Below are 144179 nucleotides of genomic sequence, written 5' to 3' on the forward strand. Positions count from 1 at the left end.
CGACGCAATCGCGTCATTCCACGAAACTCCGCCCCCCCGAGCAGGAGTACTCGAGAAGACGGAGGAGGGCTGGAAGGAGGAGGCGCGAGGAAGGAGAGACGGCCAACCTGAAGAGCGGGAAGATCCTTCATATGTAAGTTGTCTCTCTCTCTCTCCCTTCCTCCCCCCCACTTGACACTTGCCTGCCAGCTGCCACACTGTGTAAAATTTGGACTCTTGCCTGCCGCACTTTGTAATTGGGGACACTTGTCTGCTGCACTGTGTAATTGGGGACACTTGTCTGCTGCACTGTGTAATTGGGGACACTTGTCTGCTGCACTGTGTAATTGGGGACACTTGCCTGCTGCACTGTGTAATTGGGGACACTTGTCTGCTGCACTGTGTAATTGGGGACACTTGCCTGCTGCACTGTGTAATTGGGGACACTTGCCTGCCTACTGTGAAAAATGGGGACACGTGCCTGCCGCAATGTGTAAAATGGGGACTCTTGCCTGCCGTAATGTGTAAAATGGGGACTCTTGCCTGCCTACTGTGTAAAATGGGGACACGTGCCTGCCACAATGTGTAAAATGGGGACTCTTGCCTGCCGTAATGTGTAAAATGGGGACTCTTGCCTGCCTACTGTGTAAAATGGGGACTCTTGCCTGCCTACTGTGTAAAATGGGGACATGTGCCTGCGTAATGTGTAAAATGGGGACTCTTGCCTGCCTACTGTGTAAAATGGGGACATGTGCCTGCGTAATGTGTAAAATGGGGACTCTTGCCTGCCGTAGTGTGTAAAATGGGGTCTTTTTTTCACCCCTGTGGTGGCCGTAATATCAGATGAGGCCACGGCCATTTTAATGAGGCCACACACCCTTGTCGGGAGCGCGCATTTTTTGTTTTTAGATCTTAGGGGGGGGGGGGGGGGCACATTTTTACATCTCGCACTGGGAGACAAATTGCCTAGAAACAGCCCTGCTTCTAAGCGGAGTATATTGGCAGGGTGCCAGAATTCTGCAATCAATTTAAATGTTCTCTGAGTGTTCTGAATACTATGCAGGGTGCACATTTGTGTGACTTGCTGGTTTATTATTGAATTGATAATGGACAGCAAGTGATGTGTAGGATGTAAAACGTGAGACTTCTGTAACCTTTCCCAAATAATTAGCTTAGTAAACTTAAATGTGTGATGTCATACAATTCACATCACATAGTAAAGTTTACTGGTGTGTGACAAGCATTTTACTAGTCTGAATGCCTAACAACAACAAAAATTGGTCTACACTTGAATTTGAGAAAAAATAAGTGTGAAAACAGCCTATATCATATAAGTGACAATGGGGGTTCTTCAGGTTGCAGCGCTAATTGATGCAACAGCAATAACTCCATTGGCGGCGCTAGTGTGCATGCGCAGGTCCCGTCCTGTTCGTGTGCTAGCAGCCAATATGATCTGATCGCATTAGCTGCAAATGCCTCTGCCTGATTGACAGGCAGAGGCATTCGCGGAGTGGGCGAGGGGGATGGAGCGCTGCGGGGTTTGCAAAATGGGGGCAGGTCAGCTGCATTTTTGGGGTGGCTACATGATGTCACACGCAGCCACTCCGATCAAGAAAATGGCGGTGGACCACCTGCATACGCAGCCAAGCTGCGGCTGCAGGGGTTCATCCACAGTTGCTGCGACCGCAATTAAATTATGGTCGCAGCCACTGGGCAGGTCATTTAGCATGCTGGGCAGCATTGCCCTGTGATGGGCGGCCCCCACCATGCGATGGAAAGGATTGCAGAATCCTTACTGAATAAACCCCAATACCTTTATTAAGATGTAAGTTTTCTTTAATAGAAAGAAATGACAGTGTCTTCTAAAGGCAGTAGAACATTTTCAGCATGTAATATTTTTCATGAAAAAATGTTTAGTTGAAGCGTTCAGCTAAAACGTGTATCTTCCAACAATGGATAAAACCATAATTTCAGGGGTGAGTTGCTTAACATAGCTTGAAAGTGTTTTCATAAGTGAAATGTCCACTGAATTTAAGAAACTATAGAGTTGTTCACAGTGAAATTGTTTCCGGATCAAAGCTATTCATGTCTTTCTACTAGTGATAGAGGGTAACTGCAAAATCATATGTCTTAAAAATTCCCTTTTTGTCAAGCTTCATTAAATATCCTTCTTAATACTTTGCATATAAATACTCGGACTTTCCCTGTAACAGGGAGACTGCATGTGTGGGACCAGTGAAAATCAGCCCTGGGATGGAAGGCATATCATGGGTGCCTATTTGAGGGTCGGGGTATAAAAACAGTATGTACCCTGCCCTGAGGCCACAAACCTTAGAGGCACTGCCTCTCTCCCCAGTCAGCACACAGCCGCGTGTGCTCCCCCCACACACTCTTGTGACCACTGGCTGTGGGGGCCAGGATAATCTTTTCCATATCAGTGGTCTCACTATCACGGCCCAAACTAGGATTTATGTCACCCGCGGCAAGGCAGTAATTTGGCACCCTCTCACCCCAAGAAGAAAAAAAACTAAGGCCAACAAATTATGCCACACAGTAGTGTAACCTTGTTCACATTACACCGTAAAGTAATACCCATTATTAACATTATAAAACTGGACAGAGAATTACAGGTACACCAGCGTCAGTCACTCACCCGGGAGTAAAGCTCATACACTGGGCGAGATGCAGGAAGCTTAAATATGCAGCCAAACCTCCAAACCTGCAGTTTCCAGAGGTTTGCCCGTGTACCACATATGCATACACCAAGCCCCCAAATGCGCTAGATTCCTGGGCTTGGATGCTGTGGGCAACGCCATCTTCATGTACAATTGCCCAATAGAAGACTATGGGCTTCTATCGCACAGCCCCTTCTTAGAGGGATCAAACCGGCACCCCCTGTCCACTCAACACATGTGCAGATGGGACCCCTGTTCCTAAACCTGGAAGTCCTATTATCGCAAGGACAGCTTTTACCGCAAGATATGTCCTTTGTGATTTTCTTCATGCATACAGCGTTAGTAAATGCCAATATGCATGCAGAGAGTGACAGGATGCATTGCAAGTAAAATGTGATGCTTGCTGCATCCTGCCCACTGACATGCTGATCAGGGTGGCGGTTTACTGGCTTTGATTACTCTCCATGGGGTGACCCAATCTCCCTCTTGCGCTGCTGCTGGCGACCTTTAGCTCCTAGTCCTGGCAGGAGAGTAGCCTCAGTTCCTGACAAGAGAGTAGCTCCAGTGTGTCCCCAGTCCCTGGCTGCAGAGTGGCCACACTAGTTGCCGGCTGCATAGTGGTTGCAGCAGTCCCAAGCTGCAGAGTGTCTGCAGTTGTCCCCAGCAGTGGCCACTCCTCTCCCCGCTCCACCTCACACCGCTCCCTGGACGCAGAGCTCCAGTGGTGGCCAACTTTGAAAGGACACAATGGCTCATGGGATTTTTATCTTATTGTTTACTGCTCTGATTCTTAGCTTTTTGGGTAGATTTTTATTATTATTATTATTATTATTATTACTACTACTAATAATAATAAGTGTTTATTATTATACAAAATGGTACAGGAAAATAGTCTTATGAACAAACAATAGTGAGTCATATTATACAGTATATATATATATATATATATATATATATATTATATATATTCAGCTACTGTGTCAGTCTAGCAGCTGCATAGTAAGAACTGGAGGGCGGCCTGACTCTCCCCCCCCCTCACCCCCCCCCCTCTCCTCACAGTTTTCAATGGCTGTCTGAGTCTTTTTAGTACATGGAGCTGACAACCCTCCCCTTCCCCCTCCATCCCTGGAAGCCCTTTGCCCTGAAATGGGAAAGATGAGGGTGGGGTACAGAGAGTCCATAAAAAAAAAAAACAGGGGTGGAAACAGTGCCGGATTAGACCCTGTGGAGGCCCCTTGGCAGTTGCAATCTCAGGGCCCACCCTCACGAATTATCTCCTAATACGTTTTTAATTTTAACAATCACCAATTTTAATAAGCCAATTTTATTACACAAAACAAACATTATCCAATTATTAATTTATTAAACAAATGAACATATTATGTTATTAAACAATTTAAAAAAAAATATTATTGAACAATATTACTCAATATTGGGCCTAATTCAGACCTGATCGTAGATGTGCTAACTTTAGCACATCTACGATCAGTCACACAGACATGCGGGGGGGGGGGGAAGGCACCCAGCACAGGGCTAGTCTGCCCCGCATGTCAGGCCCTGCCCCCCGCACAAGTACAAAAGCATTGCACAGCGGTGATGCTTTTGTACTTTAGGAGTAGCTCCCAGCCAGCGCAGCTCCTACGCGCTAGCAGGAGCTACTCATTGCTGTGAGGGTCGCAGCGGCTGCTTGTGATGTCACGCAGCCACCGCGGCCCACCCTCCCAATGGTCCGGGCATGCCTGCGTTGCCCAGACCGCACCCCCTAAACATCGCCCAAACGCCGCCGGCCCGCCCCCTCCCACCCAGCGACCGCCTCTGCCTTATTCACAGCCGACACATGCCCAGGTCAAACCTGATCGGCTGCTGTGCACCAATCAGGTCTGACTTAGGCCCATTATTAGAATCAGTAACTCACAGAAAGCTTAATTTCTCTAGATTTCTCGTGTGCGTGATCTAGTGGGACAACATTGACAGCTGACAGTAGATGAGCTTTTAAGATACAAACTGTAATCTGATATCTATGGTTTATGTACTGTAAGTTGTTAATGGGTACATTACATTAATACATAATTTTCTCTATAGAGTCTTTAATGTAAAGTGTTTGTTTCTTTGAGTTGATTAATTCTTTCTGGAAACAATATAAGAAAGCTTGATAATAATTTTATTTCAAGATCAAATCAATATTATTGATCCTTTGCCGTGGGGCCCCTAAAAGGCACGTGGTCCATAGACCAGTGCCTACTCAGCCTATTTGGTAATACGACATTGGGTAGGAGTAGGGGAGGAAGACGTGAAAGAGAGAGGGAAGGGAAGGGGAGATGCAGTAGATGAGAGGGAGAGAGACATCAGGGAAGGAGGAAAAGGAGGGACAGAGATGGGAAGGCAGGGAAAGACACTTGTCAGTGCCTGGAGCTTGCAAATCCTTGTCCTCCTCCCCTTGTGCATTAGGTGATGGAGGTGGAGGAAGACAGAAATAACAGGCGTCAGGCACAATAAATAAAAACCTGGTGAGTAACGGGTCCAAATTACCAGTTCCAAATACTTAGAAATGCTTAGAAATAGAGATTAAATTTTTTCATTTTAGGTTGATTTTATATTGTTATGAAATGTTATTCCAAGGTGACATCCATTAAAGTGTTTTGTTCACAGCAGACAAGAAATGGTCCTTACAGCGTATGTTCTTATTATCATGGCACCACACCATTGAAGCCAAATAAAACAAATTTAGATTTAGAGAAAACAATATGAGCATAAGAATATTTCCGGCAGATATTTTATAGCATGAATATTTCACATTCAATCAATTTCTACTAAGCAACTTTAGTTTGATGGCTACAGTAGAATAGCAATGTAATCATACTATGTAAAAGAACAGAAGGTGTAAAAATGACTTTACTCCAGCAAATACTGAATTCCATGTTCATGCAGACATATATTTGCCCACAAATATTTTCTGTAATAAAAAATTGGCTGCTACACAGATTATACATTGTACATCATACTTCCATTGCAACGTAGAAAAATATTTAGGTTTAAAGCAACCGCTACAAAATATGACATTTCCCCAAAGTCAACAGTGAGTTAAGTTGTAACTAAATGGTGCAGTAACATTTTCAATGACTTTCTGTTTAGGGAGATCAGATTTGTACTATGGTAGAGCACAGAGATGACGCTGTGTTATGTGAATGGGTCATAGTTATAATAAAGAGACATTATTGAAAAAAGGATATAAAATTCTGGCAATAGCTAAATACAAGAAATAGGCAATTAATAGGTTCCAAGTTTTCCATAACAATCCTTGTTCTTGCCCATGGATGACTTGACTTTTAATGAATATCTTCCCAGAATTCTAACTCTTTACTGTACATCTATATTAATAAGACCTGAAATGAAAAGTTTCTAAACCTAATCTATATCTCATACTAGAGACGTTTGGTAAACTCAAAGGAGCTTGTTTATGAGTTGATGTAAAGGTCCCCATACATCTGGAACCCGTTACTCTAATTCGACTGCACCACCCCGATCGAATCTGCCTATCAGCAGCCATCAATGGAATTAACATGAAATAGTGGTAGCAGTAAAAATCCACATTTTGAGTGTACTATAATTGAAAAATAATAAATACAATGATCACATTGCTCGCCAATAAATAAATAAATAAATAATGTGAACCCAATGTGATCTTCCATTGAACCTCTGGTATTGCTGTATCATCATCGTCATCATCATCATCATCATCATCATCATCATCATCATCATCTAGCACACTCAATAGAGACATTATCATCTGTGGTCTCTATGAAGGTTAGAAGGGTCCAAATTTGTGGAAATGTTCTCAATCAACCTTTATTGCCTGGTTTAAGGTTGGATGCAAGTGACATTTTGGACGGATCTCATGGATATCTGCATACTGTGCGTGCATCATAGAGAAAAAACACTGGCTGCAATGTCCTGGACAAGGCATGGACGGAGATGGCAAGTGCAGATGGACTGATTTGTCTGTTGACGGACTAGTCTTTTTTTGTAAAATGGAAGTTCTTGGGTAGTGACTAAATTGCAACTATGGGGACACACAGAACATTTCTATCTTGTGTCAGAGTTGTGGGTGCCAGCATGTGGACGACAGGGACGGATTGGGCCACAGGGAGCATGGGATAGTTCCCACTGGGCTGGCACATGGACATGCCCACTGCTCCCTCTGTGGCTTACAGCCCCTGGCTTCCCACTCAAATTCATAGCTGCAGTGGGTTTGAACTTCTTTGCTAAGTGCTTCCTGTGTCGGAGGTTATATTTCCCTCATGCAGGAATAGAGTGGTAGACAGTGCTAAAAGAGGTCCTATAGAGGTGGTGGAACTCCCCCCCCCCCCACTCCCCCCGGTGCCCATGTAATAAAGGTATTGCGCGTGCCGTAGGTGTGGTCTCAAAAAGAAAGAGTCGTGGTCACACAATGGTATCCCCAATTAAAATTATGCCACACAGTAGCACAGTCTTATTCACATTACACCACATAGTAGTGTCCCTTATTCATGTTATGACACACATTAGTGTCCCTTATACACAAAGCCCACAGTAGTAGCACCCCTAATAGACATAATGCCCACTGCAGTAGCGCCCCTTATACAATGCCTACAGTAGTAGTGCCCCTTATGCAATGTCCACTGTACTGGTAGTGCCCACAGTGGTAGTGCCCCTTATATAGAGCCCATAGTAGTGGTGCCCCTTATGCAATGCCCCCAGTAGTAGTGCCCCTTATGTCCCCAGGAATGTTGCCCCTTATGAAGTGCCCCTTTTACAATGCCCTCATTAGTAGTGCCCCCAGTAGTAATGCCCTTAATGATAATGTCTCCAGTCGTTTAGCCCCCTGTTGTTATTCCCCAAGTAGTTTAGCCCCCAGTGGTAATTCCCCTGTGGTTATGACCCCAGTAGTTTACCCCTCCTTTAGTTTAGCCCCCCAGTGGTTATGCCCCCAGTAGTTTAGCCCCTGCAGTTATGCTCACTGTAGTTTATCCCCTGTAGTTATGCCCCCAGTAGGTTAACCTCCCTGTAGTTTAGTCCCCAGTGGTAATGCCCCCTGTAGGTTAGCCCCTGTAGTTATAGCCCCTGCAGTTATGCACCCAGTAGTTTCGCTTCCCTGTAGTAGTGCCCCCCAGTAGTTTTGCCTCCCAGGAGTTTGCCCCCTTGTAGTTTGCCCCCAGTAGTAATGACCCCCAGTAGTTAGCCCCCCTGTAGTTTGCCTCCAGTAGAAACATGAAAAAACAAAACAAAAACACAATACTCACCAAGCCCCTCTCTCGCGACCGACTGCTGCACTCCTTCTGGCATCCACACTGACAGCGCTGGGGGCAAGAAGCCGGAGCTCAGTAGTGAGCTCCTGCCGCTGGCTTCGACTGTGGAGAGGGAGCCAGGCTCCCGCTGGTAAAACAATTTCAGCGGGTGCCCGGCATCTCCCTGTGGCGCCGGGCACACATCGGGTTAGGTGAGCCGGAGGAGGCGGGACTGCATTCCGTCTCCAAGTGGAACTGACTGAAAGCAGTTCCGCCCCGTTCTTGCTCACTTTAAGCTCTGGTGGTAGGTGTAAGAAGCAGTGAAGAGTGGAGAAGTTTGCCAGTGGAGAAGTTGTCCTTGGCAACCAATCAGCTGCTTTCTATAATTTTCAAGCATGCACTTTCTAAAGTTGATTGGATCCCATGGGCAACTTCTCCACTGGCGCACTTCTCCACTCTTTCATTGCTAATTTTCAAGCATGCACTTTCTAAAGTTGATTGGATCCCATGGGCAACTTCTCCACTGGCGCACTTCTCCACTCTTTCATTGCTTCATACATCAGCTCCAGAGTCTATTACAGAGTAACGGGCCAGCCCGTCTTCCACAACACTGCACCGGTGCACACCACTGGGCAGCTTGCAAGATAGCTCCATCCACACTGTGGATGGGACACACCTGATTGGCAGCCAAGGAGTGTCAATCTGAGGAGGACCTCCACAAACTACAGCCACAGGAGAAAGCGTTGTCGTGGATGGCTGAGGGGAGCTTTCAATCTCCAGCCTGAGATATATGTATTTATCCCTGGGGTACTTCCGTTTTGTGTCAGAGTTATTTTAACCACTTTAAATTCATAATTTCATAATTTAGTCTATTTGTGAATGCTGTTACGCATTTTTTCTACTGTTACTGGTAAAAAAAAAACCCCACAGCTTGCATACTTATAAAACCAGATTTTAGCATGAAGATCCCCTTTTACATGTGTGCGCAAATACATGAATTTAGTACATAAAGGGGCTCATTTATCAACAAGTGATAAAACTTGTTGTGTATGAAACATGGTGCCCCAGCCAATCAGCTCCCAACTGTCATGTATTTAGCTCCTGTCATGTGTTTGAAAATGACAGTTGGTAGCTGATTGGCTGAAGCACCGTTTTTCATATGCAACGAGTTTTAACAATCACAGGTTTTATCACTCGTTGATAAATGGGCCCCTAAAAGTTTGACACTTTGCAATTTGGAATAAAAATCTCATTCACCCATATTGGCAAACCTGGAATTTGGGCTAAAACTTTGCCCATGTCTCCTGTGAAAGGGCTCTCAATGCGACGTGAGACATGGCATGCACTTCGCTCATAGGCCATACTCAGATGGATGATCTGCACCTAACATAGGGCTGGAGCAAGTTTCAATAGTGTGGCCCACGGTAGCATCTAAAGACACACAAAGCATAATTGCAGCACCTGTAGTCACTGACAGGGGGCTTCTCAGTTCTTGAGTAATTAAGACGCATGTACAGTATGTGCACCAGGGTCAAGGGCTTTGTAGTGGAAGTAGCATAAAGCCACAACGTAACTGCAGCAAAAGCTGCAAGGATGGCCGTGACTGCACCTGACTCAGAATTAGGCTCTTTGAGGGGAAGTATCCCCCCCTCCACAGGACCCACCCCCATAACAGATCTACCCCATTAGGGCTGCTTCCAGACATTTCCCAGGCTGGTTTACCATGAGATGGGATGCCTGGTAATGGTGCAAGTTCAAATACTAATGATGATAGTTGTACTGTATCTTCAGACAACAAACCATGGTTGGGTGGCATTCCACATGCAGATGCACTGGTGTCCGGGGCACATGGGTAGATTCTGGATTTAGCGCCAGCTACTGTAGTATTTAGGCTGCCATGTGTGTCCGGAAAGTGGCCACTAATGCATCTGAGAATTAGGCCCTTACTAAGGGGTCTGTGTACTAAGCCTTGGAGAGAGATAAAGTGAAGAAAGATAAAGTTCCAACCAACCAGCTCCTAACTGTCATTTTTCAAATACAGCCTGTAACATGGCGATTAGGAGCTGATTGGCTGGAACTTTATCTCTCTCCACTTTGTCTCTCTCCAAGGGGTAAATTTACTAAGACGGGAGTTCTATTTAAGATGGGATGTTGCCCTTTGCAACCAATCAGCTTTTACTTCTAATTTATCTAGCACCTTCTAGAAGATAATACCTGGAATCTGATTGGTTGCTATGGGCAACATCCCATCTTACACAGAACTCCCATCTTAGTAAATTTACCCCCAAGTCTTATTATTACACAACCCTTAAATCTTGAAAGGTCAACAAAGGACCATGAAGCTAGCCCTAATGAAATAATGTATGGTCTTATATTGTTAGGAAGAACTTTAAATCTTGGAATACCCCCTAAAGGAAAATTCCATTTTGAAATGATCTGTAGACAAATCTCTTTGGCAGGTGGACAGGATGTTACACACAATTGACTACAATGAGCACATCTTTTTCATGCCTTTCCTACAGTACACTTGGCATTTCTTTCAAAACTATTACACAATGAAATTGAGAACACATGCAAAATACTATACGTACACGATGGCAGACTGCTGCAGCACTATATAGTTCTGCTATTGTGAGCGGAGTGTGTAGTACTTTTAAAAACCCATAATTGATCAATGTTTTTATTTTTATTTCACGTAAAGTATTTTAATGAATTTTATTTTTTATCATTCACGACATAAACATACGGTCCTGGCTGACAAACATAAATTGCATACACGGGTAGCTAGATAATGTAAAATAAACTATTTGGATTAGTTTGAGCTTCTATAAAAAAAACACTTTGCAAAGTTTAAGTTTTTTTTTTTTTACTGTATTAATATTTATTATGGAACATTATTCAACAGTGTTTGTTATAATCAACAAGATTAAGAGGAAGATACATTTTTTCAAGCCTTCTAAAGTGAATCTGCGGAGAAGCTGCCAATCAGCTTCTTGGTCTTATTAATTTAGGGCCTAATTCAGAGTTGATCGCAGCAGCAAATTTGTTAGCAGTAGGACAAAAACAATGGCCCTCATTCCGAGTTGTTCGCTCGCTAGCTGCTTTTAGCAGCTTTGCACACGCTAAGCCGCCGCCTACTGGGAGTGAATCTTAGCTTATCAAAATTGCGAACGAAAGATTCGCAATATTGCAAAAAGACTTCTCTGTGCAGTTTCTGAGTAGCTCGAGACTTACTCTGCCAGTGCGATCAGTTCAGTGCTTGTCGTTCCTGGTTTGACGTCACAAATACACCCAGCGTTCACCCAGACACTCCTCCGTTTCTCCAGCCACTCCCGCGTTTTTCCCAGATACGGTAGCGTTTTTTCGCACACACCCATAAAACGGCCAGTTTCCGCCCAGAAACACCCACTTCCTGTCAATCACATTACGATCACCAGAACGAAGAAAAAACCTCGTAATGCCGTGAGTAAAAAACCTAACTGCATAGCAAATTTACTTGGCGCAGTCGGACGAGAAAAAAATAACGAGCGAACAACTCGGAATGACCCCCATAGTCTCCCTGCATCACACCAGCAAGTTACAACAGTTTAAATGGTATCAGAACAAAGGGATTCACCTTTACAGGATAGGAGAGGCCAGAACAAGGTTATAAGGTGGTGTTTGGTATCCAGCTGTAGGGTATTTTAAGCAGGGCCGGTTCAAGGGCGCAGAGCGCCCCGGGCAGGAAAGGGGCGTGGCCTAATACAGGGGGCGTGGTGAGTCACGCCCCCTGTACATTGAAAGCGCCGCTTGAATGCTGAGCGGTGCGCGATGACGTCATCGCGCACCGCACAGCAAAAGGTCCTCTCCACGAAGAGAAACTAGACGCTCCCGTCCCCGTCCTCGGCGCCTCCTGTGAAGGGAACTAGACGCTATGCGTCTAGTTCCCTTCGTGGAGAGGACCTTTGCTGTGCGGTGCGCGATGACGTCATCGCGCACCGCTCAGCAGTTACTCTCCACGAAGGGAAACTAGACGCATAGCGTCTAGTTCCCTTCACAGGAGGCGCCGAGGACGGGGACGGCAGCGGGCAGCGGAGGCGGACGGGGGACACAGCGGGCAGCAGTGGCGGATCTTGCCACGGTGCGGCGCCCTCCGGATGGCGCCAGCGCCCTCCGGAAGGCGGCGCCCCGGGCAAAAGTCCTGCTTGCCCGTGGCAAGAACCGCCACTGATTTTAAGGGCAATATTCCGGTGTTGGTTTGCAGAAGATCGCACGCTCCTGCATAGTTATGCGTAGGAGCAGAATATAAATATTAACTGTGTTTACTGTACATTTGGTATGCGGCGGGAACTCAGAGGAGACCACCTGCAAGGGCACCTGGAACAGACATAGCCCACCTATTCAAACCAACCTATGACCTCTCCTGTACTGTAAATGACCATCCCTGTGTCCAATGGACAAAGAGATTACAGTATCCATTGTGTTAGGTTTTGGAATATTGTATTAAAGAGCCAGCTGCATGCCCGGCCAGTACACAGACTCTGAAGGTCATCTACGTTGATGACTGAGGACCAGACTGGGAAGCGCAGGCGAAACCAAACACGTATGTACCATTGATTGTAGCCATTCTTCTATTGTATTGTATTGTATTGTATTGTATTGTTTATATTGTAACCCCCTGCAAGTAAAGAACCGTTGGTGGGTTAGACCCCAACCTAGTTTTGAATTACAATTGGTTTCGTGTCCCATTTCCTTGCTAAGGTTTAAAGTGTATTTACAGCCACTCGGGCTGCTGCATTGTGCTAACAGCGTGTAGGCTTGTGTACGCAAAATGTGTAGTCACTACGCCCTTTCGGCGTACGTACGCAGAGTGCGGACACTGTACGATCTTGTGTACGTAAGGTTTGTGAACAATATAAGGGTGAAAGGTTAATTACAAAGGCCGCAGCGGCTCAATATTAAAGTGTATCAAGTGTGTTTAAAGTATAAGCTTTTTAGTTCTGTAAGTAAACCGACATTTACAATTGAGGGCTCTATCCGGTTTTCACATGCTCACAGCCTAACAGGTCATAGCAGACTTAATCTATCAGCAAAGGGCGGAAAGTTATCCTACGTAACCTTTTCCTGGTCGGTGGATGTGCTGAAAACCCTATTTGTGTGCTGTTAGATTGTATCTGCTCCTTTTGGTCTGCAGAGGTGCTAATAGAACCCGTAAAACAGGAAAAAGCTATTTAAAAATCTGTGAATTTTTTTTGAGCACCAAAATCGTACACAAAGGGCACCGATACTTTGCATACCCTCTCACATTGTTGCCGCAAGATTTAGATTGCTAGATTTGTAAAGATCTGTGTAAAATTGGATACATTTGTTGCTATATAGTTAAATTTGAAATAACAGTATTTAAGGAAGTAAGTGTAAAGACACAAACGCAGGTCTGCATAAAGGGTTACACAGAACAAGTTGTGTCTAGTGGGCAATAGTAGTTAGTATTGCTCACATTTATAGAGTTGTGTGATTTGTTTTATTGCATATGCACATTGGTACACGTGGTACAGAACGTGAGGACAGCGTTAAAAAAAAAATTGTGCACGTGGCGCAAGGCCGCACATGTGGCATAGGGGTATGCATAGTTGCGTAAATTACGCAAGCTTGCGTAGGGTTGTGTGCGCGTAATAAAACCACACAATATTTTTTCAATTAAGGTGGGATAGTAGACATTTAATATAATAGCACATAACTATCCGGTTTCAAAAGCAGATTAGTATAAGACTTTTGTTTAAACTGTATTGCCTCTGAGGGAAAAGCTGCTGAACGAGTGAAAAAATTTCTGTACAGAAAAACAAAGCGTATTTGAGTGAGTGAAAGCAGACTGAGTGGAGCTGAACCCAGGAACTGGGTGGTCTAGGTGCTGGAGTGGTAACACTGGGTTAGTAGAGGCCCGTTGGCGTAGGGTTTGCTACCTTGCGTGATTAGAACTAGGTGGTCTAGGTGATCTGAAGTGGTCTAGGTGTCCCATACAACTAGGTGATCTCTAGGTGTTTCAGGTGGTCTACAGCAATCATAGGGCATATAGATAACAAGTATCTATAGGCTGTGCGATTGCATCGCATGTTCGTGTGTTCTACACAGCACAACGTGATACCATTGTGTCATATGCGCTGTGGAAAAGCATACGCAGATGTGATTGTATAGACCACAGGTTCTCAAACTCGGTCCTCAGGACCCCACACAGTGCATGTTTTCCAGTTCTCCTCACAGAATTGCAAGTGAAATAATTAGCTCCACCTGTGGACCTTTTAAAATGTGTCAGTGAGTAATTAATACACCTGTGCACCTGCTGGGTTACCTGCAAACATGCACTGTGTGGGGTCCTGAGGACCGAGTTTGAGAACCCCTGGTATAGACAAAGGGGGTTTTCTTTGATAAAGTCGGGAAATCTCCCTGGTGGGCTTCCACTGGAAAGGGTGAAGGATAGTTATCTAATTTCTCTGTTTTTAACACTACAAAAAATTCCAGTAGAAAGATCCCGAAAAGGAATTTTTAGCTGCCTCTCTCAGAAAAATATTCCAACAGAACCTCCACCGAAAGAAATTACGGTGCTGTAAGGTCTGATAGGAGCCCTAATTTGGGTACATTGCGATCCGCTATCAATAGTGTATTGTAGTACTGGCCAGCGTGGCCGAGAGCGAGTTGAAGGCGCTCGGAGATACTTCCACCGTCTACTTACATTGAGTATTTTGGTGTTTGTGGGAATTTTTTTTTAGTTATTAAAAAGACCCACAAATATGGGAGCCAGTTGCTCAAGTGAGAAACGTTTGTGCAGGGTTCAGGCTGAAGAAGAAAGACCAAAAGGGTCAGCAAGGTTTATCATGTGTGAAAAATATGGTTCACACACGGAGGTTTTATGCAATGAGTGGGTACGTATGACTGACAAAGATAGGGTATCATTCCTTAGGATGGGCAGCTTTGAGCCAGAGGTACTGCAGAATTTAAGGATAAGGATAAGGATATGTCTGATAAAATCCAGAAAACAAAGGATTAGACATAACGATTGTTTAAAACTGTGGCAACAGGAGGGGGAGATGCAAAGGGAACAAACTCGCAAAGCCAGTTCCAAACCTAGCAGGAATGAGGACACAAACACACCATTATCGACACAGGTCGAGAGGGAAGAGATTGCTACAGTCAATGGTATATCTATGAATGATAGTGGAATGCAAGAGAAATGTATTAACCCTAATTTTTGCAAGATGTATCCTGTTTTGAAGTCTTTTCAAGGTTATAGGTCACAGGAAGATGAAGGACCCAGCCAAATCGCAACTCTCATTCAGGCAGTCGTCTTGCAGGAAACTCAGGTGGGGCCTGTCCACCCAGTTAGAGCAGTAACAGTATTCCCCACTGAAAGAACTGGTGAGGTCACAGCTACCGGTAAGTGTGAGACGGGTCATTGCACAGAGACAACAACACCTTACAGCAAACAGATTAAGAACAGAATGGTAGGATTACATCCTGTCTTGGAAATAGTAACTCCCAATGGGGGATCCCCGATCCCCGGAAGCATTTAGCCAGATGTCAGAAGTTTATCAGAGATCTGGGTAATGCTCATGAACCAGCTAACAAAGATTGGCGGATATTTTTTAAAGCGTGCCTACCCCCTAATATTGACACCCAAAAATGTATCACTGATTGTAGATTAGAGTCGGATAGTCCTATGACTGATGGAAACAATCAGGAGAATGTAGAACAAATTAACAGGCAACTAGAGTTGTATTTCCCCACTACTGTTAAGTGGAGAAGAATTTTCTCCATAAAACAGAGGGAAAAAGAAACGGCATCTGAATATTTCCATCGGGTCCTGCAAATAATGGATAGATACATTGGGATATCAGATACAGGGAATGATGCGAATTACAGGGAGGTGGCTGTCTCTGTGCTAATGGACGGACTCAATAAGACAGTAAGGGACAGGGTACAAACATCTTTGCCTAATTGGAGAGGGGTCACAGTAGCTTGTCTTAGAGAGTGCGCAATGGAACACCACAAGAATATTGTTAGGCACAGAGAACAACAGGAGGAGAGGCTGAGGACTGAAAATATACAGGCTCTTGCAGCAAAGCCTCATCAGCTTAAACCCCAAAGTCCTGGTGGTAAGAAAAGACCGATAATATGTTACATTTGTAGAAATAAAGGGCATTTTGCAAGAGACTGTAGGAGTAGTAGAACACATAGTTACTATAGACCCCTAGACAGAGAAAACAAGCCACATTATTAAACACAAAGACGGGATCAAGGGACACATAGGGGGTCATTCCGAGTTGTTCGCTCGTTATTTTTTTCTCGCAACGGAGCGATTAGTCGCTAATGCGCATGCGCAATGTCCGCAGTGCGACTGCGCCAAGTAAATTTGCTATGCAGTTAGGTTTTTTACTCACGGCATTACGAGGTTTTTTCTTCGTTCTGGTGATCGTAATGTGATTGACAGGAAGTGGGTGTTTCTGGGCGGAAACTGGACGTTTTATGGGTGTGTGTGAAAAAATGCTACCGTTTCTGGGAAAAACGCGGGAGTGGCTGGAGAAATGGAGGAGTGTCTGGGCGAACGCTGGGTGTGTTTGTGACGTCAAACCAGGAACGACAAGCACTGAACTGATCGCAGATGCCGAGTAAGTCTGGAGCTACTCAGAAACTGCTAAGAAGTGTCTATTCGCAATTCTGCTAATCTTTCGTTCGCAATTTTGATAAGCTAAGATTCACTCCCAGTAGGCGGCGGCTTAGCGTGTGCAAAGCTGCTAAAAGCAGCTTGCGAGCGAACAACTCGGAATGACCCCCCATAGTAAGGAATCAGGAGCCATATAGAAAACACAGATTCGGTTAATGGGAAGAACGGAATAAATGCAACTTTACCCTTTTGACAAAACTTGCTGGGGTTAAGATGAGGCCTCTAAACTTTTGCTTCTTTCTCTAGCAGAAATGACCCCTGATTAACTTAACAGGAGTTTTGTTAGATATGGTATACATATAGCGTGCTCCCGCCCAGGAAGCACAAAGTTTGTTGGATACCCACGAAGACTAATATTGCAATTCACTGTACTAGATGCATGTCCATCACAGGTAGAGGAAATTATCTCACAGATACCGGGTTCCCTACGAAGTTAGGATGGACAGGACACTGGATTGATGGCTGGGATAGTCCCAGTAGAGATATGACACATAATTTTTTTTTTAGGGGTATAGACAGTAGAGAATCACTTCCCCATAGTGCCCAATCCAGTTGTCAAATTTTATAAAATCCTCTTTGCCTCTACAAACTTATCTGTTACTAATCACTATGTGATTTTTCTTCAAAGTTTCCTCCTCATCTCTTACGTTCACCGACAGGAGGGTACAATACGTGGACCCGATTACAGTTCAAACGCCACATGCCTACTCGGCCCTTCAGAGTTCAGCCCAAATCCAGTATATCTCACCAGCACAAGGACACCAGTATTTATGCAGTGTGCCTGGTCATGCACAAAGGGTGGAGAATGAGAATACTGGTGAAGGGAGACTGTGTACAGACACCGATATGCATGATGGTGTGACAGCCTGTTGGTGAATGCCAAACCTGACATTTCCAAACCTGACATTTTCTTTTTGTATTTACTATTTTTTTCCCCTCTCTCCTCTCATCCGGAGACAGTTTACTTCACACAACTGATAACACACAACAGTTAAACACATTCAAAATTTGTGTTCCCTACAGGAAAAGGCAGTCTGGAGGGCAAAGGGGTATGGCCAGGAGTCCTCAGGACTCTGGACAGGTGGACACGGTAAGCCAGTAGCCCCCAGAGCATATCTTCCAAGTCTAGCTGAGGTGACACATGGTCTGACTCAGCTAGGCAAAGAGGGTATGTGCAAGCTGGTAAGAGCCTACTGGTGTGTACCAGGATTCTCTTCTCATGCAGGTAAGAGAGACATGTTTTACTTGCTTGAGGAAGAATATTGGTAAGACAATACCAACAGAGCCATCCCATATCCCTCCGACAGATGGACCTTTTCAGGTAATGCAAATCGACTCAGAATCAGAATCAAAATCAGAATCAGCTTTATTGGCCAGGTATGCTTGCGTATACTAGGAATTTGTCTTCGGTTTGCTATACAACAGCCAAGTAGGTAACAGGTAAGCAGGTGTGTGTGTGTGTGGGGGGGGGGGGGGGGGCAAGTAAAGTTACACAGATAGGTATACCGTAGGGACACAAGTTAGTTACATGTACGTCTAGTCAGTCAATGTTCAGGAGTTCAGCAGGCGGACCGCTTGGGGAAAGAAATTTTTGAGGCTTCTGGTGGATCTGGCGGGGACAGCCCTGTAACGCCTGCCTGAAGGAAGCAAGTTAAACATGCTGTAGCCGGGGTGTAGCTGGTCTTTTATTATCTTCATTGCCCGCTTTTTAGCTCTGGACAAGTACAGGTCCTGGACTGAGGGAAGGTCGGCCCCGATGATCTTCTCTGCGGTTCTGACCACCTTTTGGAGCCTGCATCTGTCCCTCGCGCTGGCGGAGCTGTACCATACGAGTATCGAGGAGCACAGTACCGACTCCACAATCGCGGAGTAGAAGAGGAGCAGAAGCTTCTGTGGGATGTTGAACTTCCTTAGTTGCCTGAGGAAGAACAACCTCAGCTGCGCTTTCCCAACAGTGGCATCAGCGTTGGACCCCCATTTAAGGTCCCTGGAGATTGTAGTCCCTAGAAACTTGAAGGAGTCCACTAGCGATACCACACTGTCAGCAATCGTTAGCGGAGGTGCACTAGATGACTTCTTCCTGAAGTCCACTATCATCTCGACAGTTTTGAGGGGGTTGAGCTCAAGGTTGTTGTGGATGCACCACTGGGCCAGCTGGTCTACTTCCCGTCTATAGGCCGATTCGTCCCCATCCTTGATGAGGCCGATGACGGTGGTGTCATCGGCGAATTTAATGATCCTTACTGATTGCGCCTCTGAGGTACAGTCATTTGTGAACAGGGAGAAGAGCAGGGGTGAGAGGACACAGCCCTGAGGGGCCCCTGTACTAATGGACCGCACTTGAGAGGTGAATTCCCCCGCTTTCACCACCTGTGTCCTATCTGTCAGGAAGTCTATTATCCAGGAACATGTAGCTTCTGGGACCCCTAGGCGAAGTAATTTGGGGTGGAGGATGCTGGGGACGATTGTATTGAAGGCCGAGCTGAAATCGACAAACAGGACCCTCGCGTAGGTACCGGGAATGTCTAGGTGCTGTAGAATGTAGTGCAGGCCCAGGTTGACTGCATCCTCGACACACCGATTCGAGCGATAGGCGAACTGCAGGGGGTCCAGTTGGGGGCCAGTCACAGTTTTCAGGTGATTCAAAACCAGACGCTCGAACGTTTTCATGACCACAGACATCAGTGCTATCGGCCTGTAGTCGTTCAGGTTCGCGATAGTGGGTTTCTTGGGGACCGGGACTATAGTAGACCTTTTGAGGCAGGAAGGGACTTTCTGTAGCTCCAGTGATTTATTGAAGATCTTGGTGAATATGGGGGCGAGCTGACCCACACATGCTCTTAGGGCAGATGGTGACACTCCGTCAGGACCAGGAGCTTTCCTGGTTTTGGCCCTTTTGAACAATGCTTCCACCTCTTCTTGGGTGACTTGCAGTGCCTGGGGTTGGCCGTCGGTGTTCGGGGCATCGTAGAGGTGATTGTTTGGGTTGCAGGGGACTTCTTTTGCGAACCTGCAATAAAAGTGGTTCAGTTCATCTGCAAGTTCTTGTTGCATGGCGGTGGACTTTGATGTTTTCCTATAGTTGGTTATGAATTGCATTCTTTTCCATACAGATACGGGGTCATTGGTGGAGAGATCGTTTGTCAGCTTGTCCGAGAACCTCTTTTTTGCTAGCCTGATTCCTTTAGTCAGAGAGTTCCTAGTACGGTTGTGTAGTGCTCTGTCACCGCTGCTATAGGCCTCCTCTTTGGCTCGACGAAGTTGCCTGAGCTGGGCATTGAACCAGGGCTTGTTGTTGTTGTAAATGCGGTAAGTCTTGGTAGGTACACACATGTCCTCACAGTAGCTGATGTAGGATGTGACAGTGTCTGTCAAGTCATTCAGGTCGGTTGCCGAGGCTTCAAAGACCCCCCATTCCGTGCAGTCAAAGCAGGCCTGGAGCTTCATCTTGGCCTCATTGGTCCATTTCTTAACAGTCTTAACGACAGGCTTAACTGCTCTCAGCTTCTGTGTATAGGTAGGGAGTAGGTGGACGAGGCATTGGTCAGATAGGCCGAGTGCAGCACGCGGGATAGACCGGAAGGCAGACTTGAGGGTAGTGTAGCAGTGATCAAGGGTGCGCCCTTCTCTAGTGGGACACGTGACTTGTTGTTTGTACTTAGGTAGCTCCTTGCTCAGGTTAGTTCTGTTGAAGTCACCCAGTACTATAAGCAGAGAGTCTGGGTGTTTTTGTTCTATGTCGGATATACATATGGCCAGGTGGTGCAGGGCTTCGTTCGCGCAGGCGAAGGGGGGGATGTACACTCCCACAAGGACAATTGAGGCAAATTCCCGGGGGGAATAGAAGGGGTTGCAGTTGATACTCAGCATCTCCAGGTGAGGGCTGCATGATTTGCCTATGATCGTGACATTGGTGCACCATCCGTCATTGATGTAGAAGCAGATGCCACCACCCTTCGTTTTTCCTGAGAGAACCTTGGAGCGATCGGCCCTGAAGAGACTGAAGCCCGGCAGAGACATTGGGTTGTCTGCAATATGGTCGTCCAGCCACGTCTCCGTAAAGCAGAGGACTCCATACAGTTACCACCTTGTAGGATTTTGAAATATGTGTTAGTTTGTATTGATGTATTTTCCAATTGGGTAGAAGCGTTCCCTGCTGCCACAAATACTGCTACGTTCACTGCAAAGAAAATTGTGCAGGAATTTGTGTGTAGATATGGTATCCCTAGAATGATTGAAAGTGATAGGGGTACCCATTTTACAGGTGAAGTCTTTCAGGTCATGTGCAAACTGATGGGAATTAATAGCAAGCTGCATACTCCGTACCGGCCACAGGTGAGTGCAAAGGTAGAGAGAGTGAACAGCACTATTAAGAACAAGCTGAGCAAATTAATGGCTGAAACTGGATTGTTGTAGCCCGAAGCTTTGCCACTAGTGTTGTACAGCATCAGAACCACTCCCAGGTCTCCACTTAACTTATCACCCTTTGAAATTATTTTTGGTCGACATCCTCATGTAATGATAGACCCCCAGGATGATTTGAAATGTAATAATGAAGTGACTGTGAAATATTTGGTTGGGATGAGCCAGCAGCTGAGAAATCAACAAAGAAACCTAAAGCTGGTGATTCCTGACCTACCGAACAGTAATTATCATGACAATGAGCCTGGGGATTATGTGATGATTCGAAATTTCTTATGCTCAGGTTGCCTCATAGACAGGTGGGAAGGACCATACCAAGTCTTGTTAAACAGCACGACAGTACTATAGGTCGCCAAAAGAGAGACTTGGGTCCACTCGTCCCACTGCAAGATGGTCACTGACCCGGAGAAGACTCGTGACAAAGAGCAGAGTGTAGAGAACCTCGTATCACTAGAGGGTTTGTTCCGAGAAAGTTGAGAGGCAGGACTGTTGAAAGGCACCTGAGCACGGAGAGCAACAAGATCTAGGACGGTTGTCGCACCATTTTCTTTTTTCACCTACCCCTGCATTTTCCTTTCTTTTCTCCTTATTTTCCTTCTTTCCCCTAACGAAATGGATCTATCACAAGAGACTGCGTTTTAGTAAAGGCTGGTATCAGTAAGCGCTCTGGTAGTCATGGAGCTCGGAGGCACTGTGAAGGGTTATTGTCTGATGAATATTGTATTTGTAGGAATTGTGAAAATATAGTCGAGGATGGGTGCATCCAGAGATGTCAGTCCAACCTTATTATCGACATGGACCGCCATCCGTTGAGTGATTACCACTCACTAGTGGGTAAGGTCTTAAACCAGACAGAATTCTGGGTGTGCTCACAGGTACCTCAAGGTCAGAGTAAGTCAGGATTAGTACCATACCCTTTAGCAATAGATTAGGTACTCGAATTACGGGGTGGGAGACCGGTGGACAAGAAATTCAATATCTCTATGCCCCCTAGTTTGAAACTCCACCAATATCATGTAGACAGGTCCTTATTGTGTTTTAATATTTCCAAGTACCGAAAACCAGGAAATTGGGAAGTGACGTGGAATAACCAGACAATGACCTTTTCACACAGAGCTGATAGGATACCCATAGACTCTGAACTTGTACGCCAAATAGCCAACAGTGGGAGGTATTTTTGGTATAGGTATACCCGTGGAAGCAAGACCATGTGGGTTGGAAAAGTATCGTCAGGGTATTGTGCCCATATCATCCAGCCCGATACTTGTACTGAGCAGATCGGAGAACTAGGGATTGGTTTCTTTACTTGGAAAGTTTGCAGTATGGTGATGTTACATTTTGTCCCCTATGTTCTCCCAGATGATGCCTATTTCATATGTGGGAGGAAAGCGTACAAGTGGCTTGCCCCGAGCTCAGAGGGATTGTGTTATATTGGGAGAGTACTACCAGAGGTCATGACCATAACCCATGATAAAATGAAAGCCGTTCACCGCAGTGCTCAGACTCCTTATACTCATACTCACTACGAACACATAATCAAGAGACACCTCATAGTTAGGGTAGAGCACGCAGCCTCTGATTTGATCCACGAATCCACCGGGATTCAGTTCCTTCTCGCATTAGACATCACCTATACTACCAGAGGAACTATAAATTATAAGTATATCCATGCGCTAGCGAACTTGATAAATAATATCACTGAGATGTATGATGACACCTTCAGGTATACGGGAAGGGAGTTACAAGCCTACAAGAAGGAACTGATCCAGCACAGGATGGTTTTTCATTACGTCACAGCCGTGACAGGTGGGTACTGTGTTACTCTGGCAACTCAACATGGTATGAAGTGCTGTACGTATATTGCAAACAGCACTGACGACCTCACGGAGATCATCGATCAGAAGATGGACAAGATCTTGCAGTTGAAGTGGGAGTTCAGGAGGAAGCACAACCTTTCCTTAGCGACTGTGAGTAATGAACTGACCGGCTGGGTTTCATGGTTGAACCCACGCAAATGGTTCTCAGGTTTAGGAGAGTGGGCTCAAAATGTCATTATGAGTGTGGGGAAGTTTCTCCTTTGTATCCTGGGAGTCATCATAATTATTGGTTTGATATTTAGGTGTGTTCAAATTTTAACTCGGCGCAAGCACGGCACAAATTTGATGAGTCTAAGGAGCAAGGGCGCTGTTACAGCAGCAGATTTAATTTATGATCCATCCATAGAGACAGTGTTATGATAAGGATTGCAAATTAATTTCATGGCCTGTTTCTTTCACCCGTTTTTCTTTGTCTCCCCCTCTGCCCAGATACATCCAACCGGAAAAGACATCAGCCCTACCCAAAATGTTTATGTGAATGTATTTTTATATATGTGTCTTACCTTCATCTCTTCAACCTCCAGTTAATGGCACACATAGTCGACAGGTGATATCCACATATACTAGAACTCACGTATGTTCCCCCTCCATGTATCATCAACTAAATGTGCACCCCATTTGTTGAAACAAGAAGCCGAAAAGAGCTTGGTAGTGTTTGTTGGCCCATTTACAGACCCTTAATACGGGATGAGAAGGATTTAATGTATACTTCGCAATACCTCGAAGCTTATTTAGAACATATACGGCACGATGATACATGCCCCTCAGACATGGATTCATACATACATGCTTTTTACTATCCCACTAGGTCAAACATTTCCCACCTACAACTCTCCCCCGATCATCCAAGCTTCTGTATATATTGTATAGATATTTTTCTGTTTATTGATTAGGTAGTGGCAGTTATTTGGTGACTGCCAAAGGGTGGACTGTCAAAGTTGAAAAATATTGCAGTACACACATCAAGTACAAACTACACACAGATGGCCTCCATGCACGTACTTATTCTGCCGTGCATGCACATATTCGCAATTTGCGTATGGTCGCTCCTGTGGTCCTGCGTATTAGAGCGTGGTATGAGTATTTACGGTAGTGTTTGTAGTCGCATGGAAAAGCCATAAAAACACATTACATATTTAATCCAAATAGTGCACAATGTACACATAGTCTCCCTGCATCACACCAGCAAGTTACAACAGTTTAAATGGTATCAGAACAAAGGGATTCACCTTTACAGAATAGGAGGGGACAGAACAAGGTTATAAGGTGGTGTTTGGTATCCAGCTGTAGGGTATTTTAAGGGCAATATTCCGGTGTTGGTTTGCAGAAGATTGCACGCTCCTGCGTATAGTTATGCGCAGGAGCAGAATATAAATATTAACTGTGTTTACTGTACATTTGGTATGCGGCGGGAACCCAGAGGAGACCACCTGCAAGGGCACCTGGAACAGACATCGCCCACCTATTCAAACCAACCTATGACCTCTCCTGTACTGTAAATGACCATTCCTGTGTCCAATGGACAAAGAGATTACAGTATCAATTGTGTTAGGTTTTGGAATATTGTATTAAAGAGCCAGCTGCATGCATGGCCAGTACACAGACTCTGAAGGTTATCTACCTTGATGACTGAGGACCAGACTGGGAAGCGCAGGCGAAACCAAACACGTATGTACCATTGATTGTAGCCATTCTTCTATTGTATTGTATTGTATTGTTTATATTGTAACCCCCTGCAAGTAAATAACCGTTGGTGGGTTAGACCCCAACCTAGTTTTGAATTACAATTGGTTTCGTGTCCCATTTCCTTGCTAAGGTTTAAAGTGTATTTACAGCAACTCGGGCTGCTGCATTGTGCTAACAGTGTGTAGGCTTGTGTACGCAAAATGTGTAGTCACTACGCCCTTTCGGCATACGTACGCAGAGTGCGGACACTGTATGATCTTGTGTACGTAAGGTTTGTGAACAATATAAGGGTGAAAGGTTAATTACAAAGGCCGCAGCGGCTCAATATTAAAGTGTATCAAGTGTGTTTAAAGTATAAGCTTTTTAGTCCTGCAAGTAAACCGACGTTTACACGTCACAAACACGCCCTGTGTTCGGCCAGCCACTCCCGCATTTTTCCCTGACACGCCTGCGTTTTTTAGCACACTCCCGGAAAACGCTCAGTTACCACCCAGAAACGCCCCTATTCTGTCAATCATTCACCGATCAGCAGTGCGACTGAAAAGCGCCGCACAAACACCAGCAAATCTACTAAGTTTTGTGTTAAATAACTTAGCGCATGTGCTCTGCGTACCATACGCATGCGCATTTAGCAACAAATCGCAGCATAGCGAAAATCGGCAACGAGCGAACAACTCAGAATGACCACCCATGTACACTGCAGGGGGTACATATATAACATGTGCAGAGAGAGTTAGATTTGGTTGGCTTATATTGTTTCTGTGCAGGATAAATACTGGATGCTTTATTTTTACACTGCAATTTAGATTTCAGCTTGAACACACCCCACCCAAATCTAAGGATGTGTACACACGTGAGATATTTTCTTTCGATTTTGACTATATAGTCAAAATCGCAAGAAAAGTTAGTGCAGTTCGCAAGGTGAAAGTCACCTTGCGATCCTGATTCGATCCCGATGCGCGGTCCCGCCAGGTCGGCATCGCAAGAAAAGATAGACTGTGCAGGCAAGTCAATCCTTGCTAGATCGGTGTACTATCTAGTTCATCTCACATGTCAATGACATCTCACATAAGCCAAAATCTCACATAAGCCAAAATCGTAAGCACACATAGGCCCTCATTCCGAGTTGATCGCTCGCAAGGCGAATTTAGCAGAGTTGCTCAGGCTAAGCCTACGCCTACTGGGAGTGTATCTTAGCTTCTTAAAATTGCGACCGATGTATTCGCAATATTGCGATTACAAACTACTTAGCAGTTTCAGAGTAGGTTCAGACTTACTCGGCATCTGCGATCAGTTCAGTGCTTGTCGTTCCTGGTTTGACGTCATAAACACACCCAGCGTTCGCCCAGACACTCCCCCGTTTCTCCGGCCACTCCTGCGTTTTTTCCGGAAACGGTAGCGTTTTTATCCACACGCCCCGAAAACGCAGTGTTTCCGCCCAGTAACACCCATTTCCTGTCAATCACACTACGATCGCCGGAGCGAGGAAAAAGCCGTGAGTAAAAATACTATCTTCATTGTAAAATTACTTGGCGCAGTCGCAGTGCGATTATTGCGCATGCGTACTAAGCGGAATTTCACTGCGATGCGATGAAAATTACCGAGCGAACGACTCGGAATGAGGGCCATAGTCCATATCTCAAGAAAAGTTAGTCAAAATCTGTGCTATCTGGGCTCCAGGGAGTTCAAGGGAACTCGCAAGTGAAAATCGGGCATAGCAAGGATCTCACCGTGTGTACACACCTTAACTCTCTCTGCACGTTATATCTGCCCTCCCTGTAGTGCACATGGGTGGTCATTCCGAGTTGTTAGCTCGCTAGCTGCTTTTAGCATCCGTGCAAACGCTAAGCTGCCGCCCTCTGGGAAGTGCGAAAGAAAGGATCGCAGAGTGGCTACAAAATTATTTTGTGCAGTTTCAGAGTAGCTCCAGACCTATTCAGCGCTTGCGATCACTTCAGACTATTCAGTTCCTGTTTTGACGTCATGAACACGCCCTGCGTTCGCCCTGACACGCCTACGTTTCCCCAGCCACGCCTGCATTTTTATCTGGCACACCTGCATTTTTCCACTCACTCCCTGAAAACGGTCAGTTGACACCCAGAAACGCCCACTTAGTGTCAATCACTCTGTGGCCAGCAGTGCAACTGAAAAGCTTTGCTAGACCTTGTGTGAAACTACATCGTTCGTTGCAATAGTACGATGCGCGTGCGCATTGCGCTGCATACGCATGCGCAGAAGTGCCTTTTTTTGCCTGATCGCTGCGCTGCGACCGAAATCTGCTAGCGAACAACTCGGAATGACCCCCATGGTTTTGCCCAACTGCTAACAAATTTGCTGCTGCGATCAACTCTGAATTAGGGGAGTCATTCCGAGTTGATTGTAGCTGTGCTAAATTTAGCACCGCTACGATCATCTTCCCTGACATGCGGTGGACGCCCAGCACAGGGCTAGTCCGCCCCGCATGTCAGTGTCGCCCCCCCCACAAATACAGATGCCGCGTCCCGCCCCCACAACGGTCCGGCCATGCCTGCATTGGCCGGACCGCTCCCCCTAAACAACGGCTTAACACCGCCGTTCACCCCCCTCCCGCCTAGGGACCGCCTCTGCCTCAGAGGCGATCGCTGGGTAACGAAAGCTGCCATGCACCAGCGCACTGCGGCGCCAGAGCATGCACAGTTCCGACCCGATTGCTGCGCTGCGACAAACTGCAGCGAGCGATCGGGTCGGAATGATCCCCTAGGCCCTTAATACACTGTATAAAATAATAGCTAGAATCTGATTACTTTGAGCAACTTGTCCTCTTCAGAAGACTTGATACATCTGCCATGCAGTATTCAATACACGTTAATCATGCATGCTAATACTCCTGTGTTCTTATGTCTTTCCCAAGATGCTGGTGGTTGTCATTACTAATAGCACTAACATAGACTTTTAGTCAATTTAAACTTTAAGTAATTAGTGCTACCCAGGGCTGGACTGGCCATCTGGCAATTCTGGCAAACGCCAGAAGGGCAGATGGGCCGGTCCAGCAACACAGTGGATGGTGCTGTCTGAGGCTCTCCGTTCAGCCACCATACAGGAAGATGGGGGGGTGCTGCAAGGCTAGGTCCACCTGACTCATGACACACCCACGTAAGCCATGGCCACACACCCTTGTCATGTGAGTGCCTGCAGCACCAGTATGTCCCTGGTGCTACCCTGCAAATATATCTGAACATTTATATTGCATATTTAAACATTAAAGGGATATGAGATATTTGTCATTTTATACTGGCTTAGTTTATTAAGGAGGGTCAAAAAATAAAATACATTTTAGTACTCACTGACGTTACAGGAATTGAAACTCCAAGTGCAGCTACAGTATTCATGCTTCTGGCGAGTTTGGTAAGCAACAGGGAAGCAAAATGTAATGTTACATGCAGCAGTCCAGTGTTCATGCTACCAAAAAGTAATCATATCTAGTAATGAAACGCACACTTAAAGAAAGAAAAAAACCCAACAGGCTTATCTAGACATACTGTGTATCCTATTGGCCTGATGTTGAGTTGAATATACGCTTGTGGAACATATCTTGCATGTTTTCCCACTGTGCACACTCCGCAACCAAGCATACAAAAGCAGTGAGACGTATTACCAGAATTCTGTGAGGGATTCTGAATTCTTGTACTGCCAGAGACAGGGGAGTAGAGCCTAATGCACTGGTAGTGTTCATAAGGGATCACTGCAAGAAGGTATGGTCTTTGCTGTAGAATTTTTTTTACCAAAGGTAAAGGATCAGGCGCTAATAGGTGTTGTGTTTCTAATGCTGCTGCTAAAAATTTGGGATAGTCACACCCAAAAACACATAAAATACACAAACCACAATAGCAGTGCTTAACGTAAAAACTTATGATAAGAAGGATTGAGTGAAAAAGATTTGTCACAATTTAATTAAACACAATTTAAAAACACATTAAAAAACACATGAACTCGCCAATATCTTTAAATGAATAATGGTCAAATAGCTGCCTTTCTAGTGTGATCCGTTCCTATATAGAATGAACTGGTAAATATATGGGTGAAAAAGACAGGAGTTTTGGACCAAGAATTAAAGTCCCAAATGATGATTTTTTACCACAATGAACCGCTGGAGGTGTAGTCCCTTGAGAGAGTCTTTAGGTACTCAGACCAAGCACGATATTAGGGGTCCTCACTGCAACGCGGTGTCCTCCTTGCACGGAGGAAAAAGTCAGTCACCTCAATAACTTTGCAAGATGTAAAGTCCAGTTCTGGTCCGGTCACACATGGGCAGCAAAAGGTTCCAATAGATAATGACCAAACAAGCCTCCTTCATTGTGGTAAAAATCATCATTTGGGACTTTAATTCTTGGTCCAAAACTCGTCTTTTTCACCCATATATTTACCAGTTCATTCTATATAGGAACGGATCACACTAGAAAGGCAGCTATTTGACCATTATTCATTTAAAGATATTGGTGAGTTCATGTGTTTTTTTAATGTGTTTTTAAATTGTGTTTAATTAAATTGTGACAAATCTTTTTCACTCAATCCTTCTTATCATAAGTTTTTATGTTAAGCGCTGCTATTATGGTTTGTGTATTTTATGGTCTTTGCTGTGCCTGATATACATGTGGTGGCCCTCTGCACTAGTTCTTAGCATGATAGACTGGTAAAGGATAACAGTCAGTAAGTGTCAATAAATGATAAAAGTCAGTAAGTGTCAGAAATCCAGGTACTGTTACACGGGGAAAATGTAAAATCTATATGTGAATAGCTTATCGGAGTCATGATCAAGCATTAGTCGTACACTGGATGTTCATGGAAGCCACAGAGGACGGTCACAGGGAAGACAAGGGTCATACACAGGAGGTTTCATAAGTCACATGGATATTCAAAAAGAATAGTCACTAAGAAGCCAAGGGTCATACAGAGGAAGTCTTGGAAGACACAGGGATATGGCACAGTATCAAATTTGAAGCAAAGGATCATTCTCAGGAGGTCTGAGAGGTCACATGGTTAAACAGAGAATGGACACTGGAAAGTCAAGGGTCATACAGGAGGTCTTGGAAATGACAGAGATATCCCAGAGAAAAGTAACTGGGGAGCTAAGGGGTCAAACAGAGAAGGTCTCGGAAGACACAGGGATATTGCAGAGTACCCTCACTTTGAAGCAAAGGATGATTTGCAGGTCTTAGAGGACACAGAGATCAAGCCTAGATACGCCAAGAACAAGCCAAGGGAGGTACATGGATTCCCAGTATCTGAAGTATAGCTATAGCTGTAGCTAGGTTGAGAGCGTAATACACTGGTCCTATACTGCTGCCTGAGAGAGGTATATATAGGGAATCTTCATTTACATCTCATTTTGTCAGTGGTCACATGATCAGTAGTGAAGTGCCACGTAGCCGCCAAAAAAGAAAGGGAGACAACCAATGGCAATGTTATCAGCGTGAAGCACATGGATACAGCTCAGGGACCTTCCAAGAAAGGACCCATTATGCACAATGCAGGCACTGCCTATAGAGTTTTATGGTACTTACACATTTCACATCACAACTCACGACTAATGAGTCATAACTGGGCTATACATAGGCAAAGTGAGGGCATGTCAGTGTAACTGTGGCTTATACAGGGAGGGACATAAGTGTAGAGACACTTGTTTCCAGGTGTACCATTTACACCAAGTACAGACTGATTCATGTCAGCACTGATGATAGAGGGCGGATGTATCACAAAGATGCATACAGCTCGTATGGGTCAATATACTCGTTTATTCAGTGCACACAATCCGACAGAATCTACCTCCAATTTGAGGGGATATAGTCATAATGTCTGCATCACACTGTCGACAGTTATGATGTTGACATTGTTGAAATATCGATATTGAACACAGCTGTATGTGCAAAATGTTGATATGTTCACAATGTCGACATTCTGAATGGACCATATTAAGGTTAGGCACTAGGGAGAGGGTTAGGCTGTGGGAGTGGTGGGTTAGGGTTAGGATTCAGGACACTGGGGGGAAGAAATAGGGGTTAGGATTAGTAATAATGACTGCAGAAAGCCACGCAGGATCCACTGGAAGTCCTCATCACTTGGACCGTCTGACCTGGAAGACATCTGCAGAGCCATCGTCCTTGGTAAGTCACTACTAGACCCACCAGGGATGTTTTGTCAACATTCTAATCATGTTGACTTTTTATCAGTGTTAGCATGATGAATGTTGACGTGATCAATGAATGAAGAATTAATGATGACACGATGAATGTCGACAAAATGTTGCACACTCCAATGTGAGTACTACTCAGCACCAGGCCCTCTATGTATAAGGGGCCTAATTCATATTTGTACGCTAATGCAATTGCTACAGAACTGCTAATGTTAGCAAGTGAAGCTGCCACCCAGAAATGAAAAGAGCCGCCCACTGGTGCAATTGCAAACCCATTCCAACTGCATACACATCCGCAGCCTACACACAACAACGGGAAACACTAACGGCTTGAGTAGCTTCATGGCTGCGCAGACTAGCCAAGGGCATAAGCGATGCAGGTGCCATGTTTCTCTGCATACATGATCGCAGCTGACGTCAAATCACGCCCCCAAAATGTCCATGATACACCTTTTTGCCACCAACTCCTTTACCACCCCCAAATGGTCACTTCTTGTAAATCACTCTGCAAACTAATCCTCGCTGCGAGCGGAATCGCAAAGTCACCAGTGCTGTCTGCCGATAATTGCAAAAACATCGGCATAGCGTACAACTGTGAAATAGGCCCAATGTTTGTAACTTTCACATTTCTAAAATAGAGACCTTTACCTTGAAGGGAACACTTGAAGCATTGCAGATAGAGAACATAGGGGCAGATGTATTAAGCCTGGAAAAGTGAGAAAGCAGTGATAAGTGCAAGGTGATAATGCACAAGCCAATCAGCTCCAATATGTACATTGACAGTTAGGAGATGATTGGCTGGTACGTTATCACCTTCCACTTATCACTGCTTTATCACTTCTCCAGACATAATACATCTGACAAATAATGTACTGTTCAGCACTATTACAGAATAAAATTCGCTGTTTGCATGTGAAGACAATGACGCGCACAAAAGAGTTTAGGTCAGTTACTTTCATAGATGACAGAGACAGTCTCCTTTTTAGAAGCTTTCAGGTAATCGTCATCGACCTGATTGATAGTCTAATCCTTTTACGCATATGAAGCATCACCAAGCCTCTGATTCATGACATGTCAACCTTGAAATGTATTTATTTTTTGTGTCAAGGACAACAAAGACAATACATGTGGAAGTTATATAGGTTGGATGGCCCCACATTTCTTCTACAGACATTACTGCACCATCTACCTAATTTCATAAAGGATTACAACTTGCAGTTTGGGCTGAAATTGTAGTCCCTCTGCAGAAATGAAAGGTCAGAGCAACCGAGATTCAGGTTTAATGACTGAGAGGGGAAAAGATCACTAGTCAGCAATAGTTTTAATTATGGTGATGTTAACATTGACATTTCGTCCAATTAGAGTTTATGAAATGAAAAACACTATGTTATAAAATAATGTTAAGGGTCACAGACATGCTGACTAACCAAACAAATTCTCAGTTAATATGCTTTAGAGCCGTGCCTTAGCAATGCAGCAAGGTTCAGCATTCTGATAACCTTTACTAGATATTGCCTTGATATACGTAGCAGCTTGATCTAATGCTACTATGACATTTTAGTTCCTAATGTCCTTGGTTTGCTTCTGCCGTCCTGAGTTACAACTGTTTAGCCCACTGTTTTTTTTCTCTCCCTTTAGGTCTCTTAGAGATTCTTCATTGCTTTGTGTTTCATGTGCAACCATTAAATACAATGCTCACCTTTCAGTTTTAAGGTTGTTACCTTATATACTGTACTCGTAATCTACAATGCTATCAGACAGCAAAGAGATTTTAAATGGAAAGTTGAATAAAAAAGGTCAAGTCTATTCCTATTTACTACAGGAATTTAGCATTTTAACTGTTGTGTTAAGATTGAAAGTCTGATTTTATTCTGGGATTGAGTATGTAGCCTCTCCTAGAAAATAACGACTGTGGTGGGTGATTAAAGTAAAATGTATTACAGATTTCATTTCAAATATAAAGATGTCCTTTAAATAACTGAAGAGCTGGAGTAACGTAAAACTGAATGAATGCAGAAGACAAAACCGAACAATGGATGAAAAGTTTTAAGTGGAAAATACATGTCCTGCATATATTCCTGTACTGTATGCAGTGTCTCTAAATATAATGCTAAACGGGATTACAGTAACTGTTATGGTCCACCGAACTCTTTATTCGTTCCCCCGCCCCACGTGAAATTCCTGTTTTCTCTTTGCCAATTCAGAAAGGTTTGTTTACATTCATCTTGAACACATGCTCATGGTATAGATATATATCTACTGTATATATATCAGTGAGTGCGATGAGGTGAGGCAGAGCCTTTCCTGTTATACTTACGTACATGCAAGAGTTTTGACTGCATAAAGTATATGAAAAATACAAAGAATATATCAGAAATATCTTCTTTGTATTATTCCAATAATTTTTACAGTCAAAAGTCTGGAGTAAAAAGTCTATGGCACCTACCTTTTCTGCACATCTCTGATCACCCCTGCACTGAGGACACAACCGGCACCCTTGCATTGCTGACAATGCCTGAACCACTCCCCGCTGCCAATAGCACCAACATACCCACATTGAGGACACCGCCGGCACCCTGATACAGCCGACACCGCTGGCATCTCTTCATTGAGGAAACCCCTGCACTGTGCACAGCCCCACACTGAGGACAATGCCGACACTCCCAGCCACAGTAAGTGCACTATTGTCAGGGCCGGCTCCAGGCATGTTCGACTGGAGCGGCCGCGCGGGGCGCCACTCTTTTAGGGCGCCGCACGCTGCGGCCGCCATATTCCTGCCTGGAGCCAGCCTTCAAACTGTGTGTGTGCGCGCAGCGCGCTGTGCGGCGCCGGCGTCTGACGTTAGACGCCGGCGCCGCGCAGACGGAATCGTTCATCCGTCCAGCCGCCCGCCCGCCTGCCTGCCTGCCTGCCTGGGCCCACAGCAGTACTCCCCCTCCCGGCTCCCAGCTCCGCAGTGACAATGCCATGTAAGTTAAAATCTGCACTGTGGGGGCATTATATATCTGGCACTGTGGGGGCATTATGTTTATTCATGTGGGGGCATATCTGCACTGTGGGGGCATTATATATCTGGCACTGTGGGGGCATATCTGCACTGTGGGGGCATTATATATCTGGCACTGTGGGGGCATATCTGCACTGTGGGGGCATTATATATCTGGCACTGTGGGGGCATAGCTGCACTGTGGGGGCATTGATTCTTGCACTGTGGGGGCATATCTGCACTGTGGGGGCATTATATATCTGGCACTGTGGGGGCATATCTGCACTGTGGGGGCATTATATATCTGGCACTGTGGGGGCATAGCTGCACTGTGGGGGCATTGTTTCTTGCACTGTGGGGGCATATCTGCACTGTGGGGGCATTATATATCTGGCACTGTGGGGGCATATCTGCACTGTGGGGGCATTATATATCTGGCACTGTGGGGGCATATCTGCACTGTGGGGGCATTATATATCTGGCACTGTGGGGGCATAGCTGCACTGTGGGGGCATTATGTTTCTTGCACTGTGGGGGCATATCTGCACTGTGGGGGCATTATGTATCTGGCACTGTGGGGGCATATCTGCACTGTGGGGGCATTATATATCTGGCACTGTGGGGGCATAGCTGCACTGTGGGGGCATTATGTTTCTGGCACTGTGGGGGCATATCTGCACTGTGGGGGCATTATGTATCTGGCACTGTGGGGGCATATCTGCACTGTGGGGGCATTATATATCTGGCACTGTGGGGGCATATCTGCACTGTGGGGGCATTATATATCTGGCACTGTGGGGGCATAGCTGCACTGTGGGGGCATTATGTTTCTGGCACTGTGGGGGCATATCTGCACTGTGGGGGCATTATGTATATGGCACTGTGGGGGCATATCTGGCACTGGGGGCATTAATGTATCTGACACTGTGGGGGGCAATAATGCATCTGGCACTGTGTGGGCACTTATGCATCTGGCAATATGTGGGCATTTATGTATCTGGCACTGGGGGGATTTATGTATCTGGCCCTGTGGTGGCATATCTGGCACTGTGCGGGCATTTTTATATATGGCACAGTGGGGACATATCTGGCACTGTGTGGGCATTTTTATATCTGGCACTGTGTGGGCACTTATGTATCTGGCACTGCGGGGGCATCATGTATCTGGCACTGTGGGGGGCATATCTGCACTGTGGAGGCACTTATGTATCTGGCACTTTGGGGGCATTTATGTATCTGAACTGTGGGTGCATATCTGGCACTGTGTGGCCATTTATGTAGCTGGCACTGCTGGGGGGCATGTCACGTGTAGCTGGCACTGCTGGGGGGCATGTCATGTAGTGTTCCCGCTAGGCGTCTGTGGCTAGGCAATGTGTCTCAGTGCTGTGCCTGGCGCAAAGTGTATAGGAGGTTCTACCTGGTGCAGTGTGTATTAGCTGCACTACTGTGTGGTGTAATGCAAATTGCCACTATTATGTGGCCACGTACCTTCCCCACGAAGTAACTCCCATTAATTTTTGCTGCGCGCCTTCGGCGCGCACTGTCCATGCTTTGACATATAGGTGTGGGAACAACAAGCAGTATGTACATCATTTTGCCCTCCTAACTTAAAAATGTGCCCTCCCTGTGATCAGCACCATGCCCTAAAAAGTGAACACTATCCTGTGTAGCTGGCACTACTGGGGGGCATGTCATGTGTAGCTGGCACTGCTGCGGGGCATGTCATGTGTAGCTGGCACTGCTGCGGGGCATGTCATGTGTAGCTGGCACTGCTGGGAGGCATGTCATGTCTATCTGGCACTGCTGGGAGGCATGTCATGTCTATCTGGCACTGCACATTATGTGTATCTGGCACTATACTGGAGACATTGTGTGTAAGGAACACTACTGTGGCTATGTGTAAGGCTGCTAATTGTGTGAAAATATTTTTACAGTTTGATGATATGAAGTTACGAGTCCACGCCCACTTTTCCAGAGGCCACACCCACTTTTCCGGGAGCGCGCGCGCCTTCGGCGCGCGCATGGGGGGGGGGGGCACTTTTACATTTTCTCGCTCAGGGTGCTAGTAGGCCTGGAGCCGGCCCTGACTATTGTTGTATCTGATCTGCACTATATTTCGTACAGTACCAGACGTGCACTGTATCTGACCTTGCACTATAGCCAACCCACACTGTATACCACCTGCACTGTATCCAACCCACACTGTAAACTGCATTGTATCCATACCACACTGTATTCTACACAGTATTCGACACGCACTGTATCCAACCTGCACTGTAACCTACATTGTATCCAACCCGCACTGAATCTGACCCGAACTGTATCCCGCACTGTATCCAACCTGCACTGTAACCTACACTGTATCCAAATCACACTCCAACCTGCACTGTATCCGACCTGAACTGTATCTCGCACTGTATCCGTCCTTAACTGTTTCTTGCACTGTATCCGACCTTGCACTGTAGCCAACGTGCACTGTATCCAACCAGCACTGTAACCTGCACTATATCCAACCGCACTTTAACCGGCACTGTATACGACCAGCACTGTATCTGACCAGCACCGTAACCTGGTCAATATGTAACTGTGTGTGCCAAAGTATTCCACACTGTACTACGCAGATACGGAATGCTGTTTTTTTGTGATTGGGGAGATTTCGGGTAGCATTCGACAAAAAAAAGTTAATTAATCAAGGCTTTACATGGGCACAGGGTGCCAGTCAGAAGTGACCCAGGGCCCCCATGAGGGAGGTACCGACTGGGCACTGAGAATAGGCATGTGCTGGGGACATGTGCACTTGTGTAGAGGACATCGAAGTCTGCTGTTGCTATTTTACACATGGTTTCAGGTTTTTTCTTTGCTGTTTGGTAACTACTTGGTAATAACTACTAGATATGGTAAATATACCAAAGGTTTTAACAAAGTTCAGGAGGGAAACATTCTTCAAAGGAAGAGAAGTATTAGAACTCGAGGACATACACTGAAACTGGAGGGGAAATTTAAGGAAAAATTACTTCACAGAAAGGTAGTGGATAAGTGGAATAGCCTCCCATCAGAGGTGGTAGAGGCTAAGACTGTAGAGCAATTTAAACATGCTTGGGACAGGCATATGAATATCCTTACAAAGAATTAAGGTTCAAAAAGGGTTGAGATTACCTAAAGGATAAAAAAAAAGGGGCAGACTAGATGGGCCAAGTGGTTCTTATCTGCCATCAAATTCTATGTTTCTATGTTACTTTACTACTGCCACTTTTCGTGTTTTGTGTTTTGGTTTTGGTTCTAATTCCACTTTCGTGTTTTGGTTTTGGCTTGGTTTTGCCAAAACCACCCTTTCGTGTTTTGGTTTTGGATCTGTATGATTTTTGAAAAACAAACAAACAACAACACATTAAAACAGCTAAAATCACATAATTTGGGGGTAATTTTGATCCTACTGCATTATTAACCTCAATAGCATTCATTTTCACTAATTTCCAGTCTATTCTGAACACATCACACCTCACAATATTGTTTTTAGGCCAAGGTGGCTGTATGACTAAGCTAAGCGACACAAGTGTGCGGCACAAACACCTGGCCCATCTAGGAGTGGCACTGCAGTGGCAGACAGGATTGCAGATTTAAAAATAGGCGCCAAACAGCACGATGCAAAGAAGAAAAAGAGGTGCAATTAGGTAGCTGGATGGCTAAGCTAAGCGACACAAGTGTGCAGCACAAACACCTGGCCCATCTAGGAGTGGCACTGCAGTGTCAGACAGGATGGCACTTAAAAAAACTAGGCCCCAAACAGCACATCATGCAAAGAAGAAAAAGAGGTGCATTGAGGTAGTTGTATGACTAAGCTAAGCGACACAAGTGTGCGGAACAAACAACATGCGATGTGCTGGAATTTGCCCAGATGTAATACACGCACAATATTGGTACCACAGGAGAGCGTACCCCTAAACCACACACACACACACACACACACACACACACACACAGAGCAAAGCCTGTAAAATTAATTTTGATAATAATAACCCTTTTATTTGGAGCTATTATAATAATATGCATCACAGGCGAGCGTACCCCTACACCACACAGGGCAAACCCTGTAAAAATTATTTGGATAATAATATAAGTAATGTACTGTATATAACCCTTTTATTTGGAGTAAATAATATACAGAACAGGACACCACCACTGGACTGATGCAGCACAAGACAGCACCACTAGACTGAACTTATATGGCAGTACCCCTGGACTTATATGGCAGTACCCCTGGAGTTGTACGGCAGTGTCAGACAGGATGGCACTTAAAAAAACTAGTCCCCAACAGCACATGATGCAAAGAAGAAAAAGAGGTGCAAGATGGAATTGTCCTTGGGCCCTCCCACCCACCCTTATGTTGTATAAACAGGACATGCACACTCTAACAAACCAATTATAACAGCGACAGGGTCTGCCACACGACTGTGGCTGAAATTACTGGTTTGTTTGGGCCCCCACCAAAAAGAAGCAATCAATCTCTCCTTGCACAAACTGGCTCTACAGAGGCAAGATGTCAACCTCATCCTCCGATTCCACACCCCTTTCAGTGTGTACATCCTTCTCACAGAGTATTAATTCGTCCCCACTGGAATCCACCATCACAGGTCCCTGTATACTTCCTGGAGGCAATTGCTGGTAAAGGTCTTCCTGGAGGAATTTATAATACATTTTGATGAACATCATCTTCTCCGCATTTTGTGGAAGTAACCTCCTATGCCGATCGCTGACAAGGTTACCGGCTGCACTAAACACTCTTTCGGAGTACACACTGGAGGGGGGGGGGGGGGGGCAACTTAGGTAAAATAAAGCCAGTTTGTGCAAGGGCATCCAATTTGCCTCTTTTTCCTGCCAGTATACATACAGACTGTCTGACATGCCTACTTGGATGCTGTCATTCATATAATCCTCCACCATTCTTTCAATGGTGACAGAATCATATGCAGTGACAGTAGACATGTAAGTAATCGTTGGCAGGTCCTTCAGTCAGGACCAGATGTCAGCACTCGCTCCTGACTGCCCTTCATTACCGCCAGTGGGTGGGTTGGAAATCTTATCCTTTTCCTCGCAGCCCCAGTTGCGGGAGAAAATGAAGAAAGAGCTGTTGACTGCTCACGTTCCGCTTGAGTTGACAATATTCTCACCAGCAGGTCTTTAAGCCTCTGCAGACTTGTGTCTGCTGGAAAGAAAGATATAACGTAGGCTTTAAATCTAGATTCGAGCATGGTGAACAAAATGTAGTGCTCTGATTTCAACAGATTGACCACCCTTGAATCCTGGCAAAGCGAATGAAGTGCTCCATCCACAAGTTCCACATACTTTGCGGAATCGCTCAGTCTTAGCTCCTCCTTCAATTTCTCCAGCTGCTTCTGCAAAAGCCTGATAAGGGGAATGACCTGACTCAAGCTGGTAGTGTCTGAACTGACTTCACGTGTGGCAAGCTCGAAGGGTTGGAGAACCTTGCACAAGACGGAAATCATTCTCTACTGTGCTTGAGTCAGGTGCATTACCCCTCCTTTGCCTATATTGTAGGTGGATATATAGGCTTAAAATGGCATTTTGCTGCTCCTTCATCCACTGAAGCATATAGAGTGTTGAATTCCACCTCGTTACCACCTCTTGCTTCAGGTGATGGCAGGGCAGGTTTATGAGTGTTTGCTGGCGCTCCAGTCTTTGGCACGCGGTGGCTGAATGTCGAAAGTGGCCCGCAATTTTTTGGGCCACCGACAGCATCTCCTGCACGCCTCTGTCATTTTTCAAAAAATTCTGCACCACCAAATTAATTGTATGTGCAAAACATGGGACGTGCTGCAATTTGCCCAGATGTAATGCACGCACAATATTGGTGGCGTTGTCCAATATCACAAATCCCCAGGAGAGTCTAATTGGGGTAAGCCACTGTGCCAGTTTCTGTAAGAGGTCAGCAGTGTGCCTCTTACGGAAAGCGGTGAAACATAGCGTAGCCTGTCTAGGAATGAGTTGCCGTTTTGCGAGATGCTGCTACTGGTGACGCTGCTGTTGTTGCTGCGGAAGGCAATACATCTACCCAGTGGGCTGTCACAGTCATATAGTCCTTAGTCTGCCCCGTTCCACTTGTCCACATGCCCATGGTTAAGTGGACAGTGGGTGCAACTGAATTTTTCAGGACACAAAGGACACTTTTTCTGACGTCTTTGTACATTCTCGGTATCACCTGCCTAGTGAAGTGGAACCTAGATGGGATTTGGTACCGGGGCCACACTACCTCAAACATTTCTCTAAGTCCCACTGCACTAAAGGCAGATACCGGACACACATCTAACACCAACATAGCTGTCAAGTACTCAGTTATCCGCTTTGCAACAGGATGACTGCTGTCATATTTCATCTTCCTCACAAAGGACTGTTGGACAGTCAATTGCATAGTTGAAGTAGTACAAGCAGTCTTCCGACTTCCCCTCTGGGATGACGATCGACTCCCAACAGCAACAACAGCAGCAGAAGGCGTACCACTCAAGGATGCATCGGAGGAATCCCAGGCAGGTGAGGACTCCTCAGTCTTGCCAGTGACATGGCCTGCAGGACTACTGACGTTCCTGACTGAGGAGGAAATTGACGTTGAGGGAGTTGGTGGTGTGGCTTGCAGGAGCTTGGGTACAAGAGGAAGAAGAGATTTAGGTGTCAGTGGACTGCTTACGCTCTTACCCAAAGTTTCACAACTTGACACTGACTTCTGATGAATGCGCTGCAGGTGACGTAAAAGGGAAGATGTTCCTAGGTGGTTAACGTCCTTACCCCTACTTATTACAGATTGACAGAGGCAACACACGGCTTGATACCTGTTGTCTCGAAGAGGTGGCTTTTTTGTAGAGATGAGCGGGTTCGGATTTACTCAGTTTTTTACGCGAGAATTATCGCCATCTCTTATTTTCTGGATTTTTCTTATTGGCTAGCCAAAACACGTGACATCCAATAGCCAATAAGGAGATTCGGGTAAAACCGAACCCGCTCATCTCTACTTTTTTGGTATTTTGACCAGGCATCACAACGGGCTTATTCATCCCACAGACAACAAGCGTCTCCCCCGGTGCCTGATTTAAAAAACCCACAACACCATCAGAATCCTCCGCGTCAACTTCCTCCTCAGCGCCACCAACACCTATATCCTCATCCTGGTGTACTTCAACAGTGACATCTTCAATTTGAATATCAGAAACTGGACTGTGGGTGCTACTTTCAGCACTTGCAGAGGGCGTGCAAATGGTGGAAGGAGCCACCACTTCCCATCCAGTGTTGGGAAGGTCAGGCATAGCAATCGCTGATACACTTGGACTCTCCTTGGGGATTTGTGATACCATCTTAGAACGCACATCTTAACTCTTTTAATTTTTCTAGTGGGAGTATGAGGGCTTCCATCGTCATGTGAATCTGAACCACTAGTCATGAACATAGGCCAGGGCCTTAGCCGTTCCTTGCCACTCCGTGTTGTAAATGGCATTTTGGCAAGTTTACGTTTCTCCTCAGACCATTTCAATTTATAATTTTGGGTCATTTAACTGAACTTTTGCTTTTTGGATTTGACATGCTCTCTACTATGACATTGGGCATCGGCCTTGGCAGGCGACGTTGATGGCATTCATCATCTATGTCATGACCAGTGGCAGCAGCTTCAGCACTAGGAGGAAGTGTTTCTTGATCTTTCCCTATTTTATCCTCCAAATTATTGTTCTCCATTATTTTTCTTGAGTTATATAACACAATATGCGACACAGGAGAGTGTATCCCTACATCAAACAGGGCAAACCCTGAAAAAAATTATATTTGGATTAAATGTTAATAACCCCTTTATTTGGAGTAAATAATATACAGCACAGGACACTACCACTGGTCTGATGAAGGACAACACAGCAACACTGTAAGGGACTTATTATACAGCAGCACTGGACATATGGCAGCAGAGGACACCACCACGGTGACTGGTCACTGGACTGACTGATGCACAGGACACTAATACTGGTCTGATGTAAGACAAAATAGCGACACTGTAAGGGATTTATTAAACAGCAGCACTGGACATATGGCAGCAGAGGACACCACCACTGTGACTAATCACTGCACTGACTGATGCACAGGACACTACCACTGGTCTGATGCAGGACAACACAGCAACACTGTAAGGGACTTATTATACAGCAGCACTGGACATATGGAAGCAGAGGACACAACCACTGTGACTGGTCACTAAACTGACTGATGCACAGGACACTGACACTGGTCTGATGTAGGACAAAACAGCAACACTGTAAGGGACTTATTAAACAGCAGCACTGGACATATGGCAGCAGAGGACACCACCACGGTGACTGGTCACTGGACTGACTGATGCACAGGACACTACCACTGGTCTGATGCAGGACAACACAGCAACACTGTAAGGGACTTATTGTACAGCAGCACTGGACATATGGCAGCAGAGGACACCACCACTGTGACTGGTCACTGGACTGACTGATGCACAGAACACTACCACTGGTCTGATGCAGAACAACACAGCAACACTGTAAGGGACTTATTGTACAGCAGTACTGGACATATGGCAGCAGAGGACACCACCACTGTGACTGGTCACTGGACTGACTGATGCACAGGACACTACCACTGGTCTGATGCAGGACAACACACCGACACTGTAAGGGACTTATACAGCAGCACTGGACATATGGCAGCAGAGGACACCACCACTGTGACTAATCACTGGACTGACTGATGCACAGGACACTACCACTGGTCTGATGCAGGACAACACAGCAACACTGTAAGGGACTTATTGTACAGCAGCACTGGACATATGGCAGCAGAGGACACCACCACTGTGACTGGTCACTGCACTGACTGATGCACAGGACACTACCACTGGTCTCATGCAGGACAACACAGCAACACTGTAAGGGACTTATTATAGAGCAGCTCTGGACATATTGCAGCAGAGGACACCACCACTGTGACTGGTCACTGGACTGACTGAAGCACAGGACACTACCACTGGTCTGATGTAGGACAACACAGCAACACTGTAAGGGACTTATACAGCAGCACTGGACATATAGCAGCAGAGGACACCACCACTGTGACTAATCACTGGCCTGACTGATGCACAGGACACTACCACTGGTCTGATGCAGGACAACACAGCAACACTGTAAGGGACTTATTATACAGCAGCACTGGACATATGGCAGCAGAGGACACCACCACTGTGACTGGTCACTGGACTGACTGATGCACAGGACACTACCACTGGTCTGATGCAGGACAACACAGCAACACTGTAAGGGACTTATACAGCAGCACTGGACATATGGCAGCAGAGGACGCCACCACTGTGACTGGTCACTGGACTGACTGATGCACAGGACACTACCACTGGTCTGATGCAGGACAACACAGCAACACTGTAAGGGACTTATACAGCAGCACTGGACATATGGCAGCAGAGGACACCACCACTGTGACTGGTCACTGGACTGACTGATGCAGCTAAGACACTACACTGGACTGAGCAGCACAAGACAGCACTATAATCGCCACCCCACTTTCCTGCAATGCACAGACACTGAGGACGGAGACACGTCCTCTCACTACACTCTCCAGAACTGGAGTGAAAATGGCGGTGACGCGCGGCTCCTTAAATGGTATCCAAACCCCGCGAGAATCCAACAGCAAAATGATTTCGTTTTGCCTCGTTCTGGTTTCCGAGTCAGGCGGGAAAACCTGAGCCAGACTCAGATCCGTGCTCGAGACGTGAAGTTCGGTAGGGTTCGGTTCTCTGAGAACCGAAACCGCTCATCTCTAGTTATTTATAAAGTGCACACATATTCTGCAGCGATTTTACAGAGAATATTTGGCCACTCACATGTGCACACAGACACATTCACACTAGGGTTCATTTTGTTTGGAGCTAATTAACTAATCAGTATATATTTGGATTGTGTGAGGATCCGGAGTACCTGGAGGAAACCCACGCAAGTATGGGCAGAATATACAAACTACACACAGCAAGGACCATGGTGGGAATTGAACCCATTACCTCGGTGCTGTGAGGCAGTAATACTAACCATTACACCATCCGTACTGCCCCACCGAGCTACCAACAATGTAAGTCGGCTATGTGGTCCAGAGGTGAGAGGTCGCAGTTCTTCTCTTTTGTACCTTGTACATGCTCACAAGAAGCCCTAACTCCATTTTCATAAACAACCTTGGCAGGGGCATTGTAAAAGATATTGGGACTCGCGTGCAGCCTCCGTTGCAGGCCCCCTCCTCTCCTGCAGCTACTAGACTCTGGCTTAAAGCCAGAGCCTACTGTGCATGCGCAGGTCTCCGGAACATGGTGCCCATGCCTTGTTCCCGGGGACACCTCCAGTGCCCATGCGCATATAACCCGCAAATGGCTGTGATGGCCATTTTCCAAGTGATTTTTGCCCACACTGCCAAGTCGCCGCCGCGGGACTCCAGAGGGGTAAGTATACTATATGGGTGCAGTACATACTTGCCTACTTTTGAAAAGTAGTTTCAGGGAGATTATAGATCGCACTCTTAATGTGCCGCTCGGCGCACCATTGAGGGGGCGTGTCACATACCACCCAAGGGGTGTGTCTATCTCCACCTATGGGCGTATCTGTCAAACAGGGGTGTGTCCTGCAGTGGTAGGTGAAAACTGAAGTACAAAGCTCAGTACTGGCTACACACTGACATTGCAGCTATATTACACAGCAGGGCGACACACTGACATCACAGCTACATTACATGGCTACAAACTGACATCACACCAACATTACACAGCAGGGCTACACATTGACATCACACATGGGGGCTATATACGGTCATCACACCTAAATTACACAGCAGAGCATAATACTGACATCACATCTACATCATTATACACATACAGTATGTGTCATATACGGGATGTAGCCATGTGACCGGCAGACACATAACCTCCACCTACATCCCGTGACCAATAGGGACTTTTCCCACTTGGCACAGTCGCCACCGAGCCCGCAAGGGGCTAGCTAAACTTGCCCCCTCCCGCCAGGATTCCACTATCGGGATCCTGGCATCGGTATGCTGACTGACGGTCTCCTGACCGCCGGTCACACTTACCACTCCCGTCATATACATTTGACAGACGTTAATCCGGCCCTGGTGAGTACTACTAAATTTGACTTCTAATGTTGATTATTTACGTGTCACCTGGGGTGGGGGGATCTTATTCAGTGTCAGGGAAAGGTGGGGGGTTAGAGAAAGTGAGTAAATGAGAAGCAGAGCACGAGAGTGTGTCAGGGTGAGAGGGGGAGAGGAATGCGAGAGATAGAGGATGTCAGAGAAAGTGAGGTAATGACAAAGTGAGAAGGGAGAGCGAGAGTGTCAGGGATAGAGTGGTGAGAGAGAGAGAGAGAGAGAGAGAGAGAGAATGTGTCAGGGATAGAGAGAGGGGGTGAGAACGTGTGTCAGGGATAGAAAGAGAGAGGGAGTGAGAGAGAGGGTGTCATTGATAGAGAGAAGGGGTGAGAGAGAGGGTGTCAGGGATAGAGAGAGGGTGTCATTGATAGAGAGAGAAGGGGTGAGAGAGTGTGTCAGGGATAGAAAGATAGGGGGGGTGAGAGAGGTTGCGCGGGATAGAGACGGGGAGTAAGTGAGAGAGTGCGGGGGTGGGAGTGGGTGTCAGGTATAGAGAGGGAGAGAGTGTGTGCCAGGGATAGAGAGAAAGAGAGAGGGAGTGTGTGTGACGGATAGAGAGAGAGGGAAGAGAGAGAAAGGGGGTGAGAGACGGTGTCAGCGATAGATAGAGGGGGTGAGAGGGAGAGAGAGGGAGTCATGAATAGAGAGGGTGAGAGAGACAATGTCAGGGATAGAGAGACAGGGAAGAGAGAGAAAGGGGTGAGAGGCAGTGTCAAGGATAGGGGGAGAGGTAGAGAGAGGGAAGAGAGAGAAGGGGATGACCGAGAGAGGATGGCAGGGATAGAGAGGGAGGGCAGAGAGAAAGGGGGGTGAGAGAGACGGTGTCAGAGATAAGAGAGAGGGGGGTGAGAGAGACGGTGTCAGAGATAGAGAGAGGGGGGTGAGAGAGAGGATGAGAGGAAAAAGAGAAGGGAGTGAGAGAGGGAAGAGAGAAAGGGAGTGAAAGACTTGGTGATAGAGAGAGGGGTGTCAAGAATAGAGAGAGAGAGGGGTTAAAAGTGTCAGGGACAGAGGTGATGAGAGAGACGGTATCAGGGATAGAGGGGGTGAGAAAGATGAATGAGAGAGAAGGGGATGAGAGAGGGTGTCATTGATAGAGAGAGGGGGAGAGAGGGTATCAGGGATAGAGAGGGGGGTAAGAGAGAGGGAAGAGAGAAATGGGGTGAGAGAGAGAAGGTGTTGGAGATAGAGAGAGAGGAAGTGAGAGTGGGTGTCAGGAATAGAGAGAGGGGGTGTCAGGGTTAGCGAGAGAGGGGGTGAGATGGTATCATTGATAGAGAGAGGGGTCGTGCAAGAGGGGGTTGAGAGAGAGGGTGTCAGGAGTAGAGAGAGAGAGAGGGAGTAAGAGAGAGATGGTGTCAGGGATAAAGAGAGAGGGGATGAGAGAGGGTGTCAGAGATAGATAGATAGATAGATAGATAGATAGATAGATAGATAGATAGATAGATAGATAGATAGATAGATAGATAGTGAAAGAGAGGGAAGAGAGTGTGTCAGGGATAGAGAGAGGGGGGTGAAAGAGAAGGGTTTTCAGACAGAGAGAGAGAGATCTGAAGGCAGATTTTTCCAACCCCCCCCCCCCCCCCCCTCAATCCCAACAGGAATCCGGTCCTGCAGCAGAGAACACTAACCAGTCAACACGGAGGTGGCTGTGGGGAGTTGCCGGCGTCAGACTTCAGCAGCCGGGTCCCGCCCATGCTGGAGTCGCGCGCTGGGAGAGGGGACAGCAATGAAGAATGTACTGCTTCCACACTCCAGCCCTCACCTAATTGACACCGCCGGAGTCAGGACCCTGTGAGGAGAGAGAGAGCATGAGAGGGGAAACTGTGGGAAGGGGGCATTGGGGGTGCCGTGGATGGGGGAGGGGGATGTGAGGAGAGAGGGGGCAGGGGAAAGAGGGTGGGTTGGGGGTGCCGTAGATGGGGGATGTGAGGAGGGAGTCAGCAGGAGAGGCGAACCTGTGTGGTGAGGGGTGGGGGGTCAGGGGTGCTGTGGATGGGGGAGGTGGATGTGAGGAAAAAGCGAGCAGGAGGGGAATCTGTGTGTGTGTGGGGGGAGTCTGGGGTGGCCTGGATGGAGGAGGGGATGTGAGTAGAGTGTGAGCAGCAGAAGGGAACCTGTGTCGGGGGTGCCGTGGATGGGGGATGGGATGTGAGGAGGGGAGGGTCAAGGGTGCCGTGGATGGGGGAGAGAGTGAGCAGCAGAGGGGAACCTGTGTGCCGAAGGGGTGGTGGGCTGTACTTCAATTTGCAGGGCAGTGGGGGACTCTGGTAAAAAGCAGGAGCCTGCCCCTATATTACCCCCAGTGCAACATTACACCCAGCATACACAGCCTCCCTTCTCCATAATACACCCTGCACATTAAAGTATATACAGCATACACCCCCCATATTACACCCAGCAATTGCATTACACACGGTACCCCCCATACTACACCCAGCAATGACATTACACACAGTATCCCCCCCCCCATTACACCCAGCAATGACATTACACACAGTCTCCCCCATATTACACCCAGCACATTACATTACAGCCCCCCCCCCCCCATATTACACCCAGTACATTACATGATACATACCCCCTCCCCATATTACACCATGTACTAGATTACACACAGTCCCAGTGCCACATTGCAGGACACACAGCCCCATTTCCACACAGCACCCACCTGGCTATATGTAGTTCCTTCCAATAAGGACTGGGGCCGGCCCCAGGACAGTGTGGGTCTGTGGGAAGGCAGCACTGCACAGGCACATCGTATGGAGGAGCAGGAGGAGGGAATGTGCTGCTACACGCTGCCATCTGACTCAGTGTGGTGGGAGGGGCCAGCAACCAGGAAGCAAAGCCCAGCTTCAGACTGCCTCGCTCTCTGTGTACACGGCAGGGGGGAGATCGCTGCACACAACCCTGCGGTGGCCGGCTTTGAAGTCTCCCGTGCCGGCCCCGCCCCCCCGATCTCCGGACTTGCGCATGCGCAGTCCAGAATTTGAATTTAGGACCCTCAAAATCCAGGAGGGTTGTCTAGGGGTGCGGGGCAGCGGGAGGCTCGTGTAAAAATCGGGAGCCTCCCGCTGAATGCGGGAGGGTAGGCAAGCCTGGTGCAGTATGTGCGGTGTGGGCCTCCCCGTCCCTAAGGGCCCGTGTGCATTGCAAACACCGCACCCATTATAGAAAAGCCTATGAACCTCGGGTTATGCAGGAGGGTTTTTGTGATCGCAATTTCATCACGATTGCAGTGGGTGGGTGGTGGGCTGCACTCTGGCTGGCCTTGCACTGTGATGGGCGGCCCCCAGCATGCGAGCAAAAGGATTGTAAGTTCTGCTGTTTAGCAGAATTTACAATCCTTACTGAATAGGGTCCTTAAATAACTGTTAATAAATAAATAAATAAATAAATAATAAATAAATAAATAATATTCACTAAAATATGCTTGTGTACATATAATATATGCCACCAATTACATGACCCCTTTTCTCATGAAAGAGTTAAAAATGTGTGTAAATTTCTATTCTTGCTTCTTTTTTTTTAGTTGTTTTTTTTTACAAAGTACTGTTTCTTTTACTATTTTGGCAATTGTGACCATTGTTCTGCCCATCTACTGCTATGTCTCATTGCACTGGAAAGGTCTCGATGAAGATGTACTTTAGACAAAACAAGACAAAGTCTTGATTGTGCACAACTGATGTTTTTACTAATGTTCTTTGTGATAAGAATAAGCAAAGCTACACAGTGACCGACCACAATTACCGCACTTTTATCCGGACATTCTGTGCAGAGCGAGGAGGGATGATGAGTTGCAGATGCACATGTGATGGTCAGTTTCATCTTGTGCAGGACCCTACAAGCTTTCTTTTGGCTTTCATTCTGCATAGTAACAAGTCTGTAACTTTCATTTGGATTATCAGACTTTTTTCCCCAAAAATTGTTGGATTTTGAAGTAAACCCATTGTTTTCCCTCAGGAAACCCATTTTTTTTTAAGAAGCTAGAAACAAAGTAATATGGTTTTTAAAGTGAAAGATTCATTTTATTATTATTATTATCCATTATTTATATGGCGCCACAAGGGTTCCGCAGCGCCCAATTACAGAGTACATATGCACATAATCAAAACAGGAAAACAGTGACTTACAGTTGAAGACAATATAGGACAAGTACAGAGTAACTAAGCATAACTACACCAGTAAATGACAGAGATAAGTTCCAGGTGGCCAAAAAACTGTGTGATTTGGGCAGTTGAGGATTATTAAAGTAAGAAAAGGATAAGCACATGAGGGAAGAGGGCCCTACTCGTGAGAGCTTACATTCTAAGGGGAGGGGTAGACAGACAGGGGTGACACAGATGGGGTACATAGAGAGCAGGGACGTGCAGTCAGGGGAGGCAGGGGAGGCAGTGCCTCCCCTGTCATTAATGATTAAGATAATACAAAGAAGATGCATATGACACATATTCTGTGTCATATGTATCTTCTTAATATTATTCTTTACATTGCTCCTCTCTTTATGTGCTTGGGAGGCACCGATCGTGGTGCCTCCCGTTGTCACTGGGGAAAGTATGGGGAGCGGGGGGCGGGCACGGGCGGGGACTAGCCATGGGCTGTAAAAGCCCATTGAAAATATATGGGAAAGCGGCACCATTAGTGGTGCCGCTTTCCTAAAGGGACGTGCTTTCAACCTATGAAAGCACGTCCCTGTCAGTGAGGCCACAGTGATTGGCCAGCGGATCCGTCACTGGATCCGCTGTCAATCACTGTGTGGGCGACGCTGGCGGAGGAGGTGCGGGCGGCTGGATGCGGCGATGGTCCGGGCGGCGGGATGCGGCGGTGGTTCGGGCGGCGGTGGAGCAGGCGGCGGGTTGCGGTGGCGGAAAATTACCTTGATCCTGCAGAGTTTGGCAGCGGAGCGGTTCCAGTTTCAAAAATGGCGCCTCAGCGTCATTTTTGAAATTCAAGATGGCCGCCGCGAGCCAATCACGGCTCGCCGCGTCATCGCCCCGGCTGACTTATATAAGTCAGCGTGAGGCGGAGGAGAGTCAGTCCGACGGCGGAGGAGGAGCAGTGAAGAGCTCCTGAAGAAAGAAGACGGCCGGAAGTCCTGGCTGGGCGGCGGCTATGCAAAAGAGCTTAGCAGCCGCCGCCCACCCGGTGAAGACGCTGGAAGCCCTGGGGGGGTGGCGCCCCCCAGGTGAAGACGCCGGAAGCCCTGGGAAGGCGGCGGCCACGCAAAAGAGCTTAAAGGCCGCCGCCCCCAGGTGAAGACCAGATTAATAAAGCTTCTTTTCAAGACGTGTGGAGTTTTATTTTAATATTTTCTTTACAGGTGGACTACAGGTGCCAGCGGGCCCTTTATGTCCGGGCATGCTGGCACTTGTGGTTCTCCAAGTGCCAGCATGCTGGGGCAGGCTTGCTGGGACCTGTAGGCTACCTGTAAAGAACATATTACTATTCTTTGCAGGTGGACTACAGGTGCCAGCAGGCCCTTTATGTCCGGGCATGCTGGCACTTGTGGTTCTCCAAGTGCCAGCATGCTGGGGCAGGCTTGCTGGGACCTGTAGGCCACCTGTAAAGAACAATATTAACACACAATGAACCCCGCACCCACCGCCACCAGGGGTGCGGGGCATAGCACTGGGCTATCAGCCCAGTGCTGGTTATTGCTCGGGAGGGGGGACCCCATTTTTATTTTTTGGGGTTCCCACTTTCCGAGGAATTCCAACCCTGGGCTGACTGGCTGGGGGGCAGATTAATGTTATGGCAGGGGGACCCCACACTGAGTGTCTCCCCTGCTATGGCATTACTCCCCCTGGCTGGTTCTGCCTAGTGCTGGTTTTCCTGATGTGTTGGGGGACCACACATTTTTTTTTTTCGGGGGGGGGGCTTGTTAGCTGTCAGTGCCTCCCCAACCTGTGACCTCACCGCACGTCACTGATAGAGAGCGAGGAACAGAGGGTTAGGATGAGATTTGGCTGGGTTTGGTAAAGAAATGGGTCTTAAGAGCCCGTTTGAAGTTTTGTAGAGAGGTGGAGAGTTTGAGGGGGAGAGGTAAAGAATTCCAGAGGAAGGGAGCAGCACATGAAAAATCTTGGAGATAGGAGTGGGAGGAAGTAATCAGAAGACAGGAGAGTCGGCGTGCATTAGCAGAGCGAAGAAGACGGGTGGGAGAGTAAAGGGAAATAAGGTCAGAGATGTAAATGGGAGAGGAGTGGGTGAGTGCTTTGTAAGTGAGTGTGAGAAGTTTGAATTGGATTCTGAAAGGGAAGGGAAGCCAGTGAAGGACTTGTAGGAGAGGGGAGGGGGACGTAGTGCGTTTGGTGAGGAAGATGAGCCGGGCAGCAGCATTGAGGATAGATTGGAGTGGAAAGAGGTAATTGTCAGGGAGGCCAGTTAGGAGGAGATTACAGTAGTCCAGTCTGGAAATAATCAGTGAGTGAATAATGATCTTAGTGGCATCCTGGGTGAGAAAAGGTCTGATCCTGGAAATGTTTTTGAGATGAAAATGACAGGTTTGTGAGAGGTGCTGAATGTGTGGTTTGAAGAAGAGGGAGGAGTCAAGGATTACACCAAGACAGCGCATTAAGAGTAAATGTAGATTGTCACTGATGCTCAAGTCATAAGAGATCAGATCACAGTATATGTTTTTCTTTAACTGGTGTCAGAAGTTATATATTCAGTCAGGTCCATAAATATTGGGACATCGACACAATTCTCATATTTTGGGCTCTATACACCACCTCAATGGATTTGAAATTAAACAAACAAGATGTGCTTTAACTGCAGACTTTCCGCTTTAATTTGAGGGTATTTACATTAGAGATGAGCGGGTTCGGTTCCTCGGAATCCGAACCCGCCCGAACTTCAGTTTTTTTTACACGGGTCCGAGCGACTCGGATCTTCCCGCCTTGCTCGGTTAACCCGAGCGCGCCCGAACGTCATCATCACGCTGTCGGATTCTCGCGAGGCTCGGATTCTATCGCGAGACTCGGATTCTATATAAGGAGCCGCGCGTCGCCGCCATTTTTCACACGTGCATTGAGATTCATAGGGAGAGGACGTGGCTGGCGTCCTCTCCGTTTATAGAGATTCGAGAAGAGAGTGAGACAGAGAGAGACACAGTAGTAATTTGGGGAGCATTAGGAGAAGTACTACTACTACTAGTACTTGCTGAAGTGATAGAGAGAGATAGTGTGACTGTATTATCTGACTTGTGGGGGAGACACTGACAGTGGGGAGCAGTTAGAGTCTGAGAGCAGGACTCAGGACTCAGGAGTACATATAACATACAGTGCACACTTTTGCTGCCAGAGTGCCAGCCACACTGCCATTGTTTGTGACCACACTGACCACCAGTATAATATATATTGTGATTGTCTGCTTAGGACTCAGGAGTACTACTTGCAAGTTGCTGATAGTGTGACCAGTGACCTGACCACCAGTTTAATAATCACCACCAGTTTATGAGTTTAATATATATATATATATAATTGTATATAATATATATATAATATTGTATACCACCTAGCACCTACCCGTGTTTTTTTCTTTTTTTTCTTTCTTCTTTATACATACTACTATAGTAGCTTACTGTAGCAGTCTGCGGTGCTGCTGAGCTGACAGTGTCCAGCAGGTCCGTCATCAGTCATTACATAATAAATATATAATATATACCTGTCCGGCTGCAGTACTAGTGATATTATATATACATATATATTGATTTCATCTCATTATCATCCAGTCTATATTAGCAGCAGACACAGTACGGTAGTCCACGGCTGTAGCTACCTCTGTGTCGGCACTCGGCAGTCCATCCATAATTGTATACCACCTACCCGTGGTTGTTTTTTTTTCTTTCTTCTTTATACATACTACTATAGTAGCTTACTGTAGCAGTCTGCGGTGCTGCTGAGCTGACAGTGTCCAGCAGGTCCGTCATCAGTCATTACATAATAAATATATAATATATACCTGTCCGGCTGCAGTACTAGTGATATTATATATACATATATATTGATTTCATCTCATTATCATCCAGTCTATATTAGCAGCAGACACAGTACGGTAGTCCACGGCTGTAGCTACCTCTGTGTCGGCACTCGGCAGTCCATCCATAAGTATACTAGTATCCATCCATCTCCATTGTTTACCTGAGGTGCCTTTTAGTTGTGCCTATTAAAATATGGAGAACAAAAATGTTGAGGTTCCAAAATTAGGGAAAGATCAAGATCCACTTCCACCTCGTGCTGAAGCTGCTGCCACTAGTCATGGCCGAGACGATGAAATGCAAGTAACGTCGTCTGCCAAGGCCGATGCCCAATGTCATAGTACAGAGCATGTAAAATCCAAAACACCAAATATCAGTAAAAAAAGGACTCCAAAACCTAAAATAAAATTGTCGGAGGAGAAGCGTAAACTTGCCAATATGCCATTTACCACACGGAGTGGCAAGGAACGGCTGAGGCCCTGGCCTATGTTCATGGCTAGGGGTTCAGCTTCACATGAGGATGGAAGCACTCAGCCTCTCGCTAGAAAAATGAAAAGACTCAAGCTGGCAAAAGCACAGCAAAGAACTGTGCGTTCTTCGAAATCCCAAATCCACAAGGAGAGTCCAATTGTGTCGGTTGCGATGCCTGACCTTCCCAACACTGGACGTGAAGAGCATGCACCTTCCACCATTTGCACGCCCCCTGCAAGTGCTGGAAGGAGCACCCGCAGTCCAGTTCCTGATAGTCAGATTGAAGATGTCAGTGTTGAAGTACACCAGGATGAGGAGGATATGGGTGTTGCTGGCGCTGGGGAGGAAATTGACCAGGAGGATTCTGATGGTGAGGTGGTTTGTTTAAGTCAGGCACCCGGGGAGACACCTGTTGTCCGTGGGAGGAATATGGCCATTGACATGCCTGGTGAAAATACCAAAAAAATCAGCTCTTCGGTGTGGAAGTATTTCAACAGAAATGCGGACAACAGGTGTCAAGCCGTGTGTTGCCTTTGTCAAGCTGTAATAAGTAGGGGTAAGGTTGTTAACCACCTCGGAACATCCTCCCTTATACGTCACCTGCAGCGCATTCATAATAAGTCAGTGACAAGTTCAAAAACTTTGGGTGACAGCGGAAGCAGTCCACTGACCAGTAAATCCCTTCCTCTTGTAACCAAGCTCACGCAAACCACCCCACCAACTCCCTCAGTGTCAATTTCCTCCTTACCCAGGAATGCCAATAGTCCTGCAAGCCATGTCACTGGCAATTCTGACGAGTCCTCTCCTGCCTGGGATTCCTCCGATGCATCCTTGAGTGTAATGCCTACTGCTGCTGGCGCTGCTGTTGTTGCTGCTGGGAGTCGATCGTCATCCCAGAGGGGAAGTCGTAAGCCCACTTGTACTACTTCCAGTAAGCAATTGACTGTCCAACAGTCCTTTGCGAGGAAGATGAAATATCACAGCAGTCATCCTGCTGCAAAGCGGATAACTGAGGCCTTGACAACTATGTTGGTGTTAGACGTGCGTCCGGTATCCGCCGTTAGTTCACAGGGAACTAGACAATTTCTTGAGGTAGTGTGCCCCCGTTACCAAATACCATCTAGGTTCCACTTCTCTAGGCAGGCGATACCGAGAATGTACACGGACGTCAGAAAAAGACTCAGCAGTGTCCTAAAAAATGCAGTTGTACCCAATGTCCACTTAACCACGGACATGTGGACAAGTGGAGCAGGGCAGAGTCAGGACTATATGACTGTGACAGCCCACTGGGTAGATGTATGGACTCCCCCCGCAAGAACAGCAGCGGCGGCACCAGTAGCAGCATCTCGCAAACGCCAACTCTTTCCTAGGCAGGCTACGCTTTGTATCACCGCTTTCCAGAATACGCACACAGCTGAAAACCTCTTACGGCAACTGAGGAAGATCATCGCGGAATGGCTTACCCCAATTGGACTCTCCTGTGGATTTGTGGCATCGGACAACGCCAGCAATATTGTGTGTGCATTAAATATGGGCAAATTCCAGCACGTCCCATGTTTTGCACATACCTTGAATTTGGTGGTGCAGAATTTTTTAAAAAACGACAGGGGTGTGCAAGAGATGCTGTCGGTGGCCAGAAGAATTGGGGGACACTTTCGGCGTACAGGCACCACGTACAGAAGACTGGAGCACCACCAAAAACAACTGAACCTGCCCTGCCATCATCTGAAGCAAGAAGTGGTAACGAGGTGGAATTCAACCCTCTATATGCTTCAGAGGTTGGAGGAGCAGCAAAAGGCCATTCAAGCCTATACAATTCAGCACAATATAGGAGGTGGAATGCACCTGTCTCAAGCGCAGTGGAGAATGATTTCAACATTGTGCAAGGTTCTGATGCCCTTTGAACTTGCCACACGTGAAGTCAGTTCAGACACTGCCAGCCTGAGTCAGGTCATTCCCCTCATCAGGCTTTTGCAGAAGAAGCTGGAGACATTGAAGGAGGAGCTAACACAGAGCGATTCCGCTAGGCATGTGGGACTTGTGGATGGAGCCCTTAATTCGCTTAACAAGGATTCACGGGTGGTCAATCTGTTGAAATCAGAGCACTACATTTTGGCCACCATGCTCGATCCTAGATTTAAATCCTACCTTGGATCTCTCTTTCCGGCAGACACAAGTCTGCTGGGGTTCAAAGACCTGCTGGTGAGAAAATTGTCAAGTCAAGCGGAACGCGACCTGTCAACATCTCCGCCTTCACATTCTCCCGCAACTGGGGGTGCGAGGAAAAGGCTCAGAATTCCGAGCCCACCCGCTGGCGGTGATGCAGGGCAGTCTGGAGCGACTGCTGATGCTGACATCTGGTCTGGACTGAAGGACCTGACAACGATTACGGACATGTCGTCTACTGTCACTGCATTTGATTCTCTCACCATTGAAAGAATGGTGGAGGATTATATGAGTGACCGCATCCAAGTAGGCACGTCACACAGTCCGTACTTATACTGGCAGGAAAAAGAGGCAATTTGGAGGCCCTTGCACAAACTGGCTTTATTCTACCTAAGTTGCCCTCCCACAAGTGTGTACTCCGAAAGAGTGTTTAGTGCCGCCGCTCACCTTGTCAGCAATCGGCGTACGAGGTTACATCCAGAAAATGTGGAGAAGATGATGTTCATTAAAATGAATTATAATCAATTCCTCCGTGGAGACATTGACCAGCAGCAATTGTCTCCACAAAGTACACAGGGAGCTGAGATGGTGGATTCCAGTGGGGACGAATTGATAATCTGTGAGGAGGGGGATGTACACGGTGATATATCGGAGGATGATGATGAGGTGGACATCTTGCCTCTGTAGAGCCAGTTTGTGCAAGGAGAGATTAATTGCTTCTTTTTAGGTGGGGGTCCAAACCAACCCGTCATTTCAGTCACAGTCGTGTGGCAGACCCTGTCACTGAAATGATGGGTTGGTTAAAGTTTGCATGTCCTGTTTATACAACATAAGGGTGGGTGGGAGGGCCCAAGGACAATTCCATCTTGCACCTCTTTTTTCTTTAATTTTTCTTTGCGTCATGTGCTGTTTGGGGAGTATTTTTTGGAAGGGCCATCCTGCGTGACACTGCAGTGCCACTCCTAGATGGGCCCGGTGTTTGTGTCGGCCACTAGGGTCGCTTATCTTACTCACACAGCTACCTCATTGCGTCTCTTTTTTTCTTTGCATCATGTGCTGTTTGGGGAGGGTTTTTTGGAAGGGCCATCCTGCGTGACACTGCAGTGCCACTCCTAGATGGGCCCGGTGTTTGTGTCGGCCACTAGGGTCGCTTATCTTACTCACACAGCTACCTCATTGCGCCTCTTTTTTTCTTTGCGTCATGTGCTGTTTGGGGAGGGTTTTTTGGAAGGGACATCCTGCGTGACACTGCAGTGCCACTCCTAGATGGGCCCGGTGTTTGTGTCGGCCACTAGGGTCGCTTATCTTACTCACACAGCTACCTCATTGCGCCTCTTTTTTTCTTTGCGTCATGTGCTGTTTGGGGAGGGTTTTTTGGAAGGGACATCCTGCGTGACACTGCAGTGCCACTCCTAGATGGGCCAGGTGTTTGTGTCGGCCACTAGGGTCGCTTATCTTACTCACACAGCTACCTCATTGCGCCTCTTTTTTTCTTTGCGTCATGTGCTGTTTGGGGAGGGTTTTTTGGAAGGGACATCCTGCGTGACACTGCAGTGCCACTCCTAGATGGGCCAGGTGTTTGTGTCGGCCACTAGGGTCGCTTAGCTTAGTCATCCAGCGACCTCGGTGCAAATTTTAGGACTAAAAATAATATTGTGGGGTGTGAGGTATTCAGAATAGACTGAAAATGAGTGGAAATTATGGTTTTTGAGGTTAATAATACTTTGGGATCAAAATGACCCCCAAATTCTATGATTTAAGCTGTTTTTTAGTGTTTTTTGAAAAAAACACCCGAATCCAAAACACACCCGAATCCGACAAAAAAAATTCGGTGAGGTTTTGCCAAAACGCGGTCGAACCCAAAACACGGCCGCGGAACCGAACCCAAAACCAAAACACAAAACCCGAAAAATTTCAAGTACACATCTCTAATTTACATCCAAATCAGGTGAACGGTGTAGGAATTACAATGGTTTCTATATGTGCCTCCCACTTTTTAAGGGACCAAAAGTAATGGGACAAACTAAACAATCCTAAATCAAACTGTCACTTTTTAATACTTTGTTGCAAATCCTTTGCAGTCAATTACAGCCTGAAGTCTGGAATGCATAGACATCACCAGACGCTGGGTTTCATCCCTGGTGATGCTCTGCCAGGCCTCTACTGCAAATGTCTTCAGTTCCTGCTTGTTCTTGGGGCATTTTCCCTTCAGTTTTGTCTTCATCAAGTGAAATGCATGCTCAATCGGATTCAGGTCAGGTAATTGACTTGGCCATTGCATAACATTCCACTTATTTGCCTTAAAAAACTCTTTGGTTGGTTTCGCAGTATGCTTCGGGTCATTGTCCATCTGCACTGTGAAGCGCCGTCCAATGAGTTCTGAAGCATTTGACTGAATATGAGCAGATAATATTGCCCGAAACACTTCAGAATTCATCCTGCTGCTTTTGTCAGCAGTCACATTATCAATAAATACATGGGAACCAGTTCCACTGGCAGCCATACATGCCCACGCCATGACACTACCACCACCATGCTTCACTGTTGATTTGGTATGTTTTGGATCATGAGCAGTTCCTTTCCTTCTCCATACTCTTCCCATCACTCTGGTACAAGTTGATCTTTGTCTCATTTGTCCATAGGATGTTGTTCCAGAACTGTAAAGGCTTTTTTAGATGTTGTTTGACAAACTCTAATCTGGTCTTCCTGTTTTTGTGGCTCACCAATGGTTTACATTTTGTGGTGAACCCTCTATATTCACTCTTGTGAAGTCTTCTCTTGATTGTTGACTTTGACACATATACACCTACCTCCTGGAGAGTGTTCTTGATCTGGGCAATTGTTGTGAAGGGGTTTTTCTTCACCAGGGAAATAATTCTTCTGTCATCTACCACAGTTGTTTTCCGTGGTCTTCCGGATCTTTTCGTGTTGCTGAGCTCTCCGGTGTGTTCTTTCTTTTTAAGAATGTTCCAAACAGTTGATTTGGCCACACCTAATGTTTTTGCTATCTCTCTGATGGGTGTGTTTTGATTTTTCAGCCTAATGATGGCTTGCTTCACTGATAGTGGCAGCTCTTTGGATCTCATATTGAGAGTCGACAGCAACAGATTCCAAATGCAAATGTCACACCTGGAATCTACTCCAGACCTTTTACCTGCTTAATTGATGATGAAATAACGAGGGCATAGCCCACTCCTGTCCATGAAATAGCTTTTGAGTCGATTGTCCCATTACTTTTGGTCCCTTAAAAAATGGGAGGCACATATAGAATCCGTTGTAATTCCTACACCGTTCACCTGATTTGGATGTAAATACCCTCAAATTAAAGCGGAAAGTCTGCAGTTAAAGCACATCTTGTTTGTTTTATTTCAAATCAAATATTTCATATATATATATATATATGTATGTGTGTGTTTAAGTAACAAAAGTGAGGGGCACACAAAGCGAGTAAAATATCATCAAACATTAAATAAAAAAATAAAAACTCACATACATCTAAAAAATATGGTCCACTGTTCACAAGCATCCCGGCTTCAGATCTCAGCTCAATAGAGGACACAGACCGTGATGTCAGTATGTCTCAGTCCACAGACCATGTCCAACGCGTTTCGTCATTAGACTTCGTCGGGGGTTATGGCATCATCGAAAACCACTCTGTTTATATACTTGTATAATTTACATACAGGTTGAGTATCCCTTATCCAAAATGCTTGGGACCAGAAGTATTTTAGATATCGGATTATTCCGTATTTTGGAATAATTGCATACCATAATGAGATATCATGGCGATGGGACCCAAGTCTAAGCATAGAATGCGTTTATGTTTCATATACACCTTATACACACAGCCTGAAGGTCATTTTAGCCAATATATTTAATAACTTTGTGCATTAAAAAAGTGTGTCTACATTCACACAATTCATTTATGTTTCATATACACCTTATACACACAGCCTGAAGGTCATTTAATACAATATTTTTAATAACTTTGTGTATTAAACAAAGTTTGTGTACATTGAGCCATCAGAAAACAAAGGTTTCACTATCTCACTCTCACTCAAAAAATTCCGTATTTCGGAATATTTGGATATGGGATACTCAACCTGTATATTAAAAATGTAATCATCAAATTGTCAAATAACATATCCTCGATCCTTTAAATTCATCTTATGCCATACATACTACTATAATTATAACATTATGATTGAATATACACATGTCGTTTACCAACGGAAGCAGCCACAACATCCACTGTATGTATACTGAATATAGAAACTTGCACCCAAAATCTTACCAAAAACTCACCTACTGTATAAATAGACTAGAGATGAACGGGTTCGGGTTTTACTCGGTTTTACTCGGATTTACTCGATTCTCAAAACGGCATCTTATTGGCTATCCAAAACAAGAGACATCCGTGAGCCAATAAGATGCCGTTTTGAGAACAGAGTAAATTCGAGTAAAACCGAACCCGCTCATCTCTAAAATAGACTAGCTTTCTATAGGCAAGTTTGACAGAAGTATGGAATTTTTTTTCTAGGTATCGGGGATGCTACTGTACAAGTGGACGTGAAGACTACAAGGTAAGTATGTGTGAGTGTGCGAGAGTGTTTAATAAACTTTTACTGTAATGGTATGCATGTACTGTGTTTTTAAATATTATTTTTACTGGGGGACTATAGAAACCCCGCATGCTGGCACTTTTGGTTCTCCAAGTACCGGCATGTGGGGTGGTTTGCTGGGAACTGTAGAAAACAATATTATTTTTACAAACAAAAACTTGAATGCTATCAACTCGGCATCCACAGCCCAGGGATACCGGGGATAGCTCCAGGCTTCAGGCCAGGCTTTGGGTGCCTGGAGGGGGGACCGCATTATTGGGAGGGTCCTCACTTCCCCAAGAAACCCCAGCCTGTGCTGACTAGATAGGGAGGTTAATGCTTCAGCCACGAGACCCTGTCAAGCGTGTTCTCTACCTGTGGCATTACCTCCTTGCTAGTGGAGCCCGTTGCTGGTTCTAAAAATACGGTAGGTCCCTTATGTTTCCCCTGTATTTTAAGAACCAGGACCGGCTCAAAGCGCCCCCGGCTGGTTATGCTTTGGGGGAGACCCCACATCATTTTTTTAAATTTTATTTTAACTATTTCTTAACTTTTACAGATAGAAGCATGCACTGATCTCCCTGATCTGTGCATTCTTCTGCCAAACTCTCACTCTGTATTGAAACTCGCATTACAAGGTGCGAGTTTACAGCCAATAAACTTGCATGGTCTTGCATATTTAATAACCTCAAACTCTGAAATTCGCAGGCTACTACATTTGCAATTTGCAGAACAAACTTGCTCATTCTAAATGTGCAATGAGCTGCAAGTTTGTTTCGCACCCTATTACATTTAGCCCTGTATGTTTTCCTTGCATTCCAATCTTTTAATTTTTTTATCCCTTTATCCAGTCTGACTGTTTGAAACATCAATTTTGATCAAAGATTTCCGTGCCCTCTATTTTGTCATCTCTTAGTGAAGCCTCTCCCACAATAAATATATAAATAATATTGCAATCTTAAACCATCTAAACCAGAAACAATTACTATACCAGAACAAATTTGCTTTCCTTCTAGGCTATTTTCAAGTCAATATGACCATAACAGCTTTTTCAACCATAGATGCAGTAGTATAAAAAGCTCTAATTAAGGATTAAGTTATAAAACTAGCACAAATAAAAACATACAATAAAAACATAACACCCAATAAGACGTTACTTTTCTTAAAAACATTGACAGAAAAGTTACAGTCAAATCTGGTTGCACTAAGGCAATTGTGACTAACTGCTATGAAGTCTATTTGTCATTATTTATATGTGTGAGGTGTAGATACAGTATAACTACATTTATTTATGCATAATCTAAAAGTAAGGGGAGTTTATAGGAATTGCCAGTTATCTGGCAGGCTGCAGATACAGTTTTTGGTTTGTAAATCAAATTAAAATTGAGTGAAAGAAAAATCCATTAAATAAATTACAACCCCTTTGTTCGTAAATTGCTGCTGGTAATAGTCTTTTTTTTATTACTTATTATAGTGTTTAAGTCTATATAACCCTTACAGCTCATTATTTTAACCATTTGGACCCTTGCGTTTCTCACAGTGTTCATGGCGTAATTAAATTACGCTAGGGCATCTGGCTTGGAAAATATTTGACCACAGGGAATTAAAATGGATTCTGAGCAAAAACAACCTATGGTTGAAAGGGTTTGAAAGAGGTAGTCTAACAAATCAAGTACAAACATTAAACGGAAAAATGGAGGGTATGACCTTTGCCGCATGGATGATGAAACTGGAGCTTAAATACAAACACATCCTATTATGACAACATTTTGATTTGTGTTTTATGTTTTTGTCATACTGTAGGTTATTTTGTGTTAACCAATAAAAAACATTTATTGTTTTTAGTAAACTGATTGTTTATTTTTTTCTCCATATTTTTAATTAAAATTTTAGGTAATACACCTTTTGCTATTTAAATGTTCAAAGTATTTATTACAGTAGCACTGTCCACCGACAAGAACAGAAATGACATCTGTGCAAGAACAACAAATAGGTATCACTTATCCGGCGCTGTGATCTGTAAATCTGCCAAGGTAATGTTTGTCAGGCACAATTTTAAACACCAGCCGACTTGCAACCCTCACATCTCAACTGTAAATCAGCTACGATGGTAGAGTTGGTATCCGCTTGCTTCCTCGTATTTTCTTCAGGATCTTTGTAAAAGAAGTCCTGTGTTGGATTATAGGATCTCCTTGCAGAGAGATGCAGTTCCCTTCAATGATATGCAGCCTTGTCCCCCTTTTCGTTAGGTTGACACAGCCATTTTACATATACTTTTAGATTTTTAGTCAGGAGCTCAGTGCTCCACGTGCTGTACCTCCAGCACAATTTTTCAAACTGAAGGATGAGGGGCGTGAAGGGGAGGAGCCGGCTGTGCACAGCCGGCTCCTCCCCTTCACGCCCCTCATCCTTCAGTTTGAAAAATTGTGCTGGAGGTACAGCACGTGGAGCACTGAGCTCCTGACTAAAAATCTAAAAGTATATGTAAAATGGCTGCGTCAACCTAACGAAAAGGGGGACAAGGCTGCATATCATTGAAGGGAACTGCATCTCTCTGCAAGGAGATCCTATAATCCAACACAGGACTTCTTTTACAAAGATCCTGAAGAAAATACGAGGAAGCAAGCGGATACCAACTCTACCATCGTAGCTGATTTACAGTTGAGATGTGAGGGTTGCAAGTCGGCTGGTGTTTAAAATTGTGCCTGACAAACATTACCTTGGCAGATTTACAGATCACAGCGCCGGATAAGTGATACCTATTTGTTGTTCTTGCACGTTGTGGTGGAGGTTGGAGGAATCCTCCTATTTTGGTATTCACACATTTTGGCTGCATAGTGATAATTTTTAGCGCACCATACCATAGTGTCACAACTTTTCTATATACAGAAATGACATCTGTGTTTATGTAGAGAGTTTAATCTGCCAACATGGGCCAATTCCAGGGTTATAAGATTCTGATATTCTGATCGAAATTTTCAATCTTTTATTTAACACTTATTGATACCTTGCAAATAAAGTAAATAAATAATCAGAGAGTATTATATCAGTCCTGTAATGGAGTTTGAGATCGCTGGAGGTGCAGGATGCCGGATGATCTCGGATGTTTTTTTTAATTGACCCATCTTTTTTCTGACCAGCCAGATCACGCAGAGATTCTGTATATCACTCCATCCCTCTTTTTCTGACAGGGCAAATCACACAGAGTTGTATTACTCCTCCCCTCTTTCTCTGACAGGGAAAATCACACAGAGCTGTGTCTTTCCCTTTCCCTCACTAACAGATCACACAAAGAGCAATGTAACACGCCACCTCTCTTTCTCTAACATGACAAATCACAAATGTATCTTTCCACCTGCTGTCACACGGCATGGTACATTGGCCCTCATTCCGAGTTGTTCGCTCGCTAGCTGCTTTTAGCAGCATTGCAAACGCAAGGCCGCCACCCTCTGGGAGTGTATCTTAGCTTAGCAGAATAGCGAACGAAAGGTTAGCAGAACTGCTACTAAATAATTCCTTGCAGTTTCTGAGTAACTCCAGACCTACTCCTAGACTGCGATCACCTCAGTCTGTTTAGTTCCTGGTTTGACGTCACAAACACGCCCTGCGTTCGGCCAGCCACTCCCCCGTTTCTCCAGCCACTCCTGCGCTTTTACCTGGCACGCCTGTGTTTTTTTAGCACACTCCCTGAAATGGCCAGTTTCCACCCAGAAACACCCACTTCCTGTCAATCACACTACGATCAATCGAGCGATGGAAAAACGTCGCTCGAGCTTGTGTAAATCTACTAAGTTTTGTGATAAATAACTTAGCGCATGCGCGTTGTGTACCATGCGCATTTTCCACCTAATCGCTGCGTTGTGAAAAACGGCAACAAGCGAACAACTCGGAATGACCACCCTTGTGTATTTATGGCCGTATGTTGAGTCTATGTATAAAAATAGATCTGCACCTTAGCAAATACACACACTGTATGTCAGGTATACGTTAGAAACATTATAATGTGGAAAACACATTCACTATTAGGTTTCTAAAAACTTTAAATGTACCTTTAACATTTCAAATACAATTCTCCAAACCATTTTAGAAATTTTTTGTTGCTAATACACACACACACACACACACACACACACACACGCACGCACGCACGCACGCACGCACGCACACACACACACACACGCACACGCACATGCACACACACACACACACACACATCAGTGGCAGCTTTCAAATAGGGGAGCCACACCATCTACCCCAAACTGTCATCCCAAGCTGACTCACTGGCCCCAGTGAGCCGCCACTGACATAAACACACACAACTATAATAAATTAAAGAAAACCCCTACCAGCTACAGAGATGAATTTACCACCAGTCAATCAGTAGTGGTTACCATACCCTCCAACATGACGCATTCCATTTAGTGATGTGCACCGGACATTTTTCGGGTTTTGTGTTTTGGTTTTGGATTCGGTTCCGCGGCCGTGTTTTGGATTTGGGCGCGTTTTGGCAAAACCTCCCTGAAATTTTTTTGTCGGATTCGGGTGTGTTTTGGATTCTGGTGTTTTTTTTCAAAAACCCCTCAAAAACAGCTTAAATCATAGAATTTGGGGGTCATTTTGATCCCATAGTATTATTAACCTCAATAACCATAAGTTTCACTCATTTCCAGTCTATTCTGAACACCTCACACCTCACAATATTATTTTTAGTCCTAAAATTTGCACCGAGGTCGCTGGATGACTAAGCTAAGCGACCCAAGTGGCCGGCACAAACACCTGGCCCATCTAGGAGTGGCACTGCAGTGTCAGACAGGATGGCACTTAAAAAAATAGTCCCCAAACAGCACATGATGCAAAGAAAAAAAGAGGTGCACCAAGGTCGCTGGATGGCTAAGCTAAGCGACCCAAGTGGCCTACACAAACACCTGGCCCATCTAGGAGTGGAACTTCAGTGTCAGAAAGGATGGCACTTAAAAAAATAGTCCCCAAACAGCACATGATGCAAAGAAAAAAAGAGGTGCACCAAGGTCGCTGGATGGCTAAGCTAAGCGACCCAAGTGGCCGACACAAACACCTGGCCCATCTAGGAGTGGCACTGCAGTTTCAGACAGGATGGCACTTAAAAAAATAGTCCCCAAACAGCACATGATGCAGAGATAAATATATATATATATATATATATATATTAGTGATGAGTCCACAATCTGTTCATGCATCCAAACTCCTCTCTCTAACCTCCTCTCTTGGCCTAACCCAATGGTCCGACTCCTCTACTCACCAGGAGGGCCACTGCCTTGATCTTGTGTTCACCAGGCTCTGCTCAGTTTCCCAACTCATTAACACTCCTTTCCCTCTCTCTGATCACAACCTGATCACCTTCACAATCTCTTCTATTACTTTAAATTCTAGGACACTAAAACCAAGCAAGCCTCCTCTAACACGCAGAAATACTAACAATATACATTTTCAACAACTTTCCACTTCTCTGCAACAATGTCTCTCACCAATCTCTACATTCACCACACCTGACACTGCTGTATCCCACCTGCACCAGACCCTAGAGAGTGCCCTTGATGAAGTTGCTCCAGCTACACATCACACTCCACGTAGGCTTAGATGCCAACCATGGCACTCTAAATCAACAAGACACCTACAAAAACTGTCACGTAAGGTAGAACGTCAGTGGCGGAAATCTCAGAATCCAAGTGACTTTCTCACATATAAGACTACCTACCACTCCTATCGTCAGGCCCTGGACACTGCCAAACAAACATATTTCCAATCTCTCATCTCTTATCATGCCAACAACCCCAAACGACTTTTTAATACATTTAAATCCCTTCTTTACCCTCCCTCACCTCCCCCACTAGCTACTATCAGTGCACAAGAACTTTCTTCCTACTTCAAGGATAAGATTGATAAAATCCGAGATGAAATGGTATGCTCTAACTCAGCCAGTGACCTGCTCAAATCCTTATCTGAACCCTCTGGCACTTTCTCTTCATTTGATCCCACAAGTGAAGATGAAGTATCAACACTCTTTTCATCCTCCTACTCCACTACCTCTCCTCTTGATCCTATACCCTCACAGGTCAGCAAAAGTTTGTCTCCTGTGCTTATCCCAACCTTAACTAAAATCTGTAATCTCTCTCTCTCTACTGGCATCTTTCCATCTCTGTTTAAACATGCAGTGATTACTCCCATTCTGAAAAAACACAACTCTGACCCAAACACACTCTCTAACTACCGTCCCATTTCTCAGCTACCCAGTCCCTCCAAGCTACTTGAGAGACTTGCCTACACTCGCCTTACACACTTTCTTAACTCCCACAACTTACTGGACCCACTTCAGTCAGGCTTTCGTGCCCAACACTCCACAGTAGTGAATGATCTGGTCATTGCTAGATCAAAAGGCCATTACACACTACTTATTCTTCTAGATCTCTCTGCTGCTTTTGACACTGTTGACCACTCTCTTCTCATACAAACACTAGAGTCCCTAGGTCTTCAGGACACATCCCTTACTTGGTTCTCATCCTACCTATCTAATCGATCTTTCAGTGTTCGCTTCTCTGATTCTACCTCTTCTTCTCTACCTCTATCAGTTGGAGTACCGCAAGTCAGTCTTAGGTCATCTGCTTTTCTCAATATATACCTCCTCTCTTGGTAAACTAATCAGCTCCTTCGGACTTAAGTATCATTTGTACGCTGATGATACTCAAATCTACCTATCCTCTCCAGATTTATCACCATCTGTATTGGCTCGTGTCACTGGATGCCTGTCTGCCATTTCATCTTGGATGTCATCTCGCCATCTCAAACTCAACATTTCCAAAACAGAATTTAATTATTTTCCCACCAGCTAAGGGTAGTTACCAACCTGATATTGCCATAACTGTTGACAATGCAACTATCCACCCTACCCCACAAGCTCGCTGCCTAGGTGTCATCCTTGACTCTGAACTGTTGTTTATTCCACACATTCAATCTGTCTCTAAATCATGTCACATGCACCTTAAAAACATATCCAAAATACGCCCTTCTCTTACACAAGACACTGCAAAAACTCTGATCCATGCACTCATCATCTCCCGCATTGATTATTGTAATAGTCTCCTTACTGGTCTTCCTAAACATAGGCTCTCACCACTTCAATCCATTTTAAATTCAGCTGCGAGGCTAATCTTCTTCGCCAGACGTTCTTCGTCTGCTGATCCGCTCTGTCAGTCCCTCCATTGGTTACCGGTATTCTACCGTGTCAAATATAAAATACTTTTACTTACATACAAGGCTATTACCCAAACTGCACCATCATACATCTCCTCACTCATCTCAAAATATCTCCCTACCAGACCCCTCCGCTCTGCACAAGATCTGCGTCTCTCATCCAGATGTATTACCTGTTCCCACTCAAAATTACAGGACTTTACCCGGGCTTCACCCACTCTGTGGAATGCCCTCCCACGCACAATGAGACTCTCCACTAGTCTCCAAACCTTTAAACGTTCCTTGAAAACTCATCTCTTCAGACAAGCCTACCAAATTCCTGACCCACACACATAACCTGCATTGCTTCCCTATCCAGTTACATTCCCTCTGCACAGTCCCCATAACCTCACATTTTGTCTTCCAACATTGCTGGGTGATCATATCATACAACCCACTAAGAACCTAGCAATCTGGGGAAACATTATGTAACAGGTAGCATCTTTCCTTGTGTATCAATGCCTATTTCCCTATAGATTGTAAGCTTGCGAGCAGGGCCTTACTACCGCTATGTCTGTCTTTGCCCTGTTTTGTTCTATAACTGTTGTTCTAATTGTAAAGCGCAACGGAATATGCTGCGCTATATAAGAAACTGCTAATAAATAAATAATAATAAATAAATAATGAGTGGGTTCGGTTTCCGAGAAACCGAACCCCCCCGAGCTTTACCTTTTTTACACGGGTCCGAGCAGACTCGGATCCTCCCGCCTTGCTCGGCTAACCCGAGCGCGCCCGAACGTCATCATCCCGCTGTCGGATTCTCGCGAGATTCGGATTCTATAAGCAGCCGCGCGTCGCCGCCATTTTCACACGTGCATTGGAGATGATAGGGAGAGGACGTGGCTGGCGTCCTCTCCGTTTAGTAGAAGTCAGAAGACAGTTGATTTGATTGCTTGTGCTTGTTTATTACTATAATTGTGGGGAGGATTGGGGAGCAGCTGTTAGGAGGCGTACAGTGCAGAGTTTAGTTTTTTTTATCCGTTCTCTGCCTGAAAAAAACGCTCCATACCATATCTGTGCTCAGTGTGCTGCATGATATATCTGTGCTGAGTGCTCACACTGCTTAATTGTGGGGACTGGGGAGCAGCTATAGCAGGAGTACAGTGCAGAGTTTTGCTGACAGTGACCACCAGTATACGTTTGTCTACCTGAAAAACACTCCATATCTGTGCTCACAGTGTGCTGCTTTATTGTGGGGACTGGGGACCACCAGTATAATTAATATTATATATAGGAGGAGTACAGTGCAGAGTGCACTGCTGTACCTACCTCTGTGTCGTCATCCATTAAGTATACTATCCATCTACATTCCTATACCTGTGGTGCATTTTAGTTTAGCAGTTTGCTGACAGTGTCCACCAGGTCCAGTATACTGTATATAGCAGTACGGTAGGCCACTGCTGTGTACCTACCTCTGTGTCGTCACTCGTCATCCATAAAGTATACTAGTATCCATCCATCTACATTGTATACCTGTGGTGCCTTTTTTTTTAGACTAGTTTAGCAGTTTGCTGACAGTGTCCACCAGGTCCAGTATACTGTATATAGCAGTACGGTAGGCCACTGCTGTGTACCTACCTCTGTGTCGTCACTCGTCATCCATAAAGTATACTAGTTTCCATCCATCTACATTGTATACCTGTGGTGCCTTTTTTTTAGACTAGTTTAGCAGTTTGCTGACAGTGTCCACCAGGTCCAGTATACTGTATATAGCAGTACGGTAGGCCACTGCTGTGTACCTACCTCTGTGTCGTCACTCGTCATCCATAAAGTATACTAGTATCCATCCATCTACATTGTATACCTGTGGTGCCTTTTTTTTAGACTAGTTTAGCAGTTCGCTGACAGTGTCCACCAGGTCCAGTATACTGTATATAGCAGTACGGTAGGCCACTGCTGTGTACCTACCTCTGTGTCATCACTCGTCATCCATAAAGTATACTAGTATCCATCCATCTACATTGTATACCTGTGGTGCCTTTGTTTTAGACTAGTTTAGCAGTTCGCTGACAGTGTCCACCAGGTCCAGTATACTGTATATAGCAGTACGGTAGGCCACTGCTGTGTACCTACCTCTGTGTCATCACTCGTCATCCATAAAGTATACTAGTATCCATCCATCTACATTGTATACCTGTGGTGCCTTTTTTTTAGACTAGTTTAGCAGTTTGCTGACAGTGTCCACCAGGTCCAGTATACTGTATATAGCAGTACGGTAGGCCACTGCTGTGTACCTACCTCTGTGTCGTCACTCGTCCTCCATAAAGTATACTAGTATCCATCCATCTACATTGTATACCTGTGGTGCCTTTTAGTTGTGCGCAGTAAATATAGTAGTAGGCCATTGCTATTGATACTGGCATATAATTCCACACATTAAAAAATGGAGAACAAAAATGTGGAGGTTAAAGGGAAAGATCAAGATCCACTTCCACCTCATGCTGAAGCTGCTGCCACTAGTCATGGCCGAGATGATGAAATGCCATCAACGTCGTCTGCCAAGGCCGATGCCCAATGTCATAGTAGAGAGCATGTAAAATCCAAAACACAAAAGTTCAGTAAAATGACCCAAAAATCAAAATTAAAAGGGTCTGATGAGAAGCGTAAACTTGCCAATATGCCATTGACGACACGGAGTGGCAAGGAACGGCTGAGGCCCTGGCCTATGTTCATGGCTAGTGGTTCAGCTTCAAATGAGGATGGAAGCACTCATCCTCTCGCTAGAAAAAAGAAAAGACTTAAGCTGGCAAAAGCACAGCAAAGAACTGTGCGTTCTTCAAAATCACAAATCCCCAAGGAGAGTTCAATTGTGTCGGTTGCAATGCCTGACCTTCCCGACACTGGACGGGAAGAGCTTGCGCCTTCCACCATTTGCACGCCCCCTGCAAGTGCTGGAAGGAGCACCCGCAGTCCAGTTCCTGATAGTCAAATTGAAGATGTCACTGTTGAAGTACACCAGGATGAGGATATGGATGTTGCTGGCGCTGGGGAGGAAATTGACAAGGAGGATTATGATGGTGAGGTGGTTTGTTTAAGTCAGGCACCCGGGGAGACACCTGTTGTCCGTGGGAGGAATATGGCCCTTGACATGCCTGGTCAAAATACAAAAAAAATCAGCTCTTCGGTGTGGAATTATTTCAACACAAATGCGGACAACAGGTGTCAAGCCGTGTGTTGCCTTTGTCAAGCTGTAATAAGTAGGGGTAAGGACGTTAACCACCTCGGAACATCCTCCCTTATACGTCACCTGCAGTGCATTCATCATGTCAGTGACAAGTTCAAAAACTTTGGGTGACAGCGGAAGCAGTCCACTGACCACTAAATCCCTTCCTCTTGTAACCAAGCTCCTGCAAACCACATCACCAACTTCCTCAGTGTCAATTTCCTCCTTACCCAGGAAAGCCAATAGTCCTGCAGGCCATGTCACTGGCAAGTCTGACGAGTCCACTCCTGCCTGGGATTCCTCCGATGCATACTTGAGTGTAACGCCTACTGTGTCCTAAAAAATGCAGTTGTACCCAATGTCCACTTAACCACGGACATGTGGACAAGTGGAGCAGGGCAGACTCAGGACTATATGACTGTGACAGCTCACTGGGTAGATGTATTGCCTCCCGCAGCAAGAACAGCAGCGGCGGCACCAGTAGCAGCATCTCGCAAACGCCAACTCGTTCCTAGGCAGGCTACGCTTTGTATCACCGCTTTCCAGAATAGCCACACAGCTGAAAACCTCTTACGGCAACTGAGGAAGATCATCGCAGAATGGTTTACCCCAATTGGACTCTACTGGGGATTTGTGACATCGGACAATGCCAGCAATATTGTGCGTGCATTACATCTGGGCAAATTCCATCACGTCCCATGTTTTGCACATACCTTGAATTTGGTGGTGCAGAATTATTTAAAAAACGACAGGGGCATGCAAGAGATGCTGTCGGTGGCCCGAAGAATTGCGGGCCACTTTCGGCGTTCAGGCACCGCGTACCGAAGACTGGAGCACCACCAAACATTCCTGAACCTGCCCTGCCATCATCTGAAGCAAGAGGTGGTAACGAGGTGGAATTCAACCCTCTATATGCTTCAGAGGATGGAGGAGCAGCAAAAGGTCATTCAAGCCTATACATCTGGCAACGATATAGGCAAAGGAGGTGGAATGCACCTGACTCAAGCGCAGTGGAGAATGATTTCAACGTTGTGCAAGGTTCTGCAACCCTTTGAACTTGCCACACGTGAAGTCAGTTCAGACACTGCCAGCCTGAGTCAGGTCATTCCCCTCATCAGGCTTTTGCAGAAGAAGCTGGAGACATTGAAGGAGGAGCTAAAACAGAGCGATTCCGCTAGGCATGTGGGACTTGTGGATGGAGCCCTTAATTCGCTTAACCAGGATTCACGGGTGGTCAATCTGTTGAAGTCAGAGCACTACATTTTGGCCACCGTGCTCGATCCTAGATTTAAAACCTACGTTGTATCTCTCTTTCCGGCAGACACAAGTCTGCAGAGGTTCAAAGACCTGCTGGTGAGAAAATTGTCAAGTCAAGCGGAACGTGACCCGTCACCATCTCCTCCTTCACATTCTCCCGCAACTGGGGGTGCGAGGAAAAGGCTAAGAATTACGAGCCCACCCGCTGGCGGTGATGCAGGGCAGTCTGGAGCGAGTGCTGACATCTGGTCCAGACTGAAGGACCTGCCAACGATTACGGACATGTCGTCTACTGTCACTGCATATGATTCTCTCACCATTGAAAGAATGGTGGAGGATTATATGAGTAACCGCATCCAAGTAGGCACGTCAGACAGTCCGTATGTATACTGGCAGGAAAAAGAGGCAATTTGGAGGCCCTTGCACAAACTGGCTTTATTCTACCTAAGTTGCCCTCCCTCCAGTGTGTACTCCGAAAGAGTGTTTAGTGCAGCCGCTCACCTTGTCAGCAATCGGCGTACGAGGTTACTTCCAGAAAATGTGGAGAAGATGATGTTCATCAAAATGAATTATAATCAATTCCTCCGTGGAGACATTCACCAGCAGCAATTGCCTCCAGAAAGTACACGGGGACCTGAGATGGTGGATTCCAGTGGGGACGAATTAATAATCTGTGAGGAGGGGGATGTACACAGTGAAAGGGGTGAGGAATCGGAGGATGATGATGAGGTGGACATCTTGCCTCTGTAGAGCCAGTTTGTGCAAGGAGAGATTGATTGCTTCTTTTTTGGTGGGGGCCCAAACCAACCAGTCATTTCAGTCACAGTCGTGTGGCAGACCCTGTCGCTGAAATGATGGGTTCGTTAAAGTGTGCATGTCCTGTTTATACAACATAAGGGTGGGTGGGAGGGCCCAAGTACAATTCCATCTTGCACCTCTTTTTTCTTTAATTTTTCTTGGCATCATGTGCTGTTTGGGGACAATATTTTGGAAGGGCCATCCTGTCTTGATTGACACTGCAGTGCCACTCCTAGATGGGCCAGGTGTTTGTGTCGGCCACTTGTGTCGCTTAGCTTAGTCACACAGCCACCTTGGTGCGCCTCTTTTTTTCCTTGCATCATGTGCTGTTTCGGGAGTATTTTTTGGAAGGGCCATCCTGCCTGACACTGCAGTGCCACTCCTAGATGGGCCAGGTGTTTGTGTCGGCCACATGGGTCACTTAGCTTAGTCACACAGCCACCTTGGTGCGCCTCTTTTTTTCTTTGCATCATGTGCTGTTTGGGGAGTATTTTTTGGAAGGGCCATCCTGTCTTGATTGACACTGCAGTGCCGCTCCTAGATGGGCCAGGTGTTTGTGTCGGCCACTTGTGTCGCTTAGCTTAGTCACACAGTCACCTTGGTGCACCTCTTTTTTTCTTTGCATCATGTGCTGTTTGGGGAGTATTTTTTGGAAGGGCCATCCTGTCTTGATTGACACTGCAGTGCCACTCCTAGATGGGCCAGGTGTTTGTGTCGGCCACTTGTGTCGCTTAGCTTAGTCACACAGCCACCTTGGTGCGCCTCTTTTTTTCTTTGCATCATGTGCTGTTTGGGGAGTATTTTTTGGAAGGGCCATCCTGCCTGACACTGCAGTGCCACTCCTAGATGGGCCAGGTGTTTGTGTCGGCCACTTGGGTCGCTTAGCTTAGTCACACAGCGACCTTGGTGCGCATCTTTTTTTCTTTGCATCATGTGCTGTTTGGGGAGTATTTTTTGGAAGGGCCATCCTGCCTGACACTGCAGTGCCACTCCTAGATGGGCCAGGTGTTTGTGTCGGCCACTTGGGTCGCTTAGCTTAGTCACACAGCGACCTTGGTGCGCATCTTTTTTTCTTTGCATCATGTGCTGTTTGCGGAGTATTTTTTGGAAGGGCCATCCTGCCTGACACTGCAGTGCCACTCCTAGATGGGCCAGGTGTTTGTGTCGGCCACTTGGGTCGCTTAGCTTAGCCATCCAGCGACCTCGGGGCAAATTTTAGGACTAAAATTAATATTGTGAGGTGTGAGGTGTTCAGAGTAGACTGAAAATGAGTGGAAATTATGATTATTGAGGTTAATAATACTATGGGATCAAAATGACCCCCAAATTCTATGATTTAAGCTGTTTTTGAGGGTTTTTTGAAAAAAACACCCGAATCCAAAACACACCCGAATCCGACAAAAAATTTTCGGTAAGGTTTTGCCAAAACGCGTCCGAATCCAAAACACGGCCGCGGAACCGAACCCAAAACCAAAACACAAAACCCGAAAAATTTCCGGTGCACATCACTAATATATATATATATATATATATGGGTGGTCAGCAAAATTCTGCACTGTCCTTCTACTATATACTGCGCACAACTACAATGCAGCACAGATATGGATGGATAGTATACTTGACGACACAGAGGTAGAGCAATGGACTACTGTACCGTACTGCTATATATATACTGGTGGTCAGCAAAATTCTGCACTGTCCTCCTACTATATACTACGCACAACTACAATGCAGCACAGATATGGATGGATAGTATACTTGACGACACAGAGGTAGAGCAATGGACTACTGTACCGTACTGCTATATATATACTGGTGGTCAGCAAAATTCTGCGCTGTCCTCCTACTATATACTGCGCACAACTACAATACAGCACAGATATGGATGGATAGTATACTTGACGACACAGAGGTAGAGCAATGGACTACTGTACCGTACTGCTATATATATATATATATATATATATACTGGTGGTCAGCAAAATTCTGCACTGTCCTCCTACTATATACTACAATGCAGCACAGATATGGAGTGTTTTCAGGCAGAGAATGTAGATATTTGCAGCACACTAAGCACAGATATTTGCAGCACACTGAGCACAGATATTTGCAGCACACTGAGCACAGATATTTGCAGCACACTGGACACAGAAACTGAGAGAACGCAGCCACGTCCTCTCGCTATCATCTCCAATGCACGAGTGAAAATGGCGGCGACGCACGGCTCTTTATATGCAATACGAATCTTGCGAGAATATGACAGCAGGATGATGACGTTCGAGTGCGCTCGGGTTAACCGAGCAAGGCGGGAAGATCCGAGGCTGCCTCGGAACCGTGTAAAATAGGTGAACTTTGGGGGGGGTTTGGATCTCAACTAACCGAACCCGCTCATCTCTAATTCCATTAGGTACAAAATAATCTGCTCCTGGACTTCCTTGCCAGTTGCAGTTGCAGAGGTAGGGCTGCAGCGCAGTCCACAATTCAAATAGGAAAGCTACACCAACTGCCAGTGAGTCCCAGATGGCGATGTTTGGCAGCGTTTGTGGTGGCAGTTGGTGTGGCTTTCCTATTTGAATTTTGGACATAAAAAGGTAACTTCAAGCGCACAGTAAGCATAATGTAGAATTTGGTAATAACTTCCACAAGTTGAGTAATAACTTCCACATTTTAGGTAATAACTTCCACAAGTTGAGTATTCCACCTTCACAAGGTACCAGGTGAGGCAGCCATCTTGGGCACACTACGTAGCATTACCTTGGGTAGAATAGTCTACCCCTAGAAGAGATGACACATAATGGGGTGACTGCAACATCCTAACGCTCAGAGTAGGGTCCCAACAAAACCGTCAGGTACATGTACTTTTCATCCCATCCACAAGCATACCAGGTGAAGCAGCCATGTTAGGCACCCTATGAAGGTTACACTGTGGGTTGTGCGCCACATAAAGGCCCAATGCATACATGGGAAAACTGATGCTTGAGTAGTAATATGATACTCAATACCCTGTATGGAAAGAACCATGTGAAGAACATTCTGCCCACGGAGGAACCATCTGAGGCAAGCATCTAGGGTATATTGTGTAGGTCACTGCTGGCAGGGAGTGCAATCAGTGGAGGTACACATTACATAGATAGTACACAATGGGGTGGAAGTAAGCTTTTTATAAAGAAAGCACATGGTAAGAAAACATTTACAGGTAACCAACGGAAGGGGGGAAATTGTGATAACATTATTTTGATAAAATTATAAATGTCCTGTTCTCATGGGAGCAGTGCGGGTGGGTATGGAAATGTGGGGAGCGCACTTAAGTCCAATGGAAAAGTCCTTGCTGAACCTGTTCTTGGTGCTCTTCCCCACAGCTCCCTGCTCATATTGAGGTGTAGGCCCGAGGGCAGTCCTGCTGCTCTCAGCCAAAGGGTAGGCAGGCCTGGTCCTGGTGTTCTCATGACAGAGGTGAGTAGAGGCCACATAACGATCCTGAGATTGTGGTTGTAACGCAGTCCTTCTGTAGTAATGTTGTTTTGTTGTTTGTTTGCCTTCTGTTTTCCTGCGGTTTAATGCTTGTATAACGCTGCTGTTGATTTTAAGCTTACACTTTATAGCTAGACACTTCACATACTAGACACCCTATTGTCCTAAAGGACTGGTGTCCTAACCAATACTATATAAATAAGGCTACAGAAACATGTGTTCTTCCTGATTACTACCTATGCTGTTAATCAAGTTTAACAAATGTAAGGTCAGTAAACCATACTCATTCACAACAGTATAAGGTCTTGGCATAGTACAGATATAATCCACTTATAACAACTTTCTAAAGTTTCTAAACTTTTAAACTATGCAATGTAATCACTGCTATAATAAAAACAGACCACTTAAATCCAATGAAAGTAGTAGTTGATCAAATAACCTAGTAATACTTAGTACAAGCAGCTCAGATAGTCTGCAAGGGTTGGTTATGGGTTACCGGTGTCCGGGATCCCGGCGATCAGCATCCCGACACTCGGATCCCGGGCGCGGAATGCCGGCGGGGGTGAGCACAATGAGTCCCCTGTGCTCACCAGAGGTTCTATTCCCACTCTAGGGGTGCCGCGGACACCCACAAGTGGGAATAGTCCCTGCTAGTCGGCCAGCTGACTGTCGGGATTAGGGGGGAGCAGGATGTAGGTGCCGGTAATGTGACCAACGGTTTCCTGACCACCGGTCGCATAACTACATCCCATCTGCAATAGTGATCTGAATAGATTTACCTAGTAATACTTCACTACATGCAGTTGAGAATAGTCTGCAATAGTGATCTGAATAGATTTACCTAGTAATACTTCACTACAAGCAGTTGAGAATAGTCTGCAATAGTGATCTGAATAGATTTACCTAGTAATACTTCACTACATGCAGTTGAGAATTTTGCAATAGTGCTCTGAATAGATTTACCTAGTAATACTTCAGTACAAGCAGGGAAGATGGTCTGCAATAGTTATCTGAATATATTTCCCTAGTAATACTTCAGTACAAGCAATTGAGTTAATCTGCAATAGTGATCTGAATAGATTTACCTGTTGATGAGAAGGAGAGAGGAGGAGTCAATTCACAATCGATATCAGTTGAAGATATAACTAATGATACGTCAAAATAATGCTCCTATTGATTTCAAGATGACACTTTATAAATAGACACTTCATATACTAGACACAGGGTAATATTATAACGATATAAAGTGGGAGGTGGTCTCTATAGTTGAAGACCTCTATTTATTGAATCCCAGGTCTTCATTGGTAAATTAAATAATGGAACGTTGTAGATGATGAAAGAAGAGTGCACTATTGCATAAAATCTAGTCTTCCTGTTCTCCAGGGAGGCTTATTGCCTTATTCCATGATGGCTGCCAAGATCTCTACTGAGCATGTGCAGTAGCCATCTTCAGACTGTGTATGACTGTGTACATTGACATGTTGGGAGACAGAAGACTACTGCATAGCTCCACAGAGACTGGTTGTTGTCTGCAATATACAAAGCTGTTCCAGCATCCCTGCACTTCTTCCCATTTGCCTTAAACACTCACTGGCTGGTGTGCTGTATGAAACCCCAATAAGCTCAAGCACTTCTCCATCAACATTATATGTGTAACAGTGCACACACATCATTTCCAACAATAGAGTGTGATGAGATCAGAATTTTTGGAGTAGCCATGTTAAAAAGTTAAGTGTTTTGTGTTGGAGGGATGTGTCAGACTATTATATGGATGAGTTGGCTAACTTTATAATAGGATATACTGTACAGTAAATTGTTCATTTATCATTTAAAAGGCTCATGAAACCTGTGGTTTTTCTACACTTTATGGCAGTGGTTCTCAAACTGTGTGTCATGGCACCCTGGGGTGCCTCAGGACACTTGCAGGGGTGCATTGTATTGGTGGTCCAGGACCAATTCAGATTATTTATTTTCAATGTAATAGGCAAAGCCAGTGGCTGCCAATAATAGAATATATGGCCAAACAGATGCAATTCCTGTCCCTTACCACACAACTGAACCTAAGGATGACATACAGTATAAACTCAATTTACTTAATTTACTATATCTTTCTGAACTTCTCAATAAGAATCTTTTGGCTTAGGGGTGACGTGAAAAAAATTCTGATGCTCTAGGGTGCCGTGATTCAACAAAGTTTGGGAACCACTGCATTATGGGATTGTCCTTTAGTCCTAACAGGAATTTTTCTGCATTTCAGTTGGATGTGAGTTTATTTAAATATGAAAAGTAGCTATAAAAATATGAACAGTTTAAAACTTCCTTATTACAATTATTCATCCATAGTTTAGGAACTAAACGTGACCATGTACCAGCAGAGGAATTTAGTATCACTGTCTATCAAAAATATATTCAGGTGGTAAGAGGTCGAGGTAAGCCTGCTTATGCGGAACCACAAAATTGTTTTGATAGTCGCTCTTTTATTGAATGTCAGGCTTACAGAATGACAACAGCATAATTTTGAGACCTGCTGACAATGGGGTTGCAATAGTTGTCATGTACTATTTGTGGTATAGATGGAAAAAGCTTATGTCTTACAACTCAGTGATTAATCTTTTTATTATAAATTGAAAAATAATTAAATCAACAACATTCGATGGCCAATGTATATTTTATTACAAAGGACTTTTAGACAGAATAGAAAAGTGATTAAGAGGCTGTTTTTAATTTTTTTTTTTTTGTTTGCATGTCAAATTCCTTTACTTGATAGATTAGAATGTAAGATCTCCAAAGCAGGGTCCTCTCCCATCATGTGTTTTTCCTTCTCTTATGGGCCCTACACACTGGCAGATAACACTGCACAATATGAACGTTCTCGTTCATTAATGAATGAGAACTTGTTCATATAGTTCAGTGTGTAGGCACCAACGATGAACGATGCATGGCCCCGCGCTCGTTCATCGTTGGTGGCCCGTCGCTTATGCGTGCAGACCAATATGAACAATCTCGTCCAAATTAGCATGCACTGCTATGGAGCCGGGTGACGGGGGGGGGGGGGGTGAGGGGTGGTGAAGAAACTTCACTCTCCCCGTCACTCTCCCCACGCCGCCAGGTCACCCGCCAGCCGTATCGGCTGTTGGGCACCTCGTCGGAACATCGCCATGTGTGTAGGGGGCATTAGTTAGACTATCTTCTACTCCATACTCCATACAATGGTAACAAAACCTTGGTTTCTGCCACTCTGATGCTTATTCCAGCATTATGATCGCTGATACAGTAAATGTTTATATACCATGTACTGTACTTGTCCTGCAATGTCTTGTACTATAAGTCACTGTTTCCTTGTTTTGCTCTTTTGTTTATGTACAGTACTTTTTTAGGCACTATAGAACCCTTATGGCACCATATAAATAAAGTATAACAATAATAATAATAATAATAATAATAATAATAATATTAATACTTACCTCAAAAAGTGTTTATCCTCAATTCTGTCCAATTGTCTCACTCATACACTTATTGATGCAGCCAACTGTAGAGTCAAGGGCAAAGCTACCATAGGTGCAGAGAGTGCAGCTGCTATGGGGACCAGAGCTGAGAGGGGCCCACCTTCCCTGTCAGAGTTACATGTGTTATATACATTTTTCACCACTTGGTGGTACATAAGGTAGAGTGACCATATTATCCCTTTTACCTGCGACGCTCATGGATTACACAGGTTCTGTGGCTGGCTGACTTCAAGCCAACATTTTATCTGGATTTAATCAGCCACAGAAACTGTGTAATCTATGAACGTCCCAGGTAAAAGGGATAATATGGTCACTCTACATAAGGGCACTTACAAACTTTTGCCTTTGGGGCCTACAATCTATGTATTTATGCCCCTGGACTTGCTCATTGTAATGTGGCAAAATATAAACTGTAGAGCATTATAATGTTCTATAATATGAACTGTGGGCACTGTAATGTGAAATACAGTAATATGAACTGTGGGCACTGTAATGTGAAATACAGTAATATGAACTGGGGCACTGTAATGTGGAACAATATGAAGTGGTGGCACTATAGTGTAACCTAATATGAACTGGGGGCACTGTAAAGTGACATAATATTATGAACCGGGGGCACTGTATGTCCCCAGGGCACTGCAATGTGTTGGTCACAAAGGGGGTCATTCCGACCCGATCGCTCGCTGCAGTTTGTCGCAGCGCAGCAATCGGGTCGGAACTGTGCATGCTCTGGCGCCGCAGTGCACTGGCGCATGGCAGCTTTCGTTACCTAGCGATCGCCTAGCGATCGGTGCCTAGGCGGGAGGGGGTGAACGGCGGTGTTAAGCCGTTGTTTAGGGGGAGCGGGCCGCGGCGGCTGCATGACGTGTCACGCAGCCGCTGCGGCCAGCGGGAGCGACGAGCAACTCCCGGCCAGCCGCAGGAGCTGCGCTGTCCGGGAGTTACTCCTCAAATACAAATGCATCGCCTCTGTGCGATGCTTTTGTATTTGTGTGGGGGGCTCGGCACTGACATGCGGGGTGGACTAGCCCTGTGCTGGGCATCCCCCCGCATGTTCTTAAACTGTGCATGTCCTTTTTAAATTAATATCTAACATAAGGATGGGTAGCAATTCCATCTTGCACCAAGTGAGGACACAATTTAGGTGGAAAACATAGTAATAATGTTATTGAGGTTAATATTACTGCAAGAACAAAAACCGGACCAAATTACATGATTTAAGCTGTTATTTAGAAATTTAGGGTGGTTTGCCAAATGCAGAGAACAAAAACAAAACACTGAGGACAGCATTTGATTCATGGGTGCAATGTGTGTAGTGCACATGGGCACATGAGTCCAGGGGGGGGGGGGGGGCCCACACCGCACACACTATACCCATGTTATACTTACCATTCTGGAGTCCCACGTCAGGCTCTGCAAAAAATGCAGCCAGAATGGCTGCCGCGGATGCGCAACAGTAACATTAGACTCCGGAACATGGCGGGTGCTATGTTTCCGGAGACACGCGCATGCCCAGTAGACTTCGACTCAGGACACCCAAACCACGAGTGAGGGACTTTTATAGAATGAAAAATACACAAAATCCAACACTGGGGAAGATTACGTTCTGCCTCGTATTGAATCTGAGCCTGATGGGCAAACCTGAACATTGGCAGGGAACTAATCAGAAATGGGAAATTTGGGTGGGTTCAGTTTTCAGAAAGCCAAACCCGCATATCTCTAAAAATAATAAGTGCCATTACTGTGTTTGTGACAAATCAAAGTTTTATTTTAATTTTATGCTGCATCCAATACACCCTGCCCTAAGTAAATAATTTTTTGGGGGGAATATATGATTACACTATCTTAATCACATAACAACAAGAAAACGCAATAACAGTGGCACAGGTTTACCTATATAATATAAGACAAACTAAGACCAGACAAAGGAAAGAATAGGAAGAAAGGGAGGAAAGAAGGATATTAAGGAGGACTGACATAATGTAGCACTGATAATTATCAGACAAAATGTTCTCCAGCCAGTAAAACTATATCTGAATTACACAGCTGAAAGAGCAGTGTCCTCCATATATGGTACAAAACAATTCCTGAAACAATCCCTTATCGGTTGAGAGGTGGTTGTCATTAAGATGTTTCAATGGAGATTTTTTTTTTATGTATTTGGAATAGATATAGTAATGAGCAGTGGAGGCTTATGCCCATGGCTGCAGCACAGACTACATATAGCGGGAGATGAGGTTAATACATAAGTCTAATGTGCCTTTAATGTTTTAAGTAATATGCGTAATGGCTGCCTGTCCCCGGGGATCACAGCCGCTCCATCCGGATCACAGCACTCAGCTTCTTCTTCCTGTATATGCCCCTAGACTCCTATTGGCTAGTTACATAGGAGTCTGGGGAGTGGCCTTATACAGGAAGGAGAAGCTTTCTGCTTAGTCCCAGGTGCAGTGGCTGTGATACACACCATTGCTGATCCCCAGGGACTGGCAGCCATTGTGCATATCACATACATTACAGGTACAATTAGGCTTATGCATTAACTGCCCCCCACCCCCACCCCCAACTATATGTGGTATATGCGGTACATTTATACCCTACACTAGACAATTGATAGCTGATATCTGATTGGCTGCTACGAATTACAGCACAGCTTACTTATTTGCATCAAATCATGTTGGTAAGCAGGTCCCATAATGATGGTATGCAATGTCACAATTTGCAAAAACATTCTAATAAGTAATAATACTTGACCAGGTTACAAAAACATGTCTTAGTTAATTTTAAGTAATTCAGGTCAATTGTAGTTTACACTCTTTCTATCACTACGATCTTCGCAATCCAGCAATAATATATAATTAGTATTTCCTGTTATACTTGACTGGTTGCATTGAATCATTCATTGTCATTTCACCACAGTAAAATAATCCATGTAATTAGTTACTGCAAGTAAAAAAAATTAATCAGTGGTATATCATGTTACAAATTCAAAGCTCACATTATGTATATATATGAAAAAAAGGTACACAGCGGTACAATTATAATAATTCATCTAGTGCTGCCTGCCAAGAAAGGATGAAGTCTAATTTTGTGAGCTGAAAAAGAACAGACAAATGGCAACATAGCATAACAAGAGCATCTACTGTAGACAATTGGCCATTCTCTATAATTTTACAATATCATTCTATAACTATTTTTCCCCAATAGTTTCTAGAGTGGATGCACACATGTTAAAGCTTTAACTTCAAGTGCCCTTCTGTGGTGACCAACCAAAATATTAGCAAAATAAATGTTTTATGGGGTAATGTTGGCAGGAAACCCAAACGAAACAGGTGGTATTGTATTATTTCAATATAACATAATGATGTAGCCTGGCTCCCATCTGTACAGCATGCGGTTGTGTCTACTTAAGGACTATGAAGCAGCATGAGTATACACCAGGGATGAAGCCAGCACACAAATAAACAACGGGCTGGCTATTTTACACAATAATAATCCAGTTTCTAGGTCCTCAGGGTTAAATATTATCTTGTCAAATTTACATTTCTTCATAAAATATTAAAAATGCTGAAAAAAACAACATATACAGTGGAATTTTACAATGTATCGGTGGAAGAACAACTAGTAAAGTTCAAACACAGAGCTGGACAGGCGGTGGCTCTCCAGCAGCTGTAGAACTACAAATCCCAGCATCTTCCGGATAGAAAATTAAGTACTTATTGTATTTTGTCAAGTTAATAAAAAGAAATAAGGAATGAAGAAAAGAAAGCACCAGCATTACAAGATTTACTATGCAGGAGTGGATTTATTTAGCACAATATGATCTTAATAGCAGCTAAATAAAAGTGACCTTGGATGCAGCTTCACTGGCTTCAGCTGCATGAATATCCCGGCCATTGAGGAACCTGAAGGGTACTCAAACGACCGATGTTCACACACAGAGTGATCCGATGCTGCATCCTTGGAAGCAGCAGCGAATCGGAGAAGCCGGCAGGTGGCGTCTATATACACAAGACACCTCCTGCGGCTTTTGCATATTTTCGCAATAGCAGTTGCAACTTCCATCGCAACTTTTTCTGCATAGCGTCCATCTTTGAATCAAGCCCTTAAAGCTGCAAAATAAATAACTGTTAAACCCAGCTGGTTTAGCATTTATGTCTGTTTCTGCTGTAAATCCATCAGTCAAAGCTACCGATGATCATCGACTTTGCTAAACCACTGGATAGTACATATAGCACTTAATCTTACTAATATTTTACAAGATTCAGAATTTTATTTCAGACTGTTTCAGACATACCGTTTCCGAACTATGGACCCTATTCAGTAAGGATTGCAGATCAGTAAAAAGCAGAATCTGCTTCCCTTCTGTAGCATGCTGGGGGCCGCCCATCATAGGGCAAGGCTGCCCAGCAAGCTAACTCCCGCCCCGCGGCTGCGATCACAATCCGATTGCGGTATCAGCAATTGTGGATGACCCCCTTCAGCCGCATCCAGGCTGAGTATGCAAGTGGTCCGCCGCCATTTTCCACATCGGAGCGGCTGTATGTTACATCATGCAGCCGCCTCGAAAAATGCCGCCAACCCGTCCCAGTTTTCACCTCACCACCCCTGCAACACTGTAACTCTGCCCACGCAATGCCTGCCGCTATCAATCAAAGTATGGTCGCATCCTTCTGGGATGCAATCGCACTTTGACTGCGTGAGCACATGCCATGCGCAGTATGCCAAAAATAGCTTGATTGCGAGTTTCGGTACACTGCGTATTATGTTGAATAACCCCCTATATGGGGTAAATTTACTAGTGCTTCTAAAATGAGAATTGGTTATGTTGCCCATAGCAACCAATCAGATGCTGCCTATCATTTCTCAGTTGCATTTTAGAAAATGATAGAAAGCATCTGATTGGTTGCTATGGGCAACATCGCCAATTCTCTGTTTTAGAAGCTTTAGTAAATTTACCCTTAATTCCTCTAAAAGCATAAAAAAGCATAAATGTGACTATGCAGTCAAACATTTATATTTTAAGTCACATTATGTTGCAAATGTGCTGCAAACCCTGACAACCACCTAATATAACAGCACCCCAACATTAATGTGTGTTTTCAATACTGCAATGATTTTCAAAAGCACTGGGTTCTGAAATACCATCCTCCTGAAAATCCAGAAAACGTTGCTGCTGTGAATTACTGCTGTTGCTGTGTGTGGTAGCTCAAGAGGGCATTATTCTTACGAAATGTGTTTATGAGACCATAAAAGTAATTGTGTGCTGAGAACTATGTGGAATCTGGAACAGTTAATAAACTCTGAAAGGAGTTTATCCTCTTCACAGTAAACTTCTTTTTATTAATCAAAATCTGATTTAACTGTGTGGTTAATTACTGTTCTGCAGGTTTTATCAACTCTGCGTTTTGTTAGTCTGGGTCTGTCTCCAATTAAGGCCTCTTTTCCTCGTTTCTGGAAAAAAGTACAATGCAAGTTACAAAATAGCTTTTTGTGCCTGTTTTATGACATGAATGAAATATGTCTTTAGTTGTGCTTAAACCTGGCAGCCGTTCTCACAAGACTTATTTAATAACATGGTGCAAATAGCTTTAACCCATAGCAACTATTACAATATTAAATACTGTAGCTTTTTACCCATAGCAACCATTCACAATATTCATTTTGGCAAGTGCACTGCAAGTTAAACGTATGGTAACAAATGTTTAATTAGTTGGATGGTTCACATGTTTGTATAATATTTTAATTGCCCTGTGATTAGGACTAATCTATAAAACACTTTATAAAATTTATGGCAGTTACCATAAATCCATAATTGTAAACAGTCCAGTAATCTGCCCAGAATTAGGGGATTTCTCCCTAAAATGTTTTACAACTGGGTGTGGTCAAGCAGTGGTCTCAAACTCGGTCCTCAGGACCCCACACGGTTTGCTTTTTTCCATGTCACCCAGCAGCTGCACTGTGTATCACCAACTGTCACATTTTAAAAATCTACAGGTGACCTTCAAAACATGAACCGTGTGAGGCCCTGAGGACCGAGTTTGAGAACCTGTGGTCTATAGCATAGGTTATGCCTGTCTGTGCAAATCAAAAAAGTGGGAAGTGGGTAGGGGTGTGGTATAAAATGTCAATCGTCAGAATATCAATATTCAGTATGTCAGCATGAACGTCGAGACTGTGAATGATTTAACTCTAAACCTAACACTAACTGCAGCCTAACCCTATCTGCAGTATATTCTTGACCCCACACCTGTATCTAACCCAAAAATTGGATGTTGACATTGTGGGGGAGATGTACTGAAACTCGGAGAGTGATAAAGTGGAGAGAGAGATAAAGTACCAGTCAATCAGCTCCTAACTGCCATGTTACATGCTGTGTTTGAAAAATGACAGGAGCTCAGTGGTTGGTACTTTATATCTCTCCAAAGCTTAGTACATCTGTCCCTGTGTCTGTTGACACTCACAATGATGACATTGGGGGGAATTCAGATCTTGACACGCCCACTATTTCCCGTCTAAAGTGATGGGAGATAGAGGGGCGATATCCAAATGGCCCCTGTTATCGCCCCTACTGCGCCCAGTACAGTCGGGTTTAGGCACGCAAAGCACCTAAACCCAACTAAACTGATGGGCGCTATCGTGAAAAGACCCATTTGGGCGCCCAAACGAGCCTCTTTACATGCATTGCAGCTCATTACCTCCGGGGGTAGCAAGCTGCGAGCGGGCGCGAACGCGGGGGGGGGGGGAGCAGGGGGGAACATTTGGATCCGGCCCATTATGTCATATTGGCATCATGTCATTGTCAGCTTTGTGGATGTTGATATTCTGAATGCTGACAATCTAAACATTTACCGTGGGCAGTAGTGGAAACAGCAATCAGTAATAATTAATGCTGCATTTAGATCGCAAATGCCGGATCCTACCCGGTAAGAGAAACGTGTCCTTACCGGGTGGGATCCGACATTTGCGCTCTGTGGCTGGCTTTCCGACCCGGCAATATACCGGGTCGGTTGCCATAACAACGGAGGGCGCAGCAGCAGCAGGGGCGGGGGTGGAGGCGGCGCCGGGAGATGAGCTCATCTCCTGCGCCGCCTCTGCCTATGCTGTGAATGGGAACCGTGTCGCATCGACACGGCTCACAATCACACCGCACCTGACCCGGTAATCAACCCGGGTAAAACCGTTCTTTTTTACCGGGTTGAATTACCGGGTCAGGCGACCCGCTAAATCGGCAACGGACCTTTCACATCGCACACTGACCCGTTTCGACACGGCAATATGCCGTGTCGATACCGGGTTATTTGTGCGATGTGAAAGGGGTATAAGTAATATTATGGTTTTCCTGTCTTACAAATAGATCAACTACTATGCATTAAAATCTCTTGGTGCAATGCAGATAGGGGCAAACGTACTAAGCCTTGGAGAGAGACAAAGTGGAGAGAGATAAAGTACCAGCCAATCCTGACTGCCATGTTACAGGCTGTGTTTGAAAAATGACAGTTAGGTATGCTACAATGGAACTTTATCTCTCTACTCTTTGTCACTCTCCAAGGCTTAGTATGTCTGCCCCGTATAGAGAGAAGCAACGAAACAGATCATTCTGTAGATAAAAGTTGAGCAATGGCTTGTGATTGGTCACTAATAGGAAATCTGGTAGACATGTGAAGTAAATAATAAATCAGAATGTAGCGCAACCATCAGGCAGTGTCTGTGTAATTGACCAGTATGTTTATGTAGATCGGCGGCAGCCGCACTTCACCCTCCACTCGCCCCAAGGTCACGCGGCCCTATGCACTCAAATTGTTGCTGTCTGCGCCTTCTTCCACCATTCATCCTGAGGCGACTTTGGTGCTGATTCAGCAAGCCCCGCAGAAGCTATATGCTGCTTGATGCTCTTCTGCGCATACGCAAACGACGGGGGGTTTTGATGCTGCATTTTGTGGGCATCGACGCACCGTTTGGGGGACATGGTCCAGACAACGCAGCCGCTGTGACACAAAAGACATATGACCTCCGACTGACTTCACAGCTAGGCTGCGTAGGCAGGGGGTAACCCTAATCACCAGTAGTCATGTAACTACAAATCCCAACTATCTAGGGCCTGCTGGAACGTTTCGTCCAAAAGCAACTGTGTTAGTGACTATATGATGTATATAACAGCAGGGGTGTATCTAGGGGTCTGAGCGCCCCTGGCAAAGTAAGGAAAAGGCGCCCCCCTCCTCCCCCACCCAGAGACACGGGGGGGGGGGGGCTTACAGATAGGATGAGGTCAGGGATACTGAGGGAGAATTACAGAGAGGGTGAGGGTAGGGACAATGAGAAGGAGGGCTTACAGGGAGGCTGAGGTCAGGGACACTGAGAGGGAATTACAGGAGGGTGTGGGCAGGGACACTGAGGGGGAAGTCACATGGAGGCTGAGGTCAGAAACACTGAGGAAGAATTACAGGGAGGGTGCAGGCAAGGACACTGAGGAGGAATTACGAGGAGGCTGTGGGCAGGGAGACTGAGATGGAATTACGGGGAGGGTGCAGGCAGGGAGACTGAGGGGGAATTACGAGGAGTGTGCAGGCAGGGGCACTGAGGGGGGAATTATGGTAAGGGTGCGGGTAGGGACACTGAGAGGGAATTATGGGGTGGGTGCGGGCAGGGAGACTGAGGGAGAATTATGGGGAGGGTGCGGGCAGGGATACTGAGGGAGAATTATGGGGAGGGTGCGGGCAGGGACACTGAGAGGGAATTACAGGAGTGTATGGGCAGGGTCATTGAGGGGGCAGTTACAGGGATGGTGTGGTCAGGGACACTGAAAGGGAATTATAAGCAGGGTGCAGACAGAGACACCAAGGGGATATTTGCACACATACATACAGTTAAAAACCCCTCTCTAGGTGTGATGGCACTACATGTCCCAGCAAATCCAGTTGACAAGTCTTGTAGTCTCAACACAGCTGGACAGGCAGTCACTGTTCTAGATACCTCTCCATACAGAGCTCTTTGTAACCTGTTATCCAGACTGCCAGGATAGACCATGCAGTGCAACTACGGTACCGCAGAAAATGTACAGGTCTGCTCATGCTGCACTGCTGACTGGTGCTGATTGTAGTGGCTGGTGTTTGGTGACAGACCGCGTGCAACCAATGAGAAGGGGAGCGGATGAGGAAGAGGCGGTGCCTCGCCCATCCCCACACCTGACAGTGCCCGCCGGCTATATTCACCATTAGTGAGACTGTAGTCACAGAGAGTGTCAGAGAGCAATACGCTTCTGAGAGTCCGACAGTGGATGAGCACTGCTAAGGGATATACTCAGTGAGTACTACTATGTCATTCTACCCCCTGGCGCGGGTGGCACTGCTGGCCGGTGCCCCTGGCAAGTGCCATCCTGGCCAATAGGAAGATACACCCCTGTATAACAGTATCCATGGCTGGGTACTGGAGTACCAGTCTCTGAGGAAGGAGGTGAGATATTAGGTTATTCATGTGGATTATGGATCACAGACCTGGGAATGAGGAAGAGGACACCAGAGAGGTCTCTGTATCCTGTGTGGAGTTGGGGCCACGTTACCGGCAGCTGGAATCCCGGCGGTCAGCATCCCGACGCCGGGATCCCGGCCCGCAGAATGCCGGCGGAGGGTGCGAGCGCAACGCAGACCCTTGCGGGCTCAGTGGCGAGCTGCGCTTTCCACAGGTTCTATTCTCACTCTTGTGGACACTCATGAGTGGGAATAGTCCTGCTAGTCGGTGTGCCGACTGTCAGGATTTTCAGGGTTAGGGATGTAGTGGTTGGTATTGTCACTGGCAGCCTCCCCATTTATTACTGTACAGTTACTGTGTATCTGCCCTCGCCTGGAACAGTGGCCTTCATGTATCATACCTACAATACTGCTGCTGGGGTAGGATGAGGGTCCGTGCATGCACTGCAGGAGGAACAGCAAGGGTTCAGTGTTACCCTCCTGCAAGTCCTACCAGAACAAGCAGCACTTCATGACTCCCAGGCTGGAGAGGAAGGTGTACACAGCTTGCTTAAGTGTCTCCAGTGGGCCAAACAGTAAGTGTATGTAGTGGGTTTGGGTGGTGGTGGGCAAGTGTACCGTTGGTATAGGAGCCCCCACAAGTTTGTTGCCCTGGGTCCCCATAAACCTTAATCCGGCCCTGCTCCCAATACAGCACAAGGTTCATTTTACATAAAATATAACTGTAAGTGCACCAACTTGACAAGCCTGCGAATACTGTCCAGTATTTTGGAATGCTGAACTTCCTAGAATGAGGCAGCATCTCCAGAATCAGCACCATACAGTGAGTTACGTCATATAAACCCGCAATGGAAATGATTCTGCATTCAGAATTTCTAATTGCTTTACAGATGAACTTTAGGGGTCACAAAATGCCTAAAAAAAAAAATCATCATTATTGTGCAAAGTTCTATTCAGATAAAGGGGTGTATTTACTAAGCCTTGGATGGAGATAAAATGGCCGGCGATAAAGTACCAACCAGTCAATTCCTAACTGCCATGTCACAGGCTGGGTTTGAAAAGTGACAGTTAGGAGATGATTGGCTGGTGCTTTATCTCCGTGCACTTTGGGGATCATTCTGAGTTGATCGTAGCTGTGGTAAATTTAGCACAGCTACGATCGTTAACTCAGACATGCGGGGGACGCCTAGCACAGGGCTAGTCCGCCCCGCATGTCAGTGCAGCCCCCCCCCCCCGTATAAATACAAAATCATTGCACAGAGGCGATGCCTTTGTATTTGAGGAGACACGTCACGCAGCTGCAGCGGCCCGCCCCCCAAACGGTCCGGCCACGCCTGCTTTGGCCGGACCGCTCCCCCTAAATGGCGGCTTAACGCCGCCGTTCAGTCCCCTCCCGCCTAGTGACCACCTCTGTCTCAGAGGCAATCGCTAGGTAACGAAAGCTGCCATGCGCCGGCGCACTACGGCGCCGGTACATGCGCAGTTCTGACCCGATTGCTGCGCTGCGACAAACTGCAGCGAGCTATCGGGTTGGAATGACCCCCTATATCTCCACCTGTGGCTTAGTAAATAAACCCCAAAGTCACTACATATATTCCAGGCAAACTTGCTGTAGGTGGAGTCATTTTGCCCTGATTTATTCCTTTCTATAAGTGAAACAAATTGCTTTACCTGTGTTTGCTGAGGTCCATCTAGTCAGATGGCTTATGCATAGGAAGTTGAAAAGAAACATCTTGGTGATCATATTTCAGCACTGTAGTGGTTTATTGTTGATACAATTATATTTCACAAGCACAACGCGTCTCGCTTTCTAGCCTGATGGAAAATCAGATATTAGTCTGGGAGAAAGAATAATTCTCAGCCCAGCTGCTCCTATTGCTTCGCTGCTTCAGTTTTAGGTTGAATAAAATCTTGAAACATGTTTAAAAATTTGATTACAGCTTATAATAACAATAATCACCATGAAATCGGTTGTTACTACAGTTAATGACCTGGTTATTAGTTCAGCAACCGCCTAAGTTCCCCTCTGGCCATTAAATAACAAGCTGCCTGTTAGTTTCACCTTATGTCTCTTTCATGAGCCATCCATAAAGGATACAAATAATGGTGCATCTGTTTTTCTCCCATTTTACATGTGTATTTCTTTGTAAATATTTTTTATAAAGTAAGCTAGTGTATTGGAGAAAACAGACCAATTATTGGACTAGTTGAAAGAAGACTATTTGGCTTTGTGTTTTTATTTTGTTTATGGTATAATAAAATTATATTCACACTTTTATTTGTACCATAAACTTTACTGCTTTGTGAAACACTATTTACCCTATAGAGCTAGCAAAGCAATATACTGTAGTAGGGGCTTCCTAATTACCTGCGCATTATGTGACCTTCCACAAAAATAAAATAACAGAGCCTACATTTGCTGTAGATTATTTGACATACAGATGCAGACAGAAGGGATGTGATTTTCTCTGCAGGTTAAGATGGAATGTATCATAGTTATAATAATACACTCAGTGAACACTTTATTAGGTAAATAGATTTATTAGTTTTAGAACGACCAAATTTGTATAGCCAAGGATGTATCAAGAGACAGCAGTTGATTTACCGATGGACACAATACCCAAGGTCGTAATCCCGACAACCATTGACCGACAGTCAAAATACCGACACAGTCAAAATACCGGCATTCATTATGCCGACATGTTCAAAATGCCGACATAGTCAGAATACCAACATTTGAAATGCCGACATGTGTTTTTAAGAAATTTTTGGCCAAAGACAGGCTTGTTCATACTTTACCATTCCAGTGGACCTGGAGGGGGAATACAATAGTGTGCCGAGCGCAGCGAGGCACCTTGCCATGCAAGGGGACGTGGTACACTTAAACAGTGTCCATGTCGACTCGACCTATGTCGACATTGGCACACACACACAAAAACAGAAAAAGCCATGTCTGTATTTTGACATGTCGGCATTTCAAATGTCGGTTTTCTGACTATGGGGGATATCCAATTAGCCCCGGTAATTTACCGGGGCTAATTGTCCCTTCGGGGGTTAGCTAATTAGCCTTGATAAGCCGCGGCACACACCGGCTTATCGGGGATTTTGTTTCACCCGCATCCGGCAGGCGAAGAAGAATCCCCGGAAACAGCCCTGTTTCGTCTGAAAATGGGGCTGTTTTACACAAAAAAACACACAGGTTTCACTGAACCTGTGTGTTTTCGGGAAAAGGGTTATTTTTTTACAGGCAATCCATCTGGATAGCCTGTATGAAAACATCAGTGATACATCAGAAAAAAGTCCAAAAAATGTTTTACCGGGGATTACTGGGTTTTGAACATGTCAGCCTAACGAATGTTAGTATTTTGACCGTGTCGGTATTTAGACTACAGGTCAATGGCTGTCGGGATTATGACTGTCAGCATTGTGTCCGTCGGTAAATCATACTGAACCCATATCAAGGTGTTATAAGTGAGGAATAGGGGTATTAGCTTGTACTGAAAATATTCAGTGGGGCTTGTTCAAACCCTTTGGCCCTCATTCAGTATGGATCACATTTGTAAAGCTGATCGCAGGGTGCTTTTCAAATGGGATCAATATTAATGTAAATGCAGTAAGACATGTTAAACTCCTGCTTGCTGCATTTGCTATTGCGTCCTGGGATAAATGGTCACAATGTTCCCCGCAGCATACCAGATAAGTAAGCCTCAGCTTACTCTAGGCTGGCCATTGCAAGGGGCCTTGATAGGCCAAGAAATCTGAATCTGAGATGCAGACCTTGGCCACGCCCCCATTTCCATAAATGTGGTCCGTCGCCGCCCCCGCCCCATGCTAGAATGCGTCTCTATAGTGTTGTTGGCATGCTCCAGAGTTCAGTCCAGGGCTGCCGCCTCATGTCTCCAGGATTGCCATGGACGATCAAGCACATCAGCCTCTGTTCATTCCTGCTCCATGAGTAGCCAATTCATCAAGTCTCCCAGTTTGACACACACTCCTGCTTCAGCTGGTCACAATGGTCCCAAGATGTATCTCAAACCCTCAAGCCTGTGACACCCATCTTAAGACTTAATAGTGCACTAATGACTGCCGCATACTAAGCGCTTAAAGTGGTCCTAGCGAGGTGGTGGAACTCCCCCTTCTCCCCCCAGCGCCCATGTAATAAAGGGATAGCGCGCGCCATAGGCGCGTGTGCCAAAAAAGAGCATGGTCTCAAAAAGAAAGGGGCGTGGTCACACAATAGTAATAATGGCCATAGTAGAAGCACCCCTAATACACATAATGCCCACAGTAGTAGCACCCTGTAATACACATAATGTCCACAGCAGTAGCGCCCCTTATACAATGCCCACAGTAGTAGTACTCCTTATGCAATGTCCCCTGTACTGGTGGTGCCCACAGTGGTAGTGCCCCTTATATAGAGCCCATAGTAGTGGTGCCCCTTATGCAATGCCCCCAGTAGTAGTGCCCCTTATGTTTCCAGGAGTGACACCCCTTATGAAGTGCCCCCTTTACAACGCCCTCATTAGTAATGCCCTTAATGAAAATGCCCCAGTAGTAATGTCACCTGTAGTTTAGCCCCTGTAGTTATGCCCCCAGTGGTAATGCCCCTGCAGTTATGACCCCAGTAGTTTACCCCCCCCAGTGGTAATTCCCCCAGTAAATTAGCCCTCATGTAATTTGCCCCATGTAGTTTATCCCCCCCTGTAGTTTAGCCCCCAGTGGTAATGTGCCCTGTAGTTTAGCCCCTGCAGTTATGGCCCCAGTAGTTTAGTCCCCATGTAGTTTGCCCCCGTTTGTAATGCCCCCAGTAGTTTAGCCCCCCTGTAGTTATGCCCCCAATAGTTTAGCCCCCAGTAGTTTGCCCCCTTGTAGTTTAGCCCCCAGTAGTAAAGCCCCTGTAGTTATACCCCCTGTAGATTAGCCCCCTTGTAGTTTGCCCCCTTATAGTAATACCCCCAGTAGTAATGCCCCCCTGTAGTAAAGCCCCCAGTAGTTTAGCCCCTGTAGTTTGCCCCAGTAGTTTAGCCCCCTGTAGTTAGCCCCTGTCTAGTTTGCCTCCAGTAATTTGCCCCCAGTAGTTAGCCCCTGTCTAGTTTGCCTCCAGTAATTTGCCCCCCAGTAGTTAGCCCCTGTCTAGTTTGCCTCCAGTAATTTGCCCCGAGTAGTTAGCCCCTGTCTAGTTTGCCCCCAGTAATTTGCCCCCAGTAGTTAGCCCCTGTCTAGTTTGCCCCCTGTCTAGTTTGCCCCATTGTAGTGTGCTCCCAGTATTAGCGCCTCTTACACTGAAAAAAACAACAACACACCATACCTCGCTCCTATGTACGACCGCAGCAGTCCTCCCGGCTTCCGCTCCTCGGCACTATGAGAGAGACGTCATGACGTCTCTCTCATAGCACGCACTGACAGGGCCGGAAGCCGGAGCTTAGTAGTGAGCTCCGGCTTCCACTGTGGAGAGCGAGAGCCAGGCGATCTCAGCGGGCGCCCGGCATCACCTTCTTCGCAAGGCACCCCATCGGGTTAGGTGAGCCGGTTCCGTCTCCAAGGGGAACTGACAGAATGCAGTTCCACCCCGTTCCGGCTCACTTTAACCCCTGCGCATACTGGAATAGACTGACCTGTGGTGTGTGCTTTGTTAAAGGGATCACTGTTCCATTAAGGTGTGAACTACTTGAATATGCAATTTCCTTTTTTAGAGTCCTTTTGGGTTACAAAAAATGTTGGTGGTTAGTGCTTTGTCCAATTGGAGGTCTGGATTTATTTATGTATAGCTTTAAAGTGTTGAATGTATTTATAAAAGCAGGCCAGGGTTATAGCGCGACTTTTATTGGCCTTTAATCGAACCTTAAAATAAAACACTACAACTGGGCAAAACCATGTTGCACTGCAGGTGGGGCAGATGTAACATGCTGTAAGATTTAGATTTGTGTGGGTTATATTGTTTCTGTGCAAGGTAAATACTGGCTGCTTTTGCATGTAGTCCACAAATGTTAACTTTATTTTTACACTGGAATTCAGATTTTAGTTTGAACACACCCCACCCACATCTAAATCTCTCTGCACATGTTACATCTGCCTCATCTGCAGTGCAGCATGGTTTTGCCCAGTTGTGTGCTTTTTAGCTTTGCTAATCTACCTGAATCAGGCCAAATGATACCGAAATGCAAACATGCTTGAAATTTTTTTTCATTGGGGACAATTTAGGTTGGATGCATTTGTGATCTAAATGTAAGCAGCAAAGTCACATTACCCTGTTTATACACAATGTACTGCCCGTATCAAAGTTCACTGAGTGTACGGCCAGGAATTCGAGTTTGGAGAAAACATTTACAGAACCAAGAAATAAGATCATGGTAATCATTGTAATGTTAGCCAAGGATCAGGGACCGAAGAGTAGCCAATATAATGACATGGATCAGGATCCAGATAGCAGCCGAACATAACATGAGGGATCAGGCAGGGCCAGTGCTAGGGTGTTCGGCGTCCCCCTGCAAACTATGTGTGACTGTGCGGCATAATGTGTGTAAGCGTCACTGCTACAGGGGCGTCTTGTATAACCGTCACAGCTACAGGGGGTGTTACGTGTGCAAGCGTCACTGGTACAGGGGGGCGTTACATGTACAAGCATCACTGGTACAGGGGGTGTTACGTGTGCAAGCGTCACTACTACAGGGGGCATCACGTGTGCAAGCGTCACTACTACAGGGGGCATTACGTGTGTAAGTGTCACTGATACAGGGGGCGTTACGTGTGTAAGCGTCACTACTACAGGGGGCGTTACATGTGCAAGCGGCACTACTACTAGGGCCTTTACGTGTGTAAGCATCACTGGTACAGGGGGCGTTGCATGTGTAAGCGTCACTGCTACAGGGGGCATTACGTGTGTAAGCGTCACTATTACAGGGGGAATTATGTGTGTAAAAGTCACTACTACTAGGGGTGTTACATGTGTAAGCATCACTGGTACAGGGGGTGTTACATGTGTGAGCATCACTGGTACAGGGGGTGTTGCGTGTGTAAGCGTCACTGCTACAGGAGGCGTTACGTGTGTAAGCGTCACTACTACAGGGAGCGTTACGTGTGTAAGTGTCACTGGTACAGGGGGCATTGTGTGTGTAAGCGTCACTGCTACATGGGGTGTTACATGTGTAAGCGTCACTGGTACAGGGGGCGTTACGTGTGTAAGCGTCACTACTACAGGGGGCGTTACATGTGTAAGCGGCATTACTACAGGGAGCATTATGTGTATAAGTGTCACTGCTACAGGGGGAATTATATGTGCTGTCCCTTTGTAAAGTATGGGATTTATAGTTTGCAGGGGGCGCTGAACACCCTAGCACCGGCCCTGACCACATACACACACACATACTGTACATACATTACACACATAAACAGTCGCACATACACACACCTACTTATACAGATACTGTATACACACACACACACACACACACACACACACACACACACACACACACTTTTACTCTCTCTCTCTCTCTTTCCAGCCACTTACATAAGGAAGTCTGGCAGCTCATCCTCCTGTGTTGCAGGCTGCAGCCTGGCCCCATGTAGCTTCGCCCCATTTTCCTGTGTAGCTCCGCCCCCTCTAGCTCTGCACACTGCATACTGTGAGTATGTGACAGGAGAGGGGAGAGGAGACTTCATGCTGCCAGCTCCGCTGCCTTTGGTAGACTGTGACAGGCGCAGCAGCCGGCAGCAGCAGGGACATTTGCTCAGCACAGGGATACTGAGCTCTCTCCTTCCTGGTGCCTCCCTGTACTGCATCCCTTTGCTAAGCAGTTAGCGCCGGGCCTGGGATCAGGAACCAGAAAGCAGATGAATACTGTATAATGCCAGGGATGGGGTGCTGCTTAGGAGAGTCAAGACTGGCTATGCCTGCTTTTGGTCCTATATTTGTGAATAGTTTATATGTTAGGTTTAGTGTTTATTTTAATAGAAAAAGGTATATTAAAAGACACATACTACATGGCCAAAAGTATGTGGACACTGGACACCCCTCCTAATTAGTGTGCTTTCATCAACATCCATCACTAAAAGATCAATTAGAACAAGCATACAGTCATGCAATTGCCATAGCCATTAGCAGTAGAATAAGTCATACTGTAGAGTCCAGTGACTTTCAGTGTGGCACAGTCATAGTCACAGGATGCCATGTGCCTAAAATGTTAAGTTGTTGCATCTTTACCCCGCTGCCGCTGTAAACTTGTAAGTGCTGTAATTGTCAAGAGTAAACATCTAGGAGCGACACCAGCTCAGCCATAAAGAGGTAAACCACACAAGCTAACAGAACGGGGCAACAGGGAGCAGAAGTGTGTAGAGCATAAAATTGTCTGTCCTGGGCAGCAACAGTCAGTACAGAGTTCCAAATTGCCTCTGGAAGCAACATCAGTAAAATTACTTTCATCAGGAGCTTGATCGAATGGGCATCAATGTCTGAGGAGCCACACGCCTAAGATTACCATGAGCAAACTTTGGCTTGAGTGGTATAGAACACACTGCCGTTGGACTCTAGAAAAGTGTAAACACATTGAAGCAGCGGTTCCAAAACTCAGTCCTCAAGGAGCACTAACAGATTAAATTTTCCAGGTCATCTGGCAGTTGCACTGTGTATCACCAACTGTCACATTTTAAAAATCCACAGGTGACCTGGAAAACATGAACTGTTAGTGTTCCTTGAGGACCGAGTTAGGGAACCACTGGTCTAGAGTGACGAATCAGGATTAACCATTGGGCAATCTGATAACTGAATCTGGATTTGGTGTATGCCAATAGAATGCTTTCTACCTGAATGCGGACGCAACTGTAACATTTGGTGGACAATAGTCTTCATCTTCATGGTTTGACTAGAGACCAGAACTTCAAGTGAAGGGAATATTTAATACTACAGCACACTATGACATTATAGAGAATTATGAGATTTTGGATTTGTGTTTGGAGAAAGACCTTTATTGTATTATAACAATGCCCTTTTCACAAAGCAAGGTTAAAAAAGAAATGGCTTGCAGGGTATGGTGTGGAAGAACTTGACTGGCATCCAGAAAACCTTGCCATCAATCCCATGGAACACCTTTAAAATGTTTTGGAATGCAGACTGTGAGTAAGGCCTGTTATACAACTGAAGGATCCAATGTTACACAACTGAAGGGTCAGCGTCTCCAGGATTCTTCTGGCAGTGACCCCTGTACACCCGGGATTGAGACTTATAGAACCTACCAGCAGGTCTTTATGCCTATAAGAGATGCTTTTCCCATAAGTGAAACAAGGAAGGGGTTGGCAAATTCATGCTACAGTGGTGCTGAATATAGCTGCCATGAATTGCTTGCCTCCCTAAGATGTCACCAAACATCTAGATATCATACAGAACAAACAACAATCTGGGAGGTATACAACCCTAGGCACTTCAATTTAGTAATTTTTTTAATATATATACAATACATTCCCTTTTATGAAATGTCTCCAGTGTCAACCTTTGAATCCATCCAATGCTTGACTCCCATTCAAAGTTACATGGCGCATAAAAAAGAAAATACAAAAAAATACAAATAGTGTAATACAGTTCTGTGTGTTTTTTTTTAAACAGTGTAACAATTCGTGTGAAGACTGGTTTTTCCTATCGTGAAAATGACTGATGATAAATGGTGTTTGGTGTGTTGAAAGCATACCAATACTCACACAATAAGTGCTGAGATATGCAACAAAAGGTTTATTTGTACTTGAAGTGTTCACTGTGTTTTTTAGACCAATCAAAGTGGTGTATTAACAGCAAAGGCGTACCCCACTCACTATAGTTGTGATGTAAAAAATGCTTATAAAGGTATCTTTAAGCTTCTATGAGGTACCAAGAAGGAAAGGCGTATCCCACTCACAATAGCATGGAAGATTTGAAGCATATCAAGGTATCTTTTAAATGTCTCCTATGGAACTACTCAGGCTGATCCAATCAATGTATCAGACTCGTATATATGTACAAGGAAGAGAGAGAAAAATAACCAATGTTTAGTACTGTTTATCCGAAGACCTTGGAATTATATTCCCAAATACAGAGTGCGTACTTATTAATTCTTAGGTGTCGCCCCTATAGAATGAAATATAGGCGTACCCAACTCACTAGTAATAAGTGGATTATAAGCATATCAATGTATCTTTATATATTCATAAATTGCAGACGTAGTAAGGGTACCTCACTCACAGTGCTGAAGGAGTTTTCAAAACACATCAAGGTATCTTTCACTTTAAATCTTCATAAGGTAGTTCTCCCAATCATTCCAATTTATATATGGAATATAATAGCCCGGAACAATATGGCATCCAAACAAAAAGATTTTTGTAGAAAACCATAAAACATTTTTTTTTATTGTCCAAAACTCCCCAAACGGAAGGGGCAAAGTCCAATACACAAGTTTAAAAGATACAATACTTTAAAAAAATAAAATAAAAATAAAAGGAGCAATAGCAAAAACCATCTCAACTAAACCTCTGAGGTATTTCTCAAAACAAAGTCCAAATTGGTAGTGTTTACCGTTACGAGAGGTAGATATATTTCTAGGATGGTTTACAAAAAAAAGGAAAGGTCTGGCTGTCCACACTCCTTCTGTCAATGCATTTCGGTCATCCAGTGACCTTTATCAAGACATGGGTGGAGTGTGGAACACCCAGTATTTAAATAATGAACAGCCAATCACCATGAGGGGGAAATTACCTCATGCAATATTGTTATTCTACATAAATAAACATTCATTTTTAAAACAAAAATGACATTTCAGAATGTAGTGCACATATAATATATACATTGTCCAAATTATCCAGAAATAGGTATATCTCTATAGGCGCTGGTTTCTCCTAGATATCCTAAGACAGAGTACTCATTTAAAATATCACTTTTAATAAAAATAAACAATATTCATACAATTAAAAAACTTAAATAAAATAACTGTACAATCCAATTCATTGCAATCTCACATTAAAGTGACATAAAGTGCAATTTTATCACAGTACCATAATAAAGTGACACAGTGCATGGGGGCCATCAAATTTACATCAGTCTCTCGCCAAGAACAGGTGCTTCGGTGGGCTAGCTGTGTGGCAATGCAGGTCCCGGTGCAATGGATCCACTCTTGAAAAAGGTTATCATAACTGAAACGCGTTGTTTGGACTTGGATGCACACAGAAGGGGGAAACATCTGAACGGTCTGAATAAGCCTACTGTGGTGGTGCCGAGCTTTTCAGCCCGGGACCTGCATTGCCTCACAATTAGCCCACCGCAACACCTGTTCTTGATGAGAGACTGATGTAAATTTGATGGCCCCCATGCACTGTGTCACTTTATTATGGTACTGTGTTAAATTTGCACTGTGTAACTTTACCTGTTTCCCTATGTCACTTTAATGTGATATTGCAATGAATTGGATTGTACAGTTATTTTATTAAAGTTTTTTAATTGTATGAATATTGTTTATTTTTATTAAAAGTTATATTTTAAATGAGTACTCTGTCTAAGGATATCTAGGAGAAACTAACGCCTATAGAGATATACCTATAAGTGTATTGTGTAAGTTGTATGTCCTAATTTGGTATATCCAAGGCAGCTCAGCTTTTTCTGTTTTGCGCAGAAAAAGGTGTCCACATCCCCTTTTGTATTCAAAATATCCAAAAAGAATTTATAAAACACAGTGCATAAAGTCTCTGACCCGGCCCTTTGCCATGGTTACATCCGGTGCCAACCTTGAATGCTTTTACGCTTGTTATTAACCCAGGGATATATATCCCACTATATCAGTCCAGTGGTGTTGGTGTGAATTCCAAGGTAAGTGTTAATTATCCATGGGCAGAAAGTGATATAGATAGCGGCGCTGATTTCCGGATATCGCGGTTGTCAAGGTGACTAATCCAGAAGTGTAGGCGTCTGTAACGCAATGTGGACCGCACACCAGATGATGGTGGGCGGAAGTGCGGTCATCCAGAACACACCTTGAGCTGCACATTGGGAGGTACATCCGACCGGAAGCCCTGATGACCGGAAGTGACGGCCCCCACCTAGTCAAACCCGGTGGAACGCACATTAGGAGGTGATTCCGACCGAAAATTCCAATGCCCGGAAATGATGGTCCCCACCTAGTCGAACCCGGTGGAACGCAAACTGTAGGTATGCGGAAGTCCTTTGGACTGCACATGGATGTTATACTAATTGGTCTGGAATTTGTAACCCTGGCAATGGTCCGGTTCTTCATATAAGAGCGCTAATCCTCCTGTTATATAGTGTTCCTAGGGTTACATAAAGACTTATTAATAAACGTTTTATCCAGAATATAAATACTGTACATCCATCTTCATCAAACCATTAAAATATAGAGGTTGTTACACAAACGTATTTCTATATAGGACATGTGACAGAAGAAGGATGATATTTGAAAACAAAAAGGGATATTGTTCATTTTATTTTGTACTTTTCACAAGAACCCCATTAATTCAAAGTCACTATTTAACCCCACATGAATAAAGGTTTTGCATTTGTAAATGTAGCTTATTTTAGTTTTTGCTAATTGTATGGCACTATCCCTACACCTCTTATTTCCTTTGATTGCTTTAATGACGTAGAAGCTGGAGATATTGGAAATGGAGCAGTTATGTTCCCTTTTAAAATGTTCTGAGAGGGCATGGGTTTCCACGCCTTTCTTAATGTTGCGTAAATGTTCTCCCAAGCGGACTTTGAGAGGATGTGAAGTCCTCCCATTATAGAATTTGTTGCAATTGTATTTAATTGCATATACTACATTTTTGGTGTGACAAGTTATGTATTCTTTCACTTTTACTTCTACACCATTAATATTGATTAATTCCGTTTTTCTGCGACCCCCACCTGGGACATTTTTACAGCTTATACAATCTCCACATCAGTAAAACCCAGTAGACATGATAGTCGACTTTTGCGGCATTGGGGCATACTGTACATACTGGACACCAATTCTGATTTGAGGTTGGGGGCCTTCCTATAGATACACTTGGGCTTATCCAGCAGTAATGGTCCAAGAACAGTCTTTTTTCAAAACATGCCAATGTTTACGCAATATTTTTTCCACATCCTTGTGTTCCTTGGTATATTGTGTAATGAACGCAAACTCATAATCTTTGTTTGATTTGTTCCCTAAGTGGTCCCTTGGTGGAATTGTGCGTTCCCCTGTTTTTGCTGACTCCAAGGCTTTCTCCATCTTGTTTTTTTCATAACCACTAGCAAGGAATTGATTATTCAAGTGAAAGTTATGAGTCAGCCTGAGTAGTTCCATAGGTGACATTTAAAAGATACCTTGATGTGCTTCAAATCTTCCATGCTATTGTGAGTTGGGTACACCTTCCCTTCTTGGTCCCTCATAGAAGCTTAAAGATACCTTTATAAGCATTTTTACATCACAACTATAGTGAGTGGGGTATGCCCTTTGCTGTTAATACACCACTTTGAATGGTCTAATAAACACTGTGAGCACTTCAAGTACAAAGAAACCTTTTGTTGTACATCTCAGCACTTATTGTGTGAGTATTGGTATGCTTTCCACACCAAACATCATTTATCAGTCATTTTCACGATAGGAAAAAACAGTCTTCACACAAATTGTTACACTGTTTAAAAAATGAAAAAAAACAAGACAAAAAACTGTATTACACTATTTGTATTTTTTGTATATTTTTTTATGCACCATGTCACTTTGAATGGGAGTCAAGCATTGGATGTATTCAAAGGTGGACACTGGAGAGATTTCATAAAAGGGAATGTACAGTATTGTATATATAACAATTTTTTACTAAATTGAAGCGCCTAGGGTTGCATACCTCCCACATTGTTGTTTGCTTTTCCTATAAGGCTAGACACGCCTACTAATACTGGGATGCCCACCAGGACTTACACCACTGACGGTAGAATGAGCTTAAACCCTGGGTGACCTGAATCAATGCAGATGGAGTGAAAGACCGAAACAGGATAGGAGCTGCTCTAAGACAAGGGACTGGAGAACAAACAAGAAACACTTAGGGGTACATTTACTAAGCAGTGATAAGAGCAGAGAAGTGAGCCAGTGGAGATATTTCCCCATCAACCAATCAACACTGAAGTAACATCTATAATTTGCACACTATAAAATTATACAGAGCTGCTGATTGGTTGATGGGGAAATATCTCCACTGGCTCACTTCTCCGCTCTTATCACTGCTTAGTAAATGTACCCCTTAAACACAGATCTCTCCCAAGCTCTGGACAGCTTTTGGGCAAGGAGAGAACATAAGGTACGTACACAAGCAATACACTACAGAAAGAAGTTAGACAATACAACAAAGAGACAGAGCACTGGCATTGGGAGTACTGAGGGTATGTGTGTGAGACAGATAACTAAGGAAACACAAGACTGTATAGCAAGAAGACGTGGAGTACTATAAGCATAAATAACAAAAGCAATGAAGACATATAATGCAACTGACACAGAGTATGAAGCTGATAATAATGTACTGACACAGGGCTGAACACAGGAATACTGAGTTGGATGCTGATAATTACATAACTAACAGAGTTAGACACAGGTATAACTAAGTTGGATGCTGATAATTACATAACTGACACAGACCAAGACACAGGTATAACTGAGTTGGATGATGATAAATATACAACAGACACAGAACTGAACACAGGAATAATGCAGAGAACAGTAGCAAAATAACCAAAGATTTTCACGACTAGTACTAGAACCTAGAGACAAAAGCTACCGCTGCAACCAGGAACTATGACCAGCAAGGACTGAAAGACAGACAACACATATATAGGAGACAAGAGCCAATGACAGTCACAACACAGCCAGCCTCCCCTAATTACCAACTGTCTGCAGCTGTGCTGCCGCACATCCACCAGACTCCTGCCTTTAACAAGAAACAACAGGCTGGAGTAAGATAACAAAGCATTCCCAAACAGATATGATGCTACACGCAATAGCCAACTACCAGGTTGCTAAGAGGCAGCCAGAAACACAAACAGAAATGAGCCGCAGCAGCGACTCATAACAAGGCCTTATCACGCTGTTATGGAAGAAAGTATGTGAATGCCCGCAGCCATGTTCCAAATTCTGAGAAAACCTTACCAGAAGAGTAGAGGTCGTATTACTAGCAAAGGGGGATCCAATCAACAAGCACCTTCAAATGTGATGTTTCGTTGTCCACACACATACTTTTGACAATATAGTGTATTATAGTTTTCTTAAACATATTGATCCATGTTTATTACTAGTATAAATATTATATTTCGCTATAAATAGTGAATTCAGAAGCTTTGGACCTCTTGCTTAATATCAACTAATATTCAAGGAAACAGTAGATTTTCACTTACCACAAGATTTAACAGCCATGGGTCAACATGGCCTCATAAATAACCCTTTTGTTAAGTTTCTGCAGCTCAGTTATAGTTGCTTAAGAAACCAAAGCAGAATTACTACCACACAATATTTATTGCTGTAGAGGAACTGCGCTGACTTAACTGTGAAACAGAGAAAGTGGAGATATATATTAGTTGTTAATGACACGATTTAAAAGGCTACTTGGCAGACAATGGTTCCACAACTTATCCCCACTTTACTATATTCTGTTGCTCCTGATAATTAGATTTGATTTTTAGCTTTCTTAAGGGCAAAAATAATTATTTTCTATGGCTGAAGGTCCTAGTGGTCCATAGTACATATATTATTCTGAGAGTTTCTCTATGATATTTAGAATCATTCAAAGATTTTATATGATTATGTTTGTCTCCATGACATCGCCGTGGGATAGCTTCAGGATTTAATGGTCATTTTACAGAAATATTTATTACCAGTTATTTGCACACGTATTTTTGGAGTGCTGGAGGAAATTAGAGTACCTGGGCAAATCCAAGCGAGTACAGGGTGAATATACAAACTCCTCTTTATGCAAAGTCAGGCCCCCTTTTCAGGGGGTCTCTTGGACGCACCAGTTGTCACCGACCCCAATGCCGCCACTGGTTCCATCCCATGCTATTAGCTACAAATATGCAATGAAAAATGTTCTTTGTTTTTACAAATTCTTACAGATTATATAAATAAATAAAATGTGTAACTGCAGTACTTGGACTGTTTCACACTAGCCGGTTTTCACCGGCCGGCAAAAAGCTGATCGGGTTTTTGCCTTGCAGTGTTTTCAGTGATATATGAAAACACACTGCTTCTTTCACACAGCACGGCCCCGGCCCGGCTGCCGAGTTGCAGCCAGAAATATCTATTGAAAGGTCCGGCTGCCAGGCTGGGGCCATGCCGTCTTTGTAGGCAGAGAACCATGTGTGTGAATGGGAGCTTTCACACACAATGGTTTTTTTAGCCGCCGCTGCGCATGCGCACAGCATTAAACACGGCTCAAAGCCGTGGTGTGTGAAATACCCTGCAGGATGGCAAAATGCCTGACAAAGATTGTCTGGCTTTTTGCCATTCGGTGAAAACCGGGCAGTGTGAAACAGCGCTCTGGGCTTCCTGCAGTAGATGCACCAACACTTTGTGGTTGCACCCATGCCATCTTAGGAATGTTATGGTACTCTGGCACCCCACAGGCACCGCCTTGGAGTGGATAATTTGTGCCTATGTCACACTTTCCACTCTGTGATTGCCTTAATGGTTACATTGTAATAAATGCGCATCACACTTCATTTGTGGCACATACTATTCTTTTTTTTTCCCACTAACATCAGATGCATACCTTCGCATTATTAAATTGCAGTATTACATGGATATTAATACTTAATATGTTAATTCCAATGAAAAAAAGATACCTAATACTGTTGCAAGCATATGAAAAGTATTATGGCAAAATGCATTCAAACATATTTGGAAGACAAGCTAAAATCAGTACATTTGTTGAAATAAAACCACATTCTTAAATTACAAACAATAAAATAAAACTTTGCTGTTAAGATTAAGCTTTGCTAAGAATCTGGAGTGCAGCCAGCCTCTCACATCCGTATTTAATACCCACTGACCACACTTATGGCAGGCACAGATTTCCCTTTAAAACAAATCAACTGCTACAAAATAGGAACATTCTGTACAAACTACAATAATCACACAACAAAAGTTCACCAAGGGGACATGGAAGAAAGCTTTCTAAATTAGACATAAAACACCAAATTAAGTGTAATGAGCAGAATGAAAACACTAGTCACTTCAGGGATATTACTCATAACCATTTATCAGTCCATGTGAATGGTACATATGTATATTTTTCTTTGCTTAAAGTATGTATAATTACATCTTTCATAGCGGTTGTGGGTGTTAATACACTTTGGCCAGAAATATGAGCAGGTTTTTGGATTTTTCTGTAGGTTTTTTTATTTTTTCATGGAGGGTTTGGCCTTTTTCAAGCAGGAAATATCCATGGCAGTTTTATATAACATTTTATTCAACATACAGTATACAATTAAAAATGATAATGTATATGAAGCCTTGGTTACTGGTCTAATATGCAGAGCCGGCCCTAGGCATAGGCAAACTAGGCAAATGCCTAGGGGCACAAGCAGCTTCTGCTGATTAAAATGATATGCAGCATGCCTATATTCTGTGTGTGACTGCGGCTATATCTGCCCAAATCTAACTCTCTCTGCACATGTTATATCTGCCCCCCCCCCCTCCCCTGCAGTGCACATGGTTTTGCCCAACTTCTAACAAATTTGCTGCAGCGATCAACTCTGAATTAGGCCCTATGTGTAGAAGGTGCTCTTAGTGTGGCGTAACATAAAGAAAGGGCACTACTGTGTGGTCTAAAGTGAATAAAGAGCAATATGGTGTGATGTAATGTGAATAAAGGGCACTACTGTGAGGAGTAATGTATATAAAGTAAAGTGGTACTACTGTGTGATGTAACGTGAATAAGGGGCATCATATAATGTGAATAAAGTTGCACTACTGTGTGGCGTAATTTGAATTAGGGGTACTATTTTGTGGCCTTGCCCCTTACCAGCAAAAACACGCCCCTTTTTGGGCTGCAGAATGAATGCGCGCACTGTTCCTATTTAAAATATAGGGGGTAGGAGCACCAAAATGAGAACTGCTATGAGTGAGTGGTGATGGTGCTGGGAAAGGGGTGCAGGGTCAGAGGTGGAACTAGTGGTGGTATTAGGGGGCACCAGCCAAAATCTTGCCTAGGGCATCATATTGGTTAGGGCAGACCCTGCTAATATGAATGTAGAAAAGTATTTTAATTGTATAAATTGTTTCCACCTAGAGTTGCTTGAAGAATGATCTGTTTTGGATAATAAATAAAACTTTAATTCCAGTTTATTATTATTATTATTTTATTTATTACCAGTTATTTATATAGCACACATATATTCTGCAGCACTTTACAGAGAATATTTGGCCATTCACATCAGTCCCTGCCCCAGTGGAGCTTACATTCTATATTCCCTACCACATGTACATGCAGACACATTCACGCTAGGGTTAATTTTGTTGGGAGTGAATCAACCTACCAGTATATTTTTGGATTGTGGGAGGAAACCGGAGTACCAGAAAAACCCACGCAAGCACGGGGAGAATACACAAACTCCACCCAGTTAGGGCCATGGTGGGAATCAAACCCATGACCTCAGTGCTGTGAGGCAGACTCCACTGTGGTGGTCTTCAGTATGCCGAATGTCAGGATCCCAGCGCACAGTATACCTGCACCGGGATCCCGACACCCGGCATACCGACAGCTATTCTCCCTCGTGGGGGTCCACGACCCCCCCTGGAGGGAGAATAAAATAGCATGGCAAGCGCAGCGAGCCCGCAAGGGGCTCCTTTGCGCTCGCCACACTGTTGGTATGCTGGCGGTCAGGCTCCCGGCGCCGGTATGCTGGTCGCCGGGAGCCCGGCCGCCGGCATACCATACTACACCAACTCCACTGTGATCTGAACAATTAATATAAAACAGGTATCTACAGCTGTGCACACTAGGAGCTACAAAAAAGTCAACTGTGTGCATATTGTCAAAGTCAAAAATATTACATAGAGAGAACATTCAAACCACACACACATTTAAGTCGCTATACTTGCAAATATGCGCAGCGAGCACAGCAATATATGGAAACACACGCATTTGCTCGGACATGGCACAGAGATGGATTCGGCGCTTGTTTCATACAGTACATGGTTATAATAATGAACAGCACCAGACATCATGGAGATTTAGAATTGGCTGATGAATTGATGTCATGAATACGTATCATTTGAACAGAACCAGATGTGCCCATCATGTTTGGTATTGAAGCAAGCAGAATGATGTGTGGGTTAGTTTGATGCTGGTTGTGAAGTTGTGGGACATTGCAGCAGATAGATATGATTATATGTATAAAAGCTAAGATCACATTGTTAGAACAATGGATGCTCAAGACAACCTTTTACTAAGTTTTCAGGGCTGAATCTGATCAGCATATACAAAGAAAGAAAGACCCCTCCCCCAGGTACTGGTCAAACAGGAAGGTAGTGGTCAGGTGTGGCCTCAGAGAACAGATGTAATGTAGCTACACTCAGAACAAAGCACACAGCAAGCATGGCTGGATCATCACCGGGCTCCTTAGAAAAGACTAAGTATCATCTCAATATCTCATGGCTGATTGGCATAGAATAGTTTTAAATATGTGTTTGTAGCAATGTAGTTGTAGAACGGTTGGCATAGCTTAGTTAGTTTGGAGATACAAATGGCTTAAGGTTAAAGAGGTTTGGGCAGTTGTGTGATTGTTGGGTGTTTGTGGATACTCTGTGAAGTCTGTGATGAATTGGAACAGTATACAATCTGTAGCATAGTATTTGTGGTATTTGTTTGCCTATGGAGATTTAAAATAGATTGTGCTGGTTAGTTATACTATATATCTTGTTAATCATAAATACCACCATGCAGTTACGTTTGTGTTAATTACATTGTGGTCTGGTCTTGTGATGAATATGCTCTGGTTATTGAGATACTGAAGTTGTTTGGGAATGTGAAATTATAAAATGGTTCTAGGAAGTTGGATTACATTGTGAAAGGTGATTTAGATGGTTTGGAATTGTAAAATCAGAACATATGCATTGTTCTGAGGCTTGGACATTTTGGAATAAAATGGAGTCTTGTGTCTTCTGCTATGTGATTGTGGTGTAGTAGAGAGTGCCATGTGTTTGGACCTGCAAATCTAAAATGGCTGCTGCTGGATGTCTTCCCCTCCCCCTTTCAGCCATGTGGTGTAGTCTTTGGAATCAAGTGGAGTTTTCCCAAAATGGAGTCTAGCTTCTGTCCCATGATATAGGGACAGCCAGTATGAGTAAGCTCAAGTATTTCATCAGCATTGACTAACTGCGCAGCGATTGTTCCTCACATGTGTAAGCTTCTCTGCAATCATATTGATCTTCTTGTTACTGTGAGCCATTTCTCTCTTTCTCTCTCTTCTCTTTCTTCCCGTATTTTCCCTTGATTAGATTGTATTGTATTGTATTGTATTTCTGGTGTAGTTATCTGGTTAGGTAGTCTCTGTTATATTGTAGTGTATCATTTGTACTGTGTTTCTTTTTGCAAGTATAATAGTCATAATACATATAATAGGCTTTGGACCCTAAACCCAGGTATCTGTGTATTTCTTATAGTGTTAAGTATTCTCTGAGCGTCGGTGACGCTCAAACAGCTTTGTAGTTAATCAGGTTACACCAGGTTGCACTTACACCCTGTCTCTACACTAAGGTATACTGTGTATCTCATTGTTAAAGGTATAGATATAAAGGTTTAACGTTGTGAGCGTCTGCGCCGCTGGTGATCTTCTTGTGGTCTCGAGCGTCCGCTACGCCATAGCGAAACATTACGTTAGTCAGCGGCCAATAGCGTGCCTGCCTGTGATCTCTGGGCCGTGAGCGAACGCGACGCTTGAGCGTCTCGCCTACGGCTGAGCGATCGTTACGCAACTTGCGTACCCTTACGGTACTTCTTACGTAGATAGCGTACAGTGTTCTTAGACCTCATAAAGGGTAATATATACGATAAATATTTAGCTTTGTTAGATGGGGGCTCTGGTCCGCGATATCACGATCTTAATGATGCACTGTACATTACAAACGCGGCTGTAATTGACCGGCTAATGATGGACATCTCGCAAAATGCTGAAAAAAAAAACAAAAACACCCACGTTAATGTATTGTGGTATCAGTAAGACGCTGATAGGAAATTTTAAGGGACAAGGCGTTTCTCATAATATTTAAGATGCTAAAATGTATTTTTATTGTCGCAAAACCAGGTTCAAATGGATCATATCGTGTTTGATTAAGATTAGATTGTTTATCTGTTTAAGTAGGTTTAAAAGTACATTTAAAAGTTACTTTGGGAACTAGCATGGTGATTTTCTTTATGGCAGGAGAGGCCGCATGGTCTGTCCACCATTTTGTGTGACCCTCATGGAGGTGGAAGGGGGAGGAGCAGCGGCCATTTTGGGAAGGTCAAATTTTTTTTTTTTTGAACGGCTGCTTTTCAGTTGACTCAGGAAATAATCAGCCATCCATTGTCAAAAATAAAATAAATAAAAAAATAAAAAAAATCACCATTTAAGAGTTACCAATGCATTTATTTAACCAGTGTCATAGTCAATTATAAATAGTTCAGATAGGGCTTAATGAAAGTTGTTGTTTTGTTTTTTTGTTGTTTTTTTTTTTTTTTCCCCTCTCACCTCCAAGATTCTAGGATTCTCTGCTAGTTGTGAGATGGGCCATTGAAATGCAAATGAACTTGTGTGACTGGTTTGCCTTCACAGATAGTTTGAAAGCACATTCGTATGCAAATTGGAAGCACTGAATAAGGTCTCATATATGTAATAAGTGATTAGTACATATATGTAAAATCTATATGCGTGTGCTTACATCAATGTATGTTATTAGATTAATTTAGAATTGCATTTTCATCTGTGTACTTTCACATATCTCACCTTCCTGTTTGCCATTTGCATTGATAACGTGCTGAGAAAATTTGCTGCTATTTAAAAAAAAAAAAAAAAAAAGGTAAGGGAGTAATTGAAAAAAAAAAAAACAAGCACACAGCATAGAAGATACTGTGTGGTGTTTGGTAAGCGTTTATATAGTGAAATATCGCTTATAGTAAGGCGATACAGAAGCCACAAGACAATAGCACACATTTGTTCAGTTTCCAAAATTTAGTTTAAATACCTTACTTTACTGTAATGCCTCTGGGGAGAGCTATCAGATTACGGGAAATGATTTTTCTGATCAGAAAACTATAAGAATGATAGTGGGTTGAAAACGGTATGAGTGTATTGAATCCCGCTTTGCGGACTTTGTGATCTGTGTGATAAAACGGTATTGAATCCCGCTTTGTGGACTTTGTGATCTGTGTGATCTTTAGTGGAACGTGATGAGCACGGTCTGAGTGAAAACGTGCAACAGAGTGTGATAAAGTTTTCGTTGTATTACGCTCTGGCTGTTTTGGAGCACAGTAGGGAGACTCCAATGATCCTACCATTTATGGGCAACAAGTGTCTATAAGTGGTACGATTGGACCGCACGGTTGTATGTGTGACCAATAACGCAACGTGATATGAGGTCGTATATCCATGCGTAAATCTTGCCCTCATACGTGTTGTAGGGAGCACATGCAAGCGTGATTTGTGTAAAGAAAAAGGAAGGGAATTTTCTCAGGAAAATCTCTAGAGATAGGGCCTGCAACGGCTACACGTGTCTGCTAGAAGGCGGACCGGAGATACCCGGAGCAGAAGAAGTTCAGTGGAAGAGCTTTAAGGATTTCCAACGAAGTTCTGTGTTTGGTGCATTTTAGGAAGTTTTTCTGTGTTAAAAAGGTCCACAATGGCAGCCAAGTGCACAACACAGAGACGGTCGGAGGTCAGGATTCAGACTCCAGAGGCTTGCAGACCCCGAGGGTCTGCTCGGTTAGTAATGTGGGGGAAATATGGTCCCCACACTGAGACCTTTTGTGATGAATGGACACGAATGACTGCGGGGGATAAGGCACCATTTCCCGGGATAGGTAGTTTTGACTTAGAGGTGTTGCATAATTTAAGGCAAAGGATCAGTCTCATAAAATCCTGGAAACAACGAGTTAAACATGATGATTGTTTGCAGTTATGGCAACAGGAAAAGTGAAATGCAAAGAAATGTAACTTACATATCTAACTTTCATCTTGAGAGGAGAGACATGGCAATGAAGAGGATTATGGTTGCAGAGAAATGGCACAATGTTGTATGATAAAAATGCACTTAGTAACTGTATTAAGAACGAAAGTAACAAATGTAATAATGTTTATAAAAATGAAAGTGTAAAAATCACAAATGTTAACCTGTGCAAGTCGCACCCCATGTCAAACTTCCCTCAGAATTATCAGCAAGAAAGTGAGCCCAGAACGATGTCGGCATCTCTTCCAGCAGCCAGCCTACAAGACATCCAGGTGGACGCGACCAAATTGGTAAAGGCAATAATCAAACCCCCTAATGGAGGGTCAGGTGAGGTCGTGTCCACAGGTACGTACAATGTTTTATATCACGCACAAACAAATGTACCCCATATTGTAAGACCAAAACAAGGTGATGTAATTGAGTTTAGTCCTGTCAGGGTGATCACAGTCCCCAATGGGAAGACTGACGATCAGGGAACCATTCCCGTCAAGGACAGTGCAATGCGCTGTCTCTGGTCCCGGACAGAATTGAGATCAATCATGTCTGATTACCCAGATCCTAGGAAAGATCTAAGTGTATGATCAAAGATTCACAGAAGGTATATGAACCCCCTAGACAACGACATAATCATGGTATCCAAGGAATCAGGTAGGTACAGGGAAAGCGGTTGAGGGTGATGAGCATCCAAGCGTTTGAGGAGGCATCAAATCAACCAAAACCCCAGGCCATTGGCACATGGAGGAACTTAAGGATTTGTGATCTGTGCAAAAGAGAAGGGCATTATGCCAGTAACTGCAACAGCCCACATAAAATCAGACCCCCTAGACATGAAAATGAGCAAAAGTTATGACACACCAAATTATAATCAGGGATCATATAGGAAGAATTTTGGGCCACACCCATAATATATAGTCAGGAAAGGTGATCATTAGGACTGATGGTAAGCCTGAGGTAACGGTTAATAAATTGGGAGGTCATTCCCTGAAGACACAGGAATGACCAGGTGAAACGTTGTAAATGTATCTGTGAAATGTTTTTTTTTTCTCTCTCTCTCTATCCCCATCTCTGACGAGTATTGGTAAGAATTCACACATTGCATATCCACTTGGTCCTTGCAGAAGTCTACCAAACCCCAGCATGACCTCCGCCACAATGTATTTCTGGCCAGATACAGACAGTGGAGTAATGCAGGTGCTGGTGGGGAGGGACTGCTCAAGGAGACCATTAGACACGTAGATATGACAGCCTGATAATCTGACAATGTTTTTCTAATGCTAACAATGTTTTCTTAATGTTGACAATGTTTTAAAAATGCTTTGTTTCTCTTTTCCTATTGATGGTTAATGTCGAGTTATGTAATATATATATGCATATGAATTGTTCTCTATCTCTTTTGTTTTTTTTTGTTTTCTCTCTCTTCTCACTCATGTTTTCATGGTTTAAAGATGGTATGTCACCCCTCAGTTGGACCAATGGTAATGCCAGATTTTTGCTCCTTACAGAAAGATCGCCGGTTAGGAAGGAATATTGCATCACCAGAATGTTCGTTTGGAAGACTGAGAGACAGCACCTTTGAGAGGACAGCAGAACAAGAAGAACAACAAGACGAGAGAACTTATTATCGTAACAAGTTCTCTCCCCCTCAAACTGTTTTCTTATACCCCCTTTACAAATTTCTTCTTTTCTCCTCCTGTAAGATGGACTTGCCCCAAGAGACTGTGATATGGATTTTCCTGTTGACCATGATGTTGACCAGAGCAGTCTGTTTCGGTGAGAGTACCAGCGATGTCGAGAAAGGATCCAGAAAGGTCCTGATGACTGAGACGGAGGTGTAAATTTCCAATAGCAACCCAATCACCAAGCAAAGGCGAGTACCGGGCACGATCTAACAACCATGTTATTTGTAAACAATTGTGAAGGATTGTTAGTTCAAAAAGAAAATTGTATCTGTAGGCTCTGTGACAATCTGGTAGAGGATGGATGCATAAAGAAATGCCAATCCAGTTTTAATATCCATATGGACCGGCATCCATTGAGTGACTATCACTCCTTAGTGGGTAGTGTGTTAAATAAAACAGATTGTTGGGTATGCTCTCAAGTACCTCAGGGTCATAGTAAATCAGGGCTAGTACCATTTCCTTTAACGGTAGGGGAGGTACTTGAGCTAAAGGGTGGGAGACCGGTGGACAGGAGGTTTAATATCTCCAGCCCTCCTAGTTTGAAGCTCCACCAATACCATGTGGATAGGTCCCTAATATGTTTTAACATCTCCAATCCCCGAAAGCCGGGAAATTGGGAAGTGTCATGGAGCAACCAAACCATGACCTTTTCGCATAGAGCAGATAGAATGCCTACAGATACAGAGCTTGTACGCCACATAGCCAGTAGAGGAAAATCTTTCCGGTATAGGTATACCTTAGGAAATAGGATTACAAGAGTTGGAGAAGTATCACCAGGATACTGTGCACATATCGTACAAACTGATACGTGTACTAAACAGATGGGAGAATTAGGGTTAGGAGAGTTCACATGGAAAATGTGTAACATGGTAATGACATATTCCGTCCCATATGTTCTCCCCGATGATGCATATTTCATATGCGGGAGAAAGGCGTATGAGCGGCTTGCCCCAAACTCTGAAGGATTGTGTTGTATTGGAAAAGTACTACCTGAGGTAATGAGTCTAAGGAGTGAGGAAACTGTAATTAACCTGGATTTGATTTATGACCCAATGATAGAAACCATGATGTGATGAAAATGCGGTTATACGGTCCGTTTCTTTCACCTGTTTTTCTGCTTTTCTCCAAGATAAAAAGACCCCCTTGGACGAGGAAGTTGACGAGACGCTATACAGACAACAGATGTACCAAAGAAGGAGTTTTGACCACTTGAGATACGGACATTTGATGAACTTTGCCATGGATCCCCAGTTTCCCTAGTATTCTTAAACTTACGCTAGCCCAACATTTTTTGTAAATCTAATGGCATTGACAAAGCTTTTTGCTCACGCCTAAAGAGCAAAACAGCGCAAAGAAGACGACTTTCAACTGATACCGAACAAAACTTCAACCGACAGATGTACATTAACCTGACATAGAATACCACTGCATTTTCCATAAGTGTTCTTTATTTTTATCTCTATAACCCTCAGGTAATGACACACATAGTCGATAGGGAATACAGGCACAGATATCAGCAATCACATACCTCCCCCATTCATGTATCATCAACTAAAATGTGCTCCCCCATTTTGATACAACCACAGCCGAAATGAGCTCGGTAAAGTTTGACAGCCCATCCACAGACCCTTAGCACGGGATAAGAAGGAATTCAAATGTATACTTCGCAATACCTCGAAGCTTGATGTACAACACGTACGGCACGATGATACATGACCCCCCAAACATGGATTCATACATACATACTTCTGCTATCTCACTAGGTCATACCTTTTTCCCACCTTCTTCTCTCCTCCCTTACCCAATCATAGAAATGTATTTAGATATGACATATATTTTTCTCTTTTTGAAATGTTTTAGGAAGTGGCAGTTATTGGTGACTGCCAAAGGGTGGACTGTCAAAGTCAAAAATATTACATAGAGAGAACATTCAAACCACACACACATTTAAGTCGCTATACTTGCAAATATGCGCAGCGAGCACAGCAATATATGGAAACACACGCATTTGCTCGGACATGGCACAGAGATGGATTCGGCGCTTGTTTCATACAGTACATGGTTATAATAATGAACAGCACCAGACATCATGGAGATTTAGAATTGGCTGATGAATTGATGTCATGAATACGTATCATTTGAACAGAACCAGATGTGCCCATCATGTTTGGTATTGAAGCAAGCAGAATGATGTGTGGGTTAGTTTGATGCTGGTTGTGAAGTTGTGGGACATTGCAGCAGATAGATATGATTATATGTATAAAAGCTAAGATCACATTGTTAGAACAATGGATGCTCAAGACAACCTTTTACTAAGTTTTCAGGGCTGAATCTGATCAGCATATACAAAGAAAGAAAGACCCCTCCCCCAGGTACTGGTCAAACAGGAAGGTAGTGGTCAGGTGTGGCCTCAGAGAATAGATGTAATGTAGCTACACTCAGAACAAAGCACACAGCAAGCATGGCTGGATCATCACCGGGCTCCTTAGAAAAGACTAAGTATCATCTCAATATCTCATGGCTGATTGGCATAGAATAGTTTTAAATATGTGTTTGTAGCAATGTAGTTGTAGAACGGTTGGCATAGCTTAGTTAGTTTGGAGATACAAATGGCTTAAGGTTAACGAGGTTTGGGCAGTTGTGTGATTGTTGGGTGTTTGTGGATACTCTGTGAAGTCTGTGATGAATTGGAACAGTATACAATCTGTAGCATAGTATTTGTGGTATTTGTTTGCCTATGGAGATTTAAAATAGATTGTGCTGGTTAGTTATACTATATATCTTGTTAATCATAAATACCACCATGCAGTTACGTTTGTGTTAATTACATTGTGGTCTGGTCTTGTGATGAATATGCTCTGGTTATTGAGATACTGAAGTTGTTTGGGAATGTGAAATTATAAAATGGTTCTAGGAAGTTGGATTACATTGTGAAAGGTGATTTAGATGGTTTGGAATTGTAAAATCAGAACATATGCATTGTTCTGAGGCTTGGACATTTTGGAATAAAATGGAGTCTTGTGTCTTCTGCTATGTGATTGTGGTGTAGTAGAGAGTGCCATGTGTTTGGACCTGCAAATCTAAAATGGCTGCTGCTGGATGTCTTCCCCTCCCCCTTTCAGCCATGTGGTGTAGTCTTTGGAATCAAGTGGAGTTTTCCCAAAATGGAGTCTAGCTTCTGTCCCATGATATAGGGACAGCCAGTATGAGTAAGCTCAAGTATTTCATCAGCATTGACTAACTGCGCAGCGATTGTTCCTCACATGTGTAAGCTTCTCTGCAATCATATTGATCTTCTTGTTACTGTGAGCCATTTCTCTCTTTCTCTCTCTTCTCTTTCTTCCCATATTTTCCCTTGATTAGATTGTATTGTATTGTATTGTATTTCTGGTGTAGTTATCTGGTTAGGTAGTCTCTGTTATATTGTAGTGTATCATTTGTACTGTGTTTCTTTTTGCAAGTATAATAGTCATAATACATATAATAGGCTTTGGACCCTAAACCCAGGTATCTGTGTATTTCTTATAGTGTTAAGTATTCTCTGAGCGTCGGTGACGCTCAAACAGCTTTGTAGTTAATCAGGTTACACCAGGTTGCACTTACACCCTGTCTCTACACTAAGGTATACTGTGTATCTCATTGTTAAAGGTATAGATATAAAGGTTTAACGTTGTGAGCGTCTGCGCCGCTGGTGATCTTCTTGTGGTCTCGAGCGTCCGCTACGCCATAGCGAAACATTACGTTAGTCAGCGGCCAATAGCGTGCCTGCCTGTGATCTCTGGGCCGTGAGCGAACGCGACGCTTGAGCGTCTCGCCTACGGCTGAGCGATCGTTACGCAACTTGCGTACCCTTACGGTACTTCTTACGTAGATAGCGTACAGTGTTCTTAGACCTCATAAAGGGTAATATATACGATAAATATTTAGCTTTGTTAATATGTTCACCCAACATACAGATTTACCAAATAGTCACAAATAGATAACACAGTCAACTATTTAGCTCTCACTGTTACCAAAGTTCACATATACATTACATCCAATAGAAAAGTCCCTGTTCAGGATACTCTGGAGAACTTTCAATTACCTCTGAGGTTGTCAACTCTTCATAAATATTTCCAGAAGAGGATATCCTCAGTATCATGTAATCAGAAAAGAACAAAAAAGAAAAGAACAATATATTGTAGTACGTTCAGAACAAAAATTAGATCACGCAGAGAGAGGGGCAGAGATGATCTAAGGGAGACTGCTCCTCCACCAATAGTCAAATAAATGGATTATCGTACCATACTCACACCCGAATGAAGTAAGGTCCACATATAAAGCTGTCTTTGTGATTATCCACTGTGATCTGTCTTGCTCTGCCCCCACCTTTAAATAGGCACACACTATGTGGGGAGGGGCAGCCCCCACCTCTCCACCTTTCCCGCTCTCCTCTTTCCTGGCCCTACCACTCCCCTTTGTCTGTTACTACCTAGTTACTCTCCCCCCCCCCCCTTCCTATTTGCTGCTACGATTCACCGGGCACATTCTCATTGTTTATCTGACATTGCAACTATTTGTTGCTCAGTCTCCTTAAACCTCTGATGTTAATAGTACTACAGGAACAGAAACAGGTCCATGTTACATGATTTTAGCTGTTTTAAAGAAACCCAGATCCAAAACCAAACCCAAAACACTCAAGTGTGGTTTTGCAAAACCAAAACACAACAATGATTTAGAACCAAAACCAAAATATGGGGGTCTGCACACATCTCTAGCTTCAATTAGCCAATCCAGAAAGGTGTCTTTCCTTTATCCTTATGAGAAGACACAAAAGACCTGACAGACAATTCTACCTCTAATTGCTTCATAACTGGAAACAAGATACTGTACAAGCCAAGAATATCGGTTTGGATGAAGTTTCCATCTCATACCAAAACATTGTCACTTCCTAAAGGTCACAAAAATGGAGAGAAAAAAATAAAACAAAAATAGTATTTTTATTTACAAAATAATAGCTTTAAATTTTATTACAATACGTATTACAATATACACAATGAATTATATAGCAGATGTCAAAACTGTAAAATTAATAATACTAAATATAATGCATATTATAAGTTATTTATATTATATTATATTATAAGTTTATTTATTTATTAGTTATTTTATGCCATAAAAATATGCTTAAGCAGCAACACACAGTAGTTAAAATGTTAATGAATTAATTTGCCAAAATGTAACTGCTGGTACAATATTTTAAATTGGTCCACTAGCTGTCCCATCGGAATCATTACCATATATGATGTGAATGGCCAAATATTCTCTCTTTAAAGCTCTGCGGAATATATGTGCACTATATAAATAACTGGTAATAAATAAATAAATATACTACAGGTTGAGTATCCCATATCCAAATATTCCAAAATACGGATTATTCCGAAATACGGACTTTTTTGAGTGAGAGTGAGATAATGAAACCTTTGTTTTTTGATGGCTCAATGTACACAAACTTTGTTTAATACACAAAATTATTAAAAATATTGTATTAAATGACCTTCAGGCTGTGTGTATAAGGAGTATATGAAACATAAATGAATTGTGTGAATGTAGACACACTTTGTTTAATACACAAAATTATTAAAATATTGGCTAAAATTACATTCAGGCTGTGTGTATAAGGTGAATATGTAACATAAATACATTCTGTGCTTAGACTTGGGTCCTATCACCATGATATCTCATTATGGTATGCAATTATTCCAAAATACAGAAAAATCCCATATCCAAAATACCTCTGGTCCCAAGCATTTTGGATAAGGGATACTCAACCTGTATAATGGAATATTTCTCTCTTAGAAATTTGGCTTTCTCTTAGAGATTTTACTTTATATATGAATTTCCAGTTTGGTACCATTTTTACCATGCTATTACTCACAATAGACATGACAAATCATTAAAATCATCTGCACTAATTATCTGAGCTAATCAATACGGCATATTCATTTTAATCATTAGTCTTTCATGGAGACTTTTTTTCTATTTAACAGATGACTTTAATTTGTCACTTTGAACACATAAATTAAACAGCACTCGGGTATACAGTTTTATTGTACATATTTCATACACTATTGTAGTAATTATATTTAATTGTGTGATGTAATGATATTAACTTTTGATCAGCAACTCTTATATAATACATTGCTTTTAACTTAACTTAGAAATTCTGAAGATAAGAAATAATGTCAACTCTATCTAATGGTGAGACAAAGGGCGGTATTCAATTCTTTTCACCCCCTTCCACACCTGTTCTGTTTCTGCTGACGGGCGTGGTATCATCATTTCACCTTGCTACCCCTGGGTTAGCGAGGCACCCAACCCTTTATGCAGCTAAACCTGATTACTATGGGCGCGATATGCGCGATAACAGGGATCACTTTAGAAAGGAGATTGGGTGTGATATATCATTTGAATACCACCCATAGAGTACTTATGCCTTTAAAGAATATAGGTATCAATAACAAGATTTTTGCATGCATTCATGTTTTGTTCAGTGATACTTATATCAGGTAAGAACAATGGCTAAAAAACATATTGGATAAAATGTAATAACTGCAAAAAGCAGGAGGTGCTGGACTTTGTGAGAGTTTGGCCAGATTTTTAAAGCAGCAATCCTAAACACGGCAAATCCAACTCGCGAGAAGCAGGAGGTGCTGGACTTCGTGCGAGTCTGGACAGAGTTTTAAAGCAGCAATCATTTACATGGCAAAATCAATCTGGTTTTGCCACGCACGAAGTCCCGCATGTCCTGCTTCCTGCGGGCTATTACATTTTACCCATTATGTATAAAACATGATATATTTTGATGTTGATCTTTAATTTTTTGGGCGTAAACATGCCGGGAAGTAGTAACTTTTGCAAACCATTGCTTAGTAAATCAATGGAGGAACCATCCTTTCACCTACTCAATGGCATACAAAAACCCTGATTCATTGGTCCAAAAGACCTTCTTCCAGTTTTCAGCAGTCCACTATCGGTGCTTCATGGCCCCTTTTTCATTGCTGCAGAACAGCTGTAAGTTCTTAACCCATTACTTGTTCTCTAAAAAAAACCTCTGAAATTGACATTATTTTTAGTTTTTACCTAAACTAAACTAAACTTCTTGTTTGGACTCTCTCTGTACTATTTCAGGTTGTTCACTGGACTTGTATTGCTTAAATGTCAATAAAAACTGGAAAAAATAGGGGTGTTCGAAAGCTTTTGACCTTTGACAGAAGTGTGTGTGCATGTATATATACAGATATATAAATAGTCATATACATATTTATACAGTTAAGGGGGGTCATTTTAAAGATGAAGCACATTAGTTGCTTTGGCAATTAGAAAATGTTTGCTTGCATACTGCATTTAAACAAAATGCTTAAGTAGGCCATTCCAGTCGCTGCTCATTGTATTGACAAGAATCGCTCATCTAAATTTTATCAATGTGTTCATGCCCCTTTATAGGTAGAATCCTCAGGGCAGATTCCACTTTACAACAGTCTGTTTATAATAGTTTGGAAGCATTTACCAGGTGCATCCAAGCATCCGAAAAAAATCCCAAATTGGGCTGGGGATTTCCATTGAGTTACAAGGATACATTGTTGGTCCCACGGATTCACCTGCCCTTCATATGATACACATTATACAGTTCACATTTGGGACAGCTGTTATATTGGTTTGCTTTAATGTGAGAATGGCAGCTGCAAAATTGCATCTATTGATTATATTGTAAGCAAGAATGTTTCAGCAACTTTTAATTGACCAGATCCCTAAATGGAAAATCATTAACTTCAACTTTGCAGCTGAGTCTCCAAACAGTTTAATGTAAATTTATCAATGAAGAGAGTGCAAATCTAGCAAAGGGTTTGATACTGTTTTATAGAACCAACCAATGTTTAATGGTATACTCATTTACTATTTATCCGACTATAAATGTGTTCTTCACTAGTGCCTGAAAACCTAATGCGTTAATGTTATTGCACAGTGGCCCTCATTCCGAGTTGATCGGTCGCAAGGCGAATTTAGCAGAGTTACACACGCTAAGCCGCCGCCTACTGGGAGTGTATCTTAGCATCTTAAAATTGCGACCGATGTATTCGCAATATTGCGATCACAAACTACTTAGCAGTTTTAGAGTAGCTCCACACTAACTCTGCCTGTGCGATCAGTTCAGTGCTTGTCGTTCCTGGTTTGACGTCACAAACACACCCAGCGTTCGCCCAACCACTCCCCCGTTTCTCCGGCCACTCCTGCGTTTTTTCCGGAAACGGTAGCGTTTTCAGCCACACGCCCATAAAACGCCATGTTTCCGCCCAGTAACACCCATTTCCTGTCAATCACATTACGATCGCCGGAGCGATGAAAAAGCCGTGAGTAAAAATACTATCTTCATAGCAAAGATACTTGGCGCAGAAGCAGTGCGAATATTGCGCATGCGCACTAAGCGGAATTTCACTGCGATGCGATGAAAAATACCGAGCGAACGACTCGGAATGAGGGCCAGTGTTTTCAATCTGGTTCACAGTTTGATGGTCAATATTTTATTATAATTGAGTTCAATTTACCTGAACCATCATCTGGCATAGAGACCATTACTTAAAAGATTCCATGAACCTCTTTACAGTGACTCAAAGTCCTCTCCCTCTAGAACATCTTGTGATACATATTGTAAAGTGATATCCATGATATATTTAATAGTATCGTGATTTTATGTTACCCAGTGAATGGTAGCATTAGTAAACAATAAGCAAACTTGTTTATGTAAATACATTTAAAATCTAGTTCTCCTTTATTATTTATCTCATTTGCCGTAGCTTTATTTGTCTTGTAGTAGTGTACAGTAAAATGAAGATAATTCAATATCAATCCAATGTATGTTGGAATGTTGATTTATTCATGTAATGTTTATATTAGTTTGCACAGGATGCGTATTGTCAGTAATAATAAAGTAAATGTTAAAAGAATTCTCCAACCTGCAATTATAGAGACCATTAGTGGTATTTACTGTATCACGTTTTGGGTGGTGCAGGATTGGAAAGTGGGACTGTGATGTCATAGAGAAATGATATGGGATTTGTTCACCATGACTTCAGTTTAATCATGTCACCTTCTTCCAAAACGTAATGCCTTTAGTCAAATGTCCAGCAGCCTAAACAGTGTCAAATAATCCATCAGGCTTTAGAAGTGTTGATAAAAAAAAATAAGAATTTACTCACCGGTAATTCTATTTCTCGTAGTCCGTAGTGGATGCTGGGTACTCCGTAAGGACCATGGGGTATAGACGGGCTCCGCAGGAGACTGGGCACTCTTAAAAGAAAGATTAGGTACTATATCTGGTGTGCACTGGCTCCTCCCTCTATGCCCCTCCTCCAGACCTCAGTTAGGGAAACTGTGCCCGGAAGAGCTGACATTACTAGGAAGGATTTGGAATCCAGGGTAAGACTCATACCAGCCACACCAATCACACTGTACAACTCGTGATAACTATACCCAGTTAACAGTATGAACAATAACTGAGCCTCTCTCAACAGATGGCTCATACAATAAACCTTTAGTTAAGCAATAACTATATACATGTGTTGCAGAGAGTCCGCACTTGGGATGGGCTCCCAGCATCCACTACGGACTACGAGAAATAGAATTACCGGTGAGTAAATTCTTATTTTCTCTGACGTCCTAGTGGATGCTGGGTACTCCGTAAGGACCATGGGGATTATACCAAAGCTCCCAAACGGGCGGGAGAGTGCGGATGACTCTGCAGCACCGAATGAGCAAACTCAAGGTCCTCCTCAGCCAGGGTATCAAACTTGTAGAATTTTGCAAAAGTGTTTGAACCCGACCAAGTAGCAGCTCGGCAAAGTTGTAAAGCCGAGACCTCTCGGGCAGCCGCCCAAGAAGAGCCCACCTTCCTCGTGGAATGGGCTTTTACTGATTTAGGATGCGGCAGTCCTGCCGCAGAATGTGCAAGCTGAATGGTGCTACAGATCCAGCGAGCAATATTCTGCTTTTGAAGCAAGAGCACCCAGCTTGTTGGGTGCATGCAGGATAAATAGCGAGTCAGTTTTTCTGACTCTAGCCGTCCTGGAAACATAAAGTTTCAGGGCCCGGACTACGTCCAGCAACTTGGAATCCTCCAAGTCCCTAGTAGCCGCAGGCACCACAATAGGTTGGTTCAAATGAAACGATGATACCACCTTAGGGAGAAATTGGGGACGAGTTCTCCATTCTGCCCTTTCCATATGGAAGATCAGATATGGGCTTTTACATGACAAAGCCGCCCATTCTGACACACGTCTAGTCCAAGCTAAGGCCAAAAGCATGACCACTTTCCACGTGAGATATTTTAGCTCCACGGTCTTAAGTGGCTCAAACCAGTGGGATTTTAGGAATCCAACACACGTTAAGATCCCAAGGTGCCACTGGAGGCACAAAAGGGGCTGAATATGCAGCACCCCTGTAACAACGTCCGAACTTCAGGCAGTGAAGCCAGTTCTTTTTGAGAGAAAAAGGGATTGGGCCGAAATCTTGGCCTTTATGGATCCTAATTTTAGGCCCATAGTCACTCCTGACTGTAGGAAGTGCAGGAATCGACCCCCCTGGAATTCCTCTGTAGGGCCTTCCCGGCCACACACCAAGCAACCTATTTTCGCCATATACAGTGAAAAAGTCTTGCTGTCACGTCTTTCCTAGCCTTTATCAGCGTAGGAATAACTGCATCCGGAATGCACTTTTCCGCTAGGATCCGGCGTTCAACCGCCATGCCGTCCAACGCAGCCGCGGTAAGTCTTGGATCAGACAGGGTCCCTGTTGCAACATGTCCTGACTGAGAGGCAGAGGCCATGGGTCCTCTGAGAGCATTTCTTGCAGTTCCGGGTACCGAGTCCTTCTTGGCCAATCCGGAGCAAAGAATATTGTTCACACTTCTCCGTTTATTACAATTCTCAGCCCCTGGGTCTGAGAGGAAGAGGAGGGAATATATAGACCGACTGGAACACCCACGGTGTTACTAGTGTGACCACAGCTATCGCCTGAGAGTCCCTTGACCCAGCGTAAAACCTTTTTTTATCTTTTTATTGAGGTGGGACGCCATGTAGTCCACCTGAGGCAGTTTCCATCAATTTGCAAAACTGCGTGAAGACTTCCTGATGAAGTCACCACTTTCCCGGGTGAAGGTCGTGTCCACTCCCGGAATGAACACTGCTGACAGTGCGCTTACTAGATTCTCCGCCCAGCGAAGAATTCTGGTGGCTTCTACCCTCGCCACCCTGCTCCTTGTGCCGCCCTGGCGGTTTACATGAGCCCCTGCGGTCTGACTGGATCAGAACCGGTTGGTCGCGAAGCAGGAACTCCGCTTGATTTAGGGCGTTGTATATGGCCCTTAGTTCCAGGATATTGATGTGAAGGCAAGTCTGTTGGCTTGACCACAAACCTTGGAATTTTCTTCCCTGTGTAAATGCCCCCCACCCTCGGAGGCTTGCATCCGTGGTCACCAGGACCCAGTCCTGAATGCCGAATCTGCGGCCCTCGAGAAGGTGAGCACTCCGCAGCCACCACAGGAGAGACACCCTGGCCCTGGGGGATAGGGTGATTAACCGATGCATCTGAAGATGTGATCCGGACCACTTGTCCAGTAAGTTCCATTGTCCTTGCATGGAACCAGCCGAAGGGGATGGCCTAGTATGATGCCATCATCCTTCCCAGGACTCGAGTGCAGTGATGCACTGACACCTGTTTTGGTTTTCAATGGATTCCTGACCAGTGTCATGAGCTCCTGAGCTCTCTCTATCGGGAGATAAACCCTCTTCTGGTCTGTGTCTAGGATCATGCCTAGGCGAGGCAGATGAGCTGTAGGAACCAACTGCGACTTCGGAATATATAGAATCCAGTCGTGTTGCCGTTTCACTACCAGAGAAGGTGATACGCTGTCCAGCAACTGCTCTCTTGATCTCGCTTTTATGAGGAGATCATCCAAGTATGTGATAATAGTGACACCTTGCTTCCGCAGGAGCACCATCATATCCGCCATTACCTTGGTGAAATTGGTAATGACAATCCCGTACCGCAATTCTGAGGTACGCCTGATGAGGTGGATAAATGGGGACACGAAAGTATGCATCCCTTATGTCCCGATTCATTTCAGGCATGCAATGACCGCTCTTAGCGATTCCATCTTGAACCTGTACCTTTCAGGTATATGTTCAGGGATTTTAATTCAATATGGGTCTAACCGAACCGTCTGGTTTCGGGATTATAACATGGTCGAATAATAACACCCTCTTGTTGAAGGAGGGGACCCTTGACCACCACCTGTTGAAGATACAATTTACGAATTGCAGTTAACACTGGCTCCCTCTCTTGGGGGGAAGCCCGCCGGGTCCTCGGTGAGGGGGCATCTTCTCACAGTCCAGCCTGTATCCCTGCTATACAATTTCTATTGCCCAGGGATCTAACAGGGAGTGAACCCACTTGTGGCTGAACTTACAAAGGCGTGTCCCCACCGGGCCTAGCTCCGCCTGTGGAGCCCCAGCGACATGCGGTGGATTTTTGTAGAGGCCGGGGAGGACTTCTGTTCCTGGGGACTAGCTGTGTTGTACAGCTTCTTTCCTCTGCCCCCGGCTCTGACAAGAAAGGACGCACCTCAGACTTTCTTGTTTCTTTATTCGAAAAGCTGCATTTAATAATGTCGTGCTTTCCTAGGCTGTGCAGGAATATAATGCAAAATATCAGAATTATCAGCTATAACTGTGGAGACCAGGCCCGAGAACCTTTCTCCACACAATCCACAGCCTTCCATATGCCTCTTAAATCGGCATCATCTGTCCAATGTATATTCTACAGGACACGTCAAGCAGAAATCGACATAGCTTTTGTCTCTAGGACCCAGTATACTCATGTCCCTTTGGGCATGCTTTATAATTATATATCTATCACTTAAGACAGCATCTTAAAATATTTATATGCATACTAGGGTCTCAATCTCTGCTGATAAGGTACCTGTCCACGCTGCCACAGCGCTATAAACCCATGCCGACACAATCGCCGGTCTGGGTAGTATACTAGAATGTGCACGCTATCTGCAGGATCCCTGAGAATAGCTAGTGCAAACAGGACACCCAAGGGGAAGATTCTCAACACATCCTGGCCCTAGTGGGGAAAGGATACAGCCTGAGAATTCTCTTGTGGGAAGCTGCCGTCTCTTGTCTGGAGATTCCCGCTCTTTTTCCTCATGAGAGGAGGGAAATTTACCTCAGCATTCTTCCCCTTAACATGTGTACTCTCGTGTTAGGGACAGATGAGTCATCAGTGATATGCAAATCATCTTTTATTCCAATAATCATATATTGAATATCTTTTAGCCCTCTTGGCTGTAACTTTGCATTATCGTAGACGACAGTGGAGTTAAACTCCGTGTCGATACTTTGTTATTTTGGATAGTGAACATAGAGAGACTCTGAAGGACTCTGTGACATAGGGACAGACCAGGGTAGATTTCCTTTCTGTTCCCTAACCTTTTGTGCAATAATTTTACCTCAGCACTTACACATATCCAAACAGGTGTCGGCGTTGTTGACGGAGACACCCTCTCTCACACTTATCCGCTCTATCACCTCCTTAGAGGAGCCTTTTACCTCAGACATGTCGACACACGCGTACCGACACACCACACACACAGGGGATGCTCTATTTGAAGACAGTTCCCCCACCAGGCCCTTTGGAGAGACAGAGAGAGAGTATGCCAGCACACACCACAGCGCTATATAATACAGGGATGTACACTATACTGAGTGATTTATCCCCTATAGCAGCTTATATACACAGTTTTGCGCCTAAATTTATGTGCCCCCCCTCTTTTTTTTACCCTTTGTGTACCAGGATACTGCAGGGGAGAGCCTGGGGAGCTTCCTTCCAGCTGAGCTGTGAAGAGAAAATGGCGCCGGTGTGCTGAGGAAGAAGGCCCGGCCCCCTCAGCGGCCGGCTTCTGTCCTTTTATGTACTTTAATGGCGGGGTTAATGCACATATACAGTTTATCAGACTGTATTATGTGCTTTTCGCCAAGTAAGGTAATCTAATTGCTGCCCAGGGCGCCCCCCCAGCGCCCTGCACCCATCAGTGACCGGAGTGTGTGGTGTGCTAAGGGAGCAATGGCGCACAGCTGCAGTGCTGTGCGCTACCTTAATGAAGACCGGAGTCTTCAGCCGCCGATTTTCAACTTCTCTTCGTTCTTCTGGCTCTGCAAGGGGGACGGCGGCGCGGCTCCGGGACCGGACGACCGAGGACTGGGCCTGTGTTCGATCCCTCTGGAGCTAATGGTGTCCAGTAGCCTTAGAAGCCCAAGCTAGCTGCAAGCAGGTAGGTTCGCTTCTCTCCCCTCAGTCCCACGTAGCAGTGAGTCTGTTGCCAGCAGATCTCACTGAAAATAAAAAACCTAACTAATACTTTCTTTTCTAGGAAGCTCAGGTGAGCCCCTAGGGTGCATCCAGCTCTGGCCGGGCACAGATACTAACTGAGGTCTGGAGGAGGGGCATAGAGGGAGGAGCCAGTGCACACCAGATATAGTACCTAATCTTTCTTTTAAGAGTGCCCAGTCTCCTGCGGAGCCCGTCTATACCCCATGGTCCTTACGGAGTACCCAGCATCCACTAGGACGTCAGAGAAATAATGTACGCCTTCAACAACAAGCTAGGTATTCCACATATATTTTTGTTACCTGCTGTTCACACCTAGCTCCCAAACTAGCAAAATGAAAAAGGTGTGGTCACAAACTGCTCCGTTCTTCATCCCCGGGTGTGGTATTTAAATCTACTCTATGCACTGTAAAAGTGAGAGTGTGTTGGGTATCTCTGGTGCCTCCAAGTCCCTTTGGATCCTTATCCAAAAATTGGCTCTAACTCAAGACTTAATTCACCATAGTCCTGCATTGGGTACCATCTGCATTTTCTTCTTTCCACTTATTTTTATGTTACTTGCTGTGCACATCTATTGCTCACTCTAGAGCCACAACCAACTTTGCGTTTGCAGTGAAGCTCACACTTCCTTGTAGGTGGTGCCTGGTGAACTCGCCATCAGGTTAGACCACACCTCAGTGGAGGTTAGTGCCAAGCTGTTTGACCATACTTGATCCTCACACCAGATCAGCACAACACCATTTACATTAAACCATAAGAAATGGTTCCTGGATGAAGTTTAGGTCATCCTATAAGCATGCTGCAAACAATCCCAGTGAAGACTTTACTGACACTTTAGGCTTATTGTCGTTGAAGATAAAAACAGGTGCAGTCTACCATCTTGGTGAATATGGATCTCCAGAGCCGGCCCTAACCAATATGATGCCCTAGGCAAGATTTTGCCCCCTAGCACCGCCACTTGTTCTGCAGGAGATGCCTGGCATGAGTCATCTGGCAGCTCTGCTAACGTCTGGCGCCTTTTGTTTCTGAAAATGCATCTTATTTGCATTACTATGTGGCTAGGATGCACAAGCAGCTTCTACTAATTAAAATAATATGCAGCATGCCTATATTCTGTGTGCGACTGCGGCTGTATCTGCATACGAAATGCTACATTACAGTGATTTCCAGGAATACAGTGCAATGTAGTATTTCGTATGTAGATACAGCCGCAGTTACACACAGAATATAGGCATGCCGCATATCATTTTAATCAGCAGAAGCTGCTGGTGCCCTTAAGCATACCAAATGCCCTAGGCATTTGCCTAGTTTGCCTATGCCTAAGGCCGGCTCTGTGGATCTCCTACACGAGACTCTACAGCCTTTTAATAAATGCTAGTGCAAACCATAGCATATATTTTGGTTGTAAAGGATAGGAGAGCCTCAGGCATTCACAGGCTGCTATCAGGTATCAACCAAATAACTCAATGGCATACCATGGTGGCTACTCAACCTCTTGTCCACCAAGTTGCAAGGTTCTAGATAGAGCAATTAGTCCTGAATGGAGCCTTGACTCATCTGATGGCTTTGGTATTTACTCTGGTTTAAAGACATCGGGGTATATTTACTAAGGTCCCGATTTTGACCGAGATGCCGTTTTTTCTTCAAAGTGTCATCTCGGTAATTTACTAAGCAAAAATCACGGCAGTGATGAGGGCATTCGTAATATTTTGGAAGTCCTAGGAAAAAATCACGAATCAATACACCATCGGTCAAATACGCCTGCAATTTGGTAGAAATCGGTAATTTACTAAAAAGTGCAAAACACAAACACTGCCGACAATAGCCAAACACTGCCGTGCTAAAATACAAATCGTGAAAAAGTGCTAAAAAAAAACAGACCTGCTTTTTTATCCCGTGTTTGTATAGGCATGCACGGATCCATGAGATCCGTGCATGTTTTTCAGTGGGAAGGGGGGGGGGAAATGTTATAAATTTTAATTAAAAAAATTGCGTGGGGTCCCCCCTCCTAAGGCAAACCAGCCTCGGGCTCTTTGAGCCGATCCTGGTTGCAGAAATATGGGAAAAAAATGGACAGGGGTTCCCCCATATTTAAGCAACCAGCATCGGGCTCTGCGCCTGGTCCTGGTTCCAAAAATACGGGGGACAAAAAGAGTAGGGGTCTCCCGTATTTTTGAAACCAGCACCGGGCTCCACTAGCTGGACAGATAATGCCACAGCCGGGGGTCACTTTTATACAGTGCCTTGCGGCCGTGGCATCAAATATCCAACTAGTCACCCCTGGCCGGGGTACCCTGGGGGAGTGGGGACCCCTTCAATCAAGGGGTCCCCCCCCTAGCCACCCAAGGGCCAGGGGTGAAGCCCGAGGCTGTCCCCCCCATCCAATGGGCTGCGGATGGGGGGCTGATAGCCTTTGTGAAAAGTGATTGATATTGTTTTTAGTAGCAGTACTACAAGGCCCAGCAAGCCTCCCCCGCAAGCTGGTACTTGGAGAACCACAAGTACCAGCATGCGGCGGAAAAATGGGCCCGCTGGTACCTGTAGTACTACTACTAAAAAAATACCCCAATAAAGACATTACACACACACCTTGAAAGTATAACTTTAATACATCCATCCACACCTCCATATACACATACTTACCTTATGTTCCCACGCAGGTCGGTCCTCTTCTCCAGTAGAATCCATGGTGTACCTGTAGAAAAAATTATACTCACATAATCCATGGTTGAAGGCTCCTCGGTAAATCCTTTTGTAATCCACGTACTTGAAAAAATAAAAAAACGGATACCCGACCACGAACTGAAAGGGGACCCATGTTTTCACCCCTGTCCATTTTTTCCCCATATTTTTGCAACCAGGATCGGCTCAAAGAGCCCGAGGCTGGTTTGCCTTAGGAGGGGGGACCCCACGCAATTTTTTTTTACATTTAAACTTTTTTTTTTTTTTTTTACAAAGTGCACAATGAAGCCCAGCACGGATCTCTCAGATCCGGCCGAGATTCATTGTATTAAAGTCGGCAGTGTTTTACAAGTCACTCACGTAAAACACTGCCAAAAAAACCGAATGACATCGACATCGGAAAACCCGAAAATGCAGAATACGGCAGCTTAGTAAATTAGTCGTAATCAATTCAAAAAGTTGCATATTTACACTTTCGATGTCATTCGTGATTGAACTTTGACCTCAAACGGGAAAATACGAATCTTAGTAAATTTACCCCATCCTTTCCTGCATTTATCCAATAGAGAACTACATGGACAGTCACCATTATGAAACATTCCCACAGAAAGGTACTGTATATCAAAAACATCAGCATGCTATTATACAGATATATAGAGAACCAATCACTTAGATAACCAATTCCGGCTTAAGAAAAGCTGGATCTCAACCCACCCAGATTCAGGCATCATGGTTTTCATAGGTGATGCCAAATAACATTTTCTTATCAGATTAATGGTGATATAGGAAGCTCTGATTGCTATTTTCCCATTGAAATTCTTTAAGTACACCTCAGCTCTGCTCAGTAATTGCTTAGAGTTAATTCTCTGCTTAATTGATCAATCATTGACAAACTAAATCAAATTTAAGAAAGTGTATAGATGTCACGATCCGGGTATCTGGACGCCATTATTTACCTTTCAGGTGTCTCCTGAGGCTGGCTCAGCGTCCTAGGCCCGGTTCCCAGCTGTGTTGCTAGCATTCATATGTCATGTCTCATCTCTGCTGGTCCGTGGATATTGTCCTTCCAGTGCCCGGGCGACTGGCATGGCGTCACCTGCCGGCGGGTCCTCGGGCATCGTCTTTGTATTCTCAATGCATTACAGGTTATGTGGCACTCCTCATCTACTGCGGCCGCGGCCATTCGCGCTGGAGGTCTGAGACGCAAGTCGGCGTTCTCTGTGTTCACCGCCGCCATTACAGAGGAATCTCCATGTGGTGTTACAAACAAGGTTTCTCTCCACTGACCGGTATGGGCGCAGCCATCTTAGTTCTAGTCACATGATCCTGTCCTCCAATCCATAGCTCCGCTGAAGTCTGCCTAATTGCTCATCCAATCCCTGCATACCTAAGGGTATAAAGGGATTGAGCCTGAACAAGGAAATCGTCAGTGCTTTGGTTGTCAAACCTTGTTTCCAGTCTCTCTCTCCTGTGGTTGTTTCCATTCCAGGTTTCCAGCTCCTGTTTCCAGATTCCACTAAGAGACTCGCACCAGCCTACCACCTTGCGGTGCAGCCTGACTCTATAGTCTCCTGTGTTTGCTCCAGTCTCCGGCTACAGTCTCATCTGCTTCCAGCGGTCAGCTTCCAGCAGTGATCAGCTTTCTTAAAGAGCCGGTGCTTTTCCAGCGGTTACCTGCATACCATCGGTTACCTGCATATCATCGGTTACCTGCATACCATTGGTACCTGCAAACCATCGGTTTCCACATCTTTGCTCCCTAGCTTCATTCTACTATCTGGCTGGTTCCATCCAGCATCTACTCCATGCCTTAACACCTGGCTGGTTCCATCCAGCGTCCTCAGCAGCTACCTCAACTACAGTGCTACCGGCTTCCAGTGAAACATCTGCTGGTGTGTTCCTTGGCTATACCTCATACTACGCACGGGTCTGGTAAGGACATTCCATCTCTGGGACATTAAGAACTGTACCTACTGCTACCAGTACCCTGTGGCCGTTGCCAACCCGTAGTTCTCCAGGAACTGTTTTTACCAAATCTGCTGTATATTTTCGTTGACTTATTACTGCTGTGATTACATGGAGTTCTGTTAATAAATACTTATTGACTTTTAATCCTGGTTGTCATGGTCACGCCTTCGGGCAACCTTTCTACATTCTACTCGTATGTACAGGGGTCTGATATAACCTCAGAAGTTTAGCTTCACCCCAGCCCCTACAACTGAGGCTTCCTCCTGTCAGCTCAGGCCCTCAGTTGTGACAGTAAGCACTGACCCGATGAATCCAGCCGGAGACCAGGATCAAGCGGCCAGGCCAATGCAAGAACTGGAAGCCAGACTCGAACATCAGGAGGCTGCACAAGGCCACATCATCCGCTGTCTCCAGCATCTCTCTACTCAGCTGGATGGGATCCAAACGACCCTCCGTGGTTCAGGTGCGTCCACCACAGTGACACCAGTTGTAACCCCACCCACCTTACCCAGTTCTACTCCACGTCTTCATCTTCCAACGCCAGCAACATTTGATGGATCTCTAAGATCTTGCAGGGGATTTCTCAACCAATGTGAAATTCATTTCGAGCTACAACCTGGCAGTTTCCCTAGGGGTTCACTACGGCTGGCCGGCGGTCGGGCTCCCGGCGACCAGTATCCCGGCGCCGGGAGCCCGACCGCCGGCTTACCGACAGCTTGGCGAGCGCAAATGAGCCCCTTGCGGGCTCGCTGCGCTCGCCACGCTACGGGCACGGTGGCGCGCTACGCGCGCCACACTATTTTATTCTCTCTCTATGGGGGTCGTGGACCCCCACGAGGGAAAATAAGTGTCGGTATGCCGGCTGTCGGGCTCCAGGCGCCGGTATACTGAGCGCCGGGAGCCCGACCGCCGGCAAACAGAAGACCACCCTTCCCTAGTGATCGCACTAAAATTTCTTACATTATTTCCCTCCTCAGTGGCTCCGCCCTTGATTGGGCATCACCTTTATGGGAGAAATCCGACACCCTGTTGTCCTCATATACTGACTTTGTAATGACATTCAGGCGCATCTTCGACGAGCCAGGATGTGTAACTTCTGCTTCCTCTGAGATTCTTCGTTTACGCCAAGGAACGCGTACTGTGGGACAGTACTTAATACAATTCAAGATCCTGGCCTCTGAACAGGCATGGAACGACGAAGCCCTGTATGCTGCATTCTGGCATGGCTTATCTGAACGCATCAAGGACGAATTAGCTACCAGAGACTTGCCTTCTAAGTTGGATGAGCTAATATCCCTGTGTACAAAAGTTGATCTACGGTTCAGAGAAAGGGCAACCGAGCGTGGAAGGTCATCTATCCCGAAATCTTCTGCTCCTCCTCTTCGTCAACCGTCTCCACCTAAAGATGAGCCCATGCAAATTGGTCGTTCCCGTCTATCTCCAGCTGAGCGTCGAAGACGTCTTTCTGAGTACCTCTGTCTTTATTGTGCAGCTCCGTCTCATGTAATCAATGCCTGTCCCAAAGGAGAGGGCCGGCTAGGAGTAATGCTCTCCTCTCCATCTCCTCATGCTTGTAATCTCCCAGTCTCGCTTCAAATTGCTCAACGTTATAGGAACGTCATTGACCTCCTAGATTCCGGAGCAGCTGGGAATTTTATAACTGAAGCATATGTTAAACGGTGGTCCCTACCCACTGAGAGACTTTCCTCGTCCATATCTTTGACTGCTGTGGATGGCAGTAAGATTTTTGATGCAGTTATTTCCTCAAGAACTCTTCATTCAGAATTAATTTCCTTCCTAGTAATTCCAAGAGCCACACATCCAGTGGTTTTGGGCCTTCCATGGCTTCGTCTCCATAACCCTTCGATTGACTGGACAACTACCCAAATCCTGGCATGGGGTCCTTCCTGTACTGAGACCTGTTTGTCCAAAGTGCTTCCCGTATGTTCTTCCTCCTCTAAGTCGTCTGACGTTCCACCTCCTCCGTATCAAGTTTACACGGACGTGTTCAGTAAAGCTTCTGCCGATATCCTTCCTCCTCATAGGGAATGGGACTGTCCAATCGATCTCATCCCGGGGAAGGTTTCACCTCGAGGCCGAACCTATCCGCTGTCTTTACCAGAAACGCATTCTATGGAAGAATATATTAAGGAGAATTTGGCGAAGGGCTTCATTCGACCTTCTTCCTCCCCAGCTGGCGCAGGTTTCTTCTTCGTCAAGAAGAAAGACGGTGGCCTACGGCCATGCATCGACTACAGAGGCTTGAACGACATCACTGTCAAGAACCGATATCCTTTACCTCTGATTACAGAACTCTTTGATCGAGTTAGCGGAGCAACCATCTTCACGAAATTAGATTTGAGGGGTGCCTACAACCTCATCCGGATCCGAGAGGGTGACGAGTGGAAGACCGCATTTAACACCCGTGATGGACATTATGAGTACCTCGTCATGCCTTTCGGATTAAGTAATGCTCCAGCTGTCTTCCAGCATTTCGTGAACGAGATCTTCAGAGACATCTTATATCATCATGTCGTGGTTTATCTCGATGATATCCTCATCTTTGCCAACAATCTGGAGGAACATCGTTTCTGGGTAAAGGAAGTTCTGACCCGTCTCCGTGTCAATCACCTCTATTGCAAATTGGAGAAGTGCGTTTTTGAAATCAAATCCATTCCGTTTCTACCAGTACCCTGTGGCCGTTGCCAACCCGTAGTTCTCCAGGAACTGTTTTTATCAAATCTGCTGTATATCTTCGTTGACTTATTACTGCTGTGATTACATGGAGTTCTGTTAATTAATACTTATTGACTTTTAATCCTGGTTGTCATGGTCACGCCTTCGGGCAACCTTTCTACATTCTACTCGTATGTCCAGGGGTCTGATAAAACCTCAGAAGTTTAGCTTCACCCCAGCCCCTACAACTGAGGCTTCCTCCTGTCAGTTCAGGCCCTCAGTTGTGACAATAGACCACTAAACTATAAATATAAGCCATCCATATAGTTCAGGACCTTATAGGTCTCTGATATTTTTACATATAAATAGAAAATGGAATCACTCAAAGAGAAACAAGAGGTCACTGAACATAGGTCATGTAGGAATAATTTAAGAATCTGCAATGTCACTGAAATTATCACCAGCACATCTCCTGTGCCATCATTAGAGACTTTTTCCAACATAAACTTCTAGGTCTACCCAGAGCCAACCCTAGGCATAGGCAAACTAGGCAAATGCCTAGGGCATCTGGAATGCCTATGGGCACAAGCAGATTTTGCTGATTAAAATGATATGCATATATTGTGCCTATATGTTGTGTGTGACTGCGGCTGTATCTGTATACAAAGTGCAATGTTACAGTGTATTCCTGGAAGTCACTGTAATGTTGCATTTCTTATGCAGATACAGCCACAGTCGCATACAGAATATAGGCATGCTACATATCATTTTAATCAGCAGAAGATGCTTGTGCGTCCTAGTCAGATAGCAATGAAAATAAGACGCATATTCTGAAAAAAAGGTGCCCAATATTAGCAGAACTGGACGGGAGCTGTTTGGCATATTGAGGCAAGATGTATGAGGACAAATCTGTATCCAAGCAGAGGCAGAGGTGACAATGATACCAACCGTGTGAGTGCTGTGTGTGAGTAGGTTCATTGTGCAATAGTGTTTGGCATATTTGTAAGGGGCATTATGTGTGTCACGTGTATAACTTTATTAATAATGTGCAACATATGTGTAAGGGGCATTATGTGTGTCATTATGTGTATAAGGGCATTAATAATGTGCAGCTTATGTGTAAGGGACATTATGTGTATAAGGGTATTAATAAAGGTTGGCATAATGTGTAACTGCATTACGTTTATAAGGACATTAATAATGTGTGCCATATGTGTAAGGGGTATTACTGTGTTGTATTATGTGTTTAAAGGCATTACTTATGTGTGGCATTATGTGTATAAGGTGCTTTATTGTGTGGTATAATGTATAGAAAGGGCACTACTTTGTGGTCTTATGTAAATAAAGAGGAATATGGTGTGGTGTAACTGTGAATAAGGGGCAATGCAGTGTGATGTAATGTGAATAAGCAGCTCTACTGTGATTAGTAATGTATGTAAGATAAAGTGGTACTACTGTGTGATGTAATGTGAAGAAGGGACACTATCGCATGATATAATATGAATAAAGTTGCAATACTGTGTGGTGTAATTTGAATTGGGGGTACTATTGTGTGGCCATGCCCCGAGCCCAATAGAACATGCTCCTTTTTGAGCTGGGCACTGAATGTGCGCACTGTTCCTATTTAAAATATAGGGGGAAGGAGCACCAAAATGAGGACTGCTATGACTTAGAGGTGATCATGATGGGAAGGGGTGCAGAGTCAGAGACGGAACTAGAAGCGGTGGTAGGGGACACCAACCAAAATCTTGCCTAGGGCATCATATTGATTAGGGCCGGCTCTGGGTCTACCTGATGCTGAATTTTGATGTTTAGTTTGCAGACTGATTTACAACAGATTCATACAGTTTTTATTACTATTTGTTTATAAAGACATTATAGGGTTATAAAAAGTATATTATCATGTAAATTTGTTCAGCTGTTAATTTTGATTTTATTTCTAGAATTTATAGTTGACATCATAAAAATCTAGTTTTGTTACAATTTCTCCATTTGTTTTCAGCATAGCATGACCAAGAGATTAGTCGGCTCCATGTAATTTGGAGGATCTTGAATCTTGCCAAAGTGATTGGCTTATCCCTGGGGTGGAGGTGGGAACAACATGGTGCCACTTTTACAACATTGTGTCCTCACCCCACACCTCTTAAAGCCTTACTTTGCTTCATTTTACAATGGGGTGGGCTATATATCTTTGGGGCCCTGCCCTCTGTTGTTCAAAACCATAATTTGTGGTATTTGACAGTGAAGGAGGCGCTAGGATGATGGAATTCATAGTGAAGTGGGCAGAACCTGGAGATCGGAGAGCCCTCCAAATTGGGACTCTCCTTTCTAAGTACAGTATGTTGTTGGGTGGGTGGGTCGCTGAAATCAAATTTATAATATAATAATATGTTTGCAGGCTTAGGGGCAAATTCAGCTAGTCAGGGTATGAGTTTGGAGATATATATACAGTATACTGTATATATAGTATAGCTAAATATAGTAATTTTCTTGCTTTATTGCTATTGCAATGACTAATTTAACTAATTTTATTTTTACTTTGTTTTGAAATCAAGCAATTGTAACCCCCCAAATGAGAAATTCTGCTTTTGCCTCTGACAAACAAATCCACATGTACTGGGACTGGGCAGTTGGTAGGATTTTGCAAAAGTGATTTGGGAACAGGAATGATAACAAAATAATTAATGTGAGATTATGCTAAATTCCCTGTGCACACCAGATCACAGTCTAACTAATTAAAATGTCCCTGTGTTTAAAATATGTTAAAAAAAATTGTCAACAGTCTGATTCATGAATAAATCAAAAGAATGTGACATATTTTCCACATATGCCTCTTTGCACAATGGACCTGATTCATGTTTGTTGCAAAGCAAAAAAGCAAGTAACTTTGGGGGTAATTCAGACCTGCTCCTAGCAGCAAATTTGTTAGCAGTTGGGCAAAACCATGGGGGTCATTCCGAGTTGATCGTAGCTGTGCTAAATTTAGCACAGCTACGATCAGGCAGTCAGACATGCGGGGGGACGCCCAGCACAGGGCTAGTCCACCCAGCACGTCAGTGCCGCCCCCCCCCCCCCCCCCACCACTGAAATGCAAAAGCATCGCACAGCGGCAATGCTTTTGCATTTGAGGAGTAACTCCCAGCCAGCGCAGCTCCTGCGGCTGGCCAGTATAACCTCTTCGCTGCCCGGGTCTCAGCGGCTGCGTGTGACATCACGCAGCCGCGGCGGCCCGACCCCCAACGGTCCAGCCACGCCTGTGTTGGCCGGACCGCGCCCCCTAAACGGCGGCTTAACACAGACGTCCAGCCCCCTCCTGCCCAGCGACTGCCTTTGCCTGTCAATCAGGCAGGGGCGATCGCTAGGCAACGACGGCCTTCGGCCGTCTGGCATGCGCCGGTGCACTGCGGCGCCAGCGCATGCGCAGTACTGACCCGATCGCACTGCTGCAATAAACTGCAGCGTGCGATCGGGTCAGAATGACCTCCCATGTGCACTGCAGGGGAGGCAGATATAACATGTGCAGAGAGAGTTAGATTTGGGTTGGTTATTTTGTTTCTGTGCAGGGTAAATAGTATACTGGCTGCTTTATTTTTACACTGCAATTTAGATTTCAGTTTGAACACACCCCACCCAAATCTAACTCTCTCTGCACATGTTATATCTGAGATGGCCATCGATGGCACATGCGCAGTTTAACCCTGATCGGCTGCTGTGCAAAAACGCATACCTTCCAACTTTGAAATGTTGGAAGGTATGCACTAAGGTGTCATGACACAGTTTGAGAAGCACTGCTGTACATTATTCACTTACTCTCTCTGATGAAATATTTAATAATGAAAAAAAAATCAGGGCAAAACAAAACACAAATCTAATCTTGTTTTTTTTTTTTAAACTAAAAATGTCTCATATTGGGTCCATTATAATCCGAAGCTTGCCCCGGTCCAGCTGTGTAGTTGTAGAATAAATGTTAACCTTATACAGGTTACTGGGTCAAATGCAATCACAGTCTTGTGGGAAAACGTTAATAGTGTTCTGCTTCTTCTAACACAGTAAACTTGGATATTATATGATAGGTTAAACACAAGTGAACCTTGGCGAGAATGTTTTTCAAACTAGGATTTACTACAAAAGAAAATACATTGGAAAAGTGACCTAGGATTGACTTTGCTCTCAAAGAGATTACTCGGAAAGCTAAAGTTTGTTGCGGAACGTGTCCCCTTTAAAATGGTTGGTAAGTAATTCCCCAGGTCAGTCCATTGTTGCAAGTCAGAGTTAAGATGAAGGTGTTATATATTTTTTTCAAAATTCTTTTTTTTTCTTCTTTGTAAGGCTTAGAAAGAAAAAAGTTCTATGAAATTATATGGAAATTTATGATGCAATGGTTAGTTTAATCTAACTGCCCCCCTTTGAGATCGTGTATAGCATACAGTATTTGAAGTCAAAAGTATGTAAATACACAGCCTTTTGTTGTGTGAATATCCCAAAGTGAAGGGGAAATTGTGTACTCTGAAGCTGAAGGTCTTCTGTGTTTAAGGTCTTATTTCCATCTCTTCTTATTTTGTGTTATTTTCTTATGTTTAATGTCACGCTGTTCTTAATGTACATAAATTGAAAAGGTTCCAGGTCTGTCAAGAAATTGTTTGTTGTGGGAAATAAATGTATAATTCATTAGCATGTTAAGGTCACGGGGAAACAAGGGAGCAATAAAGCAGATTGTGTTTTTGCAGAATGTCTTGTGCTAATAATCTTACAATAAAAACACTGACAAGTGCACAGTACACTAAATATCTAGAATATTACAAGAGGTAATGGGTTTGCACCAGCTGATAGGGGAAGGTAAGCTGAGTGAGGGTATTAAGTACAGAGTAGCTGTATTAGTATCTAGTGCAGCAGCATTATAAAAAGGAGTTTATGGGGTGGAGAGAATGCACTTCAAGAGGCCAGTTATCTTATGTGTAAGGGAGTAGTATTCCTTTCATACACTTGACTTTTGCAGCAGCTATGAGCTGATGGTGATCTGTGTCTATTTACTAAGCCTTGGATGGAGATAAAGTCCCAGCCAATCAGCTCCTAACTGTCATTTTTTCAAACACAGCCTGTAACATGGCAGTTAGGAGCTTATTGGTTGGTACTTTATCTCTGTACACTTTATCTCCATCCAAGGCAGACCCCCAGCTTTGTAATCTATGTTAGTAGTGAGATGCATTGTGCTTTGTTCTGATGCCTTTCATCAAAGCATTGCTTCGCCCTTGGAAAAACAGAGGTTCCAACACACACACACACACACACACACACACACACACACACACACACCAGTAGCGGATCTTGCAACGGGCACGCAGGATTTTTGCCCGGGGCACCGCCATCCAGGGGGCGCCGCCACCGTGGCAAGATCTGCTACTGGTGGTGCCCCCCGGTGTTGTGTGGTGTGGTGCTGTGCTGTGCGCGATGACGGTCCAGTATTGGGGGCACAACTGCTGAGGGCACAGCTACAAGGGGCATAACTGACCACGCCCTGTGTCCGAAGCCATGCCCCTATTTTTTAACCCTGATCGCCACAAGGCCTAGATCCGGCCCTGACACACACACACACACACACACACACACACACACACACACACACACACACACACACACACACACACACACACATATGCAATATGTTCCAATTTCTCTTACTCTTTGATTCATTTAAATCATACCTACCAGCTTGTTATCTTTCCCCTCTGGGAGAGTGAAATGCTGATGGCCACTGTTGGGGTGGAGTTAATTGCAACAATACGCCTCCAAGGTGCAATGCCTGAATCATCATCACATTACACAGGGGCCACTGTGAAATCATTCTCAATAAATGACATCTTCATAGTCCATGTGTAATATCGTCACACCCTCCTGTTGTAGAAAATAATATTTTCTTATCTTATGGTGAGTTAGATAACACTTCACACTGTTGCTGATGGGGCTGAGGCTGCCATGATGAACTGTATCAATGTTTATGTAAGTCTATGATATAATACCGCAATACTAGGCAAAGGAGATACAGTACAGCAGAGATTTTCAACCTTTTACAACTCGCGGCACATTAAACAAGATTTAAATATTGCCAAGGCACACTCAAATATAATGGTGATGCATGGTGCAGTTGCGTGTCCTAGGATGTCATGTCGCAGCTTCTCCATAGGTAACGCCTGAGCCACATCTCAGAAAGCTAGAAGAGCCCAACACTGCCTGGGCCCAAAATTAGAACTGGCTCTGCAACCACTAAACCCACCAGTATTGATCGTTCCAGGGCCTCAGTAGCGGCAAAACACTGACGGGCCTGGCTCTGCTTCTATGGCGGCACACCTGGAGACTGCTCAGGGCACACTAGTGTGCCACGACACAGTGGTTGAAAAACACTGCAGTACAGTGATCTGCTGTGGTTAGAGTTGCCAGATCATCCCTTTAATAAGGGACACATATGAATTACACAGGTTCTGTGGCTGATTAAAGCCAGGGGAAATGGTAGCGTCTAGTTACTAGGTTATGTCTATGTTAGCCTCATGGAAAAGACCAGGAAGTGACAGCACGAGAGAACAGAAAAGAACTTCCGCCCTCATAGCACGTTAATGTTATATCCATTCTCCTTTTTTTTAGGTTATTTAGTTTTATCAATGCAGCATTGTACCCTTGTGGGCTTGCTTCGCTTGACACACTTCGGGCTCGGTGTCTTGCTTCGCTCGCCACAGGTTACTATTCCAAATAGTTGGTGACATGGACCCAAGGGATTATGGGAAAGGTCCTTTCCACAAAGGGTAACTAGACGCCACCCAGGTGAAATGGAGACTTGAAGTTAGCTAGCCACATAATCTGTGTATTTCATATTTGTTCCTTATTAAAGTCAACCCAAGTTGTAAGGGGACTGCCTTTATTTATTGTCACTGAGTTTGGGATGTGAAATAGGCTTCCAGTTAAATATATAAATTGGGGAACAAAATGGTAGCATATAAGACATTATGCTGTTCTACAAATTAAACCTGAAATACAGAATAATATCAAACTATTGTGCTTTAAATTCAATTGTTTTATCATTTAGAATGTCTATAACAGGCAGAAGCACATGATTTCTTTATTGAATTTCCCCATGTAAGCTAATGAAAATTATTTATGGACATCAGCGTGATCTCATGAAGAATAAAAAAGAATGTAATCTGCGCTGTCCTTGGCGAGAGGTTCCCCTGACAGTTGTTTGCATTGACCTTGTCTACATTTGTAAACAGTAATCAGACATCCTCACTGGCTCCTTTTTTTAATGCTGGAAATTTCTAATCTGGGAAGATATAAATCAGAATTATTGTTTGGCTGCAGCATGTTCCTTTTTATGCAGGAGGTACTGGGAGCTGTACATTGCATACGGTAGGTGACATGTGACATTGCGGCAGATTTATAGTGCAGCAGAAATATGTTTTTATCTATTTCTTTTTTCCATGGCAGCGATTCTTTTTTAGATATTTGCACAACTGGAATATCAATGATTTTTTTTCCATAGGAATGAATAAAACCTAATTTCATCATTAATTATGAGGGCTCTCCATGCACATAAATGAAATTTCCGCCACTGGTTTGTGGTACCCTTCCCATAATATTTTTTTTACTGAAACATACAATTACATTGCTATTGAAATTTGGGCTAATTCAGAGGTGGACACTAATGGCACAGCAGCTGCGCAGTGTGAAATTATACAAAAGCAGCAGGGGACGCCTAAAGCAAAAAGACGCCCACTGTCGGATTCTCTGGTCTGCTGCTGCGTCCGAGGATGCAGCATCAGGTCATCACCATCCGAGTAACCCTCGGGTTCAAGATACATCCAAGGACACAGCCACTCGCTATGATACGCCCAGAAAATGGGGTCATCATGCGCCCGTTATCTGGAGCGCTCCCTCCAGCCACGCCCCCAAATGACAGGTACATTTCAACATCACAGGACCCGAGCAGCACATGTGCAGTGTGGCTCCTGAGCATACACAGATCATTAAACATCGAAGATCAACATAAATACCGTTGATACATTAATTTCTTAAACAGGCCAGTAGTATTCTTCACGTAATTCATCTGACAGATCTAAGGAAGCATCTTTACATACAGCCAGTGTTATTTCTGTGGGGATACTCACAGGGGTGATTTAAGAGATGGGGCCCATGTGCAGAGCCGTAACTAGGTGCGTGCCAGGTGTGCCTGGCACACAGCGCAGTCACACTGAGGGCGCAACTGCCCACATTCCAAGTCAGCGGCTTGTAATGAGTCAAAGCAGCCTGTGTGTGCCGGAGGAGCAGAGGAGCAGCTCCGGAGGCAGCAGAGAAGGAGGAGGAGGGAGGGGGACTCAGGAGCCGCAGCAGTGCTATGTAATTGGTAGCAGCGCCGCTGCAGCTGTCCCTCTCCTTCCACATAG

Source organism: Pseudophryne corroboree, chromosome 4 (assembly GCF_028390025.1).
Source record: "Pseudophryne corroboree isolate aPseCor3 chromosome 4, aPseCor3.hap2, whole genome shotgun sequence".
Classification (NCBI taxonomy): Eukaryota; Metazoa; Chordata; class Amphibia; order Anura; family Myobatrachidae; genus Pseudophryne; species Pseudophryne corroboree.